Below are 144,179 nucleotides of genomic sequence, written 5' to 3' on the forward strand. Positions count from 1 at the left end.
TTATTAATTGATTTCCTCACTTGGAAATCTGACATTTATAGAAAAAAATGTTGATGGGCAGAGTCAGACACACGGTGTTTGCTAAGGGAATTTGGATACTATAGAAAATAGCTATTTCTTCTGTACTTTTCTCTAGTTACCAGAAAATTTCAAAATACCCTGGGTATCTCTTGTAGTTTCTTGCTGTCTGCATGCTTGCCCTTGTTTTCAGCAGCTGGTTGGTACATTCACAAAGATGCTTTTGCTTTTGAGAGAGGGAGATAGGGAGAAAGGGAGATGGAGAAAGAGGTAGAGAGAGAGAAAACCACTTGTTTGCCTTTGTTAAATGGGAAATTCAAACTGAGAAAATATATTGTATATTTTGCTACTTCTTGTGGAAGTGAGCAAGTATTTACTACAGGTAGCCCTCAAGTTACAACCATAATTGAACCCAACATTTGTTGTTAAGTGGGGGATTTGTTAAGTGAGTTTTACCCATTTTACAATCTTTCTTGCCACAGTTGTTAAGTGAATTATTGCAGTTAACTTAGTGACATGGTTGTTAAGTGAACCAAGCTTGCTCATTGATTTTGCTTGTCAGGTCACAAAAGGGGAATCACATGACCATGAGACACTGCAACCATCACAACTAAGAGTTGTCAAACTTCTGAATTTTGATCACGTGACTGTGGGGATGGTGAACGGTCATAAATGTGAAAAACAGTCATAAGTCCCTTTTTTCAGGACTATTGTAACTCTGAATGGTCACTAAACAAACTGATGTAAGTCAAGGACTATCTGTACTACATCTTCATCCTTGGCAGTATAGCATACACTATATTTCTGCAAATTTCCAGATATATTCGTTCTCCAAAAATGGCAATGAACTCTATTCCAGGGTTTAAACCATGCAGGTGCTGTGTGGGGCCAAATGTAGACTAAACATCTACCTCAGAGATTTCCAAACTTGGCAACTTTAAGACTTGTGGACTTCAATTCCCAGAATTCTCTAGCCAGCTATGCTTGTTGAAATGCACAAGTCTTAAAGTTGCCAAGTTTGAGCACACCTGATTTATCTTGCTTTGACTTTTTCTTCCATCATATTTTTTCTTTATCTCTTTATCCAGGGGTGGGATAGAACTGGTGTTACTACCGGTTCGGTGATTACATTTTGCTCATGCATGCGTGCTTCATGCACATGCATGCCAGACATGTACTGCACACACATGTAATACACCTTAAGCTATGCCATCTGGACAGCTGATGAGCACTGCACACAGGTGCACAGCATTTGGAAAGGCACTTTTTTCCTGCTTTTTCATCCTCAGTTGTGCCACACAAAGCAGCTGAGGTTGAAAAGGCAGGAAATAAAGGACAGGTAAGAGCCCAGGTGGGCCAAACAGCAGCAGACACAGAACCAATTCGGTGTCTGCTGCTCTTCAAAGCTACTGGTGCTATAGAGCTGGGCAGAAATGGTAGCATCCCACCCCATCTTTTCTATTTGCAAGGAAGGACCCAAAGGTTCTTTTTAAAGAGGCAATTGGACTTTCTGGTTTTTCTTTGAAGATGTTTCACTTCTCATTCAAGAAGCTTCTTCAGGTCTGACTGGATAGTGGGGAATGGAAGAATTTATACTCCTTGCAGACAGCTCTCATTTGCATTCTTTTAGAGAGTCTTTAAGGTTACCTGTAGGTTTATTTGTGTTATCAGGGTCACCTGAGTGGTGCAAAGGAACATGGAGCCTTCTTGGAACTGTTGAAAGGACTGTGTGGTAGATTGGAAAGGAAGGACTTTTACAAGGAAGGACTTTAAAAAAAAAAGGCTGAAGATTACATGAAATGAAAACAAGAATTACATGTGCCTCAGGCCTACAACCTGTTAATCTTTAAAGGTTTACAATTCAGTGTCCTGTTAGAAACTGGATATTTTGGGTATCCCTGGTGAAATTGTATACTTCAATGAATTTCTTCACTCATTGTGAGATATAATCTTCTAGTTATATTGATATTTAATTGAATACATTATTTGCTCAACCCATACAGTATTTTCTGTGCCCAACAGGATCATTGCAAATGATTTGTTTCTTCAGAGTAAGTAGTTTGGCCAGCAATACCTATGGTAGGTTTTTGCATAGAATAGAAATGTGTTAATATAAGCCCGATTTGAAACTAGATACTGTAATGTAATGAATTAAAAGCCCATTTAAAATAATAGAATATTCCCCAGCAGAAAACAATATTGGCTGCCTCTGTACATTATGCAAGCCATAAATGTGTGAATCTAGCCATGGAGTGAGGCTTATACAGCAGGCAATAGTTCAAACAACCCTGTCTTAGGGCAACGTGGGAATCCAATTTCTCACATTATACTCAATCAGTTACCAATTACATGGTGGTTTAGTGTGACTTTCTTTTGATCTGCAACAGTAAAACTGACCTTTATAACAAAATGTTGGAATATATGTGATCATTTATATTTTAAGAATACAATGGAATATGTTGCCTTATAGTTCACCTGGGTCACTAATCTGATGTCAAGATTCATTCTTTGACCCTATGCCATTTGTGCTTCATTGGTCTAAACGAAAGAGCTGCTTGCTCTAAATTACCTCACATTCGGCCGGGGGAGGACTATGTGTGTTTATTCGTTCAATGCTATGGGAAAGGCACTCTGTGCATGGCCATTAATTTTTAAAGCATCAGCATCAACTACCAAATTTGCAGAAATATCTGGCTTATGATAGAGGTGGTCAGACTGAAATGTGATTGCAAATAAAAGGAATTTAACAACCCAGCAGAATAAAACCACATACTGTATGCTTTCTCAGAACAGAGCCCCACTTGGGGGGGGAGGCAGAGTGGGAGCCCTCAATGAAACCTGAACACTGGGAAAGATCGATGATGACGGCTTTCCTTTGCCAGATGATTTTTGGCAACGCTTTTAATAGCCCCTGCAACAACCAGCTCGGGAGAGGAGGGGGCTGCTGAATCTGCTGTTTTCGAGTGCCCCCTCTCCCTCCTCTGAAAGCTCCACTGCTTCAATTCAGACTAGAGATCAATAGCTTGGGGATGGCTTTTCCCCAACCGAGGCTCCCGGTTGGCAAAAGGCCTATATAACCAGCAGAGAGCAGCTAACGCTTTCCCACTCTCTGGCTTCCAGCATTAGCTGGCAGGGCAAAGCCGAACAGGGGGCTCCGCAGCAAGCGACTTTGTCCCTACGGACAAGTCTGCCTGGGGCTGGAGTTGACCAGCGAAGGCGTTGCGTTTCTTGGAGCAGGAGATGAGTGGAAGGGTCGCAGCCAGACCGGAGGCGGGGTCTCGGGAAGCCCTGGCTGCTGCAGCTGCCGCGGCTTAGTGCTTTTACTACGCCCCCAGCGCAGAGACCCTTCGGTGACTTGTTCCCTGGGAGGTGTCGGCGCCGCTTTTGCTGCTGCTGCTGCTGCTGCTGCTGCAGGCTGCCCTCTGCTATTCTTGAGGCTTGTGAGACGTTCCCTGAGCCGGTCGCTGCTATGCTCCCTTCCCAGGGCCGAGTTCCCATCCCGCTGCTGGTCGCCTGGTTGCTGTGGGTGCAGAGCTGCTTCTCCCAGCGCCTTTTGAGTGGTGAGTAAAGGGAAGGCGCAGTTTAGGAGAAAAGTTCATCCGTGGATTCAGCTGCTCCAGGACGTCCCGTTTTAATCTCTAGGGCTGTTCTTTATTCCCCTCTGCTTGTTTCCTGCTGCAGCTGACCGAGAGCTGTTAGCTGTTCATTCTTTTGAACAATGACTAAAAGTTTCGAAAGAGAAAATTCTCCGGAACTTCTCCTAATCCCAAATTCATTGTAATTATTTAGTGATAAGGTAGATACATTCTGGGGATATCTAGAAGTAATCTGTGTCTAGTTTTATATACCTCAGGAGATGAGCAATACCCGTTGAACACAGTTTCGATGACATTATGTGAGAGAATTAAACGTTTAGATTTAGACATGAACACTGCTGCGATGCTACATCTCAGTCTTCTAATTTTTACAAGCATGTTTGCCTTCCTCCCACTCCATCTCCTAAGTAGTACTGGTACTTACTTTAATATATTTTTGCTTTATCTGGCTTTTTCTGCTAATAATGGTATGTCCTTTAAATAATCACAACATGTTACCCTCTCAGAAAAAATAATCAAAATTACATAACAGTTATGATGGAATGACTCTTTTTAATAATACAACTAATTAACTTTTGGTATAATGAAAATGTATTTTCCAAATTTTTGGCTTATGTTCCAAATAAATATTTTAATCTGTGGTTAGTCTTTTTTGTTCCCACAGCATCCACCAAACTTTAATTTCAATTAATATCAAGAAATGTATTCCCTTCCTCCACCAAGGCTGTATAATATATTCTGCAATCATTTCCCCATCCTACCGTACTCTGCCCACAGGGCACAAAAGAGTAAATTGTATGAAGCATCCTTGGATACGTCTAAGGTTTCAAATATGATTACAGCCTCTGATTGATAGTGTAGTTGAGAAAGCTCAGGTTTTGAGAACAGCTGTCAGTTAGGGTCAGTGTCTCATTAAACAGTATAAGCCTTTCTTTTTCCATTATGAATACCTAAAGCCAAATATACCAACAGTTGAGCAAATTAAGATGTTTTTCTATACTGAAATATTCTCATATGTCCAAACCACATAATCTTTGAAACAGACTGTATCACTATCATTAGTTGTCTTACAACTATTTGTTACATATTAATAGTTACTTGTATGAAAACAGTTTGCTAAAATAGAAAATGGGCAACCAATTTCAAGTTAGTCATTTTAGAATATATCTTTAGAGAATAATAGCACTGGAGGGTGGGTTGGCTTACCTAAATATCTATTTCTTTGTAAACTAATGTCTAGTGACATCATAGACTGTGTATTTATTTATAAAAAAAGATGTCCATATTTTCTAAGGATAGATGTTAAACTGTTTTTTTTAAAAAAACACTTTTTTCCCCACAAACTCACATTACACATTTGATTTACAATTTCTTTGTTATGGGATAGATCTACTGTCTCCATTAATGCTATAACTGGCCAGCTCTGGAAACAGAATTGTCACAAAATAGAGCAGGCATTTTTCTGATACCAATAAAGGAGAATATTTGTAGCTCAGGGTTGAAATGAAGAGTCCTGATGATGTTACCTAGTTTGGCTAATGAAACATTTGCAAGAAAAGAACCAAGTTCGGAGAGCATCAAGGGCCCTACATTTTTCTGAGACATTACATAATGGATTTTCTCATCCATGTCATGCCATTGTAAATAATTATAATGTAGAAGCTATTGGGAGGGCCGAGAATTCACAATAGAGATACTGATCTTGATATGCTGCATTCAACTTGAAAAAAAGTTTAAAATGGGTATAGTGTATGTAAAGTTGCAGAATACATAAAAATAAGTAATCTGTGTCCCTCCAATGGTCTCTTGTTGTCCTGGAAGATTGGGTTGGGACAAATTCAATATTGGGAAGGCCATGTGTATTTAATTCATGATATATAGAAACAAATTAATGATATACAAAAGACTAAGTTAGATAGGACAAATATGATTCATTATGTGGAAGTACTTTGTGTCATAGAAGCAACATGCTCCAGTCTATCAAGACCTTTTGATGTGGATTTTATGACAAAACATGACAATGTTAAACATGATAATGGCACCCACCAGCAGGAATAGATATCAAAATCTAATATCCAAAGGAGACACATTTTACTTTTCTATGGATATTTGTTAGAAGGGAGGTAGTTCTTATACATGAAGGCAAATTAGACAACCCTTTAACAGCTGGTCCCATATATGAGAACCAGCTGACCTTTTAAAGGGTTGCCAATTCTTAACACATTCTAGATCAGGTGTGTCAAACTCGCGTCATCATGACGTGAGCATCACATGGCAGCATCACATAACGTATTGGGACTTTTTTCCCCTTTGCTAAACCGGGCGTGGGGTGGCTAGCGCGTGATGCATCCGGTTGGTAGGCAGGAAGTTTGAAAGCCCTGCTCTGGATATTGCTGTCTATTTGACCTAATTGTTTCCTCATCTTCCCTTACTGAAGATATATAATGAAAGATGTTTATCTTTAATAAGTACACATGTGATTCCCTTGACTACAGAATATCATAGCATACCTTTTTATAGTAAATGTTACGATTGTAAATGTTTTGTACTAGTTAGATCCCAATGAAAGGCCTGGCTGATCCAGATGATGAATGAAGACTGCCTGGTTCTTCTGGCAAACGGAATGGTCATTATTAACTAGTGTTGCCAAATATTCCCCATTAGCTATGAGGATGCAGCAACAAATATTATCCAATATGGCTGAACCATTTTATACCTACAATGTTTAATCTTCCTGTGTATCACTTTGTTATTCATGAATTATGATAGCTCTGTGTGTCTTATTGCATAAATGGATGCCACAATTGAGAAAGCTCTGGTATGGATTCTGTGTGGATGGAACGCTTTCAGAGATGGGATACTGAGCAGGATTCATTCTGGTAATCTCATAGTGAAAGAGGTATGCAGATACACATATCTTTTCAGAGGAAAGTACTCCTTGAAGGATTTGTTCAACCTTGTTAAATATGAATACAATTCTTCTGACATTATATTTCATATATTGAGATATACAGATTATATTTCCTTTTTCTATACTAAGAATACCTGTAGACTTATACAGTATTTGAACAGATGGTAAGAAGCACTCTGCATGGCTTCCAGTTTTAAGCAGTATGCTTTAATAGGCCTGTGCAAATTAGATCCAATCCATTTAAAATTGTTGATTCAATTTTGAAAGATTAAGTGAATTCAAAAAGCCATTATCATATTGTCCAACTGAGGTGATTGTTAAGATGGTTAATTCATTAGGGAAAAAAGTTGGGGGCCTATGCAAATACCTATTAAGTCATCCAGTTAATTGATCTGATTTGATTTGATGATTGAATTAGAAAGTCAATTTATCTTAAAATCAATTGTCCTGCCCCCATTTTTGGATTTAGTCCTCATGAGGTTACAGGTAAAAGAAAGGTTAAAAGTCTGGATACAAGAAAAACACAAGAAATAAAAAGTCTACCCTTACACATTTTAATGGATTCTCTTAGGTATGATACATCTCAGCTGACAAACCCCCTTTTCCCTTTTAACTACTGATGTGATGGAACAGTTCTGTAAGAACTGGCACTTCTGATCAATCTACTTGTTATTTACTGCTGCCTTTTAATCTTCTGAATGAGAAGAAGTGGCACATCAATCTAGACAGAAGTGTTGATTGGGCCATGACCAGGAAAGAAATCAGTGATCATGGTCAGTGGAAAGGAAATGCACTCACTTATGGAAAAAGGCTGAGGAAAATACATTTGTCCTCAGATATCCCCCAATAGCTTAAGCTAAACTTAACATAACTGAAACAGTAAAGGAATTTCCTGGTGATATTTCTGCCAGAAAAGTATTATTTTGTGGAGGATTAATAGGTAATCATAATTCATGTTCCAAATCTTCATTTGTATATGCAGTTTTTTAAGGCATCATGTGTACCTAATGTAAGGGTTTTTAAATATTCCACAGAACTAAGACACTAGACAATGGTGGCAATAGTTGATTTATTATTGTATTGATCCATTAGTCTGTATTCCTACCTGTAGTTATGCTGGCCCAATAAATGTGAAAGGGAAGGAATAGATCTTATTGGAGTGCAGGAGGTACAATCATGTAGTCTTGAAATTCTGTAAAAGCATTTCAAGAGACCCAAACAATAGTACAATTGGAAACTGATACATTGTCTGGACAAATGCATGGCAATATCCTTTGGGAGAATAAGACGATTTTAAGATTTGGAACAAGATATTGCTGATGTTTGCTGACATCCATCTGTAGTCATTGCCATCTGATTTAAATGAATTGAATACTAAACTGATGTGTGGATTAGTAAACCACCAGATGAATGCCAACAAAATTCACATAAGATGAAAGTTCATTTCGCTTTTACCTTGTGGATCCAAAGTGATCTACCCAGCATTCAGATTTGTTAGATATGCTGGCTTTGGAAAGCATCTTAGAAGCTCTGTTGTGCTGCTCATGGGATAAATCTAGGAACACAAGTTGTCATTTATAAAAATGTTATTGATCTCTCATTAATTTTTGGCTTTATTTATGGTTTGTGATCAGGTACTTTATGTATCTTGTTTATCATGGTTTATCAAAAAATCACTGGCTGCCAATCCTTACATTTTAGGAGTACTAAACAAACATCAAGGCAAACAACATAAACTGAAATGCATTTTTTATTTATGATACTTATTTTAAGTTAAACATTTAAAATTATACGAAACACAAAGACAAAGAGACAGCATGGGGATGAGGTCCTCTTATTCTGCCAGCACCTCCAGTGGTGAGTGCCCCACTGGCAAAGCAAGCCAAGTGGCGAATACAAGTTTTAATACTGTTCTGGAAGACCAAAAGGGTTGGAAGAGTTCCCCCCTCTGGTGGTAAAATATTTCACATGAACAGGGCCACAGTGGAAAACGTTTTTCTTGACCCCTCCTGCCAGAATTCCTTAGATGGGATTTGTAGTAGGTCTCTTCCATTGGCATGAATTGTTGGGCTAGTTTCATTGGAAAGAGGTGACCCCTAAGATATCTTTGGTCTTAGCAACTACATATCACATTTCTCTCTTATCTACTGGTAGATTGTAAATATCATTTTTTCTATTAGCAATCTACTGTAAATGAATTATTCCTATTATTATTGGTAGTTGTCTAATGACTTCAGTAGTGTTATATTAGTAATCAGAGGTAGCAGAAAAAACAAATGTTTTTTTAAATTAGGCTATATTTCCATAAAAGGCATAGCCCCTTAAGCAAATGCTAATAGTAATAGTTTGTAAATTCAGAGAGACAAAGTATGCTACTTAGGGTGGTTTTCCAGCTTACTTTATACAAAAGAGTTCTCTTTAGAAGAATAATCAGGGGATGGAAGTCTAGATTCCTTATGGTTTAAAATAAATTAAATCTATACACATTTAAAATGAAAGAACAGATCTATAACCGTTATTCACTTTTACTAGAGAAGTGATTTATGTATACAATAGTCTACCGTGATTTTAACATATTGTTTTCTCATGTCATCTTGACTTCTTAGTTTTGATGGAGTGATTTACTTCCTCATACTGTAGATTTATAAGCAGGTCAGAAGTTATGTGTAGAGGAAGAAATATACCCACAGCTAAGTCTGTAGCTGCCCTTCTTCATTTCTAATGATTTTTAGAACTTTTTTTTAAAACAAAGGACTGAAATAGAAGAGTTGCTATTACCTTTGTGTAGCAAACTGAATATATTTGGGTTGAAATCTGGCAAAACATATTTTCTTTTCCTGAGCTAATTTTTGTCCTAGGCTTTTCTATAGAAACTAAAAAAAGGTCTGGAAAATCAATGAAATGATGCATTCCTATTTCAACTCTACTCTGCCCTAGAAGATGATAAGAGTACAACAGAGTGTCAAGAAAAGATTTTTCTTTTGAAAGATGGCCCTTGTGTTTGAATATATAGCAATAGCATGTAGACTTACACACCACTCCATATGACTTTATAGCTCTCTCAGCATATTGCTCCTAACAATCTGGGTCTTCATTTTACTAACCAAAGAATGGAAAGCTGAATCAAGCCGAACTGGTCAGGATCAAACTCCTGACTCTGGGCAGAGTCTGATAAAGCCTGATAAAGGAGAATATTTGTAGCTGAGAGTTGATATGAAGGTTCTTGTTTCTCTCTGAGCTTGTTTGGTTTCTTGTAGAGCTTTCATTACCCAAACTAGGTAACATAATCACTAGCAATGATGACGTTACCTAGTTTGGGAAATGAAAAATCTGCAAGAAAACAAGCAAGCTCAGAGAGTGTTAGCCTGCAATACTACATTCTAACCACTGTGTTGTCATGGCTCATATATATGTCTTAACTTTGTATATATAAATTTAACTGAACTTTGCAAGTGTGTTTATGCACATATGTTTCTGTGCATATGTGTAATTTTTCCCCATAGGAAGAAAAATGATTGGCAGATGTTTTCTTGGAAAAGGGAAGTGAGAGGGCACAGTAGCAAAGTAGTTGTCCAATGGAGGAAGACATAGTAGTATGTAGTCACAAGTCTTGCCAAAGTGTCTCAGCCAGGATTTTCATATTTATGAGTACAGAAGAGGTGTAGATTAAGGGTTCAGTTTAGATGTGCACTCAATCTGTCCCGTGTGGTTCCTTTCCCCTCTTTCCCCTTTTTAAGTATAATCAAACAGTAAAGACAAATTGTTTTGTACTATCAAAGGCAATTCTATCATTTATTCAGTTCTACCTAGAAAATGAACTTCAAAAAAGATACCTTGAGTTTTCAAATTTTTCATCATGAGTTCCATAAACTAGTCCTGATCTTTATTACTTAGTCCACCTTTTACTGTTCTGACTCTTTCATAACATGAAGTTTACTGTATTTTACAGGTTTTCCTGTTTCATCTCATCTGTTCAATGGTGCCTTATGACTATTTTCCACATTGCAGTGATGTTCTGAATCGTGATTTGAAATAATACTGTTGTAAGCAGGGTATAGATTCATGAAATTGCTGCTCATTATTGTTTATGCCCTATGCTTATTGTTTAAAACACAATAGGTTAGAATATCTTCAACTGGCAGAAGTGTTGGACTTTAAAAAGTTGTGATGACAGAGTCAGGAACATTTGCTGAGTGGTTCATGACCCATACTGTTGTTTCTATGACATCACATAGTACAAAATGATGATAATACAGTTTTCAAAAAATGCAATTACTTTAAGTAACTGCTGGGCAAGGGAGAAGAGAGTTAATCTTATTAGTTGCCACTTAACAACTAATATATTAATCAAAGCCATTTTTCCTTAAGAAGTCTCGTTTGCTGTCAATTTATTTTTGTTTTTCATTTTGTTTTTATTGGAGAATTTTTCTGCAATGTCAATCTAGATGACTGAAGTAAGAGAGTGGAATTTTCAAATCTATTCTGTAATGGCACAGACATAAAATGAAGACAATTGATATTCAACAACTTTACTAAAGAATGGCATAATCCAGGGGCAGAATTTCAATAAAGCTAATAATGTTCAACTAATAACTACGCTTCTACACTATACAAGCAGAACATAAAAGAGTTTATATCAATCTGTATCACAGGGAATTTGGAATATATATAATTATCTTTGTGCCTGGTCTGGAAACTAAATAATGCAATAATGGCTCTGAATGGCTTTTAGGTTTGGGAGTTTTACTTTTCCATGAACAGCTACTATGAGGCCAGACATTCTGACACTGATATCACAGAAATTTCTAGAGAAGATAGAAAAGAAGAAGATAGAGAAGACAGTGATATATAAGCCCCTGGAAAACAATGTGATAATTATCAGAAAGCAGCATAGTTTTATTACGAACAAATGTTGCCAGACTATCTCATTTTTTGATCAGGTAACTTCCTGAATAGATGTTGTAGCTTTAATATTATTTTGACTTCAGCCAAATATTTGACAGAGTACCCTACGGCATGCTGATTAGCTAGCTAGCTGAATGTGGGCTGGATGGCATGACAATTAAGTGGATATATAGCTGTCTTGAAGATTAGGCTCAAAGAGTGATCTTTAATAATCCTACATCAATCAATCAACCTTTATTACGGTCAAAGAGCAGCATAAATCCTCCATCATATTGGAGAGAGATTCAGAGGGATGCCACAAGGGTAAGACCTAGGTATTTTATTCCCCAATGTTTTAATTAATACTTTAGTTATGAATTGGTGAGAGTGGCTACTATATTTGCAGATGCCATAAAACTTAATACCTTAGAAGAGAGAAATAATATTTTAAATATTCTGGATAACATTTTAAATATTCTGATTAAGAGAAATAGACTGAAACTCACAATTAAATTTAAGAATTCTTGCATCAATAGCTACTTCCGATGTAGGATTCTATGAGGCTGCTCATATATGTTTTTCCAAAGAGAGTACTTCATGTAGTTGCAGATTCCTTGGGTCAGTATTCATTTCGGCATATATACATACATACATACATACATACATACATACATACATATATACACATACATACATACATATATATATATGGTTAACCTTTTTGGTAACAAGTGCCCAAAGTGTGTGCATGTGTGCACATCCCAAAATGCAATGTGTGTGCATTGTGCCTATGCGCCCCATGTGTGCCCCATGCATACACCCCATGATGACTCCCCTGCACTCCCTGAGCATGCATGCATGCATGCTCCCCACACATGTGCTCCCATGCATGCACACGTAACTTCCACATGCTCCCCACCACCCAGGCATGCATGGCAGAAACCTGAAGACCAGCTGGGTGGCAGGAGGTGTGCATGTGCGGGAAGTTGAGCTGGTGAATATGTGCCACCTCTGGCACATATGCCATAGGTTCACCATCACAGTACTATAGTGTAACATTGTGAATTCCCCAGTAGGGCTACATATGCTTAGATGACATCTTCCTTTATAATTATTAAATTATCAAAAGAGAGGCCTTGCAGCTGTGCTAAATGAATGGTACAGGTAAGCCCTCTAAGCTATGCTTACAATAATTAATTAAAGATGTGATCTGTCGTCTAATGGTCTTTGGGAAGATTTTCAATTTTCAATTAAAATTGAAACATGTTTATAATAAGTTAATAAGGATTTTTTTTTTTTTTGCAATTCTAAGCGCTGTCTGACCAAGTACTCAGTTGGATTTTATCCTCCTGTCTCTGTCCAAGATGATAGGGGGGGAAAAAATCAACCACCATCTTTCAGCTGATTTCATTGCATGGTGTATTACATCCACATTAAAAAAAAAAAAAAAGATTCAGTTGAAAATCAGACATTTCTCCAAGACCACATAGTAACTTTTTACTAGAATATAGCTTGTATTGTATCTATATATATGCCATACACTAATATTGTCTGCTACTGTCAAATTTTAATTTGTTATTTTTCTGAGAGATAAGCTTATGTAGCTCAAATTCTTAAGGCAAAATAAGATTGGTGGTTGAATATGTTTATAAAATTATTGTCATATGCAAAATGAGGTTTGCCAAATTTGCAGATTTTTTCATCAGGATCAAGTTACTATATTGCTTTACATTAAACCTAGTAAACGCATACAGTATACGGATGTACATCACTTGATTTCCATATATATGACTAGTGGTCATGTACCAGAAAGAATTATAGGACTACTTGCAACATTACAAGCTATAAATAACAATACCATTTTTAATATTTCTCCACACAACCATCAGGTATATACATTATATTGATTCTTAAGCCACTTTTCAAAGATCTTGGGTGATACATTTATTTAAAGGCATTGTCTTTGCTAAGAAACTATGAAAGTATTGACAGAGAAAATAGTGAAGTCATAAAAATGGAAAATGTTTCCAAAGCAACAGTAGGGTAAAAGAAAGTGGGACACTTTTATACGCTTCTTATATCAACTCTAAGTGATACTGGAAGATCTATAGCCTCACCACCAATCAGTGTAAAAAGTCTATATGGGAAACTTTTTAGGTGCAGTTACATTGTCATCTAGACTCATAGTACAGTATTTTCTAGAATAAACAGGAATAACTTATTCAATATATTACTTGTCCTATGAGGGCACCTAGAGAGAGTCTGCTAAATAACATGTTGAGAGATAAGAGGAGATTGGAGAAGAGGAAGATCTTTTTCATGGTTCTCTTACACTTTGGAATATACTGCTGGCCTCTCCATCCTAATTGCCCTTTAAGAAAGATATCTTAATTTTTAAATAGATATTTAATATTTCTACTTGCTTTACTTGTGTTTTACTTTTTAATGTAATTAGACAGCTCTTCTATTACTGTTGAACACTTGTTCAGAATCACAAGGTATCAGTAACTAATGACTAGTTTTGTGGATTATAAAAGATAACTCAGAATGTTAAACCAGTAAAATGTGCTTTGCCAGCAAAAAGTACTTAAATTGTATATGTTTCTGTTTCTAATGATATACAGAGTACAGTTATGAAATTACAGTCCTGCAGCTGCTTTTGAAGCGTCATAATATAATATGATTCTATTTCTAATTAAGTTACACTGACAGTACAAAAGAAAACACTGCAGTAAAACATTTGTAATGCTTAATTTAATTAATCAACAGATGAACATTCTTACCAAATGGTAAGATAGGATATTGGTAAGATAGATTGATGATAGGTTATGGATGGACCACTCCTTGCTGTGACTCCAGGATACCTAATTTAAATGGTAAAATAATATGCCAAAGACCATATTAGAGGAGCAGATATATTACAAACTAAATAAATTACTGCAAATGAGAACAGGAGACATGAGAAATAATTTAAGAAAAAAAATAGGCATTATCTTGTGAGCCATCACATTTGTCTTTAAGATGGGTAGCCATACAAATATTTTCAATAAATACCATTTTTTTGTCCATGCAATAATCTTTATCCTTATTCTTTCTTGTTCTCTATAAACAATTGAATGGCAGGACTCTTGTGATAACTTCCATGCTTTGTTAGTTACTTCCAATTTTAATGTGAGGAAACTACTATGCCATAGAAAATTACTATGCTATGCTACTACCATCCCATACAAACCTTTTGTGGCACATGAAATGTTATTCTGAATTGGTGCCTGTATCTCCAATTTTCTATAAACTTATATAAATGCACAAAGATTGGAAATCATTCTGAATGCAATGAAATATGAAAGTACAAATTCATAATATCTGTAATTGGTGGCAAACTCAGTTTTGCTATGTTAATCAACACCTGTAGTAGAACTGAGAAGCATTTGTATTTATTCAAGCAAAAATGAATGGAATAAAGTCTTCATTAGTTCTGATTCATCTAGAGTTTCTCAATGAAATTTCTATTTTGAAGAATGTAGCCTGGGGGTCAGCAATATATTATCTCTAAATATTGAAATATTTTGTCATTTCTCCCTGAATGTTGCAGTTGTTATGAGATCAGTTGTTTATTTATTTTTCTACAGAGATTGATCTGCTTATCCTCTGGAAATGCAAAAAGAAATTGTTGGTAGCTAGCATGTATTACATTATAGGTTGAGAAGGTAAATGAACAAGTTTAAAAGACGTGGAATTAATTATTTTTATAGTGAATTAAATACTTTTTAAAAATTAAATTAATAAAATAGCTTCAAGGGTCATTTTCAGGTTCATTATGTTTCTTGTTACTCTTCAGTTTAATGCATTTTAATTAGCTTTTGACTCTACATTTTAGTCTACATTTTCTTTTCAACTTCATCTTAGTTGATGAAGAACAAACTAGATCCTAATTTTTAATGTCAATATCCTACTTTGATTCTGATTTCCAGGATATTTCCAAGACTAGTTACTGAAGTTCTTCCAGGGAGATTATTCCTAGAAGTCTTCTGGACTTTGCTCCCTGCTTAGATTTTCAGTAGAGTTGCACAACATGAATCAGTTCTATCATCAAGTCTGATCTTCAGGTATTTTCTAGGAGGTGGTTGTGAAATGCAAAGTCTTGGTCCTTCATCAGATCTTATTTCTTCACCACTCAGTCACACCTTTGATTTTCCTCCAACTGTTGCCATTTTGCTTCAGCATAATGGCCCCTCTTATAGCATTTGCAATTAAGGACTCCACAACACAGTTGCTCAATAAGAAGTTAGTCTCTGCCCATATCTAGTGAAATTATAACTTCATTGAGAGGCTATGCAAAGAAAAGAAATAAAATGCTTCTTTATAGAACATGTGATATTGTGTGTTGATATTGGTGTTTGATATAAATTGCAATGAGAGAAAAGAAACATACAGCACAAACCAGTTACATGTATATATTAAGCAAGAATAGATCATTTAATTTTTCTGGACCTAGTATTGATTTGGTATTAGATACCATTGGATCTTTAAGAAACCATTGCTCTTTAATTTGCCTAATTTATTTATACCAGACTTTGATATCTATCTTCAGGTAGATAATTTTTAAGAGATAAAAGTTGTTCCCAATTAACCAAGTACTCTAGACATTTAGGTGAGCTAGGCTTGTGTGTGGGAACAATTTGAAAATGGGTTATAAGTCACCACTGCACATTCTGGTAGTTAGAATGCTTTTCCAGTTTTGCATTTCTACTATCTCACATAATAAATATTCACAAGCAAAGAACCCCATTTTTCCAGGAGATATCCCTTCCTCTCCTGTTGAGAGAGAAAGAAAGCTTTTTGAATGTTAAGTAATGACATGTAGTACACTGCTCAAAAAAATAAAGGGAACACTTAAATGACACAATGTAACTCCAAGTCAATCACACTTCTGTGAAATCAAACTGTCCACTTAGGTAGCAACACTGATTGACAATCAATTTCACATGCTGTTGTGCAAATGGAATAGACAACAGGTGGAAAGCATAGGCAGTTAGCAAGACATCCCCAATAAAGGAGTGGTTCTGAAGGTGGTGACCACAGACCACTTCTCAGTTCCTATGCTTTCTGGCTGATGGTTTAGTCACTTTTGAATGCTGGCAGTGTTGTCACTCTAGTGGTAGCATGAGACGGAGTCTACAGCCCACACAAGTGGCTCAGGTAGTGCAGCTCATCCAGGATGGCACTCAATGCGAGCTGTGGCAAGAAGGTTTGCTGTGTCTGTCAGCATAGTGTCCAGAGCATGGAGGCGCTACCAGGAGACAGGGCAGTACATCAGGAGACATAGAGGAGGCCGTAGGAGGGCAACAACCCAGCATCGGGACCGCTACCTCTGCCTTTGTGCAAGGAGGGACAGGAGGAGCACTGCCAGAGCCCTGCAAAAATGACTTCCAGCGGGCCACAAATGTGCATGTGGCTGCTCAAACGGTCAGAAACAGACTCCATGAGGGTGGTATGAGGGCCCGACATCCACAGGTGTGGGTTGTGCTTACAGCCCAACACCGTGCAGGACATTTGGCATTTACCAGAGAACACCAAGATTAGCAAATTCGCCACTGGTGCCCTGTGCTCTTCACAGATGAAAGCAGGTTCACACTGAGCACATGTGACAGACGTGACAGAGTCTGGAGATGCCATGGAGAATGTTCTGCTGCCTGCATCATCCTCCAGCATGACTGGTGTGGCAGTGGGTCAGTAATGGTGTCGGGTGGCATTTCTTTAGGGGCCGCACAGCCCTCCATGTGCTTGCCAGAGGTAGCCTGACTGCCATTAGGTCCCGAGATGAGATCCTCAGACCCCTTGTGAGACTATATGCTGGTGCGGTTGGCCCTAGGTTCCTCCTAATGCAAGACAATGCTAGACCTCATGTGGCTGGAGTGTGTCAGCAGTTCCTGCAAGACAAAGGCATTGATGCTATGGAATGGCCCGCCCGTTCCCCAGACCTGAATCCAATTGAGCACATCTGGGACATCATGTCTCGCTCCATCCACCAACGCCATGTTGCATCACAGACTGTCCAGGAGTTGGGGGATGCTTTAGTCCCGGTGTGGGAGGAGTTCCCTCAGGAGACCATCTGCCACCTCATCAGAAGCATGCCCAGATGTTGTAGGGAGGTCATACAGGCATGTGGAGGCCACACACACTACTGAGCCTTATTTTGACTTGTTTTAAGGGCATTACATCAAAGTTGGATCAGCCTGTAGTGTTTTTTTCCACTTTAATTTTGAGTGTAACTCCAAATCCAGATCTCCATCGGTTGCTAAATTTGATTTCCATTGATAATTTTTGTGTGATTTTGTTGTCAGCACATTCAACTATGTAATGAACAAAGTATTTCATAAGAATATCTCATTCATTCAGATCTAGGATGTCTTTTTTTGTGTTCCTTTTATTTTTTTGAGCAGTGTATATTCAGTAATGGAGCAAGTATATTGAGTGGTTCAAACCCAAGATTTAAATTTGAATATTTTTGATAGAAAAATTATGAAGTAAGCATAAAGTCATGTTTTCAACTATACTATAACCCAACCCATACTCAGATTATAACAATGAATAAGCTGAAACATTTCAGGAAAGCCACCTCCTAAAAAATAAAACACCTTTTCATGTATTTTGTTTCAAGAACTTTCCATGATTAAAGAGAAATATATAATAGCTGTCCAACACAGATCAAAATAGGCAATAATACAGTGTGGAATAAAACTATAACATGCCAGCAACTTATTCCTAATACTTATTCCTAATACTTCAATTTTAATATATTCAGAAAATAGCAAGTAGACCCATGTTTTCTTTGCTTTCTTCATGCCATATATGTTGGGTAAAATAAAAGTGTTTCCAAATGGATAATTCTAAACGTACCAAGCAAGTACATTATGCATGCATTGTGTCTTTCCTTTTAAAATTTTAATTGTAATAATAAAGAAAGTGGGAGAAGCAATATTGTCTGAACATAAAGGAGTTATATTAAAAGATGTGGCTGAAAAGCTATGGATATGAATAAAAAATTTATTCAATATTATTTTGTGGGATTTTTTTTAGGCCAAAAGATATGCTATGGTGATTCAGCACATCCCTGCTACAAGATTGCCTATTTCCAAGACATGTCTCGGCGTGTGGGTTTTCAGGAGGCTCGCCAAGCTTGTGAAATGGGTGGTGGAGTACTTCTCAGTCTTGAAAGTGAAGCAGAACAGAAACTGATAGAAAACATGCTGCAGAATCTCACAAAATCAGGTGCTGGGATTTCTGATGGAGATTTCTGGATTGGTCTGTGGAGAAATGGGGAGGGACAAACCACATCCAGTGCCTGTCCTGATCTTTACAAATGGACAGATGGAAGCAGTTCCCTCTTCAGGTAAATCCTCTTAATATTTTATTCCAAAACTCCTAGCAATAAAACACCAAGATATATATGGAACTAGGAGCAAAAAAATAATCTCCAACTTGGGGATTGTGTTGAGAAGTCATGTATTTTGTCATTTTTGCATTATCTTTTTTTATCAGACATTTGTGAGTTTCATACTGTATTTTTCTATTGCTTCCCCACATCAGCATGGATTTTTATCATTATCCTTGTACCAGTCTTTTCCATTTAGCCTTGTTCACATATAATTCATTATTGTGTTAGTGAGATGGTAGATAGTATCCTACCAAGAAATGTCCTTCAAATATTGGATATATTGGAATATAACTTTTGATCTCACTTGTTCCTGAATCTTGGATAACATATTTCTTTCTTCCCATATTCTGCATTATCATTCAATAATGTTTCCAAACATATTTTTACATATTACTTTTACATTACTTATTCAGTAGTTTTTCCTTCCATTATGAGTTTGGATGCCAACAATTTCCATTCAGGTTTTTTTGTTTTGTAAAACTTTAGTATAACTTCTGCAATAGATCTTTGTGCCAATTTATGCTTATTGGCATGGGAAAATGTAATGAAGGAGTTGCCCAAAGCCCAACTTCTTAGCTAACTTGGGAACATGGAAAAACTAAAAAAGGAAGAAAAAACTAACAGAATAATAAATATCCAAAAGTTATAGTGTGAATTTCTTATATTTCTGTTTTATAGGAATTGGTATACTGATGAGCCTTCTTGTGGAAGTGAAGCTTGTGTTGTGATGTATCACCAGCCAACTGCAAATCCAGGTTTAGGAGGGCCTTATCTTTATCAATGGAATGATGATAGATGTAACATGAAGCACAATTTTATCTGCAAGTATAAATCAGGTAGGGCATAATAAACCAGGTTCTTGATGCAATCTTTACTTTTGAAGCACAGATAATTCAGCAGTGGCACTTTATTTGCAAACTAAAGTCAGAACTAAGGGAGAAATCCCTGAATAATATAGTTTACTGTTAAATAATGTTACTGCCTTTGTGTTTGTGTTCTGAATTTTTCATACTAATGACATTTAGGCTGCTAAATCATTCAGTGCAATAGCAGTCTAATAGATTTAATAGGTCTGATATTGAACAATAGAAGCTCAGTTAAGCTCTCCTAAGTAGTCTCATAACTAGGTCAGAAAAGGTCTTCAAAATAATAACCAAGTAAGATCAATGCCCTTCATAAAATATTTGTGTAAAAGAATGTCTTAGTTTATGATCTGTTCTATTATATATAGTTCATTGTTCACTGTTTTTACTTTTGGATTTTCTGTGAAAAAAAGACACATATATATCACATGGTCCTTGAAATAAGAATGGGATAAAAACAGATTTTTTTTAAAGTTCTGGACCTTGTTTTTTCCTAAATATCATTCCATGAAATACAGTGCTTCGTATTCATGTTTCAATGAGTCTTCCACAATTTAGTGCCTCTTGAGGCTTGAAAGTTGCAGCAACAAGTCCAATTCATTTGAAAATGAACTGAATGAGTATTCAGTTTGCTTTTCTAAATGAAAGTAGACCGGGAAGGTTAGTTATAAAAACTGAAAAAGCTTATTAAAGTTATTTTTGATGTTGCGTACAAAACAGTAAAAATTATATACTTTTTAAATATTTCTTATTGATTTAACAGAAGACATTGTAGAAAAAGAATCAGGAGGCAGAACAGATTCGCATCACGGTAAGGACATTTTGGACCAAATTGCAGTTTTGAGAAATAATACCTGAATTATTTTTGAAATCAAAACAATCAGATTACAAAAGCAGGCTAAGTTGGAACATCTGAACTATCATTGCAATTCAGAAAAATATCCAACTGTGTGTTTTATAGCATATGACCACGTTTAGAATATTGCAGTTTTGGTAACTTTTATTCCAGATGTGATTCCAACGTTGCAATGAAACCTGTAGCCAGAATTTATCACCCACGCTTGCTTTTAAAAATGATTAGCTGTAGAATTTTGTTCCCTTGTTTAAGTACAATGACAAAAGCAGATGCAAAAACATAGAAAACAATTTTACTGTAATTTCCCCCCTCAAACTGTTTTTTCAGAAGTTCAAGCAACTGTGCCAGCTGTGAAGCCTAACGATCCAAGCAAGACAGAAGATGATTTTCCATTGGTCGTTACTGAAACTGGTGGTAATTGATATATTTAGTTTTTAAATCACATTTCAGAATGCTATTTCAAAAGACCAATTAGATGCACTTAGCATTTTAAAGGAAAAAAGATATAAATTTGGAATAGATATCCTAGGATTCAACAGAAAGTAAATTGCAGCAAGATAAGGAATTTCAAGTATAATTTTCTGGAAATGCCAACTGAACATAAATGAATGCAAGAGAAATGGGCAGCAATAAAAACAAAATCCAATAATATGTTGGCAAGTGAACAAATGCTTGCATTTTTCCAATTAACATTTTTCTTAATTCAGTTTTTACAAATGGCAGCTGATGAAATAAATAAATAAAAAATAAAGTGGCTCTATTGGCCATGACAATAAGAACATGCCGTTGTACCAAGTTTGCTCTTATACATTTGTGGAAACTTTGAAATTTCAAAGCTAGCATCTTAGAAATATACCCAGTTGCTGATTAATCACATGATAACTATTATGTTTTTGTGGCACATGCTTGCATGGTGAATGTTTTGCTTCCCTAAATCCTAGTGCATTTTCAGGATCAATAAAGAAGCAAAAAGATGTTGTGGCCAGGAAGGTCTTTGTACAGCTCCAACTGGTATACTAGCTATATCCTTCTGGATAAGGAGCACAAAGGATCATTCATGCATTTATTATCTCAGGCTTGACTGTTGTCATATGCATGTGTCTGTCCTTAAGTACTACTTGGAGCTTAGATTGGTCCAGAATGCAGTGGCAAGGGCTGCTACAGGCATGCCTTGGTATGCTTATGTGATACCACTTCTTTGAAAGCTGTACTGGTTATCAGCAAGATTGAAGATTCAAGTTGCTGATTATGACATATAAGTGTTGTTGGGATGAGGATAGCTCTAACCTAGTTCTTGTAATGTGGGTGGATTCAGGTTTTTGACCACTGCCCTTTAATATCTATGTAAAACTCATGGGGGAGGTCATTCATGATGTGCAACATCAACATTATGCCAATAATATCAAGTTATAAATTTCTACTCTGGGGATGTGCTGCAGTGACACAGTGCATGAATATAATGAAACTTTGGGAAGAAACTGGCTCTAATTTAATCCTGGCAAGACAGAGTGGCTTTAGGTTTTAAGCATTGCAGGTTCGGGTGAAATCATCTTTGTCACTAGCTGGAGTGGCACAGAGTTGGTGTATAGTTTGGGATCTTTCGAGATTCACAGCTCCTGTTGAAGGAGGGCAACTTTGCAGAGATTCATCTTGTGTTCCAGTTGTATCTATTCTGGACTTGGAGGCTTTGCTTGGGGTTGGAATTTTCATGATTCCTTCAAGTAAAGTTTGTCATATATTAGGATCAGGGGTTGGATTCAAAATTTTTAACAACTGGTTCTGTGGGCTTGGCTTAGGTGGTGGGTGTGGCTTGGTGGTCATGTTATTGGCTGAATGTTGCCAATTCAATATCATTCACATCAAGACATGCATCTCCTTGCCTGGCCTCTCATGACTGTGGGGATGCTGCAACAGTCGTAAATGTGAAAAATGGTCATAAGTCACTTTTTTCAGTGCCATTGTAACTTTGAATGGTCACTCCACACAAGCAAAGTACAAGCAAAGGAGGGAAAAAAAACTCCAGAGAAGTTCCAGAGACAGGAAGTCTAGTCCTGCCAAGAATGTAATAAGGATCAACCTGGAGGCAGTTTCTGTAAGCAACACCAGAATGTTTCCTTCCTGCCTTCCTTACAGGATTAGGCCAGGAATGTCTTCTAGCAACCAGTTCTCCAAACTGCTTAGAATGTTAACAACTGGGGGACTTCCGGTTTGAGCTTCTTTGCTGACAGACCGAAACCGCGATCGTGCGTGGTTTCGATCCGTGCTCACCGCTGGAGCACTCCAAGCCAGCTGGTTTTGGGGCTAAGACACCCTGTAGAAGTGGTGAAGAAGGGAGAGACTGCCAGCAGGGTTGAGGAGAGCCACATCTCTCCTCCTCAGCTGGCCATTACTTCTTTTCCCAAAGGTGGTTGCAGCGGTGGTCAGAAATGGCCACCTCACAGAAGAACTCAACCAGAAAAGAATGCGGAGGAGGAAGATAAGAGGAGAAAGTCTTGGTTAACCAGGTTAAACTGCAAAAGCAACAACTAAGGTATCCTGGAATTTATACTACAAAAAAAAAGTAATATTCCCAAAGAAGACTTTGAAGCAGCGAACGAGAGAGAAGGGAAAGGATTTGGTTTTTTCTCTCTCCCTCCCTTTCCCTATATTGACAGCTAAGAGATGTAAGCAAGAAATTGGAAAAAAAATCCACTTTGACATTAATAGGCATTGAAGCTGAAAATAAAATGTCAAAGGGATAATAAAGATTTCTGGATACTTAAAAGCTTTTAAAAGCAGGAAAGGAGAGAAAAAGAATAAAAGGGCAGGATCTGGAAAAAAGGGAGGAGACTGCCTGGAATTAAAAGGAATCTACAGTAAAACTTTAACAAGACTTCTAAAAGATACATTTTAACTGAAACTTGGTAATAAAATAGTAGAACCCCAGGAAGAGAAAGTAGAAAAAAGAAGCAAAAAGAAACAGCTTGGGAGTATTTGGACTATTTGGTGATCTCTGGGTTTTTGGTTATTGCATTTGAATGACTAAAATGAATCAGGTGGTTCTTTAAAAGTTTTTAAAATGGCACCACTTTTGAAGAATTGAAGATGGAACTTAAAAAGTACAAAGAAGATGCACAAGAAGGAAGAAGTTCTTTTGGCTTCATATTTCAATTTTTAGAAATGGAGGTTTGGAACTATGAGAAACAACAAGAATCGCCTGTAGAACAAGAAGATTGGGACAAAGAAGAAGCCATCTTTAATGAACAAGTAATTTTATGTGGGGAAGCAAAAGGAAAGGGGGGGAAGAGAATGAAAAGTTTAAGATTTTAAAAAACAACCAAAGAAAAAAATAGTTTGAAAAACCAGTATAATATTGGAAAGCAACAGAAGAGGGGAATACAGAAGAGAGAAATAGAAGTAGAGCGACAAGGGGGTAAAAAGGGGAGGGAGAAGAAGAGAGGGAAGAAGGAAAGGAAAAGAAGTTACAAAGGAAAGAAACAAGATAAAGAGAAACAGGGCCTATTTAGAGATAATGGGTGAAAACTTAATTGTAAAGGGATTCTGTAAAGGTACATAAGACTGTATTGTATTGTATTGTTATATTAGAAATAGAAATAACTTTAGAAAATTTAAAACAATGTATGATTAAAATGATGGATAAAATAGTTATTGTAACCCAGTGAAATGTTTGTTAATAAATAAATGAAATAAAATGAATGAGAGAATTAAATTAGGAAAGGATGGGAACATTTTAATTATTTAATGTTTTATAAAATACAAACAAAGAGGAATAGGGGAAAAAAATTAATTATGGAAAGCTTATAATTGTTCCCAAAGAAGTATGATATTGAATTGAAAAGTAATGTTAAAGGAAGTTAAGATTTTAATGAACATTAATATTAATGATAGAACTGAGTTAGAATGGAATGAGTGTTTTAATTATATATATTTATAATCTTTTTTTAAAGAATATAGTGTGTATTTTAAGAATGTACCAAGCAGAATTCGAATGGAAGTTATGTATTATATTGAATGTTATAACTTTAAGGTATATACTGAAGCTTAAATAAGAGTTAAATGGATAAAACTAAAAGATATAAAGGTGTCATACTCCAGTTAGTAACTACAGGAGAAAATTTGTTTAATGAGAAAAGATAATATGAAATTGAAACAGGACAGACAAAAAAGTATAAATATAATGATTTGAATTGAATTGAAATGAGATAATCAAAATAAAATTGAGAAAATTAAAAGAGGGGAAAAGCTATGTAGAAAATGTAAAACAGCAATAAGATATGGAACAGAACACAAAAATGAGCATGAAATTGAATTTGTATCTGTACGAAGAAGTGTAACCTGGGACCATGCTACTTTCAAAAAAGATGTTTTATTTGTATTATGCTTTTTTTGTGAAAACTCAAATAAAATTTACAAAAAAGAAAAGAATGTTAACAACCGGTTTTAGCGAATAGGTGTAAACTGGTAGAATCCCACCCCTGATTAGGATGTAGGATTACATCTCTGTGATGGGATTTGTCATGTGGATTGGGGTTTCCCCATATTCATATGGCACACACCCTGATGGCATTCCAGAAAGTCTTAAAACCCTGGCTGTTCATGCAGGCCTCAGGCTAGGGAAATTCTATTCAATATGTTTGGAAGATTTAAATCTTGCATATAAATGTATTCATGAATAAGAAATAAGATATTTGGGAAATAAAGAGTCTTTCCAAGTTTGTTAATGTATAGATCATAGCATTTAAGAAATATTATTTATTAAACTGAATTCAGATTGGTTCATTTGTAACTGTACCATACATAACAATTAAAACTATAAATTGGTTTCTACACTATCTTTAAAATGTGTTCTTTGGCTGAAATGTTCAAATTAAAAAAAATATGAATTTGAATTGCATCAAAACAAATTTCATATAAACCTTGGAACTCTATTCATGAAAAAAAATTGATTCATATGCTCTAAGATAGGTGTGTCCACCAGTGGCCTCTGGGCTGTATGTGGCCTAGACAGCTGTAATGTGGCTCACAAGATTATAAACCTTTAATATTATTATGTGATTTATACACATTATGTCAAGGTTCAGCGTAATGAACCCAACCAATCCATCAACTCTGAGACTTCTGGCTTTCTCAAGAATTCCTTTATTGAGTACATCATATCAACAACACTTTTGAAATACAAAATCAGCTCTGGTTATTTCCCACACTTTAGTATAGTAAAAGAATAGACAGTCCCTTCCCTCCTTGTCAGAGGTCACATTGTCCAATTAAGTGTTCAGGCATTTCCTTGGTAACCCCTTTCAGTCTCTGGCCAGCTCTCCCCCCCCCCCCAAAGTGTATCAAGCTGAGAAACAGAGAAAATGGCTGCGACAGACCTGATGCGTTTTGAAATTGAACATTAAATATATATTTTATATGTGGACCAAGACAATTTCTCTTCACAATGCAGCACAGATGAACTTAAAAGTTGGACACCTGTACTTCACATCATTCAGATTTTTGACTATACTTTATGTATAACCAAAGGAGTTACCATGGCAGTGCAGTGTGTAAAATGCAGCTTTGCAGGCTAACTCTGCTCACTGTCAGGAGTTTGATCCTGACTGGCAGAACGTTGATTCAGACTTCCATCCTTTTGAGGTTAGTAAAATGAGGGCCTAGATTGTTGAGGGCAATATGAAGTGATATATAAGTCTAAGTACTATTGCTACCCCAATGGTGAATGAATTACTAGAGTAAGCAACTTTAAAATACATTTTCAACTTTCTCTTGGTTGTATATTATAGGGGGAAATTATTTGGGCCATTAGTGCTAGGAGGCTTTAAAGAAATTTCAGGATTAAAATATTTAGTTACATATTGTTAATCACTGTCCTTGGTTTGCATGGTGTCAACACCAAGGGAATTAAAATATTTATATATGTATTTTAGTACAAAAAACTAGTCTTTCTATATTTTAAATTGTAATGACATTCTTTTTTCTTATAGGTCTTATTCCTAATTTAATTTATGTTGTTATACCAACCATACCACTATTGTTGTTGATATTAGTGGCTTTTGGGACTTGCTGTTTTCAGATGCTTCATAAAAGGTAATTTAGTGTTTTATCATACACAACAATTTGTATCTGTGATTTATGTACTTTGGAATGTATGTTTACATCAGTCACTCATATTCAAGTGTAGTCTACATAAAATACAAGACTAGTCATCCTGAATGACATCCATAATATTACATAGTGGATGTATTGTAAAAGAAGAATATATTTAAAAATGTAGCCACCTACTCAAAGATAAAATATGCAGCGTAAATAGAAGGAGGGAATTGAGGCCCTGTCATAGATCAAAAAGTATTGTTAACCAATATAGATAAGCTTGTTGCTTATGTACGTTTCATTAGAAAAGTAGAATTTCAGTCTAATGTCAAAGTAAAGCATATAAACTTTGCAATATGAAACAGAATATATTTGATTATATATTCTGCTTTAAGGAAAAGCAGTTATGCTCAATAGTATTTTCTGCTTTGGAAAGATTCAAAGGAACCATTTTCCAAAGAGAAATCAGTTCATTTCCCATCTCCTTTTAGAATATTATGATCACTATTCATTTTGTATTGTGAAGTTGGAGCGCTGTTGCAGAAGAGTTAAACAATGTTCCAATATGAAACTTTCTATCCACTTGTTTACATAATATTTAATCTTACTTTAATCTTTACTTTAATGTAGTATTTCCCAATTTTCTTGGCAATGCAGACCTATCAAATATACTGTAAGCAGGTGTGTCCTTAAAAAAAAAATCAAGACCGCTTACTCAGTCCAAAAAACTCACATGATGTCTTGCTTTCTTGCACAATCTTCTGGAGTATTTATGTAATCAATTTGTTAACTGTCCCCCCCCCAAACATCAATGGTGGTTGGGAAGATTGTATGTAAATAACTATATTGTAATTATGACATTCGGTTTCCAACAAGATAACAGGCTTACTTTCTGCCTCTGAGCAGGGGTGTATGACGTGCAATCAGGAACATGGGTAAGAAACACAGGAAGAGTAATGAAATGTTTCAAGAGAAAGGTATTGAAACAAACTTGCCATTTTAGTAGGAATTCCACATATAAAATACTTATATTTTTGAGCACCAGGAAAAAAAAATGTTTTATTTCCTCCAGAAAATGCAGCAAAGAATTTTTTCTTGCCTCCCAAATATGTTATATGCTAGTAAGGAATTATGGAAGTTTAATCTAGTATTTAGTGAATGTAAGTTAGCAATACTTGAAGAAATATTTAGTTATAAAGAGGAAAATGATATCGGACATTCAGATATTAACCCATCATATTAGGAACCAAGCATTTGCTTTATGGCAAATCATTCATGCTTAGAGGCTTTCCCTTTCTTTCTTCTAGGGAAGCAAGGAGAAACTGCTTCAATGATTCATCACCATTATCATCTGAATCCTTTACAGAACATTTAGATTCTAACTTGGTACATTGCTCAGTTTCTAAGGTCATCTTTTGCTTCTGTTTTGAAGGCAGAATGTCAGTGCCTAACCTACCCAGCATTCTTCTAAAAAATTAAACATGTTGATTACTTTGAGATTTGAAAATCTTGAAATTATGATAAACGCTATAAACATATGAAAAGTTAGCAATGTTTCTACTGAACAATAGTTTGGGGAAGATGTTCTTGCCACATTTGTTCAGAGGAAATCCTTTAAAATCAGCAGCAACATTAATAACTTATTTGACTTCCTTCCATGCTGCTGTAATATTTAAAACAACCATTTTGAATGCCTTTTCAGAAGAAAAATGGGAAGCAAATCAAATGAATTATCATCCCCACCATCATCATCCAAAAGGCAGCCTATCAAAAATGTTGCCACCGAGTTGCAATTGTTAATGTGGAAGAAGTAAAAGTTTTAAATATACAAAGAATAATAAATTGTTACTTTCTATTCTGCCTTCCTTTAAGGAACATAGTCCATGGCACATCACTCGCTGTCAAAAAGCTTGCAATTTTTGTTCAGAGATTGGCATTTAAAGAGTAATTTCATTCAATATGGACTGCTAGTCTTTACAGCAGTGTTTCCCAACCTGGGCAATCATAACCAGATGTGTACACTTCCACTTCCAGAATTTCCCAGCCAGCCTTAGTAGTAGAATTTCATATTCCTGGGAATTCTCCAAGTTGGGAAACACCATCTTATGCCAATAGAATTTGAAGCCACTGGCTAAGAAGGTCTTTAAGTGATCACCTAGCCAGGTGCTTGTTTCACAGGAAGGATTCCCACTTTTATATAATCATTAGCCTTTTCTTCAGATTTTCTTGGTTTTGTTGCTGTTTTCTTCTTGCTAATACTTTGCTTTATGCTTTATTTGTATTAATGCAGAAGTTATTTATAAAAACTTGGTTGGCACTAAGTCATTGGTAAGCCAATTAGTACAGGCCTTAGCGTTAAACATTGCACAGGATTTATAGCTTGCTTAACTTCCTTCCTCAGTCTAAGATCAGTATTCATCTGTATATATATAATGCTTTTGAACCAGGATAAATGAAGCAATATGCCTAATGCAAATATTCAGGTATTTTTTTTACATTTTATTCTTTACCACCCTCTTTTATTGCAGAGTTCCTAGTTGAATATGTGAAATTATGTGAACCAAATGTATAGCCATGGATTTGTGTTTTTAATTTTCCAGTAAAGGAAGAACAAAAACCAGTCCTGATCAGTCAACACTGTGGATTTCTAAGAACCCAAGAAAGGACAGTAACCTGGAAGTATAGAAAACTGGCTGAAATGAAAGCAGGAATGATACTTTCCAGGATTTCTTAGATTGTCTTGTTAAATATTAATTTGGAATGGCTTGAAATTGCAACAGATCAACAGAATGAAGTGGAAGCTCCCCCTTGAGGCTATTGCTTGGATCATTTTTTATGGTTTTCGGTTTTTAATCCCATAGCAAACATAGCTGTCTAAAAGAAAATAAAATATGATTATTTTGCTAAGGAAAGTAACTTGGCTACAGATACTAATGAGATGGACAGAACATTCTGAATTTATTCCATGTGTCAATTATAGAACAGATATTTCTATTTTTACTTTTAACATTTATTTCCATTATTAATTCCACATATATTGTATTATTTCTCACTAAAGGATGGACTGTAATTCCAGCTAATATGAATTTACAGTATATTAAGATAATTTATCTTTGCATAAAAAAATTCTACACTAGAATATGAGTTATTGTAATCTCATATATGTAAAACTGTTTTATCAGTGTTATTCATTTGAGTGATGAGATTTATTTTAAGGCAAAGAAAATGATGCACAGTACTTGATTATTCTTTGCTACCATCTATTTTTGATAATGCTTGTCCAATGTTAGCACAAATTATTCTACTCAGGTCTTATTAATTAGTACAAAAATAGAATTGACACATTCAATTCCCTGAAAACAAGCTGAAAGAGAAAGTAGCTTTTTCCTATGTATGCTTTACTGTTGGAACAAGCAATGGCAGAAATGTATGGTTGACAACTTGTATACTGGTATCTTGTTATGTTCTGGATTTTTTGTTATTATTTTGTTTTTAAATCATGGGAAAGAGAAGTCACCCTGATGCCACTTAGAAATGCTATCACTTAAACTCATGAAACATAAAAGATTGTCACAAAATTTCCTTCCTTCCTTCCTCCCTCCCTTCCACATTCCTAATCTCCGAGTGACAGAAGTCGACCACTTCTATATAGCATCACTTTATGCATACTTGGATATATAAAGAAATTGTGTAGTTTTTTTTAAAATAGATTCAAAATAAGAAAACAATGAAAGTAGAGTTGAAAGGCTAGAATATCCTTCTTGCATTATTTCCTTTGACTCAAATAACAGTTTACAAATATTTCCTACAGATAACTAAGAGTCTTCTTATTCTTTCGGAAATTTTGTTCCTGTTTGCAAAAGTCCAGATTTGAAGACCAAGAAAAATATTTGTGAGACTGCCTCAGAACTCCTCAGATCTGCAAAATAGATCCTCAGTATGGCATTGTTTATATGACAGTGATAAGTGTGAAAAGGTTGCTAAAGAACATATATAAAAGCTTTATGTGTTTGTAAATAATTGCACACAATTCTGTATTCAGAATCTAGAAGTTTTATTAATATGCCTCACTTATGCATATAGAGCTATTGAAATATATTTCTTATCCTAATTATTGTGTTATAAAAAGACTTGCAGGAAATATCATAGCTGTAGGACAGACTTGGATGTAAACAAGTATTCCCTTGCCTCCCTTCTCCCCTCAAAAAAAAAACAAACAACCCAATAACAATATTGCTTCCATATGCCAAGAAAATAACATAGAGATATCTATGAAACCATCAAAAGTTGAGTTTGATGTTATTGTGCCGGTCATTTCCCAAAAAAAATTATGCTGCAATTTTTCTGTCTCTTGGCCAACATAGAAACATGTATTAACAGCAGAAGTACTTATCCTTTAGATGCAATGGAACGGAACTGAAATATATATATATATATATATATATATATATATATATATATATATATATATATATATATATATATATATATATATATATATATTGGATCCATTTTCAAACCTCTGTTACAAAATTTTGATTTGTGTGTGTGCGTGCACGCGCACGCACACACACACACACACACACACACACACACACATATAAATTCTTCTGTTGAAATCCTAAATCCTAAGCTACATGCAGAATGGTTTTGGCCAAATCAAATAATAATTTCATTACTATTGTATTAGTGACTATGATTTTGATAGTGTTTTATTTACAAGCTGATTTTTTTCTCATTACAGTGAGAAGTTTAGCTCTTCTTTTTGAATTTTTAACATTTCTTATCTAAATTTAGATTAATGTTATTTCATTTAAAATACAGGAATGTCTTGAATACATTCCGACAGTATGATTTCAAATGAATCAAATATATGCAGATGTGATTTCCCAGAAAGTATAAAAGCATATTCCATTGGTTTCAATAGAAAGCTGGTCTTTATAGATATGAGTTATTTTTCAAAGATTTCCATCTTATAGTAAATGCAGTAATTGTTTGGTTAGTCTGTCATGCGTTGCAGGAAAATCATTCAAAATTAATTAAATTGAGAATATAAAGTTACCTACCTGATTTGAATGATTACAGGTGAAACTCGAAAAATTAGAATGTTGTGCAAAAATTCATTTATTTCAGTAATGCAACTTAAAAGGTGAAACTAATATATGAGATAGACTCATTACATGCAAAGCAAGATAGTTCAAGCTGTGATGTGTCATAATTGCGATGATTATAGCTTACAGCTCATGAAAACCCCAAATCTACAATCTCAGAAAATTAGAATATTACATGCAATCAATAAAACAAGGATTGTACATAGAACAATATTGGACCTCTGAAAAGTATAAGCATACTCAGTACTTGGTTTGGGCCCCTTTTGGAGCAATTACTCCCTCGGTGCGGTGTGGCATGGAGGCTATCAGCCTGTAGCACTGCTGAGGTGTTATGGAAGACCAGGATGCTTCAAAAGCAGCCTTCAGCCGTTCTGCATTGTTCGGTCTCATGTCTCTCATCTTTCTCTTGGCAATGCCCCATAGATTCTCTATGGGGTTTAGGTCAGGAGAGTTTGCTGGCCAATGAAGCACAGTAATCCCATGGTCATTGAACCAGGTTTTGGTGCTTTTGGCAGTGTGGGCAGGTGCCAAGTCCTGCTGGAAAATGAAGTCAGCATCCCCATAAAGCTCATCTGCGGAAAGAAGCATGAAGTGCTCCAAAATCTCCTGGTAGATGGCTGCATTGACCCTGGACTTAAGAAGCACAGTGGACCAACACCAGCAGATGACATGGCTCCCCAAATCAACAGATTGTGAAAACTTCATACTGGACTTCAAGCATCTTGCATTGTGTGCCTCTCCATTCTTCCTCCAGACTCTGGGTCCTTGGTTTCCAAATGAGATGCAAAAGTTGTTCTCATCAGAAAAGAGGACGTTGGACCACTGAGCAACAGACCAGGTCTGTTTTTCTTTAACCCAGGTAAGACGCTTCTGACATTGTTTGTTGTTCAGGAGCGGCTTGACAAGAGGAATACGACATTTGAAGCCCATGTCCAGGATGTGCCCATGTCTGTGTGTGGTGGCTCTTGATGTACTGACTCCAGCCTCAGTCCACTCCTTGTGAAATTCCCCAACACTTTTGAATGGCCTTTTCCTGACAATCTTCTCCAGGCTGTGGTCATCCCTGCTGCTTGTGCACCTTTTTCTTCCACATTTTTCCCTTCCGCATAACTTTCTATTAATGTGCTTTGATTCAGCACTTTGGGAACATCCAACTTCTTTTGCAATTACCTTTTGAGGCTTTCCCTCCTTATGGAGGGTGTCAATGATGGTTTTCTGCACAACTGTCAGGTCAACAGTCTTTCCCATGATTGTGATTCCTACTGAACCAGACTGAGAGACCATTTAAAGGGTCAGGAACCCTTTGCAGGTGTTATGGCTTAATTAGCTGATTAGAGTGGGACACTATGAGCCTAGAATATTGAATCTTTTCACAATATTCTAATTTTCTGAGATTGCGGATTTGGGGTTTTTATGAGCTGTAAGCCATAATCATCTCAATTATGACACTTCACGGCTTGAACTATCTTGCTTTGCGTGTAATGAGTCTATCTCATATATTAGTTTCACCTTTTAAGTTGCATTACTGAAATAAATGAACTTTTACACGATATTCTAATTTTTTGAGTTTCACTTGTAGATCCATAGTATTCTCTAGTTCATTTGACTAGGCATGAGAGTTTCATGAGTACTGCTAATCAGAACTGTATCTTGATCTTTTTCATAAACTATACATACACTTTGCATTGTCTCCTGTACTAATAAACTGAGTTAATAGGAAATGATTGGGGATGTACATGACTGAGGTTTTCTGATTGGAGCCTTAGTGAAAACATATATACTGAAATATCATCACTGTTTGAAAAAAACAGTCATTTGAAAATCTCTTACACAAGAAATATTTTCATTATTAAAATGTATTGACAGCCTATTTACAGTAGATTGTATAAGAGTTTAATTGATGATCAACTGCTCTTCTTAGTAAGTTTAAAGGCACAGTTTTACTGAGGGTTGTACTTTCAACAAATCAGTATGTTACCTGAGCTACCCTTCTTTCTTATTCAAGCATTAAGAGAGTAGCTAGAAGAAAAATATTGCATCTTCTGGGTAAGTGTCAGTAAAATTTCAGGTACTTCTTCAGATCACTTCTAACACAAACTTGGACAGAATTTGAATTATTAACTTTTGCCTGATTCTACAAACTTTATTGCATAAATACTATAATCACTTTCAATTCTATATTCTTTCTAATTTTTTTTAAATGCTAATAATTAATGGTACGTTTTATCCAGTCAACAAATTTGAAAACATTTACATAAATTCCAGGGCGATTTGGAAGTGCACACTTATAGCCAAAGGATGTTACACCAACTAGAAACCACTTTTTATTCTCTTGGCACATCAGAGGCCCACCAGAATCTCCCTGAAATGACAAAGAAAAATTAAAATAATATTATTGTTGACAACACTATTACTATGAACTTAACTGTTTAATAAGATGACTTGTCAGTTTTGTATAATATTTCTGCAAGCTTCTCTGTAAGTCATAAGTTTAAATGAAACATACTGGGCCTGTGTAAAAGTTATGTCATGATACTTATCCTTATTGAGGAAAGAAATGCCTTTCATAAGCGTCCTTTACCCAATCTGTTAATCATGGGCAGGAAATGCTTCAGTGAGATAAATTCACTGAGAGGAATTTATCTATCACCCTGAGCTTACTTGTCTTGACATTGAGGCAACCTTCAACCATATTTTGTTGCTGTCTAAGTGATGTCTATTACTTGTGCCTATATGGACCTGACCATGCTGTTTCTTTGCTCTTATGTCAACTCAATGTAATTTATGTATTTTTATGTAAGAACCAAGGTGGTGTAGAATGCAGTACTGCAGGCTACTTCTGCTGACTGCCAGCAGTTTGGCAGTTTGAGTATCACCGGCTCAAGGTTGACTCAGCCTTCCATCCTTTTGAAGTCAGTAAAAGGGGGACCCAGATTGTTGGAGGAAATATGCTGACTCTGTAAACTGATTAGAGAGGACTGAAAAGCACTGTGAAGAGGTATATAAGTCTAACAGCTATTGCTATTTATTAATTGCTTGCAGGAAGGATGGCATGGGCCATTCCCTTTAGTCACTGTTACTGCTCTTTGTAGCTTTTGGGGGGAGAAGGACACATCCATAGAAGCCTTAATCCCCTGGTGCTTTTTAATATTTTATAATGCTAATACGAGGGATTATATGGATGATTTATTTTTCTGATAATTTCTGAAGCACTAATTATAGCTGGTCAAGAAGAACTAGTGATGTATTGGATTTCAATAGTTAAACTAGGGTTTTTTGAAGAAGTTTTTTGATGGACTAGTGAAATTTTGAATGAACCTTTATTCCTTCCCTACCTATCTCCCTTGTTAAGTTGACAATAGTACTATTATTTTCCTTTCAGCCAAAATGATTAGAAAAAAGTTATTTTTTCCTGCTACCATACTTGGAGATATCCCAAATGGAAAATACTTAAGCGTAAGGAGGTGAGGGGAAAGGAATCAAGGTAACAGGACTCATGCAAACATTCAGAATGAGCAGGGGAATCCATCAATTGGTAACCATTATCCAGACAGAATACCTAGCTAGCCATCATTTCCAAGCTTGAGTAATGGATTTGAATCTGGCAGAAATGTATTAAACTAGCTTCATTTTCAGCTGGTTTCAGTAAAGGAAAAAACAATCATAGTTGCCATATGGAAAGCCTTTTGCTGAACATAGTGCAAAGTACATAGTGCACTATGCTTTGGTAACAGTACATCACTTGTAATAATTATTTATTTGATGGATGGAGTTCTAAATGTTCAACATACTTTCTTCAAACTAATTCAAACTAACATACAGTGGTAAATGAAAGCAGAATGTAATAGCAGTGATGTAATTATAAAAAACATTCCTCATAACTTTACTTTTTATCTCATTGGTATCTATATAAAAAGTTTACATTATAAAAAAGAATCAAGAACTAATGAATAATTTATTGACTACACTATGACAATGCAAACACTGTTACCATTTACCTTACAAGCATCAATTCCACCTTTATCATATCCAGCACATATCATGTTTTCAGTAATATTGTACTCTGGCATCAGCTCCTTGCATTTCTGATGTGTTATAAGAGGGACTTCTGCTTCTTGCAATATACTTGAGATTGAATCTATTTGAAAACCAGAAATATATGCACTGTTGTAACTGATAAAATGATGCATATCACGTAAGTCAAATAATACACAGTATTTAGTCATTCCTATACTATATGACTTACCTCCAGAGCAGACCTATGCAAGGCCCATTAGATTTTCATTGCCAAATAGCTACATCTAATGTAAGTAATGTGGTTCTCTTACCACTTTTGTCTTCCAGTTCAAGCTTCCATTTTCAAGAGATGGAAAAGATTTCTGTGCAGTTCTCCAAGCTGCACGGAAACCTGTCTGGAAGCATCAGAGCTTCTATTGATGCCCAGTATAGCACAGTTGTAATACTGCAGTACACAATTCAGTACAGATGTAAACAAAATCCATAGTGGATTATAGAAGCAGATTAGTGAGAGCTCTCCGAATGGCACGGATAGGAAGCTCTTACAGTTTTCTAGCTTTCAACTTGCTGTAGCAACTGCTCCTCCCTCACCTATTTTTGCTTGATATTAGTTCTAAAAAATTCTTGATTAAGTGGTGTGACATTCTATCCCTGACTTATAGGGTTGACCTTTGAATTTATAATTACAGAGAATCATAGTCCTATTAATACAATACAGTTAGAAGGAAGAAGTAAATATCGGTTCTCACTTCTGCTTTTTTAATAGAAAAGCTATGGAATTTAAAGTTTCTGATATAAGTACACTCCAGTTGGAAGAATAGAATAGCTGGTAGTTGTGGCAACTTTGAAGTAAAATAGATTGATTATGACATAGATACATTGTTTATCATTTTTATTCACTGCACCCAAAGGTGTAGTAACAATGGAGCACAACATTTTGTGCATCACTGTATTCCTTTAATGAGATAGGCTCTATTCCATTACCATTTATGCCATAATCTAGTCTTGAAAGCACTGCATGATGCTTGTTCTTCCCTTATTTATTAGTACCCTTAAATATTATTCTGCAAAAGACATTTATTGTGCATGGTCAGCTTGATGGCTTGGGACCTAGGTGATGTGTATTTTTCATATTATGCTGTTGTTTGAGTTAATGGATCCCAATTTAGAAAAGTTTCTGTGCTTTGCAACTGCAAAATAAATATATTGCGTTATTAACTGCAAATCCTACTAGGGGGCCAAGGAATATGCTATTGGGAAGATCTATGCATAACTGAAAAACAACTATGTTAAGGCATTGCACTACTTAGCAAACTAATTTTAGCTGTTTAGCTGCTTTCTTTGACAGATTTTTTTTTTTGCTAAATTTAAAGCCACTTGGGGTATCAAGGATTGTCTTTCTATATGTTTCTATATTTCCTGCAAACTACTTGCATAATTTGAGGCCATGTTCCATGTCCCTCGGCTATATGTGGTATAAGTTTCAATTATGAATAATGACTTCTCGGTGGTTTCCATTGTTTAAAATGTATTTCTAGACTAAATCTAATTTATTGTCAATAATATATATTCTTTATGTAATTCACTTAATATCTGTTTATTCAAGATGCCTTTATTAAAATAAAAAATGAATTTTCTATGGTAATATGTTTAATCTTATTTATCTTTATTTTCTGTTTAATCATAAACTGCTTTTGTGCAGGAATCTTTACCTCTTTATGATTGGTTTATCATTTAATTATATGAGACCAACAATTTTAGTAATTTTCTTTTTGTATTTTTAATGTAAAATCAAAGTTTATTTTAAAAACAACCCCACTTATGTACATTTTCCCAACCATTACTTTGGATGGCAAATTAATACGAAGCTTCAATGGATCTGTTTCATAAAATGTACTCTAATATTATGATGGTTGAAACATCTGACAGAGAAATGTTTTTATACTCTAAATCAGGGGTCATCAACCTTTTGGACCTCAGGGACCACCAAACTCATAATTTTAAATCCCGTGGACCACTACTATGAATTTTGACTGATGGTGGCTTGCTGACGTTGCTTGCTGCAGAAAGCAGCAGGGATCCTGGAAAATCCCCCAAAAAGTATGCAGGAAAATTCCCCACTCCCTTTTTTCCACCAATCGATCATTCTTTGAGATTGCAGGATACCATCTCCAGCTCCGTTCTCAGGGGGAGAGAGAGAGAGACTTTTGGCTTCATGCAAGGAAAGCAGCAGAAGCAGTCTTTCTTTCTTTCTCTTCCCCAAACTCCATCAGAAATGAGTCCTTGCCGGCACTGACTCTTGGAGCAGGATGCCTTGCAGGGTCCCAGAGACTCATTTCTGGTGGAGTTTGGGGGAGAGAAAGAAAGACTCTTGCTGCTTTCCTTGTGTACAGCCAAAAGCAGAAGAAAGAAGTGGAAAGAAGCAGCCCGGTAGGTGTGAGTGGGCAAGTTCCCCCCCTCGCCCTTTCTCCCCTCCTCCCACTACCTCATGTTGTTCGCAATGCAAGCGACGCAAGCCTTTTGTTCCCATGGGCCACGTGGGCAGCGCAGTCTTGTGTTCCTGCACAGCCTGGATTCATTGCTTGCGGGGGTGCTTTGGGGATGACATTTCTCTGCGGACCACCAAAATTTTCTCGTGGACCACCAGTGATCCCAGCCCACTGGTTGGCAACCACTGCTCTAAGTTATAGTAATTATATCAGGAAAATATAATAAAATGAAGAAAGAGATTTAACATGACAATGACATACCTTCTTGTGTGGTTTTTCCCCAACCAGCAATAGAGCATTTAGTGCCTGGCAAAAATTGTTTATTTTTTTCTGGGAAGCAAATGGGCTGAATATAATCTGTGTGAAAGAAATAAACAATTATTTCTTTCCAGGCTTTGATGATAACATTGCACAAATAGTTTTGCTGAAAAATAATCCCCAAAGAAATTTAGCAGTACTCCCGCTTTTGTGATGATGATTATTGGAAATTACATGGAAAATTTTTAAATATCTCTTAGATTTAGACCCTAATCTGTTAATAACATAAAGGCAAAGTTGCAGCAGAAAATCATTTTACCTGTGTAATTTACTCTAAATTGGAGATGTATCAAAGCGATGTCACTGTCTTTTGTTCGCTTATTATAGTGAGGATTGATGATAATCTGATCAATCTCTCGGCTCACTGTTTGAGGATATGATAGATTGAGATTTGTGTGCAGCCCAAGAAATGCTTTCCACCGAGATGGTTTTAAATTCCTCCTAAGTCAAAATAACACATGCTTAAATTATGGTTTGAAATAGCTTATGAGATGTAATGTTTGTATATTTTAATATTTGAACCACATTGACACAATATGTTCAAACACAACTTTTACTGATTTCAGCATTACTGACAGTCAGGGATAAGCTTAAATTTCCAAATGTTTTGGATGCCAATGCCACAATCTTTCCACCAGTCATGTATGTCAGGGATCAAACTTTCAAGGGTCCTCAAATTACTTATCCTGTCTTACATCTAATGTTGCCAAATTTATGGCAACTAGAGAGTAGGTTTTTGTAAAATTAAAAATAGAAATTAGTTTTGACCATTCTCACAAAAATGGATGAGGAGCCTATTTATCCTTTCAAATGTGTGACTGTCCAATGCCAGTAGTAGCAATATTCTATTCTATTTTCTCTTCCATTTATCATCTGCCACTAGCATAATATATTTAAGACAATATATACTGATTATAGGGATATAATGTGCATTATATATTAAAATGGATGTATACTGACTCAATATTATTAATATTGAACTTTATCCATTTCACATATTCCTTTTAATAAATGCTAATAGGCAAAACTCAAATTATAGGTGGAATTGCTTAGACAAGCTACCAGCATTATTAAGTCAAATACTCCATTGAGTGAAGCTTCATTCTCAAAGATTTTATTGTCACTTCCATCTATATTATTTATCACCAATATGGAAGTCCGTGATTTGTTTTAATGTCTCAGTGTAGCCTATAGCTTTTAAATTCCTTAAGGATCACTTCTCCAGAACAATTTCTCAAATTAGTCAATGTTGCTTAGGTAATACTTCTTGCTGTGAAATCAATGTATTTACCACATTTAATAAAGGGCTCACATTTTTACACAAAATCTATGTTTGTAATACACTGTAGAATTGAACAAAATATAGATTAAATTAAATTAAATTAAACATAGGTTCATTTCTGGGCATAGCCATCACAAAGTTGAACATTATTTCCAGGTTTACTGCTTCATGTCCATGTATATTACTGTGTTGAATCACATTGCATCCTTAGGGAGATAATGTTGCACAATTTGGTGAATAAGTATAAGATGAATAAGATGAACTGTTTGATTATGAAAAATGTGTCTTGTTATTGAGGAATGATATGCCAGCAGTGATGTAGCTGAGACAGTGCAGAAATCTAATACATATTTAACAAGATAGCTCTGAAGAGAGAAAAGCTAATGGCCTTTATTAGGAGAAGGAGCAGCTCAGATTATGATAGAGAATCATACAAGTATCACAGAATATGCTAGCGCAAGCCTGAGTACCATTGTTGCTAATAACAAATATTGCAAATTCTTATGAGAAAAAAAAGAACATTTATTATTCATATTTACTTAGATAAGTTTCATATGGATGGTTAGGCTGTATTTCCTATAAGACATTCTTTAATCTCAAATCTGGCAACACTTCAGAGGAATACAACTGATTGTATATAAAATGGATCACTTAGGCTAATACAGCCTTTATAATGCAGCTAACTACATTACATTCTTGAATTACTTATAACTATATTGTAACTAATGAGATATAAGGTTGAAAGTAATTGAGGAATCACTACCCTTGGATTCTATTTTTAGTAATGAAATGCTTTGAATATATTAGTTATATTACGAGAAAAAGTTCATATTTTAATATGCTGTAGACAGCTTCTACAGTGGATAATGTGAATAGTGCTGATCCAGGAAAAATTTCCATATAGATAAATATTCAGAGGTGGGCTTTTTTTTCTGGATGCAGAACCAGTTAATAAATTCTGACCACCAAGATTTTCCTGTTTGCCTTTTCTATAAACCAGATATTTACAAGAAACTGCTTCTTCTTCTGATATGAGTGTTCATTACATTCCTCTCAGACATTTCCCATAGTTCATTGTCTCCAATGACAAATATTAGATAAATGAAGATAAATAAATTCCATGAAACTTTTCTAATGTAGATATCTTGTTCTTATTAATTTTAAATATTCTATCAATCTAACACATTCACATGTACCAGAATTCATATATGACAATCACATAGAGTTATTGCTGTGAAGAAAATAGAAATAAGAGGAAGGAGTATTAGGTATGTTCACCACCTTGAGTTTCCTAAAAAGTAATAAAGGCAGGGTAAAAATCTAATTAATACAATAATATATGATTGCTTTTATCAGAATCCAAGTCTGATCATTAGATTCAAGCAAATAAGGCCATTGGCTCAATGTGAGCTAGATTATTTAAGGAAATGTGAGGTAGATTATTTAAGGAAAGGACTGGTGCAAATGTTCCATTTCATGTAGTGGTACCTAGTTTGCAAAAATCAATACTATCAGATATCAGCAAAGAGATATATAATACTGCAATTCTTTCCTGTTTTTTTTTATAGTGCTTCATATTTTTGCCGATATGATAGTAATGGGTTTTATTGAATAAGTATCATTCATAGTACTGGTTCTTTTCTTAAGCACTGTTTTAAGGTAAAATCTTTTTTATGAAAGGTGTTTTTTAATTCATTTTGTATATTATTTTGGGAAAACGTATATTACATTTATTAATAACAGTAGTAGATGTTCAAGTGAACTATACGCTGAATCGATTGATTTAAGAAGTTTAAATATAACTCCTGCACATCCTTGTGGCTGATCTTCTCTTTAATATGAGATATGTATCTTGTCTCTACTTTATCTTTTAAATTCTGACATCCATTTTTTTAAAAGAATACATGAAGATATGGAATGTAAGATCTGTTGAATTCTGGAAATAAATTTTACCCATATACACAATGTGCAGCTGAGATTAGCCATTCATGGTTGATAAGAGAAGCTCCACAGGTTGGATTGTAATTGAAATACAGTGAGACTATCCAAGGCCAAGCACCTTCTTGAGCATCGGAACCACCAACAATTCTTGGTTGAGATTTCTGGGTAATCATTCTTTTCCCACAAGCTACGGGTAAGGAAAATAAAAAGTAAAAAGGATGCATTCTGAGAAATAATATGCTAATTTCACCTACTCTGTAATAGGCACTGTAATAGTGTCCTTTTGCAAGCTTCTGACAAGCAAAGTCAATGGGGAAGCCAAATTCAGTTAACAACAATTTTGTTAACTTAACAACTTTAGTGATTTACTTAACAACTGTGGCAAGAAAGATTGTAAAATGGGGCAAAATTCATTTAACAAATGTTTCATTTAGCAATATAAATTTTGGGCTCAATTGTCATAGATTGTGGACTATTTCTATAAAAAACTTTTTCTTAGGTCGATATAGAAATATATAGAGATCTTAAACATATTTAAGGCCATGTACACACATATCTAGATAGATATAATGCTCAAAGTAACATTTTAATTAAATATTTATTACAATTAATCCTTAATGTTGAAGCCTTCTAAAAACTCAACAGTATCATCTAATTTTTGGAATTTTTTAAGCTGCTATATTTAGTTTATTATGATTATTTTCTGTGAAAACTATTGCTGGGTAAATAATATTTTTGTTATAAATTATTTCTGTTGTTATTGCAATTCCTATTCACTAATGAAAAGGGTATTGTTTAGAAATTCAAGGTATTAGAAAAAGTTAAAATTATCATGGGAAGGTGAAAAATCAGTGCAATTTTTGAGGGAATTTACAGATATCCTGACTTTCATTGTATAAATCCACACTGAAGTAATGTTTGTCCTCCCTTGTTTTACATAGTTTAATAACTTCACATTTAAAACATTCTTATGAAACAATGAAATAAAAAGCTTTGTAAGATAAACAATATCAATATACCTTCTGAAATGATTTAAAACTATTTAAAATCAAAAGTGTCAAAGAAATATTAATCCAATTCTAAATTTCATTCTAAAAATGAAATAAATATAGTTGTGAAGTTTTAGCAACAACAACAAAAGATTGCAGAAAATTGTATAATAAATATATTAAATAGATCTATTTGGATTTTTGTCTAATTGAGAAATGGCATTATAACAGCAACATGAAAAAGTACAATAAAATCTGCTCTTCCTCTCATCTTCCTTCCTGAGACGCTAAATGCTACCTGTATTTTTTATTATGTTAATACATTTATAAATACATAAAGTGATGGGGCAAAATAGTGCAACAATACTATATTCTTAAAAACATAAATACATACATAAATTCTGAAGGATCCTAAAAATGACATGAAAAATATTTTTTTCAGCAGGAAGAAACAATGTAACAAATGTAAACAACGTAAACAAAAAATGTAATATTGGGAAAAAATATGAACAGTTATCCTTTTATGTTGATTTTTTGTAAACTTACATTTACCACTGCATTGCAAATGAATCACCAGATTATTCAAACACTTTACCCTAGAAAGAGAGCATATTTAATACAAATCAGGTAATAAAGTCCAGACACAAAGATATATATATGTGTGTGTGTGTGTGTGTGTGTGTGTGTGTGTGTGTGGTATTCAGCTTTGTTCGGGTATTTTCCTATGTCATTATAGTTGTGCTTTTAAAGTTTTAGCAATGTTTCGGCAGAATCTCATCTGCCATCATCAGGCTTGTTTATTATGTTCGTCTATGACAAACGAACACAATACAGAAGCTGATGATGGCAGATGAGATTCTGCCGAAACGTTGCTACAACTTTAAAAGCACAACTATAATGACATGGGAGAATACCTGAACAACCTGAATACCATACATGTAAGTACCCGCAAAAACTTAAGAATATATACATATACATATACATACATACATACACACACACACACACACACACACACACACACACACACATATATATCAATCAGACAATATTCCATTTATCAATGGAAATTGCAAAGCTCTGTAAATACTCTAAAACATTGTTTGACTTCTCTATGATGATAAATGATTATGTTTTTAAAAAGCCAATCATTTCCAGTATAGTTATCCATAGTAATTAATCCTAGAAAAGGATAAATATTAGCTCTGATCATTATCTTTCACTTTACACGTTTGTTACTATGACCCATTTTTTAAACAGCTTGATGGAAAACAATACTATTTTTACATATATAATATTCTCCATAAAAGTTTTAGAAACTGACCAAAGAAAACCCAATGTTGGGTGTAAAGAGAGGTAAAAATTAAAAGACACAGTGGCCAGACTGAACCAACTGATATTTTACAATCACTTCAAGCTTTGAAATGTGTTAGAATCTTTCATCAGCCAAGAAGATTAAAATCCAAGAGAGAAAGAAAAAAAGGGGGGGGGGTAGTAAGCAGAGCTTTGAGCTAATTTCAGCTGTGTACTAGCTGGAGTTAGAACATGGTTATCTGTAGCAAACAATTATGTCAAAATGCTAACATATGCACAACTGCATAATTATGTTATGACAACTGACATACTTTTAAGCCAATCCAGGGTCCTGGCATCCTATTAAATTTCCCACCCATGTACAAATCAGGCACTACACTTTTTAGCTTCTGGTCACCTACTGTCACCAAGACACCATAGATTAACCCCAGTTAGATATTAAGTTCATTTATTTTTAACATATAAAGCTTTAATTTCAGGATATGTTCTACACAACCTTCTATTACAGATACATTATTACTATGATTAAGCAATGAACTCCTATTGCAGGGTATGAATTGTGATCTCTTATAGACAGTTCTCCACTTTGGAATAATCTTCCACATTTTAGGGTCACCTACCACTATACTATTTAGGCAGCTAGGAGCTATTGTTTTCACTATTCCTGTGTAAATAATAGCTTTTTTTTATATCCACCCATTTTAATGTAACATGTTTTATATTAACTATTGTTGTATTATTGTTTTAAATTTGATTGTAAGCAATGTATGTTTTTAAACAAATAACATTCTTATAAATGCATTGATTGAAATACTTTTTCAAAATGAATGTTTGATATATATAATGTATTGTTTAATACAAATGAGGCTAGCAACGTGTTACTTTTATTACAAGTAAAATATACGTCTATTTCTTTATGGTTTAAATATAAAGTTAGTACATCTCACTATCCAATCTTCAAGTTGAGGCCCTTTTAATTCACTTTTGTTCAATACCAATAAACATTTTTTTTACCATATTGATTATAAAATTAAATTTCTAGTTTCTATTAGATTTCTGTGATGACTAAAAGAACAATAAATAAAGTTGCATATTGAGACATAAAAGCAATCTGTAACACATTTTTCACTCAATGGCTGAGCTTATCAAAATGATTTTTCTCTATGGCAGTTCTGTTGTTTGTAAGAAATGTTCTTGATTGAACTGCCTTCTCCAATCAAGTGCTACTTTCTTTTTCAAATGTGTTCCCCCGCCATTTTTCTTTCAAAAACTATATTAGAGGGAAAGTTGAAAACAAAAAAATACAGTATATATGCAAAGCTCTTTGATGAATTGAAATGTTCTAAAATATGCCCTACTACTATTGCTTTAATAACATACAAATTAAAAATTATACTCCTATATACTGTATATCAAATGCTATATTAATACAACATAGAACATAGAAAAAGTAGGGTTGGAAGGGACCTTGGAAGTCTTCTTTTCTAGCCTCTTGCTGAACAGAAACCTTACACTCGGCAACTTTTCATATGTCAAGATAGATGGCAACACATAATTGACTTGGCTGATCTCAAAAATTAAGCAGGATCTACTCTAATAATGATTGTTGGGAAATATAAGGGTTGGTATTTAGATGGAGAATTTAGTATGGGGTATATGAAAGCCTTTGAAAAAGAAGGAAAATGGCAAACAGATTCCACATTGTTGCCATATCCATAGTTATCTGCACTCAAGATTTACTTAAGAAATTCTATTACAACTGATTATTAATATCAGAATTTTAAATGCAGGACTCTTCAAACTTAACAGCTTTAAGAGTTGTAGATTTCAACTCCCAGAATTTCTCCTCCAGTCATGTTACCTCAAGTGGTTACAAGAACTCATTATTTTGACTCATATCAGTTGTTGTTAGTGAAGGGACTGTTACTTTGTCCTAAATGTTCATTTATTCCGTAAATGTTCGTTAGTTTATATGGAAATATCAATACCTTTTGACAATTTTTACTCATAAATAATAAGAGAATTAATTTTATTTATTTATTTTATTTGGTTTGTCAATTGCTTACAAGATATTAGGTATAAGTAAAAACATAGTTATGAATACATGGGTACATATAAGAAAAATAAAAGAAACAAAAGGACAGGGATGGTAGGCACATTGGTGCGCTTATGCACATCCTCTACAGACCTCTTAGGAGCAAAAAGAAAAAGAAAAAAATTAAAAATCCCCACTTACCATATTTTCAATGATTTACTTATGCTTTCTTCACCATTTTAACTGTCATTTATAAAGCCTTACCTTGGTGTTAATATGAAGTTGCTGTTAGTTGTTTTTTTAACTTCGACAAATGGACCTGCCCCAGTAAACAAGACAGGAGATGACTTGTTCCCACTTCTAAAAGGAAAAACTTTCTTAAAACATATCCTTTTAATTATAACAAAATATAGATATTATTGTACTGTATTATGTGTGGTTTAATAAGATAAAGAAATTATTTAGTAGATATATTTACAGCACATTCAGAAATGATTACTTTATGAAGATATATGCAAAACTGAGCAATCAAAATATGCCAATACTTCTACCTACACAAGGAATCAGAAAGAGAAACCTGGCATTTACCACAGTTTGGAACTTACTTTGGACTTGGGCTACACATTTTGCAAACTGATGGCCAAAATAGAGTTAGTTACTTGTTGATATTGTTCCTCCTATATCAAATTAAGACCTTGCATTTGTGAATGCACCTGTCTGATCTAGACATGGAAATATTGTAGCCAATTACATATGATTAAGAAGTCTGCAGAATAATAAAACTATACATGTGTTCATAAATGAACATAAGCATAATCTGCAAGCTTGGTTCTAATATAACAATGCTGGTATAGTAGTAGGGGAGAAAATCATAGGGGAGAAAAGGTAAATTGTTATAATTTAGATCTACAATTACCACTGTAATTGTTCAGTGTTAATGTACAATGTTATAGTATTACACATAGAGCTTAATATTTTATTCCTGTATATTGAGGAAATGAAAATATAGACCAATATTCTATACTGAATGTCAGAATAAATTTAATAGAAGTCATTAAAAAAATTGATGAGATATCTTGGGAACTTGATAAAGCAACTATGAAAATACTAATGGCTAATAAAGCCAGTATTTGGAAGCTATTAGCTTCCTTTTTTTCATTCTCTTATTTTCTACAGGGATTTTTGTTTTGTTTTGTTTGGGTGTATGTGTTTGTTCTTAAAAATATTATTGCCAGCATTGTTGTCTCTGTTGTTATTTTTAAAAAAGATCTTTTAAATAAGAGAAGGAAGGGAGATTTCCAAGTTTTCAAAGCTATTCCGGATTTGACAGGTAAATTTCCATTATGTGTAGTAAACCTTCACTTATTTTATAAAATTTGTATTTCCAGTGAATGGCAGTTATAGATTTAATATTAAAGGACTAACAAAGAATAACTAAATGCATAATTTAATATATATAATTTACATAATTTAATGCATAATTTAATACAATAATAACAACAACATTCAGCATGTGCTGATAAAAAGCCAAATTGTCTTCCATATCAACATTCTTTTTCCTGACTGAAGTGTAATCAAATTGACATTAAGCAGACATGCCTTAGTCCTTGAAGAAAGTTTCTGCTGCTGGAAATGCCACTGGGAAAGCCAGGTACATTATACATTATGCAGAACATTAGAGCTTTATATGTGCTCTTACTTCCAAACCTCCAAGCCAGTATTATATCTGTCATATAAAGTATTATGGATGAATTAGCTCTGAAAGAACATATAATCAAAAACTTTACTTACCCTAGTTTTAACAGATTGCAGATACTGGTTGATGATTCTTCTGTCCACTCATTAGCACAAACTGTAAACCATTGTGTCTCAATTTTGAATTGGACTAACCCATTGGAGCTGAGAGAACCATTGATCAAGTGCACTGTCATAAAAATAAGTTTTAATATTAGAACACTGATTGAGGATTAGTTTTATTCATAGCAATTTGCGTATGATCAAGTTCAAATTTAACAGATGTGAAAAGGCATGATTTGAACATCTTCCTGTTTTCTCTTTCCATATCCAAATCAAATACTGTAATAAAACTAGATTTTTAAATGATAATTGTTTTTAAAAATGCACTATTTTCTTAGCTCACATTGCTGTGTTTAATGCTGATTGTTCAATAGTTATTCTTGAATTACTTGGGATCCATATAAATAGTGTATTCAGCAATTGAGGACTCATGGGCCTTTGGATGATGAATACCTTATATAGTACACTTAGAAATACTTAGATAATCCATAGGAAAAAGTCTTTATTCCTGTAGATTAGTGCTTCCCAACCACAGCAACTTTAAGATGTATGGCAGGGGTCTTCAAACTTGGCAAGTTTAAGACTTGTGGACAACTTCCAGAATTCCTCCTCCAATCGTTAGCTCAGAGATTCTGGGAGTTGAAGTCCACAAGTCTTAAACTTGCAAAGTTTGAAAACCCTTGATCTATGGACTTCAACTCCCACAATTCCTTAGTTAGCATGACGTTGAGAAGCATTGCTCTACATGTTCCTAACCTATAATTTATTGTATCTCTGTAAGTACAGTGATAGATGGTATATAGGCAGAAACTGCATTAAGTAACTTGCACATTGCCACAAAATCTTCAGTGCTGATAGGACTAATAAGAAAATAAGAAAAGCTCACATGATTAGACATATGACCATACATTTAAATGAGGTTTATATACAGTGATGGGATTAAGTCAGTTCGTACCAGTTCGGGAGGACCGGCTGTTAACTTTCTGAGCAGTTTGGTGAACTGGTTGTTGGAAGAAATCATTAGGGCAGAGAACTGGTTGTTAAATTATTTGAATCCCACCACTGTTTATATCTTTCACTTGGGTCTGAATGTTACAAATACTATTATCCAACCATATGTCTATTGGATCTGCATAAAAAGTTTATTCCACATACTGCAATTCATGTATTTAACCTGTAAAGAAAATTTTCCATAATGTTTCCAGTTTTTAACCATCGTGCTTGGTGTGCTTTAAGGATATGTTATGAAAAGCAACAATAAAGTTTTCTCCCTCTTCACAAACACAGTGGGAGGCAAAATAACAAGTGAAGGTAAGATACCTGACAAAAAATGTCTTAAGATTTTTATACTAAGAATTAAAATATATCCAATGTGAGGCAAAGAACCATGTCTACAAATTTAAGCATCTATCCACACAAACCATTGACAGTTCTTACAGAGGATTAACTGTTACTGCTATTACTTTTTTTTACCAGCTCTCTGTATCATTTTATCATTGGATCTGCATATACAATGTTGTGTAGAGTCTATTATTTTTAGTTTATTTAAAACAGAGCAATGCACAGAACATTTGATTTTGTAAATAACTACTTTCACAGATGGTGCTGTGACAACAGCTGTCAGTGTTGTCAAAGTAACCTGCATCTGTGTTGTGAAACAATTGAAATGTGGCTTGTCACAGCCGTTTTATGCTCCAGTCAAACACTTTTACTGAGCTTACATTTGGTCCTAAATTTCCTTGAAAAGAAGATTAAGGATGCTTTTTTTGGGATGTGTTGAGCAGAATATATATAAGTCTGCACTGGCAGAAGCACCCCTGCTCTTATGTACATAAAAAGGCCCTAAATCAAAATAAATGTATTTTGGTTGCAGAGTATTTGACTGAAGTCCCCACTTACTAATATTTTCTATTTTCACTGTATAGAAAAAGAGTCCTTGGTGCTAATGATGTTACCTAGTCTGGATAATGAAATGTCTGCAACAAAACCATGAATCTCAGAGAGCACCAAGGACCCCACATTTCAACCCTGTGCTACAAATCACCCCGTAATCCCTTTCAGAGTAGAATCTGGGCAACTGAATGGAGTTGAGAGGTTACTGACAGGGTGCCCTTCCTGTCACCAGTTAAGAGTTATATTCAGCAGATATATTCTCAACATGTCCAGAGAGAGAAATATCTGCCTCTACCTAGAATTGATCTCACGGCCTCCTGATTGTGAGGTGAGAACTTCACCTATAGGCCACTGCACCATTCAACCCTGAGCTACAAATATTCTCCTTCATTAGAAAAGGAGAGGCACACAAGCGGGTAAAAGAAAACAATGTACAGATTTCCCTTTTTTAGTGAGATGGTTGGGTAACCTCTTTTCTAAAAGATTAGTCCCCTCTCTAAAAGGGATCTGTGACTCCTCAAAAATCTTTCCTGCCCACTTTAGAATAGCAGCTTTCCAGCATGTGGTTGCTGTAATGTGTAGGTTTTTCTTTTTTCTTTTACATTCCAATTCTTTTATTCAAAACTTTACCATTCATTCACATAAAAGAACATTTCTTTCTTTCCTTCTTTTACATACAGAACCTAAGGTACATTTGGGATTTACTTTACTGTACAGCAGGCTTGTGAGGAGTGCTTATCCCTTTGAAAATAGTTACCTTCCCTGAATTTAGAATTATAAATGATTTTTCGTATTTATAAATATTTACCACAATCTGCTTCATCAGAATTATCTTTACAATGCTGGAATTGATCACAAATCTGAACCTGGGGTATACATTCTCCACTTCCACACTGATAATAATTCAGTCCGCATGAAGCTGTTAATGAAGAAGACACAGATTATTATGGCCTATGAAAATTAGCTAATAAATCAGTAGTTTTTATGGTTTTTTTTATAACACAAGCACATTTCTCATATCTCATACATAAGGTAAAATATTTCACATATCTTATATATTATTTCTGATGCACAATAGCCAAGTAATTTCATGAGGTGAACACTCAGAGTAAATATGAATTGCAATTAATGTAGAAATCTTTTAGAGGGGCTACTCTAAAGGCCAATAATACTTGGGCCAAAACTGACTATCTTTGTTCTTCTTCCTATGTAGTTAATTTGTAGTGAAGAAACGTAGCTAGAAATACGTTTGAATTCTACCCTCCTACCCCCATGCTCTTTAATTTCTGAAAAGCTATTTCCAATAAATTTTGGAATTAGAAAAACACATATATGAAGTAAAGATAGACAGAGTCCTTAGATTGCTCTAAGCCATAATTCATTTAATTATGATCTACTGAAAAATCATAACTGTCTCAACTGCACAATGCAGTTAATAAGTAATCAGGATTATACTGCAGGTGAAAATTTATCACTGACCTGGACTGCTGGTGTATAACTTATAAGTAAGATAAGAATGATCATGGTGTCCCCCCTGCCAGGTAAGTATCCGCTTGCCCCATTACTATACATTCTATCAGCGGAAGTACTGTTAACGCAGGTAAGGAAAAACCGAAACATTCAAGGGCTAACGATCAAACAGGAAACATACAAACTGCAAGTGTTCGCTGAAGACATGGTTTTTATACTGGAGGACCCAAAAGAGTCAAGCAAAAATTTACTACAAGAAATAGAGGCATTTGGCAAGGCAGCAGGACTTAAAATTAGTAAAGAGAAGATTAAGATAATAACAAAAAATTGTACTAAAAGGCAAAATGAGGAATTGACAAGCGAACCAGGGATTCAGACAACAAAAAGAAATAAAACATCTAGGAATTTGGCTCACAGCAAAGTGTTCTACAATAAAGGCTGATAACTATGACAAATTAATAGATCAGATACAGAAAGATCTAGACAGATGGGCAAACCTACAAATCTCTTGGATGGGAATAAAAACAAATAAAAAAATAAGAATGAATCAAAGAGAAGACACTGGAATTGAACAATTATTTTCTCTCTGTTCTTCGTTTCCTATTCTTTGGTGTGGTATGTGGTATATGGGAAACTCACCTGGCATGCCAAGACGATAACCTGTAGTAAAATTTGCTACAAATCCTTTTCTGGTTGCAGATTTGTCCGAAAAGAAGAGCACAGTCATTTGGTGAGTTGTAGAGAATATATCTGGCAATGGGGATTTTCCAGTATATACAGCTTCATAGCAAGGAAAAGTATATCATTATTCCAAAGATAATATAATTTTGTTACACATCAGAATGATAGAAAATAAAATACTTAAAGGACAGAAAAAGCTCTCCTTCTACTTTTTTCATCCATATTTAGATGGATGATCTTTGAAGCTTAATCTGGGAAAAACAAATGAACAAACCAATACTGATTGAAACTTTAAATAGTTTGACAAATGCTAAACCTTAAATGTTCTTTATTCATAGACAATATTGAATGTAGTGTAACTTAAAATATACACTTGATTTAATGTTTGGATTGGAAATTTTATGTGGACTGTATCCAGGCTGTATAATATATCAGAAATATTGATTTTCTATTAGAGTTCTCTCTGAGAACTTACCACAACTTCCAGGAATCTTTGCATATCATATGGCAAATGGCACAATGATGCAACAATGGATGAGAAAGAAAATATTCACACCACAATCTTCTTAATTTCCCCAATACTGCAACTTTGTTAACTTAAATTAGATTATATCAATCAACATAAAAGTTTAATTATATGTAGGAAAATATATCACATTTTATCTGAAATATTATTGTTAGTGGACATTTTTATGAATGAAAATGATATTGTCACATTCAACTCATGGAATTTACAGATTTCTGGAATTGTTAAAAACACTGTATACTGTATATCAGAAGTGTCAAACTTTATTTCATTGTGGGCTGAATTAGGGTTGTGTTTGAACCCAGATGGCTGGGCAGGGCATGCCTAGGGGGCATAGTGAATGTGGCTGGGGTGGGCATGGTCATAGTATGCGTGACACAGGACTCATGTTGAGGGACACCTGTGGTGCCAAGTGCTAAGGCAGGACCCCTCATTTTCATATGCAGGTAATCCTTGAGTTATGAATGTAATAGAGTCTGCCAATTACATTTGTAACCCAATGATTTGTTTGATTGAATCACATTAAATGAACATGATCACTCCCTGCTTTCTCCAATGCATTTGTAAATTGAATGAGCAGGTATCTCAGAGTGGGGAAGAACATACAGGGCCTAGAGCTGGAGCAGGCCATCCAAGGCCTCCCCAATCCACTAAGATACCTCATACTCCCATGGGGTCCCCACAATTGCGTCCTCCATCCTACCCCACTGGGTCCCCATAGACTGGGCCTGCTTTGCTGGTGTCCAGGATTCCACTTACTCCTGCCCACCTCATTTCCCATGGATTACTTACTTTTTGAAGATTTCCAGAGCTCCAGAAGAGGCTGACCAACTGGCAGAGAGGCAAAGTGTTTTATTCAGATGATGGCAAAGCTGTAAGAATGTGAAATCTAAGGAAAAAAATTTCACCAGGTTCTGAGTAAAGACATTGGCTGAGGTCATGTGGCTCCCCAAAAGGCCCGGACTGGGCCACAGCAGCCTCTTGCTTCAGAAATCGAGCCAGCAGCAGCAGCCAATCAACAAGAAGCTTGCTTCCTTTGTCTTATCGGGTTGAACTGCAAGCCCCTTGTTGATTGGCTGCCATACCCCAATGCCTGAAGCTGTTCATTCAAACTAGCCAGCAGCAGCAAGCAGGAGGTTGCTTATCACTAGCCAGACTAGGCCCAAACTAAGCCTGCAGGCCCTCATGGCAGAGAAGCTGGTGTTTTATTTAGATGGGGAAAGCTTTTTCTTACATCACACCTTCTTACAGTTTCACAGGCTTCTGAATAAAAGACTTTGGCTTCTCTGCCACATGGGTCAGCCTCTTCTGGAGCTCTTCAACATGTAAGTATAGTAAAGCCATGGAAAATGGCGTGGGGAGGGCCGAATCTGACCCATGGAGGCTTTATTTTGGCCTGTAACAGGCTGAGGGAGGCCTCTAGAGGTCTGAATAGAGCTCAGAGGGCCGAGTGCAGCCCATGAAGACTCCATTTCAGCCAGACATGGCCTGTAGAAGCCTCTGAATGCCTCCATAGTCTGTTTGGTTGGCAGAGTGCTGCAGGAGGCCATCCAGGCCAAAAATGGGCTGTGAGGGATGCCGCTAGCAAAGGCACCATGGGCCAGTCCTTTGCTATTTCCAGGATGGCCTTAAAGGCCAGATATAAGCGCTTTGAGTTTGATACCCCTGCTGTATATTTTCACTGTGTACTCTTTTTAAAAGTACAGCATAATTAGAGAAGTATTCTAATTTGTATAATTTTTCACACATACTGATATATTTTATGTACTTGCCTAAAAATAAAGACTCAGTTCCTCTACCATCTCTGACTTCTACGACATCATAAATATCCTCTAAATTGAAATACTGGAAATGAAGTTGAATGTTTTTTCCTTTTTCTGCATTCAAATACCATACACCTAAAATTATAAAATTTAAGATAGAAATCAAAAATACTGATTTGTCAATAGTTTCCATAAAGAAGCAGGTTACATAATTAGTTGTCATCATAATCATTATTTTTATTAAGATCCACTTTTTATATGTTAAAATACTTCCAATACATCCCCAAAGTATAATGGCATTACAACAGTTTAATATATCTGTTAACAATTCTCAGTATGACACAGCCTTATGGGTTATAGGTTACTAACTTAGTTGTTAAAAAGGCAATTTCAGGAAGATAACCAGAATTATTTAACCATTGATGGGTGGTTGGGCAGTGAGTTAGTTGAGATTCTTCTTAGCATTTGCACCTTAAAAAACATATTCTGGGATTCCAAGTTCACCTGAGGCACAATGGCCACAACTAGCCAGAGATGTTGTCCCTATCACTATTATTATGTTACTACTATTATTATTTCTCACTAATGTTGTGGTTATTCAAATCAGACTTCTTTAATATATTCTGCAAATTTTAAATTTATTATTATTATTATTATTATATTCTAAAATTTTGAGCAAATTCAGGAGAGGTTGATTAGAAATAGTGTTCTGATTATTTTTAATGTTAGGTGTGCAAGGCGATAGGTTTCTTCTTAATAGTTTTTCCATTACACAGAAGTATAAGAGTATATAACAAGTACATAGAAAGAGACAAATTTGGATTACACTAAAGACTTAATTACTCCAACTTTTGGGGACAATTTAGAGACACCTTTCCTATTTATCTTTTCTATATGTTTTCTTTCAGATTTTCAGCCTCCTCACTCCAAGTTTTTAACTCTGCTACTTGGAAATAAAAAGTTTTGGGATGAAATATGTGGGAATGATAAATGGGCTGAGAAGTTGTGCAGTGGTTGATGATGCTTGATAGGAAAAGAATGCAGAATGATGTGATTTTGGTAAGCAAACGGATAATCAAGGGGCCAAGATTGGAGGCAGGTGATGCATGAAAGATGGCTGCCCACTACTTTGGAATCGTTGTAGCTGTGTTATGAAGAAAAAATGGGGTGAAAAATTTCCCACTCTGAACCAGAAACAGTAAGTGAAGTGAATAGACTTTTTAAAAAGACTGGAAGCCCTACATAGACTTTTTTTCCCGAAAGAAAATATTTTCCTTTATCTTTTTTAATACTGTTATTTTATGTATAATTCTAATTAACAAATTTTAAAAAGAAGAAACATTAAGTGAAACAAGATAGCAAATCCTGGAGTAGAACATAGGAAATCTGATGAATCAAGGTTCTAGCAGCAGTAAAGCTTTATAGGAGGGTGTCCAAAAGAGATTGACCAGTGGTTATTGATAGGTAGTGTTTTCATGGTAGAATGAAGTAAACAGTGGGCTTCATGGTATAGGGTGGGTTTGTTGCTCCTACTGAGATAAGATCAGAGGAGACTATGGCATCTAACAAAGCTGTCTTGTAATTGCCAAAGAAAATGGGTAATTGGGTGAACTCTCTAGAAAAAAGGGGACCTACAATTTTGTAAGATTCTCTCCTTTTGGTCCAATTGTTTGTTTCATGGAACTAGATCACTAGATCATTTTGCCTCAATTTTTTTTTTTTTTTTGCTTTTTAATGCCAGATGGATAAAAAGCACATCCATTTACCATTAGTTGGTGGATATGATGAGCTGCCTATATCATTGACTCCTAGTTACATGAGAATGGGGATCTAGCTTTGTCCAGTTTGCTTTTTTAGGCTCTGGCTGCTATAATAGCTACAACAAATCAGAAAATGAGACATAATGAGAATTTTCTTATATTTTTACAATAGCATGTGCTCCTTTAAAAAGATCATAAAAAGTATAATCTTTATGTTTTAAAAAAATGATTAAAATTTTATTGAATGTGAAGTCAAAAGCTTCTAATGAACCTCAATATGATCTTCAATAATTCTATTCATGGCCATATAAAGTGTTTCATATTTTTAAGCAAACGTCTAAAATTTTGAAGACATGTAACTTACAAGATGCTTTATTGGGGTAGTTGTTTGGGTAGTTCATTGAAGTAAATGTAGTGTTTGGTTCCCACAAATCATATGGACCTCCACAATCAGCTAGAAGAAACAAAATAGATCAGAGATGGCAAATCATTGAATTTTGGATAGCCAAAGATCTGCACAGGTCAGTTGCTTACTGAATTAAAAATTAAGACTCAATGTTGGGTTAAAACCTTATCCCTATACCTACCTATATACTTCTGATGTCCTTATTTCATCTTTTGAATGTTTCTAGTATAGGCGACAGGCCTTATGTATCATTTAACCTATAAGTATTTAAAAATATATACACACATGTTTATGAAAACTTTCATGATTTGCTATTAAATATTTCCAAATTCAACAATATATGAATTCTGTTTGAGGAGGTAATGAATCATATAATTTTATTGTGACAGATCAATTATTCTTTCCTTAAAGGACGCATAATGCACAGGTTTGGAATTTCTTGGGACTTCGGAAGAGAATTATATTTCATGACATCATGCATATTCCTTACCTTATACAATTTTGTATATAGAACGTTCTTTTAACTGAGAGATCGGTTATCACTGTATTCTTTGTATGACTATAAATAACTTTGTTACAGATCTTCAATTGTTTTCCTTCCTTATGGCTAAAGCCTTTCCTACAGCATTACTAGTATAGGTGGATATGTACTAGAATTCTAGCTTCATTTAATGTCTTTCACATTCCCATTATAACTGTAGAGTAGTTTCAAATAAAATATTGCAAACTGTAAAATTAGACTTTCTGATTGCAGCTCCTAGCTTTTGAAGCTTGTATTTATTTGTTCTTTGAAGGTACTATGATATGTTCTGATATGCAGCTGTTTTAGAATAGGTAATCTTCAACATAGTGGAGTTTTTGTAATTAAACATTTTGCTAAGGTATTTTGTAATCAATGCACACAACATGCTTTATGAATTTGAAAAAGTCTCCACTGGTCCAAAAAAATTAAAATTGGGTATTTGTTTTCTTTAAAACTAGGGAAAGAGCTACATCATCTAATTATATGATTCTACTGTTTATGTATAATACTAAAAAGTTATTATTAGCATTTAAGAATTCATAGCAACATGGAAACATCAAATGATGTTTTAAATTTTAAATTTTAATTTAAATATACAGGCAGAAACTGGGTATCTGCAAAAGAAAGCTGGTATCTTAAGAGAGTTATAATGGTTCAAGGGAAAAAATGAACCAGGATCACAACACTAATGACCCAAGCAAATTGACTAGATTTTCTGCTGTCTATATACCAAATAGAATAGCTTATCATTATCTTAAAAATGAACTATGTTTTAAGATAATTTTAAAGTATAATTTTACATTAAACAGCTCACTGAGCATGGCATCTTTTTATTCTTGCTCTAGCAAAATATATTAGCAGCAATTGAGATACAGATGGGCTGAAAGAAGTACTTACAGGATCTGCCATTATGCTTATAATGCTGCCATTAAATTTAATGATAATTTGATGAGTCTGGGTAGAAAAGATTTTCTGTTATAATACTGCTTCTTGCAGCCTGTTACACTCTTTTATTAGGCTATGTTGTCTCAGCTGCAGAACATCATGTAATGAAGAAAGATTGAGAGTTGCTTATTCATTTCTGCAATGAAGTCTAGTGTAGAGCATTATGCTTTAAAAACTCTGATTTGACAAGCCAGAAGTGAGTGGAAGAATTTCAAGTTTTAGTACTTTCAGAGAAGGTGTTGTTTCTGTATGTCTTATTTGCTTATAGGTGAATGTGTATGTTATTAACATTTCAATTTTCTTTAAAAAAAACTGATTAAAAATAAAGAGTGACAAAGATAAAATGAACCTTGTTCTTTAGTATTAGTGTTTTGTTAGTATTTTAGTATTTTGTGTTACAGATAACAAAATATGATGTATCAAAGAATCAGTTATAATATATATTGACTACACTGCAAAAATCTTTATTTTTGTTTGACTTTTAGTTTGTGACCCTATACAAAGAACAGAACATGGATAATCATGCTTTTTGTTTGTTTTATAGTACTATTATTTTTACCTTCAAAAATAGCAATATAACTAGCTACTAATGTATATCTGAGATCCAGTTTGGTCTAGTGCTAGAGGCATCAGGCTAGAAACCAGGAACTCTAATTTCTAGTCCTTTCTAAGGCAGAAACCAACTGGGTTGCCTTGGGCCAGTCACTCTCAGTTCTAAAACACAGACAATGACAAACAACTTCTGAAACTCTTGCCAAGAAACTTCAGAGTCTTATCCAGGGAGGCACTAGTAGTTTGGTAATTGTCACACTGCAACAACAGAGTCTAAGAGTATGACATGCTGCAAGACAAAGCTGCATATTCTAGCAAGTTCTAGAATTTTTTTTGTACAAAGATTTCTGAGGAATTAGTTTATTTTTCTAGAAACTAGACAAGACTGAATGCATCCATCTTAGCCACAATAATCGTATATCTTACGTTATAAAAGACAGTCCTTTTCAGAAAGACAACTTGTTCAGAAAGCTGTTCCTTAGATTTATTTAACTATTTTTTTTTGGTTTTGCTTCTGTAAAGCAAAATTATAAACATTTTAAAAAAAAACCTTATTGACTTTCTTCAAATTTGACCTTTGTCAGATTTATCTTTTATTTTTTCCAAGCCATTTTGTGAAGAAACACATTTCCTAATGAAGCTATTTTGTATATTTGATGTGGTTGTAGTGATTGTTAGTCCCCCACCCTCTCATCCATCTATCTATCTATCTATCTATCTATCTATCTATCTATCTATCTATCTATCTATCCTACTATACTTAGACACCCAGTTTTTATGGCTAAAAGAGGCTTGGAGTCGCCTGGTTTCTAGGCCAGCACTATAACAACCAACTCTGTTGAACTTAAAAGGAATGTTATATACTCAATGAACTGAGTATTTCCATTTCATTTATATGGCATTAACCTGTACAAAAAGTCAATAAAAAATAAAAAAGAAAGTGAAAAAGGACATAGTTTTGATAAATATTAATATTAATGTGTGGAAAAAATGGAAAATATGGCAAATTTTTCAGGTGCTTATATTACAGAATCAACACAAGTGAATAATTTTTTTGGTAAGTTAGCACTGGCAGTTAGTAGATTACCATCAATATCTATTCAGATAGTCTAGGCTGAATTCAGATTGCTTTTATTGGCTGCTGTTATTGATACAGACTTAATATCATGGCTTTATAAAATATGAGAAGTTAGTTATTCAGTTATGATACACTAGATTTCCAATATTTTAATATGAGAAAAGTGTTTAGCTGCAGAAAGAAGATAATAAATTATAGTCAATTTTTGCAGCATATAAATTAGGGTTAGCAAAGAATAATGCAAACAAGTTGATCTTCTTCTGAACTTCATTAGCAGTGTCATGACCATACATGCCTGAACTTTTGTCCTTTTGTGCTTTCTAACCTTACCCCTATTTGCTAATTTACTGTGCATTTATTAGATAAGTTTAATATCATCTCCTAAAATTGATAGCATTAGGTCCATACATCATCAGTTATGTGTCTTTCAACATTAAGTAGTCAAATCTGGAAATAAATGAATTTAATTAAGGCTCCTTAATTCTTTGCTTAAATCATCTGCTGTGTGTCATAATATTTACATTAATGATCTATATGTACAAAATAATGCAATATAGAGATTTTCGTCAATATGTGATGTTGGTTGGGTATCAGATTATTAATAGTGCCAGTGGATTCAAGGCTTATTTAACATTTTATGAAATTGGGAATAAGGACTGTTGTGTTGTGAATTGTTCTCTGGATGACTTGATTACTGTAAGAAGTTTATATGGAAAAATACTATTCATGGCCTGGGATGTAATGATAACTAGAATTTCTATAAAAAACATATAGCTGCTGCCGTATTGCCATATTTTTTCATATCATGTCGTACATGATTCTCGACTCTTGATGAATGTATCTTTTCTTTTATATATACTGAGAATATTTACACGAAGATAAATTCCTTGTGTGTCTAATCACACTTGGCCAATAAAGTATTCTATTCTATTCTATTCTATTCTATTCTATTCTATTCTATTCTGTTCTGTTCTGTTCTGTTCTGTTCTGTTCTGTTCTATTCTATTCTATTCTATTCTATTGATGAAAAAATAGTTCTGACCACCAAACTGTTACTGATAGTAGTATAACATTTTGCATCTCACCCTGAATGGAAAAAGGTAGAATAAAGCAATAAATTAAAAATGTGAAATGAAGCCAAGCATTAAATCTGGCAAAAATATCAGTCCAAATTTAGAGTCAAGTATACTTTTATAATTTTTTAATATAAATGGCAATTAGTAATATATAGTACAGATAGTCAACTGATGGCCACAATTAGGATTGGAACTTTCATCACTAAACAATGCAGTAATTGAGTAAGTAGTGCCTGATTTTACAATGTTTTTTGCCATAGCCATAAATTAAAATCACCATAAAATTAGAATCTCCATGATTGTTATGCAATTCACACAGACATTACGCAAATCTAGGCTAACCATTGATTTTGCTTTGAGGAAGCCCCCTGGAAGGTCATAAATGGAGATTACGCAACTCTGAACCACTGCAACTATGGTAAATATATGCCAAATATGCCACAAGTGTGACCATGGAAATGCTGCTACAGTTAAGTGCAAGCCTTATTGTAACTTCAAATAATGTTAAATGTCAAAGTAAGTCAAGGACTACTTGTAATGCTAATGAGATTCCTGTTTGCTTACTACTTAATAAAACGAATCACTTCCTTGCTGGTTGCAGCAAATATGAAAGATTCAAATAGAACAGGACAACATAGGAATATACGAAGAACAAATACTAAATATTTTATTGTTTTTCCTTTTTACTGGGTCTGTTTTGCAGTAATGTTGACTTCAGTATAGATTGATAATATTATAATTAAGAATTAATAATGACTTACTTGGTAGCAGAAGTGTTGTAGGAGTTGTAGGGACCAAAGTGGGTTCTGGATACATGCTTTCAGCACAGGCTCCATTTAAAAGCCCTATATCATCAATGGCAATATCATGCCAACCTGGTCTTTTAAAGGCTTCAAAAGCAACCTATAAACAAATGTTATAGAGTGAGAAACTTATAATGAATGAGTATTTTTATTATGGCCACTGACATTAAAAATCAAAATGAAGCAAAAACAAAACAAGATAAAATGTTACAATTGGTGGTGGGTTTTATCAGTGGATAAAAAAGCTTGCCTAATTGAAGCAAAATTTAGCCACGTTCAAAGAGATTGAATCATCTGATAACAACTGAACTGGTGTTTCCCAGGTGTTTTACAGGTGAGGAATTATAAGGTGAGCTCTTGACTCCTGAAATTGGGAAACCTACAGCAGTATAAGAGCTGCAGTCTCAACAGCTTCTTGTTCATAGGGTTACAATTGAAACTCATAGGGATCTTTTAATATTGGCTCACCAAAAATGCTGTGGGGATAGCAGTGAAGCTTGATAAGTTAGTGTGGAATTTGGAAAAAGTCAAGTGGTATAAATATTGGCTTATAAAAAGGGGCTTGACTGCAGAGAATAGCATTTCTTACTCTATTTTAAATTTAGTGATAAATCCAGATACACTATTAGGAAGAAAATTGAGAGAAGAACTGTGTTCATTAATCAAATATGTATTACTGCCCATTTCATGATAAGTTCATCCAGTATCTTAGTTAGACACCCTTTTATTTTCCCACGCATTTAAAAACACATTTACAATTTATAGAAGTAATTGTTTTATAATATTACTAATATTAGCACTATTAAGTAGCTTTTATTATTACTGTGCTATTGATGATTATGCTGTTTTGGAATGCTTTTGCTATTGATATCATTTGATGTTTCAAGTCAAAAAAGAAATGAACTGATCTGTACACTATTTGAAACTGTTAGTGGATATATGAGAATGCAGAAACAAAGTATTAATATCTATTTCCTATTGATTAATCCTGCATATTTTTATTTAGTTGCTATTTCAATAATCAATTCAATCATGCTATGAAGTAGATCGATTCAATTTCTTTTTAACGATGGTTATTTTGTATAACTTATTTTTTAGGGAAAAATCCATTTAAAAATGGCACATGGAAATATATTGCTCTTACCCATGTTTGGTATTTTGAATTCATTTCCTAACCACAACCATACTAAAATCTGAAATATTAAATTTATACAAATGGATAACAAGAAAGAATAATTCTATATATTTATAATATCATTAAAAGAAAGGGCATTTACTTCAGCCTTTAATTTTTTTTTAACCCAACATCTTGCATGATTAATAACATAAAGAATAGAAGGTGTATTGAATATGTACATCCTACATTATCTGTAGATATCTGATATGTAAATATTTCCTATTTGTCTCATTATCTGTAGGCTTGTCCAGGAACATAGATAGATCTTGATCTTTGTATATTTGCTGATCAGTTTTTCCCCACTTCTGTAAACATTTCATTTTCTTATGATAATTTATAGAATCTACTGAATATTCTTCATCAAATAGGTTTGGGACTCTTGCCAGGCATATATACTTTAAGTACTCATGCTGGATGAGTTATGTGAGAAAGATTGAGACATTTAAGAAGTAAACTAGACAGCTAATCATTCTATATTTTTGCAGCTGTTACAACAATGTTGAGATTCTGTTTATTTAGAATCTACATATTAAATGACAATAAAACATGTATTAAATTGGAATTAAAAATTATAAAAAGAATGGACTATTAATATTGGATTATTATTTTATATGTGGAAATGATTGACAGCTTCATTAACCTATGGTAACTTTGTAAAATATGAATGCATATAAGTAAAATTGATAGTGTATATTATCAGAGCATTACAAATTTACTTTTATTAATGACTAAGACAATAATGATTTATATCAGGTAATATTCAAGAAAACTTATGTTTGAGTTAAGCTATTTTACATTATATTTCTAAATGAAATCATTGCTATCTTACAATTTATGAAGTATAAATTCAGGTACAGGCAATGTTTCCTTCCCTTTCTCATTTTATTTTAATTAAAACAAATGTGTTTGGCATATTGTGAAAAAGAATATCACCCTTTGTAGATATCTTAATTCTTTTATAAGTAGACGTCAGCATTCATAGAGAATAAAGATGCTAGGTGATCAAAATTTCCTGATCTATATGAAAAAATAAAAGAGCTCAAAAAAGAATAGGCAAAAACTATGTGCCATCTTATCAATTTGCCAAAATGGATGTTTGCAACTGGTTCTTTGTACTCTGACTGCTATTATGTTGAAATATTTTGACATGGTTATAAAATTCTAATTATCTCTATTGGTCCAGAACATTTGCCTTTCTGATGCTAATGCAAACAGCCATAAATTACTAATTTTAGAATTGCTTTGTAAGGAATTCTACTTCTCCTAAACACATCTAATAAAAATCCAGATTCAGATATTGTTTGGAACTCTTTTTTTTCTTGCTGACAGCACTGTTACCAGAAATGTTGGGAAGATGAGATATGAGTTCTGAAAACATATGGACTAACTCAATTGTTCAGTACACAGAAGATGAAGAAAAAAAAATCTTCTGTAGAGCATTCGGATGATTTATCAGTCACATTTGGGCAATAATTTTTAAACCACACATTCCTTTAGAAGCCAAGTTTGACAAGACAAGTATATAATCAAGTGCTAGTAGTATTAGTTGGGGATCTAAATATTCTCTATGAGATCAAAAAGCTGGGATGCAGAGGAAATAATTGAATGCACATCAAATTAATTTATTTCATTACTCTAGCTAATCACTCTACCTAATTCTGAATTAGTGACACAACTGCCAAAGGCAGAAAAAAAACATTCCAATAATAATTTTAGCTGCCCAAAATACAGCATAATATATATGCATACCATCTGATATTATCTTAGTGCTATAATTGTGAATGTTTGTGTGTTTGTGTATGAATACTGAAAGAAGAGGAATGATAACAAAATGAAGATAATTGTGATTACAAACTCTGCTGAACATGAATATATTAACATACTTTAAATTTAGATGTTTCATTTAATGTTATTTGTCCATAATTCCAATTGTTTCCATAATTTCCTTCTTTCTGGAAGATGATCTTTTCACTGCTATCATCATATATAATTTTAATATTTAGATGGTACACATTAATACCATACATATGATACCTAAATGAAAAACAAATTTCATAAATTATATAATATCATATTAAAGTGAAATCTACCCAGTGACTATCACTCTAAATTCAGAACATGCTCTGTCAATAGTAGATGGAATTGGAGAAGAAATAACCTTTATGAGTGAATTCACATAGGCAGACATGGTTTTACTTGTAAATTGCACCCCATCTGGGCAAATGGTAGAACACTTAATGTCCTTATTATATTTGGTCATCCCGCTTTTCCTGACCAAACCAGGATCTTCCACCATTTATTTAACTGATTAGTTGATCAGAGCTCTTCTTATTTCAGCTTCAGATGTCAAAATGCCTTTCAGTCAGAAGTGTCTAATAGGGTTCCATAAACTTTATCTTCAAACAAAAGAACTTTTGTTTACATTGTCCCACAAATGTTTAAGATCCTTTTATAATGTAGAACTATAGCTACTACATGAGTCTATATTCACATAACATAGAAAATATTCACATAATCAATTTGGGAATTGGTTTTCAAATACATCATTTTCTACAAGTAAACAAGTTGCACATCTTGTTTTCTAAAAATTAACAAACTGCAGATAGGATGTGCATTATTCCATCAGTGATGGGATTCAATTTTTTTTGCTATCGGTTCTATGGGCATGGCTTGGTGGGCATGTCAGGGGAAGGTTACTATAAAATCTCCAGTCAGAGGTGGTATTTGCCTATTCTCCGAATTACTCAAAATTTCCACTACTGGATCTCCAGATCTGGTCAGAACTTGCTGAATACCACTTCTGGATTCCATCCATTTATTTAGGCCAGAGTACTTCTCCTTCCACAGAATCTTTCTATGAGCTTTTGGTATCCTCAGTACTCAATTTTAAAACATTTTCTTCTTTCCCAAGCTTTTAAAGGAAGACTATTTCTACAAATCAATAATTTCTTATTATATAAACAAAATATTTACTGTACCAGAAATTTAGGCAGTATGCATCTGAAATAGGGTTTAGGGGTAAGCTAAATATTTGAGCTCTCAATGGCCAGTTTAACCGAATTATTGGTGTTGAAATGTAGTAGCCTGAAAAAAAATCAAAGTAAAATATATATAAGTGTATATGCACTTAATGAGAGATATAATATGGATTTCTGATTCTTGATGAGTTAAGAAATCATCCTGCTAATAACGACATGAACTCAGTGATGGCAATACTGCTGCTGATTTTATTTTTATCTCATCTCTTTTATATTCGGTCAGCTTATTTTTTAAAGCATACTGGTAACAGGAAGGAAATCAATTAAATAAAGAGAAAAAGAGAGAAAGAATATGTACACTTAAGTAATATCTTTACAGGTTTGCCACGATTTCTAGAGAAGTGACTATAGTTAAATGCCAATTTTAATTAGCCTTTTCCAACAGGACTAAAGGTGAGAGACTTTTTTATTTTTCTTATTTTTTATTATGGTCAATTCAGTGTTGCTCTACTTTGAAATGGTTTCAAGCCTAAATACGTATTTATGTGTTTAACCAAATTTCTATCCTGAATCATAGCCTAGTTCAGAATCTTATGCAACAAAATGTGGTCTGGAAAAATATGTTGAAATAGAAATAAATGAGGGAAAAGATCACAATTAGTAATAGAATTGAAATGCTGAATGGTCAAACCATCAGAGGCCATCAGGATGTAGCCTACCAGAGCCTGGATATTTTACAGCTGGAATACGTCAAGCATCATTAAATTCAAACTATGATTAATAAAAAATAGCCATGCTACAAAAGATGGATGAACATACCAATTAAATCAAATGAAATAAATAGCTATTAACTGATTAATTAGTGAATTTCTATACTGAATTCTGTACTGAAATTTCTGTAAAAAAAACATGCATTTTTCTATTTCAGTCCATAGATTCACCTGCCTAGCATGCTGCAGAAAAGAAATTATTTTGATAAATATGCATGTAAAATATTTTGAGGCCCTGTGTTTTTCAATATATTATCATCACGTTATAACTGTATTAAAGTAATAAGGCAAGAAAAACCTACTTGGAGCCATTTTTATAAATTGAAGCCCTGAATTTAGTGGCGTTAATCCTCCAAATGTGTGCACTGCTTTGCACCACTCAAAGGTTAGGGGACAAACAGGGTGAACTTGAAGTATTAATACATGAAGGCAGATATGATATAGTCTTTACTGAAACTTGGTGGGATGAAACTCATTACTGGAATGTACTGATAGAAGAATACAAACTATCCAAAAGAAACAAATCACAAAAAAAGAGGAGGGGGAGATGAATTACATATAAAAGATCATTACATTTTGACAGAAATACACAAAACCAAGGATGAAAACCTCTTAGAATCCATATGGATTAATATAAAAGGAAAGAAAAATGATATGGTTATAGGAGTATACTACATGCCACCCAACCAAGCAGAAGAACTAGATGAACTCTTTGCTAATCAATTAACAAATGTATGTAGAAAACATACCACAATAGTAATGGGAGACTTTAACTACCCTGACATCAACTGAGAGACAAACTCAGCAGCAAGTGGGAGAGTGAATAGATTCAATCATGTAGAAGAGGAAACTAGAAAAAAAAAACTATACTTGATCTAATTCTTACTAATAGAGAAGAAGTGATAGGAAGAGTTGAAGTTGCTGGAACCTTGGGTGAGAGTGATCACATCATACTGGAATTCAGTATAATGCAAACACAAGCTATAGAATATAATACAACCAGTGTCTTAAATGTTAGAATATCTGATTTTAACAATCTCAGAGAGACTCTAAGCAAAATTTCATGGATAAAAATCCTAAAGGGGAAGATAACTCAAGAAGCATGGGAAACACTGAAAAATATGATCATAAAAGCCCACTCTATCACAATATCATTAAGAAAGAAAAACAAGAAATCCAAGAAGAAATCAGCATGGTTACATAAAGATCTCTCTGAAAGACAACAAGGATAAGTACAAAAAATGGAATGAGGGGCACATAAGTAAGGCAAAATATAAGAAGATAGCCCGAATCTGCAAAGCAGAGACTCAATATGAACAAAGACCTGCAACAAAAATCAAAGACAATAAAAAGTTTATTTCAACATATAAATAACAAGAAAAAAGTCAAGGAAACAGTCAGTCCACTAAAGAGTGAAGATAGCAAGGAAGCGACAGACAGTAGAGAGAAAGCAGAGCTGCGTAATTCATTCTTTGCATCAGTCTTCACACCAAAGGAGACTTGCCCAACCAACCAAAAATGACTGTAAAAGACAGGCTAGAAATAAAAATTAAAATAAGTAAAAAAATGGTAAGAGAACACCTGTCTGACCTTGATGAATATAAACCTCCAGGACCTGATGGATTGCACCCCAGAGTTCTGAAAGAGCTGGCAAACGTTATCTCAGAACCATTACCATATTTTTAAAAAATCTTGGAGCATTGGGAAACTACCAGAGGATTGGAAAGAGCTGATGTGGTTCCCATCTTCAAAAAAGGAGAAAAAAAAAACAGACCAAGAAATTACAGACCAATCAGCTTAGCATCAATACCTGGGAAGATACTGAAAAAACCCACAAAGAAACAGATCTGTGAACAATAGAAACAAATAAAATTATAACTGATCGCCAGCATAGGTTTTTTAAAAACAGATCATGCCAAACCAATCTTATTTCATTATTTGAGAAAGCGACTAAATTAGCAAACCAGCAAATGCTGTGGACATAGTACATTTAGACTTCAGCAAGGCATTTGACAAAGTAGACCACATCCTACTTCTTGCTAAGCTAGAAAGATGTGGGATAGATAGTCTCACCACAAGATGGATTAGTAACTAGCTGACAAACTGTATTCAATGAGTAGTCCTTAATGGTACCACATCCACATGGAGGGAAGTAAGCAGTGGTTCTGTCTAAGGCTCAATACTCTTCAATATCTTCATGAATGACTTAGATGGGGGAACAGAAGGAGAACTCATTAAATTTGCAGATGACACTAAACTGGCAGGAACAGCCAACACCTCAGAAGACAAGCTCGGGATCCAAAAAGATCTTGACAGACTTGAACAATGGGCCCTGTCCAACAAAATAAAATTTAATATGGAGAAAAGCAAAGTTTTACAGAAAACTTTGTAAAGTTTTGCAGAAAAATCAAAAGTATAAGTATAGATTAGGTGAAACCTGGCTCCAAAACAGTAACTGTGAGAGGAACCTTGGAGTCTTAGTGGACAATCACTGAAACATGAGTCAGCAGTGTGCAGCCGCCACCAAAAAAGCTAATACAATCCTTGGTTGTATAAACAAAGGCATAGAATCAAAATCATGTCAAATATTAGTACCACTTTATAAAGCCTTGGTAAGACCACACCTGGAATACCGCATCCAGTTTTGGTCACCACATTACAAAAAAGATATTTAGACTTTGGAAAAAATGCAAAGAAGAACAAGTAAAATGGTTAAATGCAAGTAAAATGATTAAAACATATGAAAAACAGTTGGAGGATTTGGGTTTGGCTAGTCTAGAGAAAAGAAGGACTAGGGGTGACATGATCACAATATTCCAGTATTTGAGATGCTGCCACAAAGAAAGGGGTCAATTTATTTTCCAAAGCAGCAGAGGGAAGGCAAGAAACAATGGATGGAAACTAATCAAGGAGAGAAGCAAACTGGAATTGAGGAGAAACTTCCTAACAGTGAGGACAGTTAACCAGTGGAACAGCTTCCTCTCAGAAGTTGTGGGTGCTTTATCCCTGGAGGTTTTAAGAAGAGACTGGACAGTTACTTGTCTGCTGGACTAGAACAGGGGTTGCCAACCTTTTGGACTTCAGGGACCATGAAACTCGTAATTTTAAATCCAGCAGACCACTAATATGAATTTTGACTGACGGTGGCTTGCTGACATTGGTGGGAAAGTTGGTCCCATATTCCAGAGCTGTAGTAATCACAAGACTGGCGCTTTGGTCATCCCGAAGCAGTTGCTTCTCCACCCAAGTGCACAGGCCTGCCATGGACTGGAGGAGCTGCTCTGAGATCACCAAAGAGCCAGTCTTGTGACTATTGCAGCTCTGGAATATGGGACTGACTTTCCCACCAACATCAGCAAGCCACCCCGGGATGGATTTCCCTCTCTCACCATTGGTCTTCCAGTTCCAGCTCGCATGGCTCTTCTCAAGGTAAGGTTTGTGCTTGGCCGAAGGGTGGGGGCCAGTGGATGGGCGAACCATGTGGGCAGCATAGCCTCGTGTTCCCATGCAGCCTGGATTAATTGCTTTGGAGGGAGTGCTTTGGTGGAGGACATTTCTCTGCAGACCACCAAAATTTTCTCACAGATTACCAGTGGTCCCCGGCCCACGGGTTGGCAACCACTGGACTAGAAGACCTCCAAGGTCCCTTCCAGCTCTATTCTGATTCTTTGATATGTTCAGTTTAAGCAAAAGAAAGAATATAAAATATTTCTATTATCTCCAAAATACATTAAATTGGAAACCAACAACAATAATTGCATTTGCATACAGTATTTCTTACCTGATAAATTGCCAAAGGTATGATCAAAATCTGGACCAGATGTAGGAGGAAAAAAAGAGCCGTTAGCTCTCTCCCATTCATTCATTCCCTTTATATGTTGAATCCAGTAACAAAATCCATCTTCAAAAGTGCAGTTGATTTTTTCATTGTCTTCAAACAAAGTTGGAGTAAAAATAATAAAATCAACACATTGAAATTTTATAATGCATATCCTAATTATACTCAGAATCAAGGGATTACAGCATCATAAAAAGAAAAAATATCCTGATTATTATCATTTTGATACTGTTCACAAAATAATTTTATTTATGGTGCTTTCTCTGTGAAAAGTCCCATTTTGAAATTAGTTGAAATGACATTTTGAAAAAAAGCACAATTACTTGGATATACTGTGCAATAGAAGACATATATGTATGATGAATGGTTACGTTTCCATATCCATGGCATTTAATGTAACAACTGGTACAGACAGAGTAACAGCATTTAGTAGCGGGGTATCAAACTTGATTTCATTGAGGGCTGCATCAAAGTTGTGTTTGATCTCAGGTGGGGTGGGTGTGACCAGGATGGGTGTGGCCAGCTTGATGTCAGTCATGTCAGGGGTGTCTGGTGGCCTGAGTGCTTTTCCAGTGAAAACGGGCTCCTGAGTTCTGTTTTTGGCTGCGATGGCCTCCTATAACTCTCTGCCAATGAAAACAGAGCTCCATTTTCGCTGGCAATGGCACTGCGTATTGGTCCTTCGCTGTTTTCAGAATGGCCTCATGGGCACCTAATCTAAGCACCCCGCAGGCCAGACCTGGCCCCAGGGCCTTGAGTTTGACACCCCTTATTTAGTACTATTGTTACAGTGAGATGGACATCATAAGCAATGGCTGTTTCACATGAAACGTTTAGCCATGCACTCTGGCCTTGTAAGCTCTGCACAGTGATATTTGCTTGTTTTATTTATTTACTTTTCTCACAGCCAACACTGCTGGAAAAAGAATTGTTAGGCAAGGAAAAGGCAGAGAGCTTAAGCCATGAATTATAGCAGGCATCACACAAACTGTATGCATCTACAACTGACTTTCCTGTCGGGAAGTCAAGATGATGCATTTTTATTCTTAAAGTAGCAACCCTGTGAGTCTAAGGCACATTAATAACTGGCCTAATTGCCAAATATATTACCTAACTGAAGGGAACATGATCCTGGACTCCAGACTACCATATTGGTTTTCGTGTAATATTACCACCAATGAGCTGAAGCATTTGATTAAGAAGAAAATTACAGAAACCAGATAGCAATAAGAAAGTGATGGTAGAGATCTCAATGAGTAGTTGGATGGGATAAAAAGGGATCTGTAATTTCTAAATTACATAGTTGATCAGCTATTGCACACCAAGGAAGCTGTATGCTATAATTATATTTTTCAAACAGTAGTCATGACTTTAGTTTGCTGTAGTGCTTAAATATAAATTACAGGTATACTTACCGGTTAGCTCACTTGTATTGAATGCAGCGTAGGTTGCATTAAAACCATTAAGGTTCTCATGTAAATCTGTGACAAATTCTACAGTGGCTTTATCAGAAAAAATATAAACTGTTACAGGATTTGAACCTGAGATGTGAGCTAAGAACAAAAAAACATAATGGAAAACAAATCAGAATGGAATAATAGTATATCTATTCAAGTAAAAATGAGTCAATTGATTTTGTTCTATGGAAAGTTGATACAAAACTATAAACATTAATGTTCATATTGTTTAGTAACAATTTAAATCTGAACTTTCAATAGGATTCTAGTCACAACAATCAATTGCAGCTAATTTAATGAACTTAAAGTAAGCAAATCATTATATAAATATAAGTAAACTTTGTCATCTTCACACAAAAGACTGAGGCCTTATTCTGTCTACTGGTTTTCCATAACTATCACTCGATCCAGGGAAAATGTTTCAGAAAGTGTGTGAGATAGATTTTGTCTACGAAGGTGATGGACTATAGTGAAGTATCATCTTCTCAGGACAGAGGGAGCATATTCCAAAAACAGGGCAAAACAGCCTGGTACTGGATTGCAGTCAGAGGAAGAGATTTAGGATAGTCACTCCCTAGAATTTCCCTAGGTGTATCTAGGATAAGAGTGGTATAGATTTAATCTGGCAAAATTTTGTCTAGAGAGTGTGAACAAATAAAGAATTAAAATTTGATTGGCTTGTTCTATGTCATTCTGTGCTGGGCCTGACAGTGTAGTAATATTTATTTTTCTAAAAACTTTTGAAATGTGTAAACAAAAAAGAAAATGTTAAATCCCTCCCCCACCCTTAAAAAACCCCTTATGTTTCAATATTTGCATTTGTCATATATAAAAACTGAATATGTTTTGTATTACAGTCAGCTGAATGATTAAGTACATAAAAAGCTCAGAATAGTATAAATACATTGCAAAGCCTGACTGAATGTCTGATTGATAATTATGTCTCATCAAGTCAGTGTCAACTTTTAGCAACCACACAGATCTTCTTGAGGATGATCTGTCCAAACCTGGTGCTATATGCCTTCCAATAGTGCACTTTTCTAAGTAGTCCAATGATCTAGATGCTGGTTATCCTACTCCATTTTCTTCCATGTTTTCCAGCAGTATAAACTTTTCAGGAGAAATAGATCTTCATATAATGTGGCCGTAATATGATAACTTAAGCCTAGCCATTTACTCTGAATAAGAACTCTGGATTAATCTTTCAATATTTGTTTTAATGACCTCTTCTCAGATCTCCAACACCAAATATTCTTTCTATCCCGCTTCTTCAAAGTCCATAAAATACCTATTCCTATTCAAATCTTTCTGTTCCACAGTGTGTCAGTTGAGTACATATTTCTTCCTACACAAAATAATATCATACATATTTAACTTGTATATAGTTATAATTGTTCTTATCAGTATTTTATATCACATTTGTCACTTATTCTATTATCCTTAACTTTTAAGTCCTTAACTTTCAATAATATATTTCAAGTTCATTTTCTTACTCTATCTAACTCATCTATTTATCAGCAACAATATGTTATACTATACTTATATAATTCAATTCTTTACTCTTCTATCCAACCATTCATAAACTAGATTCCAAATTTTATAATAGTCTTTTTCTTTTTGTTCTCTAATCGCCATTGTTAATCTACTCATTTCTGCACATTCCATTATTTTCTTATTTCCCCTTCTGTCGGAATTTTTTCATTTCTTCAATTTTGTGCAAATACAATCCTAGCTGCTGTTAAAATATTTTCAAATATATCAAATATGTTATTTCTTTGTTATAACCCTCATGCAAAATTCCCAATAAAAATGCCTCTGATTTTAAGTCTATAGGTTGTTTTATCATCTTCTCCAGCTACATGTGTGTTTTAGCCAATACTTTCTAGTCTTTGTGCATGTCCACCACATGTGGTAATTTGATTCTGGTAACTTCTGGCATTTCCAACACTTCGCCGACTTATCTTCAAATATCTTAGCAATTCTCATTGGGGATAAATGCCACTTGTAAAACATCTTATACAAATTCTCTTTATAGGCCACTGACATAGTTAATTTATAATTTCTAGACCATAATATCTGCCATTTATCAAGATCTATTCCATGTCCAAATTTCCCCCCCACCCGCAATCATTGTTTCTTTTACTTGTTCATCCTCTAACTTCACTCCTATAACCATATAGTTTTTTAATCAACTTCTCATCAGTGCCTGTTAGGATTTTATCTAATTCAGTCAATTCCTTATAAAACCCAGTCATCTTAATTACTTTTTCATACCTTGTATGTATTTGCAAGTATGACTACCAATTTGTATTTATCCCTTGTAAATTAAATTCTTGCTTTGTTTTGAGTTCACCCTTTTCATTTAAAATTTCATCATATCTAATTATGTGTTCCTTTTAAAATAGTTCTAGCTTCTAGGCTTCTAAAGTTGATAACCAGACTGGTATTTTCAAATAATGACAGTCTCTTATCTTTTCCCATACTGTTAATAAAGCATCTCTAATATAATGTCTCCTAAAATATCCATGTGTCTTACTTTCTTTATACCATAAAAATGCATGCCAACCAACCCAAATGTAAATCATGTCCTTCTAACATGTAATCTGGCATTTTTCAATACAATCCATTCTTTCACCTACATCAATATTGTTGCCTGATAGTATAATTCCCAATTGGGTAATCCAAAACCCTCTCTCAACCTTGCTTCCTGTAGTAATTTTATCTTGATTCTTGCCTTTTCTCCCCACCAAATAAATTTCATCATCATTTTATTTAAATCTTAAAAAAAAAATCAGTCTTATTGGAATCATTTGAAATAGATACAATATTTTTGGCAGTATGTTCATTTTAATTATTGCTATTCTACCTATTAAGGATAATTGTAGATTTTTCCATTTTTCTAGATCTATCGCAATCTCTTGTAATAATCTGTCATAGTTATTTTCTTTAAGTGTTCCACATGTAGCTGTCATTTGTATCCTTAAGTATTTCACTTTTTTTGTAATTTGAATATTAAATTTGTCCAATAGTCTTTTCTTCTGCTTTTCTCTCATATTTTTCACCAAATTTTTTGGGTTTTTTTTTTGTTTATTTTCAGTCCTGCTACTTTGCCAAACTCCTCTATTTCTCTAATCAACTTTGGGCCTGTTTCCAATGGTTCTTCCAAAAAAAGAAACCAAATCATCTGCGAATGCTTGTAATTTATACTCTTCATTTTTTATTTTCATTCCCTTTATTTCTCCATTTTTTCTAATATATCTATTCAAGACTTCCGATGTCAACACAAATAATAGTGGGGATAACGGACAGCCTTGTCTAGTTCCTTTTAAAATATTGAAGTTTTCTGTCAATTCTCCATTTATCATTATTCTTGCTGTTTGCTTTTTATAGATCACTTTTAATGCATTCATATACCTGTCTCCAAAACCCATCTCCTCCAATTGCATCAAAATAAACTGTCAATTCACATTATCAAACACTTTCTGTGCATCTAAAAACTATTGTTTTTCTAAGTGGGTTTCATAATTTTCCAATGTGTTCAATATTATCCTCATATTGTTTTTTATTTGTCTCTTGAGCAGAAATCCATTTTGATCTGAATGTATAAAATAGTTTAAATATCTTTTTAATCTTTCTGCCATTATTGAAGCAAATATTTTATAATCAGCATTTAGCAGGGATATTGGTCTGTAGTTTTTTTATTTGTTGTGGGTTGGTATCTTCTTTTGGTATAAGTTTAACATATACTTCTGTCCATGAATCAGGCATTTTATTTATTGTCAAAACTTCATTCAATAGTTCCAACATTGCAGTAGAAATTGTTTCCTGAATTATCTTATAAAATTCAGCTTTTCTAGTATTTTGTCTATTTATTGCTTCTATCAACTCTATCATTGTTATTTTTTAATCTAACATGGTCTTTACTTCCTTGGGTATTTTTGCTAGTTCTGCCTCTTATAGATATTGGTGTACTTTATTTTCTTTTATTGTCCCTTGATCATATAGTTTCTCATAAAATTTCTGTACTATTTTTTTCTCTTCATTTTCATAACATAACATGTCATTTTCATCCATTAGTTGTGGTATTCTCTTTGATTCTTTTTTTTTCTTTAATTTGTATTTTAACCATCTCCCTGGTTTATTTGCATTTTCAAAATAGTTCTATTTAGCTCCTCTAATCTTTTGTGTAAGTTCTTCTTTTTCCATTAGTCCAATTTTGTGTTTAATTATATCCATTTGGTTTTTAGTATTTTTATGTTATGGATATTTTTGTAAATCCTTCTCCAATTTTTTATACTCTTGTTCTAAAGATTTTTGTGTTTGTCTCTTTTTAGTGTTCTTTCTTCTTGTATAGGTTATAATTAGCCCTCTGGTATACACTTTCATAGTGTCCCATACATTTTGTCATGAGGTTTCTCCTGGTTTGTTTTCTTTAAGGAAGAAAGCTAACTCTTTTTCAAGATGTTTAATAAATTCTTTTTCTTTCAAAATTGAATTATTCAAAGTCCATCTTGATCTTTTCTTCTGTCCTTTCCATTTAATCCTTATTGGGTTGTGGTCAGCCCAAATGTTTGTATCAATATTTGCTTCTTGAATATTAGGTATTAAATCTGTTGACATCCAAATCATGTCTATTCTTGACCATGATAAATGTCTCTTTGAGTAAAATGTAAATTGTCTATTTTTGCTATTCAATTCTCTCCAAATATCTTTAATACTCAGCTCCTCCATCATCTTAAAAAAAGATTTAGGTAATATTTTCCTGTTCTCATTTGTTTTCTGTGTTTTATAGTCCAGTTTAGTATTTACAATTGCATTGAAATCTCCTAGAATGCATATCTTATCATAATCAAGTTCAATTATTTTATTATGTAGATTTTTATAGAATTGGTCTTGCTGGTTATTGGGAGCATAGATTGCGATTAAAAGTACTTTTGAGTTATTATCTGTTATTTCAACCATCCTGTTCAAATCATAGGGTTCATTTATTTTTAACATTGAATTAAAAAGGCATCTTACCTCTTAATATCTTCGTTGGACCTATGCCTTCATAAATACTTAGAATATCCACAAACTCTCGTGTCTTAAAAGCAGTGAAGTTAATTTTGATAGATAGGTGCTTCTCCATACTAAAAGAAAAACATCATGAAAGTTGCCATATTAATGATTAGGAAATCAAAGCTGTATTGCAGAGTTACGATAATGTGAAGTGAAATTTTTGTTACTACTGGTTGTTTTTAGTTCTGTACCTGCAACAGAAAGTAGGGAAAACTCACTTTCCTGAAAAAAAATCTCACTGCACATTCTCAGCTTTATCTGAAAATGCTTTTGAAAGTCAGAGTGCTCTGCTGAATAGAGCAGATTAGGAAGCATGTCAACTAAGAAAGAAGAACCTTTTCCCTGTCCTTGTCCACCTATTCAGCCAACTCCTTTGATTCTTTCTGGAACATTTTTAGAATGAATGGAGGAATATGCAACACATTATCATCATCATCAATTGCCACCATACCCCCACCAAACAGTTTCGAATGGCTTCCTTTAGATTCAAAGGAGAAGGAAAAATTCCACAGCAATGATTGGTGAAAGTAGGTATTGGTGTACAATGTGATTCAGAGAGTCTTCTGTTTACTTTAAATGTCTGTGCTAGGTTTGCAAGATTTAAATTTGAGAGCAAGTATGCCATCATTAGGAGCCCAAGCAGCTGAATGATGCAGATACATGTGGTTTCAGGGCTAGACGAATAGGTTCCAAATGTGATCATAAATATTTTGATTGTGTATACTTGCCAAGTTTCTTGCTTCTCTGTGATATTTGGATCAAATTTTTGTGTGGCTTATTTTAGGTGGTGAATTGATTACCATTCTCTAAACTTTCCACCAGAATGGTATGTCACATCTAACCACTCTCCAAGGGGACAATCTCTTTTCTCCCAGTTAACAAGTAGTTTTTGTAGGTTGGCTAAGGATTATTATATTCAGTGCAGCAATATATTACTTAGCAGGGATAGAAGCTTTTATCAGAATATAATAATGGTTCCAAAACCAAAAAGTGTGGGTAGCAATAAGAACTCAAGCTGATTTAAATTTATAGGAGTGTCAGGGAATGGTAAAGGGCCCTATATATAACATTTTTTGGTAATTTTCAAAGATTATAGATTTCTAATTTCTATAAGAATTATCTATGGTTATCTGATATAGAAGGCAAAACAACATATTTCCTATTGTCTTTAGGCTAGAAGTCTCTAAGAGAATTTTGATAAAGAAATAAAAATATTCTATAATTTTAGGACTTTATCCCAGGGACCATAGAATAGAACTCAAACTATAATGATTATTAAACATGGCAGTTGCATTATATTACAAACAGTGCTTATTTACACTCTGTGTTACAGTTTATGTTATATAAGAACAAATATTTCAAATACTCAAGAGGCAAATATCAAAATGCGAAACAGCAAACTGTTTTAATTTTAGTAACGATTACAGTTTCCAAAAGACATGTAAAATATATTTTTGATCACAATAATTTCAACATTCTTGTCACAATCAGTTTGGAAACAACAATTGAGCATTGATCTATGTGGTCTATAATTCTTTCTGTTCATTCCTTCATAGTACTTATGCAGATGGCAAAATCTTAAAATTATATTTGACAAAAATAAACACAAGAAAACTTTGAAAAATGCAACTTAGTAAAGCTCATTTGTTAAGTTCCATAACATGTAATTTGACCAAAATAAGTCATTTTTTTTTATCAGTACATTAAAATGAATAATGTTACATGGTTCAGAAAGAAATATAAAATTGAATGAAGAAACAGTAATGTCACCATAAAAGCAATGCTAGTATAAACAGCAAGGATAAAAATCCTTCTCAGCTTCAGCTGAAATTCTGTTTTGTTTTTGTTTTTTTGTTATTAATTCCTACAGAAGCAGATGATGACAATATTATGAGTAATGTTTGAAATATGTGTTTATATTACCATGAAGGACTGTAAAAATACAAAAAATATTCAATTAATATTTCCTTAATATACACACAATCATGTGAACAGTTTCTTCACCAGATGAATTGTAATAGTTTCTTTCTTTCTTACACATTTTAATATTTGATTCCAGGGGAAAAAAAATGCAAATTGGAGTCTCAAGGCAATTAAAAGATATTCTGTTAAAATCTTTAGGGAACCAATTAATATGGATCAGGTAGACAAGTAGATTAAAAAAACTGCACAGCTTCAATCCTATTGTCAAATCCTATGGCAGATTAATTGAGACCCCACATTGATGTTAGCATTTTGTTCTTTGGTTCCATGTTGTGTATATAGTAGTAGCTTTTATCTTTGGTGTTACTACTTGTTTTTCTCTGAAAATAAGACCTGATCTTATTTTCTTTTGGCCCTAAAATAAGTATCAGATCTTATTTTCAGGGGATGTCTTCCCTGCTTACCTTAGGATGATCATAGCCATGCCTCCCATGCCTAAATACCTGTCACACCACTGGCTGACTTCTTCTGCATCAGTGCCACTGCTCATGGCAGGGCACTGCATGGTACTTCACACTGGTGCTGCCACTCATGGCAGGAGGCTACATAGCATATTGTGCTGTTGTGTACATGAGCTGCGGCACAAGCATGATGTGCCATGCAGCACCTGCTGTAAGTGGTGGCACCAGTGCAATGAACCTCACAGTGGCCTGCCATGAGCAGTTGCACTTGCATGATGCACAATGTGGCATCTGGCTGTGAGCAGTTGCAAGTGCCCGCAGAAGTTAGGCAGCGGCACGACAGATGTTAAGGCATGGGGGACCTGGCTGCAGCAGTCCTAAGGTAAGCAGGTGCATGGGGCAGCTCCATCCCTCTACCCACTCCCTAACTTTATTTTTATACATACACCTCACCCCACCTTATACAACCAGGTGGTGGGCAAGACTTAACCAGGGCTTAGTTTTGGGGTAAGGCTTATATTAGGCAGAGCTATGAAAATCAAATTAGGGCTTGTTTCTGGGGTAGGTTGTATTTTCAAGAAAGCTGTATTTTTTTCCTATTTTGTTATTTTTTGCCTATAACCACTTGGAAGTAGCTTACAAATGAAATAATTAAATAAATAAGAAAATGGCTCACATGAGTTAGCTAGAGAATGGTTTGTTATGCTTTCAAATTAGATAGCCATTGCAATATTAGGAAAATATGGTGTCAACTCATGAAGCATCCCTGACCTGCCCTCGAGTTGCCTAGAAAAGGGGGATGGGGAATTGAACTTCACAGCTGCATCAAGGAGCTTGTATTTCAATCAAAACAAAGCACATTCCAGCCAGCACATCAAGGTCATCTCTACAGAAATCCACAGTGGCCAGAGGAAATGGTTTCTACAATCCACAAAATTGCTTTGTTGGGGAATGTGATTGATGACACACCTTGAGGGGAGAGGGAAGCAGGGTCAGAGCCAAAGCACGAATTAAGTGAGGTCAGAGTTGGCTCCATTTGGTCCGTGCCGACATAAAGCTCCTAATAAATAACTGAATTTCTTTTGAAGCTTGCCTGAGGCTCATGATTTAATTAGGGCATCGGTTGGAACCCTGACACATAGATCTATGAGGAGCATCATGATAAATATTGGCTAGATTGCATAAATTAAACAGTTAAAATATTAATATAAGGAAGAAAGATCACTTTGATTGCAGAAAGTGTTCAGTTAAAATCTAGAATGTTATAAAGTTCCTTACTTTATTATCCATCGACAAAAAAGATTTGAGCTATAGGGTTCTGGATAATGAATAAAATGGAAAGATCCAGACAAGCCATCTAGAATGAATTTTCCATCACAAGGTGTAGCTGTAAATGCAGGGTGATAAAGAAATGAGGAAAATAAAACAGTTTGATTTTATTTCAAAGTATTTCATCTTTGATAGAGTAAATATTGGTAATGATAAAAATATGTCCACTCAAAAAATAATGTCATTGATTAGAAAACAAATTTTAATTTATGTGTATTATCTAGAGACAGATTCTGTGTGACTCAAATAAAATTCTAAGTTTAGAAAAACTATTTAAAAATAACAAAAATTATTAATCATCAAAAAAATACCACTTCAAAATAATACTTCAAACTATAAAGATTGAACAAAGAGTTTAATCATTCTGAAACAACATCTTTAAAAAAATAAAATAAAAATTTGCTTAATAAAATTATATTCTACATAACTCTGGATTTTCAGAAAGTTGTATTGTTGTTAATAGTTCAGTACATCAGTAGTACTTATGTTTTGAAAGCTGAATTAAGATATTGAAGAGTTGCTTAATTTTATGAAAGGAGGGCTTCTTGGGTTATTTGTTAGTTATATTTTAGTTGAGATATGCACTGATTTATTGAAACTATTAAAATTATACCTTTACTGTGCCTTTAATTCATTAATTTGTATTCCACCTTTATTATTATTATTACAAATAACTAAAGACAGCAAATATATCCAACACATCTTCTTCCTCCTATTTCCCCCACAACAATAATCCTGTGAGATGGGCTGAGCTGAGAAAGAGCTCAAGAGCTGAAATCATGTTCTCCTGTTTTCTAGCCTGCTGCCTTAACCACTAAACCAAATTGGCTCTTGGCTTTATATACCTATCATGTACAGAACTTTTGTCAATAAAATATCAGTGCAGTGTACATTATTAATATACACAATTTCTACATGATTTCACATGTAGAATTAATTTTGTCATTTGGTGAATGAAAAAAAAGCAATACTGAAAAGCTGCAAAATATAATGCACCATAATTTTGCAAATATCTTCTTTCTGCTCTTTGTGAATTCTCCATATAGAGGTGCTCTGGGCCCTTCAAGTTTACTATTTGTAGTTCTGAATATTACAAATGATAATCAAAACATTAAATTGCTTTTCTGATTGATATCTAGCATCCTGCACTTTATGGACATTATGGTATGAGAAATGGAACTTAACATCTTGACTACATGCAATTCTTATTGGAACCTCAAACAAAGGACATTAATGTTAACTGTATATTTAGTAATTGAAGTGATCTTCTCTAAGTAAATAATGAGTTCTTGGTAGAAATTTTTGAGTTAATTTAACTTGAAAAAAACGAAGCCTGCAACTCATAGTTTGTACATGATAAACAGACAATGAGAATAATCAGCTAAACTAAATTTCTCAGTTAGCTGGATTTTTCAGTGAGTTTCATTAGCAGATGAGTTAATGAATTTCATGACTGGAAGATTGAAAAGGAGGACCTTTGCATCGCTCTAAAATATTTCTACAATTTTCATATATTCATTGCTGTTTCCTTGTTATAATCTACTTGATGACCAGGGAAGGAGGAACACCCCCCCCTCTATTTTTTGTTTGAATGGCTTTAAATGTCACCAATAAGGTGGTTAAATAAATATTTTATAGACAACCAGAAGACAATTTTCAAATATCTATAATTCTTTTGTTATACTAATATATTGGAACCTGAACTTTGAGATAATTATAAGAAAATAATGTTAAAATTTTGAAAACATTATGTTCTGTAGACAAAGCTAAATATTGGATGAACATAAAATAAAATATGAATATGAGAAAATCTCTGGTCTATGACTGTAATAAATTGAATTTAATTGAATATGACAAAAGTGAAAAATGCATTGTATATGCAATGCATTCATACAGCTACATTTTCTTTATAAAAATATTATGTCTTTCTCAGGAAACTTTTCAGATCAGAAACTGCTTATATTCTCAGAGGGTGAGTGCAACCTTTTTGTCTTTTTTGCCAGATGGGAAAATTGAATTTTTCAAGAATAAGGGAAGTAAATAAAGTAAAAGTACTGAAGAAGATATTTCCATTAATAAGAAAGGAAGATCATGCACAATTCAGATTGGAAGTATCCGACTCCTTTTTATCAAAAGGGATTACATAGAAGGGAATATATTGATAGTGGCTTCAAATTATGCACAAGTCTTTTGAAGGTTCAATTCAGATTGCTTTTTATAAGCATTTCCCTTCACATGGAGGAACCATAGAATCAGCTCAAAGTCTCCCAATTTCATTTAGGATTTAGCATATCCAGTGCACAATTGTAAGTATTACCATAAGCATAACTGAAGGCAGTATCAAATATACATATTGTTTAGCATAAAAGTTAAATATGTACATAATAATATAAGACTCCTTTGTAGACCACAATTATTTGTGTGTGTGTGTGTGTGTGTGTGTGAGAGAGAGAGAGAGAGAGAGAGAGAGAGAGGAGGGAGGGAGGGAGGGAGGAGAGGAGAGTGTCAGTCTCCTAGTGACTACCTGGACGAGTCTCTCCAGTTTTCTTGACAACATTTAAGAAGTGGATTGCCATTGGCTGCTTCCTTGGGATAAAAGAGATTGACTAGCCCAACATTGCCAAGTGGCTTTATGGTTAAGGGAGGACTGGAATTCATGTTCTCCTGGTTTATAAAATGGCACCCTAACCACTACACAAAACTATCTGTCATACAGTATTGACAACCACAATAAATTATCTATTAATATTCTTAGAAGAGAATTTTTTAAATAAACGTTTGAAGAATTTATATCTGAAAAGTAAAACAAAACAAATGCCAGCCCTGCTTGACTTAGTTTATTTTTATATTTTAAACATTCATATTAAACATTCCTCTGGAAATCCAGAGGCTAATTACAGAAGTTTACATTCTTACCACATCTGTTTTCATCTGAGCCATCTGGGCAGTGTGGTATTCCATCACAAAATAATTCCTTTCTGATGCAGCTTTCATCATCAGCGCAAAGATCATCTGAAGGCAAACATTTACCTAACATATATTTCAAAAAGAATACATGATTAATTTTTGTATTCCAGAATAGAAAATATTCCACCCATAGGATATAATCAAGAACCTATTCAATTATCTTACATTTGAATGACATATTTTCAGAAATAGGCAATTAAAGGGACTTCTTAAAATGTAATGAAAAATTCCATAATTTATTTGTCTAAGAAAGTTCTGTTTCACATTGACCTATACTGTACTCTGTGATGTGAATATGCAATGGAGATTGATGTAGTATAAAGTAAGACAGCTACTCATCTGAAATAAAACTTTTGAAGTGGCTTTAGATTGGATTCTCTCTCTGTTATTATCTAGCACCTGACAATAAAAGCGGGCTTGCTTTCTAGTGGCTTTTTACTGAGAGTTTTGTATTGAAGATGAATTATAAATGCACTCAGTAAACTGACACAATAATAATGTTAAATAATAGTGGAAATATTACTATGATCACAATAAATGTGAATTTTTAGAAATAGATAAAATTACTGAGCTATGCCTTTCTTTAATGAGATGTTTTCTCCTTATTCTGGAAACTTAATCCTGCTATTAAATTAAGTGAGAAAGTTTAGCCTTGATTATTTCCAATGGCAAAATTTATGAAATTTGCCAGAACAATTTTTTGCTGATGTCAACAACAGAGTTATTTTAATTTATTTTATTGTATTTATTTTATTTATTTTTTATTTGTTCTTCTGAAAACTAAACAACAATGCCATCTACTGGAGAAGGAAAATGAATCCATTGGGTATGTTTACTTGTGGTTACTGATTTTCTTTCCAAGTTAAAGTGATACACATACACAAAGACACACACACACACAGAGACACACACACACACACACACACACACACACGGAAGGGGGGGAGAGAGAGAGAGAGAGATTCATTTAACAAACTCATGTTGAAATGTAAGTTTAAAAATGAGGCTTATTTATCTAAATATTTACCAATTGTTATATGTTCCAATTAATAAAATAGATAGAAATCAATTCACTGTTACAGAAAAAGAGTAATATTCCCGAATCCAGTATTTGAATGTGTTATAAAATAATGAAAATTATTTGTAATTATTTGAATAGATAGATATATTCTAGAAGAAACACACATATATATATACACATATATTTTTGTTATAAAAATAGATAAAAGGACATTAGTGTACTTAAAAAAATGACTATGTATGTTTGAGTTTGAAAATTAAATAAATACAATTTGTTTACCCAGAATTTTAATCTGTTTTATTTTTTTAACATGTCACAATCTATATATTAACTTAAATGAAATCAGAACTTGTATTTATTGTGCTTAGCCCTGGAAAGTGAAAGTTTCAATTACAAAACTAAAACTAATATGAAAATTTTTTCACAAAGCAATTTTATTTTAAAAAGTTGGGGGATTCTATATACCGTACCTAAGTTATATGTTATTACATCTTGATATTGTTAAATTTCTAACCTACCATTGAATTATACACAGTACTGTTTAGAATTTGATCTTCCAAGTTAAGTTGATAAAAGAAATGAAAATGTTTCTGTATCATCAACTAAAACAATAAAATCTGTATTTACTAACCAGGTGTTGTTGAAATAGTTGTACTAGTTATCCCCAATCCTGGAAAGTGAATCAAACAACAAAAGAAAAAGTTAATTTTTTAAAAGCTGTTTTTATTAATTAATAGAATGAAAAGTTCTCCAGTGTAGTGGTACATTCTATATTTATGAACCAGAAGTTGTTGAAGGACTGCTTGTACTAAATATTTCCAAATCTGCAAAATAAATCAAACAAAATAAAGAAAAAAGGGATAATTTTCTCAAGGGGTTTTCATTAATTAATAAAACAATAATATGCATTTTGTATTGACTAACCGGATGTTGTCAAAGGACTGCTTGAAGTAAATATTCCCAAATCTGCAAAATGAACCAAACAGACTTTTTAAAAAATCATAAAAATTCTGCTTTATGTTTCTAACTTAATTTGTATTTATTATTTTCACTTTATACAATAATGCAAAAAATGAATGAATTTTGTTCGTATTAACTAGGTGTTACGAAAGGGTTGTTAGTAAATATTCCAAAATTAGTGAAACAGAAAGTAAAGCAAATGAACAGCCTCTCCCTGTGCAATTATTTCTAAATAAAATCAAAGCTCAATATAAACATTTTTTTTGCTTGTGATTGTAATTTTGTTCTGCTTCCTGACTTTATATTCCTTCAATATATTATATGTTATTACATATTGATATTGTTAAATTTCTAACCTACCATTGAATTATACACAGTACTGTTTAGAATTTGATCTTCTAAGTTAAGTTGATAAAAGAAATGAAAATGTTTCTGTATCATCAACTAAAACAACTTCAGCCATGTGAGATAAACTGTAAGAGAGCAATTTATATATAGGAATCAAAGACAAGAAAGGAGGAAATTTGTGCCAAGTGATGGATTTTTTCCCAAGTAATTTCAGTTTGGAGTTCAAATTTTGAATATAAAGTATGATACTTTAAATATTCCTACACAATGTATGCTATAAAATATTTTTTTTAAGTGCATGGATTATAGCAATTACAAAATAAGGGAGAATATTTGTAGCTCAGGGTTGAAATGAGGAGTCCTTGATACTCTCTGAGCTTGCTTATTTTCTTGCAGACATTTCATTACTCAAACTAGGTAACATCACTGATTACAAAATAGAGAAAAAATTGTATATATGTTATGAACTAAATAAATCACCCCAGTTTTTCATAATCACCAGGTTCATTGGAAAAAGAAGAACAGCAGATCCTGAATCTCAAATAACATTTCGATCAGAGTTTTAAGGCTCAGTACTATCTTTAAAATATGAAAAAATACTTTGTAAACCCCTTTAAGCTGGTTTAATGAATATGAAGTCTCTCCCCCACTCCCAGATTCACATAGCCATGTAGTCATGTGAGACCATATTATTAATATTTCATTCTTGCTGGAAAAATGTTTCACCTTCTAGCCAATCGTGAGTTTGAAACTTGGAATAATTTTCATATGTGTGTGTGTGTGTATACACACCCACACACAGAGAGAGAGACACACCCACACATACAGGTGAAACTCGAAAAATTAGAATATTGTGTAAAAGTTCATTTATTTAGTAAAGCAAGTTAAAAGGTGAAACTAATATATGAGATAGACTCATTCCATGCAAAGCAAGATAGTTCAAACCGTGATATGTCATAACTGAGATGATTATGGCTCATGAAACCCCAAATCTACAATCTCAGAAAATTAGAATATTGTGAAAAGGCTCAAAGTGTCCCACTCTAATCAGCTAATTAAGCCATTACATCTGCAAAGGGTTCCTGAGCCTTTAAATGGTCTCTCAGTCTGGTTCAGTAGGAATCACAATCATGGGAAAGACTGCTGACCTGACAGTTGTGCAGAAAACTATCACTGACACCCTCCATAAGGAGGGAAAACCTCAAAAGGTAATTGCAAAATAAGTTGGATGTTCCCAAAGTGCTGTACCAAAGCACATTAATTGAAAGTTATGTGGAAGGGTTGGGCGAAAAAGGTGCACAAGCAGCAGGGATGACCGCAGCCTGGAGAGGATTAGCAGGAAAAGGCCATTCAAAAGTGTTGGGGACTTTCACAAGGAGTGGACTGAGGCTGGAGTCAGTGCATCAAGAGCCACCACACACAGACAGATCCTGGACATGGGCTTCAACTGTCGTACTCCTCTTGTCAAGCCACTCCTGAACAACAAACAATATCAGAAGTGGTGATACCTGGGCTAAAGAAAAACAGACCTGGTCTGTTGCTCAGTGGTCCAAAGTCCTCTTTTCTGATGAGAGCAACTTTTGCATCTCATTTGGAAACCAAGGACCCAGAGTCTGGAGGAAGAATGGAGAGGCACACACTGCACGATGCTTGAAGTCCAGTGTGAAGTTTCCACAGTCTGTGTTGATTTGGGGAGCCATGTCATCTGCTGGTGTTGGTCCACTGTGCTTAATTAAGTCCAGGGTCAACGCAGCCATCTACCAGGAGATTTTGGAGCACTTAATTAATCCTTCCGCGGACAAGCTTTATAGGATGCTGACTTCATTTTCCAGCAGGACTTGCTACCTGCCCACACTGCCAAAAGCACCAAAACCTGGTTCAATGACCATGGGATTACTGTGCTTGATTGGCCAGTAAACTTACCTGACCTGAACCCCATAGAGAATCTATGGGGCATTGCCAAGAGAAAAAGACCAAACAATGCTGAAGAGCTGAAGGCCGCTATTGAAGCATCCTGGTCTTCCATAACACCTCAGCAGAGCCACAGGCTGATAGCTTCCATGCCACACCGCATTGAAGCAGTAATTGCTGCAAAGCGGGGCCAAACCAAGTACTGAGTACATTTGCATGCTTATACTTTTCAGAGGTCCGATATTGTTCTATGTACAATCCTTGTTTTATTGATTGCATGTAATATTCTAATTTTCTGAGATTGTGGATTTGGAGTTTTCATGAGCTGTAAGCCATAATCATCACAATTATAACAAATCACGGCTTGAACTATCTTGCTTTGCATGTAATGAGTCTATCTCATATATTAGTTTCACCTTTTAACTTGCATTATTGAAATAAATGAACTTTTGCATGATATTCTAATTTTTCGAGTTACATACACACGCACACACACACATACACAAATATAAAATCTACTATCTATCATCTATCTATTTATCTATGCATATTGGGATCATAAATATTTTACAATGGAAAGCAATAGAAAGTGTTGGTATGAACATAAATACAGTGGTGAAGATGCCAGTATCAAAGCAAGAATTGGCAGAAAATAACCAATTAGATAACACTTTCCTGTATTTAAAAAAAAAATGTGGATTACCTGTTATTTCTATACTGTTCACATCAATGTTAAAAGTCTGTAAGAGTTCACTTTTATTCTCTTTGATGCCATAGACCAACACATTCTTTATCTTTACTTCAGACACCCACCGTACAAAGAAAAGTTTGAAGAGTACAATTACACTACCATTTCTGGACAGAGATAAACAACAACAAAAATTAGTATACAAACATACATTGATTTTTATTGAATAACAGATGAATAACCAGAATCATGGCACTAAACTAGCATGATTCTTAATGGCTTGAATTTTCCTCCTTTTTTATAACATCATATACATCTAACTATATAACACTGAAATTGTTTGTAACAAATTTAAAGGCTAAAAGGCAACAAAAAGGGTGTGTGTGTATTTTTTTGTTTAAAACATGCTTGCTTTCCACCCACTTTGATTAACTTAGAGAGCCAGTTTGTATGTAGGGCCCTTCCAATTGGAGAAGTCATGTTTCAATACTGTTCCAGAAAGCCAAAATGGTGGGAGTAGTTTAGTGATGGGATTCATTTTTTTGCACTACTGGTTCTGTAGGCATGGCTAGGGGGCGTGGCCATGTGACTGGGTGGGCGTGGTTTTTTGCAACATCCCCGCACTGTTTTTTGGGCTTTCTGGGCCTCAGAGAAGCCTCCTGGGGGGCATTTTTGCTCTCAGAAGGCTTCCTTTGGGCTCAGTCAGGCAGAAAAAGGAAGATAGGAGGGGCACTCAGCACTCCCCTGCACTCTGTTCTGGGGCATTCTGAGCCTCAGAGAAGTCTCCTGGGGGGGGTGTTTTTGCTCCCAGATGGCTTCCCTTGGGTTCAGGAAGTTAGAAAATGGAGGACAGGAGCGGCACACAGAACTCCCCCATGCTTCATTTTGGGGCCTCCCTGGGGCCCAGGAAGGCAAAAGATGGAGGGGGTGGGGGGCTGTGCCTCCCTCCATTTTTGCCTTCCTGGGCCTCAGGGAAGCCTCCTTGTCAAAGCAGTAAGTAAGTGAGAGGAATCCCAGCACAGCTGATATTAGGAACAGCTGATTGTCGGGAGGGGGAAAAAAAGAAATACTTTAAGAAGTGACTGGGCAGCGTGCATCAGGCAGGTGAGCCGGGGTGAGCGAGCATTGGGTGGATGGGGCAAGTAAGTGAGCAGTGACTGGGTGACTGGGTTGGGGGCATGGCCAGCCAGAAGTTACTACCAGTTCTGCAACTCACACTACCAGTTCAGTTGAACCGGTGCAAAGCGGCTGAATACCACCACTGGAGTAGTCGTTGCCTTCGGTGGTAGAGTATTCCACAGGGATGGGGTCACAGCAGAAAAGTCTCTTCTCCTAGAACCTGCCTGTTTGAATTCCTCAGCAGATGGGACCCATAGCAAGCCTCTTCAGTTGGAATGAGTGGGCCAAGCTACTCTTCAATTGGGAGATCACATAAATAGGACAATGGCTTATATCAATATAATAGCTTCCTATTTTCTTAAACATATTAATTTAAAAAGACATGGAATCAGACATCTGTCTTACATAGATAGAAATCATGTTTACAATCAAGCAATGATATTAATAAATGAACTAATTAATATTAAAACTATTATAAGTTTAACAATCTGCTTAACCAGTCTAAGACCAATGAGGAAATTATGATTATATGTAAAAAAATAAATTTAAAATTTAGATACAGATAAATCCACAGAATCCAGAATGATGATCAGTTATTACTTCCTTTATACATTTATATAGATACACAGTAAGGAATAAAGGAGTACAAATTGCAAATAATTGAAGTGCAGTGGTTGAAAGTAATTAACATGATATACTTTTTAAATTTAACTTTAAAATAATTTAAATTACACTTTACAATTTAAACTTGAACTTTAATTTTAAAAAATAAAATTTAAAATTTATGTCCATTGATAAATTGACATTAACAAAATCAATTTTCCAAAAGATGTGGGGTTTTAACATAAGAGCAATTAATTGCTCAATACCTCACCTTTATTTTCATTGGAAATACATTTTCTGAAGGAGTTGTACCATGGAACTATAAAATAACTCTTTTTAATCATGTTGCTATTCCATAGAAATTCATGAGAGCACCAGGTATATTACATATTATATTCTTGAAGACTGTTATGTTAACATGTTATTTGTAACCCCCACATGGTTGGACTCTCCTAGCTTATAGCTTTATCTTGACTATGTGGCATTGTTTTAAGTGAAATAAGTAGTTTTGTACTTCATTTTATTGTATCTTATTAATTTTTAAAAATATTATCCAGCGCAGCCAAGAAATAAGATCAAAGGATGCTATTTAAAATATGATTTATTGATGTTGCCAAATTACCCTGAGATAAGTCCACTTAGTCTCTGAGAGTCTAAAAATGTAGTAAATTTTATCTGAATTTGTCTTCTATATATTGTTGTTGATGTGACATATCTTTTTCGTCTTCTATCCTTTAACTGGAACATTGGTATTTTCCACAAATGAGGGGTCCTTGCTACCCTCTGAGCTTGGTTTTTTGTTGCAGACTATTAAAATTATCTAGCATCTTACAGTTTATCTAAACTAGATAACTTCATCTATTGCCATCATCATATTAGTTTAATTTTCTTATTGTCAGTTATTCTCTGTATCATTTTCTCTAGCAAGAATAGGACTGAGGTTAGTGGTAACTATATATTTTTCTTCTGTTGATGTAAAGAAACATTTGTTTCAGTTACAGCCTTTAGTCATTGTAAAGACCTATATCAGTATTTTGTCACTGAGGCAGCAATGACTAAGAGATGGTTAATTCTTTTAAGGTCAAAGGGAAGGTGCAGTATATTCAAAGACTTTTCCTTTAATTTCTTAAATGATTCATATACTGTAATGCTTTAGGCAATTATTTCTATGCTATGTTTCTGACTTATCAGAATTTCAAATATGAAATCAGATTGCAACAAAGAACATTGTAATACAATGCATGTTTTCAATAGAAAAATTGCAAGGAAATGTTCTTTGAATTAAAAGGATACATGTACTGCAGACAAAAAAGTAATGAAATCAAAGTTCTACAAGTTGAATGGGTTTGGTTTGCAATCAATTCAACAAGAACTGCTTGTTCTTGTTAAATATTGAACAGCCATTCTAAAGGATCACATTTCACAATTAAATCACACTTTGTTAACCTATGGTTTACTGATTAATAAAGCTAAAATCGAAACCCGAACTAAACCACACAGAATTTTATGTCAAGTGTATGAGAGTAGACTCCTATTTTTATCACTTTTAAGTACTATGTATGAAGAAAGATTTCATGAACCTCATAACTTGAGAAGTGAAAGATAAAAACCTCTACAAATTATATGCATAATATGATTTCTACTGTCATGTTTAAAATCATGTTTTGGTCTATGATGATTACATGGATTTAGAGCACTATCACAATAATCCATCTGTTAATTGAAATGAGGAACATAAAACCAGGCTGAGATTGTCTAATGTTAAAAGCTAAACAGACTTGAGAGTGGTTATGACTTGGACAAGATTTCATCAAAAATTCCAGAATTCTGGACTAGACTATGAATGAGAGTTTTAGAATACTGAAATGGATATTGCTCTGGAGATGTTTGTCTGTATACAGCATATCTTCATTTTTATTCAAGTAAAAGATTTACCCTCTTATTTAACTTTTTATTAATATAATGGGATAGCTAATCCTGTGGAACTTGAGAATGATGATCCTGGTTAGTGAAACGTTAGCAAATACATACTTTCATTTTTATTTAAGCCAAACATTTGCCCTCTTCTTTAATTTATAGCATATATAAAATAATCTGACAATTAAAACTACTGAACTTGAGAATGTGATTCTATATTTTAATAACATTAGCCAAGGTATTCAATGATTGTTAAAATGAATGATGAGGAAACGCATCTTATTTCTTAACAGATCTGATTAGGATATGGACTAAAGAAAATGATTCCTGGAGAAATTCATCCTCCATAATTTTGTGATAGGTAAAGAGAGTGGTTATGAACCGGGATAGCCAGTTCTGTTATGGAGGACATTAGGTTGGATGATTTGGGATCAGTCACTCTTTCTTTTGCCTCTAGAGTAGAAAGTAATAAAATATATTTTTTAGCAAATCGTACCAGACCAGTATGGTTCTAAGGGTAGTTCTCAACTTACGATCATTCATTTAATGACTGTTTGAAGTTACATCACTGCTGAACATTGACTTATGAGCAGTCCTCCCATTTATGGTCATTGCACAAAATTCATGTGATCAAAATTTGGGTGCTCGTAATTGGCATGTATTTATGATAGTTGCAGACCCCCATGGTCTTATGATCACCATTTATTATCTTTCCAGGGACTTCTGACAAGCAAATTCAAAGGCAGAAACTACATTCATTTAATAGTGGCATAATTCATTTAATGAGTTAACAACCATGGAAAAAAAGATCATAAAATCAAGTGCATCTTAATGACCGCATCACTTAGTGATGGAAGTTCCAATCACAATTCTAGGTTAAGGATCACTTATATAATAGCTCATAATTTATAAGTATGCTTCATTCAGGAATGGATTCCTTTGGGCTAATAAATGGAAAGCAAAGGAACTTTTCCCCCACTTTTGATTTCTTTCCTTAATTTTCATTTATTTTTACTACTACTCTTTCATTAAGTAATAAGGAAATAAGGAAAATTTACTCCAATTTTCCTATAGAGCATAGAACAGAATCTATACTGAGCATAAGACAATTATGTATGGATTTTAAAACTGTAGCCTTAGAAGCAGATGAAGAGGAATAAACATAATGCTAGTGTGAGAGATCCTATGATTTCAGTAATATTTCAAACATGTGCACATAATGTCCATCCTAATATTAATTTTTATGCAAAATGAACTTACCTGAACTGTATAACTTTACTTCCCTTATAATCATTTTGAAGTTCACTTCCATGTAACATATCATCTATCTAAATATACAAAGATGAACAATATAAAACATTGTAGAATATATTTTATATTTTTCTAATATAAAAAATATAAAAAAATGATATCTAAAAAAAAAATCCCCTGAACTCCTCTTCCTATAAAGGCAAGAAATATTCAGGGGTTTTTTTCTTACAAATTAACATTTTTTAAATAATATCATGGCTTTGTTGATGTAGATATATATATAGAGAGAGAGAGAAAAGAAAGCTGATCCGACAGACAGACAGATAAACTTTTGTTAATTCAGCAGTTACATTATTCTGCTCAAAAATAATGACCATGAAGGAAAAGAATACACACATACATATGCATACACTAATTGATTTATATCAATTGACTGTCAGAGGCAAATAATCAGGACCATTCTTGCACATAGGCTTGAATAAATCTTCTATGTCGAAACCTTTTTCAACATAGAAGATTTATTCAAGCCTATGAGCAAGAATCAATCTATGGTCAGCACTAAATTGGCAATAGATAAGCATCAACGGAATTCAACGGGACTAGATTTGGATCTCTTGTGGCAATGTAAAGAACTGTAAACTTATGACATGTTTAACTTGGACAAATGCTCATGTTCTGAGTTCCACAACCAATGTCACCTAAGTGGCCCTTATAGTTCCCATCGTGACTGTGTTTAAAAATGTTTGAAAACCTGGTTATCCCTTCAGGCCTTAAATTATGGTGGGTGGCAAATCTCTTGTAAGAATATTCTTTGGTTAGCTCACATGGTTTCCTTCTCTAGACAGCTATGGCTCTTTTCTATGTTTTGTTTGTTCTTAGCATTGTAATATTGTATACTATATACAATTTTTGAATTTGCTTGCTTTCTAAACTTTTCTGTCTATACTGTAGTTCTGTGTAGCTATTTAACCTGCAGTATATTGCCATTCTATTGTAGAAAAACTTTGAACAACAAAAAGGTTTTTAAAAAATAAAAATTTAAAAGCAGTAATATAAAAATAAAATACATACCTGACCATACTTGTCAGCAACATTATATATTTACATTTAAAGTGGGCTTGTATGTCAATCTAATTCAATATCTATGGGAATATTTAGATAGTTAAAACCTTTTAAAAAGATGTCTTGCACATAGGCTTGAAAAAGTCTTCTATGTCTATGAGTGTGACATTGGAGGCAGATAATAGAGAAGTCACTACAACAGGGAAGGGATTACCTTTAATTGATGAACACAGAACATGCCATCTCTTATGGACTTATACATGCACATGCATGGTGGCACAATGAGTAGAATACAGTTTTGCAGGCCAATTCTGCTGGCTGTCAGCAGTTTGATTGTTATTGGCTCAAGGTTGACTCAGCTTCCATCTTTCCGAGGTCAGTAAAATGGGAACCTAGATTGGTGGGGGCAATATGCTGACTCTGTAAACCTCTTAGAGATGGCTGCAAAACATACATAAGTTTAAGTGCTATAGCTTTTATATTCTTCTCACTTGCACATTCATTCACATATATTGATAGGGCATTGACTTATTTAATCAAAAAAGGGAAGGTGGAAATACAGAAATAATTCAGTAAAAATAAGTTTATCTTTACCATTTGCTGAACATCAAAGGCAAGAACTTTGAAGTCTACTGATGATTTATTTTGCAAAGCAGGGGTGAACAATGCTCCTGATTTTATTGTAAATATTCCCTTTGCTTCATGGTCTTTTGGTCCTGATTTTAAAAAAAAGTATAGTGAGAAAGCAAATTGTTTCTCTCATTCTATTATTAGTTTAGACTTTTTTTGAATTTTTTCTATCTATGAATAGATATGAATGAATGGATTTATGCAAGTAGAGATGGAATAAATATTTAATTGCATATATTGTCATTATATACAGTTTTCATTCTATTTCTAGCATTGAAACAGACGTGGTATTCAGCAGGTTCTGACAGTTCTGGAGAAATGGTACCAGAAATTTTGAGTAGTTCAGAGAACCAGCAAATACCACCTAACTGGCCCTGCCCCCATCTATTCTCTGCCTCCTGAGTCCCAGATGATCAGCTGGGTCTTCTTTTGTTGCCCTGCGCAGGAGAATGGAAAGCAGGTTAGTAGGGTGGGGAGGGAATGGGATTTTATAGTATCCTTCCCCTGCCATGCTCACCAAGCCATGCCCCCACCAAGCCATGCCATGCCCACCAAGCTACACTCACAGAACCGGTAGTAAAATTGTTTGAATCCCACCATTGCATTGAAGTAATACAAATGTACTTTTCCAAACTTGGATAGAAATCAAAAGATGTAAGAATTAGATGCAGTGAAAGGGTGAGAAAACCTGAGTCAAAGAAAGTTTATTGAATTAATAAACAATCACTGGAACAACTGTAAAAAATATCATTAAAAAAGCAGAGAACATAGGAGCCTAGCTGTCCAGAATGAAATGGCTACACAGATTAATGATCAACTATAGGAGGTGAGGGAGCTTTGGCAAATGTTGTAGTCAATCAGATAGATTCTTGCTAGATCAAAAACCCTATGTTTAAAAGGGCTTAAGACAACTTAGAACACAAAACAATTCAAATCATGGGACCTAATGGAGAGTGACATCATATTTTTCTGTACTTAGGAAACAATGGATGATCCATTCTGACAACAGCATAAGCGGAAACTCCAAGACTATTCTTAGTTCAGACAGAACACAAACAACTGAACTATTCTGTACTAATGATGCTACAGTTGAAGACCAGGATGTGGTTGTGGGAGAATATGTATTTTTTAAAAAGCCAGGTCTGATGTTTAGAAGTTTATGAAGTTGATACAAATTGAGAACACTTAGATTCATGTTTCTGGAAAATAGTGTTGTGTTATTTTTTACAGATCTAAATATATGGTCAACCAACCCTATTCACATACTAAGAATTATATTAGTGCTTTATTGTAAGATAAAATGACTTCTTTATATTAGCCTCCTTTATAATACCGTGCTGATAGGTATATGATATAAACTGAGTTATTAATTTAAATTTCATCAATCTTGCTGTATTGTTTTATTTACTTTAATTAATTACATAGACCCGGGTCCCCAAACTTGGCAACTTTAAGACTTGTGGATTTCAACTCTCAGAATTCTCAGAGTTGAAGTCTACAAGTCTTAAAGTTGCCAAGTTTGGAAACCTCTGACATAGACCATACTGGACCTAAGAAGAGGCTTGGAGTTGTTTTTAATTCATACTAATAAAACCATAGAAAACTGATATAATACATATAAAAATATGTATGGCTTTAGTCATGTAAATCAATAGTTTCAAGTTGGATTAATATTGCTGAGATACTAGTGAGAGAGCAATAATAGGCAGACAATTTTAGTATGAGGTATGATGTTAGGAAGCTAATACTTTCAGAGTATTATTAGAATGAAAGATTAACACTTCTCTTAGGCATGAAACAGTTTTCTTATAGTTTATGGTATACAGATACAACATTATGAAAAATGATAATTAGAACATATTTTTAAAGTTTGTTTAAAATAAATTAAATATAGCACTAACTTCTCAGATATATAGTTAATCAATATCTTATAAATATATCATGCTGTTACAAACTTCCAGGGTAGAATATCTGCTTTTAATATGTTGCTTTTTTCAAGTAGTCATTACAGTATCAAACAAAATGAGCAATTAAATACTGTATATATCAACAGCAATTTAAGATTGTTCATTTTCAACATAAAACTAATTACAAAGTTGTAGTTTCTTACCTTGTTCAGTTGTCTTGTTGAACAACCATAGAAATGTTAATAAAACAGTACAAATACATAGGGAGATTATAAATAGAACAGTGAGAAAAAGTTCATAATTGTTAAAAGGGATGTTTGTCTTCTTGAATCCCACTTTTTTATTCATTTTGATCTGGGAACTGAAATTGCTGCCAGTTTCCTGTAACTTTGAGAATAATAATTATAATTTGAGGATGGGTATATAATTAAGATGATTCTAGTTAATTATTTATTTTTATATACTGCTGGACTCAATGATTCCAGAGGTTTACATCATAAGACATGAAAAAACAAAAGGCTTTAATCATAATGCATTTAATAATTTCATTTCTAGGTTCTGTCATATAGTAGACTTTATACCCAAAGAAAAAGTACTAATGATAGTAATGTCCAGAAGGTAATATTTTTCAAGATAACATATGTACATATTCAAAAGCCAGGGCTGTAAATGTTAATCTTCAACTTTGCATTATTTTTTGATGTGCTACTAGCGAAATTGCAATGAAATTGCACATTGATACTTTCAGTTGTTTAGCTTATAGTTACTTCCAAGTGCTGGAAATTATGGATCAATTTACCTTTGTACCTGGCAAGAGATAAATCAAAATGTAAAGCAGTAATGGGAAATCTGCTGAACAAGAAATACACCTAAAATATTTTTGGAGCCTGTGAGATGCAAAGTGGCTAGAGGACCTTCACATATGAGGATGAGGAAATTTTAAGGAGAATTTATTATAAACTTGGATTTTTTTAGAAGCTTTCAGTTTTTACAAATTACGATTGAAGTTCTAATGTATGCAAAAGTAGAACTGAGGATCACCTGTTTCCATGGAGTGAAAAGTTGTTTTTTATGTAGCTGGAAAAAAGGCATTTAAACTTAAAAAATGTACATATAAGAGAGAACAGTGAAGATGAATATGCTATTCTAGTTCATTACCTTATTTTTTTTATAGTCCTACCAAATAGTACCTTAAGACAATTGGCTTAGCTGGCAAACTCTGGACGTTCATAGTGACTGACTGTTCCCTCTAAAGAGAGCTATAGTAGATACAGTATATGATATAACTTATTCTGATCACTAAAATCTCCTACTGGTTTCATTTCATAACAGAAATGGTATCTCAACAACAATATTAAAGACATATTTATAAGCCTCTTTCCATATGTAGCATGAGAAATTGATGCCGCATTCAAAAACATAATTGGGGAAACATCTCATTTTATTCCACAAGGTGTGGAATAAATAGTTTGCAACAGGGAGTCTTTTTACACTCCTATAGTTCCACATGTAGAGTCATCAGTTGACTGAAGAGATAAACCCAGAATGCCTCCTGCCTCACATATTTTTCCAACATTTTAGGGACAACAGCAGATATGGTGACAGAGGTTAGAACTAACACACCATTCCATTTTGAAAAAGCTATAATAATATTACCAGTAAACTACTCATCAATCCTAATAGGGCAGCATTATAACATATGAAATAAACTGAGTGTGCAGTTCTATAAAGTATAAATAAATCATGGGGAAGGTTGTTAGTATTTATCTTGCTTATATCAATCTATACGGGGACCAAAAATCCAAAGTTATCTTACTATATTAAATTGTTAATATTTTGCATTCTGTTTTCTGAAGATAGATATAGAAATACTTTGCTACCTACTTACAAATGTCATACTGCAGGGAACATTTGTATAATTCAAAATAATTCAGGGTAACATAATATTTAAAAATAAATTCAAATTGCTTTCAGAATTACTAAGTCAAATGTGTCAATCCTCTTTCATAAATGGAGAATGCTTCTTATGTTTTAAAATACAAGGTAGAACTGACAATTCCTATAATTGAGTGTATACCGTGATATATTGGGACTTAAGAACCATTTATTTATTCATTTTTATTTATTTATTTGATTTGTCAATCGCTTACAAGATAATAGGTATAAGTATATATATAGTTATGAATACATGAAATGGGTACATATAAGAAAAATAAAGAAACAATAGGACAGGGACGGCAGGCACGTTGGTGCGCTTATGCACGCCCCCTACAGACCTCTTAGGAAAGGGGTGAGGTCAATAGTAAACAGTCTAAGGTTAAAGTTTTTGGGGTTTGGGGAAGAAACCAAAGAGTCAGGTAGAGAATTCCAGACATTGACCACTCTGTTGCTGAAGTCATATTTCCTGCAATCAAGTTTGGTGTGGTTAACCTTGAGTTTGTATCTATTGTGTGCTTTTGTGTTGTTATGGTTGAAACTGAAGTATTCATTGACAGGTAAGTCATTGCAATGTATGATTTTATATACCATACTTAGGTCAGATTCAAGTAATTCAAGGTTTTCTAGGTCTAGAATTTCAAGTCTGATGGCATAAGGTATTCTACAACGAGTAGAGGAGTGGAGAACTCTTCTTGTGAAATATTTATCAACTGTGCTAATATCAGATACGTAATGTGGGTTCCAGACTGATGAGCTGTATTCGAGTATTGCTCTAGCAAATGTTTTGCATGCTGTAGTTAGTAGTGTGGTATTACCAGAGAAAAGCTACATAGGATTAAGTTAACAACTCTTAATGCTTTTTTAGCTATGTAGTTACAATGGGCTCTAGCACTTAGATCATTAGAGATGAGTATTCCAAGGTCCTTTACAGAGCTTGGATCATCAACAAGGTCTTGACTATTCAGCTTGTATTTTATTTTCTGATTTTTTTTGCCAGTATGTAAGACAGAGCATACAATAACTAACTAACTAACTAACTAACTAACTAACTAACTAACTAACTAACTAACTAACCAACCAACCAACCAACCAACCAAACAAACAAACAAACCATACAATAAAATTTTAGGAAACATATCCACAAGAAAATTTCTTTTTTATAGTGATAGCTAAGTAGGATTTATGGAGACTCATTAAGTGGATTGGTACAGCCTCAAAATAAAAGTTTTGACTTACTAGGTAGACAGATGATATCAAGCACTGAATCTACTCTCCCAGTGATAAAATAATAACCCCTCTTCAACTAGGGCTTGCATTTTACTGATCTCATATTTATGTCAAGTATATGCTATTTTTTTAAGGATTTCTGATTTTTTTAAAAGCATCCTGGAAGGCAAAGATGCTTTTTCCAAAAAGCAATTGGACTTTCTTGTCTTTTTTTTCTTTTTGAAAGTGTTTTGATTCTCATTCAAGAAACTTCTTCAGTTCTGAGTTCAGTTAGACAGCTATGGCACCACCATGATCTGTATGAAAGAGAATCTTTCTAGACATTACAGAATGCAGTTTTGAACTACAGTGGTACCTCAGTACTCATCCTTAATTGATTTGAGTAGGCACAGCAATTACAAAAAGGATATATATCAAACAAACTATATATCCAGGGGTGGGATTCTACAGGTTCGTACCTATTCGCTAGAACCGGTTGTTAACATTCTAAGCAGTTTGGAGAACCAGTTGTTAGAAGAAATTACTGGCCTAATCCTGTAAGGAAGGCAGGAAGGAAACATTCTGGTGTTGCTTATAGAAACTGCCTCTCCATTAACCCTTATTACGTTCTTGGCAGGACTAGACTTCCTGTCTCTGGAATGTGTCTGGAGTTTTTTCCCCACTCCTTTGCTAGTACTTTGTTTGTGTGGAGGGACCATTCAAAGTTACAATGGCACTGAAAAAAGTGACTTATGACCATTTTTCACACTTAGGACTGTTGCAGCATCCCCACAGTCATGAGAGGCCAGGCGAGGAGATGCGTGCCTTGATATGAGTGATATTGAGTTGGCCACATCCAGCCAATAACATGACCACCAAGCCATGACTACCCAGTCTCATGACCACCAAGCCATGACCACCCAGTCACATGCCCACCAAGCCATGCCCACTACCTAAGCCAGACCCACAGAATTCTACCTCTGTATATAACTTATCACTTGACTCTTTGTTTTGACCAGGAAGAAATTCCTATGTCTCTTTTCCTATGCTAGCAACTTTCCTAGCATGACCAACTTCCTGTCTATCCTCTGAGGCTGTCACCTGCTTCCTTTTGCATCAACCTTCCCAGCATGGCCAACTTCTTCTTCATACTCTGCAGTTGACCCCTGCTTCTTTTACAACATTGACTCCCAAATTCTATGAGTTTTGAAGTAGTCAAGCACCAAGGCACCACTGTACAGGTTTTATTCCAATGATTTCTGATCAGTAGCTTCTGTAGCAAATTGCAATTATGCAGAAATGATCCTTTGTTTGTGATAATGTAATAACACAGATGCTTCAGTTCAACTTGTGTTTGACTACCTGATGGAAGTGTAGAAATGGCGTATTACATCATGGTCATCATTTATGCCCTTTACTTCCTCATAGCTGCCTAGGATTCTAATATTCTATAATGATCAAATTATTAGGCTATTAAGCTTTATATTGGTTATGGAAAATCTCGCTTTAACTTACTTTTCTTTAAATATTGTGTTTTTATTTAACATTATCTAATGTTTTCTCTAAGTATTAGTCAGGCCAGGGTGCTGATTTGCTTCTTTCCAAGGCACCAGTTTGATATCTGATGCAGTAACCCTGGAGATCTCTATTGTAATGAAATAACTGCTATTTCAGCACTATGTGTGGTTTCTGTGAGAGATATATTTTTGCTGTGATGTTTTTGGCTCATTGTGTTTGTATTTCTTTAAGAAGCATTCTAGTACTAAAATCAATGAAAAAAAAAAGAAGGCAGAACTTGGCATTTTTCTAAGTTATTTGTGAGAAAATGACTTGGTTATGTGCATAGGATTGCCCTTCATGAGCAAGATGAAATCAGAGTCAGCTTTTCTGTGGCAGCTATGTTAAATAATTGGTCCATTCTGCAATGCTGACTATTGCAAAAGTAAGTGGATAAAGCACACTGACAGATCTGCAATAAAAATCTAAAAAAGATGTTGCTGATGCTACATTAAGAGAAGCTGGATCGTTTATATGCAAGAAACCTGAAAAAAATGTTGGCACAACACCAACCTAAATCAATATGATGTCCTGTTAAAATGTCAAAAGGTATATTCCTAGATAATGATGGGATTTTACCCTTATTTCTTTGTTACCTAATACTCATCTGAGTTTTGAAGCTCTACTCCTTAACCATGATCATCTCTTTCATCAAAAATATACAAACTATCTGTCAGCCTTCTGCTTGAAAGAATTTCTGACACAAATTCTCCAATATATAATATTCCCTTCCATTATCCTCCTTTTGATTAAGACAATTGGATCAGTTAGTATAGCTAGCTATCGCCTTGTGATGAGGGGATTAAATTTAATAAATATAATACAATAAACAAATAAGTAGCATTGTCAAGATAAATTGCTCTCCATAGTTTTATTTAGGAGTTTTCAAGTGCTATGTTGTGCTTCTGATAATTGACCACTAAGCTTCCTATGGAGAACACATGAATTATGAGGCAGAGTAGTTTTGTTGTAATAACTTATAAAAAATAGGGTGTAAACTCAAATTAGGAACAACATTCATGTTACAAAATAATGTGTGATTTAAAAATCAATTATAATTCAAATAACATTTTGATGTATACTTTACAAGTTGTGTGATGTAAACTGGAGATTAAAGAGCTGGAGATTAAAGCTGGAGATTAAAGAGCTGTGGTAATACAGTGGTTAGAATGCAGTTTGCAGGCTAACTCTGCCCACAGCCTGGAGTTTTATCTTGATGGGCTCAAGGTTGATTCAGCCTTTCACCCTTCTGAGGTTGGTAAAATGAGGACCCAGATTGTTGGGGGCAATATGCTGACATTATAATTCGTCCTGAAAGTGTGGTAAAGCATTATGGGGTGGTAAATAAGTCTAAGTGGTATTGCTATTGAAATGTCAATAGTTCAAAACTCTTAGATTTTTTCCCCAATCCCTTTCCATTTTAAAGACCATAAAAGAAAAGTTTAAGAATAGTTTGTAATATAAAAGAATATATGGATGTTAAGCCTTAGACATTCATATGTCAAGGTGATAAAAAAACAAAAAAGGGCAAGGATGTGATTAGCAACATTGCTCCCACCAATTTGCAGATTAGTCTAGTGAAGAGGTTGACCATGATAGCAGTGCTCCAATATTTGAGGGGCTGCCACAGAGAGGAGGGGATCAAGTTATTTTCCAAAGCACATGAAGGCCAGACAAGGAATCATGGATGGAAACTGATCAAAGAGAGATTCAACTTAGAAAGGAGGAGAAATTTTCTGACAGTGAGAACAATCAACCAATGGAACAGCTTTCCTTCAGAAGTTGTGGGAGCTTCATGACTGGAAGCTTTCAAGAAGAGACTGGACTGCCATCTGTCAGAAATGGTATACGGTCTCCTGCTTGGGCAGGGGGTTGGACAAGATGACCCACAAGATCCCATCCAATTCTGCAAATGTAATCTCATCTCATCTCATCTCATCTCATCTCATCTATATAATTATATTCTTTTGCATGGAGTAGCACTACAAAATAATACATTTTGACTAGTTTTCTGTAACCTTTACCCTGTTGTGATTTCTAAATCCTAAATCACAGCATTGAAGACTACTTTGGCACTGCTCTTTAAGATAAATGAAATAGGGGTGGATATGGATAATTAATGACTCAATTTTCATTGTGTTGAGTTAAATTGTGTTTAGAAAATGAGTATCATATATTGTATAAATACACATCAGATGTGCCAAAGTCCTATCTGCCAAAGGTAAAGTTTTGTGATAACACTGGAATTGAATCAGTTTGTATCTGTACTGATAATATTAGTGGCAGCAAAGGGGAGCATTTCAGGAAGAAAAAAAGGGCAGTGGTGCCATTGTGTATGTTTATGGTCAATGAGAAGATCAATGAGTTAATTATTAGTTGGTGATGGGCAAAGTCTTATACCTGTCATTAAAAAAAGATCACCTGCATATTTTAACATATGTTTTTGTCATTACGAGTTCTGCTTTATTTGCTGTATAATTAAAACATATTTAGTGTATGTTATTAATAATCTATTTATGTAACATGTTATTATGTAAGTCACCTTAAGAATTTATTGGGTTTAAACATTATAATTAACTAAGTAATATTATATATATCACATATGAAATTAAAAAAATCATAAATATATTCACCAAAAGAGAACATTGATATAGCCTTTTCTGCAGAATAATGAGATTTTTACCTTTAATATATTCTATTCTCAATTTCATCCAGCTGGATATTCCTATTTATTACTACTGTGTCTATATAAAATGATGAAGTCTCCTCTCATTGCAGAATTAATGCCACGAATATTCCCTTCCTTTAGAAAACTAGGAGCTAATGAAATTTTGACATAGATACATTGTTATTTTTATCTGCTTATTTTTAGTTTTTTTAAAAAATAATATATCATTTATTTGTAAGAAGTTTGATCTATTTTTAAGTGAAAGTTTTCTGGTAGTATAAAGTAAATTATAAAACAATGACATCCTGTACATAAAAGGTTACAAGAATACCACAGCAGAAACAGTAATTAAAGCAGTCATAAAATTCAGCAGAGCAAGTAAAGCTAAACCCAAGGCAAATTAAATGACATGCTAAAATGCCTTGTCAAATAAAAAGTTATTCACTTCCTACTGAAACCACAACAAAGATGGATCAAATTCTCTGGGGTGATATGCAATAGGTAGTTTGCAGAAGCAACAAAAGTTCTTGCTGCCAGTGGCTGCTCATCAAACATCAGTTGTGGGAAAATATGGAGAAGAACTTTAGATGAAAACTGCACATCTCAGTTGCATTATTTGGTTCAAGGTAATCTTTCAGACATTATAGTCCCTTCAGGCTTTATAGATTATACTAGGTCTTTTTGAATTATGCTTGTAATTGGCAATAAGTAGTTCAGGGACAGATAAATTTCATGTAAAAAAACCTGCTATCCACAGTGAATGTAATTTATATTATATTATAGATAGGTAGATAGATAGATAGATAGATAGATAGATAGATAGATAGATAGATAGATAGATAGATATGGATATGGATATGGATATGGATACACACATACTACCTTTTTATATGCACAATCAACAAGGAGAAAGGGTAAACAACTCTTATGAAAAAAAAAGAAAACAATATTATGTTCTTGATGATATAACAGTGGTGGGACTCATCTCCAGGGGGGATGAGTCTGCCTACTGAGATGAGGGGACCGGTTGCTTTTGTGGTGTGGAGACAATAACTTGGTCCTCAACACCAATAAGACAAAGGAGCTTATAGTGGACTATAGAAGGAACAAACATCCAGCCCTTGCTTATCAATGGAGACTGAGTGGAGCAAGTAACCAGTTTTAAGTTTCTGGGTGTTATCCTAAAAGAGGACCTGACCTGGGGTGCCCACATTGCAGCCCTGGTCAAAAGGGCCCAGCAGAGATTATACTACCTGAGATTTCTCAGAAAACAACAACTGAATGAAAAACTGCTGGTGAACTTCTTCCGCTGCACCATAGAGAGTATCTTAGCTTACTGCACCTCTGTATGGTTTGCCAATTGCACAGTGGCAGATAGGAAAGCACTCCAGAGGGTAAATGTCATTGCCCAGAAGATCATTGGTTGCCCTCTCTCCTCTTTGGAAGAGCTTTATAGCTCCCACTGCCTTAAGAAAGTTCAAAATATTCTCAAAGATCCATCTCATCCTGGGCACCCTTTTTTGAACTATTATCTGGCAGACAGTACAGAATATTAAAAACAAGCACAAATAGGTTGAAAAACAGTTTCTATCCTAGGGCAGTAGCTCTTTTGAATTCTGCTGTATAGCGCAGTATTGGTGCGGTGTCAGGAGTTTTCAATTCAATGTGTGGAGGGTGAAGGATGTGTATTTGTATTTTCATGGTCATGATGTGCACTGAAGATTGTGTTTGATTTCATTGTATGAGGTGTTACATTTTTTTACTGATGAATGGATGACAATATTACTTACAAACTGTGTTATATCCCTAGATAATTGAGAGAACAATTTTACAGAAGTAATTTTTTTGGATTCTCAAATTGCTTTGTCACATTTACAATTTTCTTCTTTGTTATATCTAGAGTCATCAGGGAAACTGTTGAAGGAAAGATACCTTTTAAGAAACTCATGGGAAAAGGTATTCTAGATACACCTCCATGATAGTCCAATTAACTTCTTGTTCCTAATTAGCACTTCACAGTGGATAATTGACAAGAGGAATGAGAAATAAATATGAAGAAAAGACTGGCACGATGGGCCTTTTGATTATGGGAAATTCGAAGTTGTCATACTTCTCAAATCATTGAGTTGCATTTAGAAAACTATGTGAGAGAATTTTCCTAAAGTTACTACATGGTGTATTTGTTTGCTCTTGCTAAAAAAAGTTAATAGTGTACTAGAAAGAGGTTTTTTTTTTTTTTTAATTTAGGTCATATGATAATTTGAAAATGTTACCTAGAAGAAAAGGCACAGTTGTTAATGCTGCTCAAATGCATGCCATTCTTTGGGATTCTGAGCTGAGAATGGTCTTGATTTTTTTTTTCTAGATCAGAAGTTCTATTTATTAATGAAATATTAATAAAGTACCCATTTACGTACACATATCATAAATCTGAATTGAAAAACAGTAAGTGGATTATTTATTATACATGTTATATTTTACATGTTATATTTTACATGTTATATTTTAGGGGAAAAATCATACCTACTTGACATTCTCTGATTTTATAAGACATTGCTCATCTATCTAATATGTATAGTTAATTGGACTGATAGATTCTAAAATGAATTTGATATCAGTGGAATCAGAGTATTTCATTGGTACCATATGCTAGTATGGGAAATTAAATCAACACACTGTAATTCATATTAATTCCTTTTAGATCAAAACAAAATTAGATCAAAACAATTTGATCAAGACAAAAACCAAAATAAAATAATATGTGAAACAATTACAACTGATCTAATTAAAATACAAGGCAGACAGAAGCAGAAGATCTAAAATTTAGAGAGAATGAGTCCCTATCTGTGAAAATCAGTAAAAGCAGCAGAATCTATACTGGGTAACAAAAAAGCAAAGATGATGGTCAAGAAACTGCAGTAAAAGCTGATGTGACATCATAATATATATTCTAGTATATTATCAGTAACCTGGCTAGTAATAAATGCCTGTGATAAAATACAGATAAAGCCTTGGTGTCTTTTATCACCCTCTGCACCAGTGATGAGATTCAGCCAGTTCGCATCACTACGGGAGAACCAGTTGTTAACTTTCTGAGCAGTTTGGTGAACTGGTTGTTGGAATGATTTGAAACCAGTTGTTAAATGATTTGAATCCCACTACTGCTCTGTACTATATATAGCAGGATACTTTAGATGAAATAAAAATGTGCATTTCCTTTCCTTCTTCATTCAGAGCCCATAAATGTATTGAAATATTTATTATTTATCACATTTAAAAACCACCCATCTCTCTCACAAAGAGACTCTAGGAGGGTATACAAATACAAATTAAAAACATAAAAACTGTATATTAATTTTAAATAAGTGGCAAAGATAGTTAAAATTCAATGTTAAATATTAACTGAAAGGCAAGGAAGGGGCTTCAGAACACATAAGCCCCATGGCTGCATGCTATTAGTGAACTCCAAGAAAAATATTGTAAATCAGGAGTGCCAGACTCACGTTGTCATGGTGGCATCATGTGATGTATTGGGACTTTTTTCCCCTTCACTAAACTGAGCATGGGTGTGGCCAGCGTGTGATGTATCTGGCCCGCAGGCTGGGAGTTTGACAGTCCTGTTGTACACAGATATTTTTTCTCCACATAAAAATTGATACTTTTTATTAAAATCCATTATGGCAAATAATTTTGAGCATGCAAGCCATTTGTGATCCTGAAAATGTAGTAATTTTGTCAGATATATTTTAAGCAGAACACTCCTGCTTAATTCTAAAACACAGAAATCTGCTATTGCTGGACTGGGAAAAGATAACCTAGGAAAACAAACCACTATAAAATATTTACTAGCCATTTCTCTTCTCTGTTCTTCTGGATTCTTTCAGAGTCTTAAATCAAACAATCTTTTACTATTTGTAAGTACTTGACTTTGGATAGTTGGAAAGTTTTACTTTGTGCTTTGTCTTTATGAGGTCTAATGTTTGTGCCAGAAAACCTACTTAAATAATATTACAGTATTATCCGAACCTTGAGCAGTTTCATAGAAGTGTTTAAAATACTGTCTCTTTCAAAAGCCACAACTTACATTGTTCTAATTATTATTGCTAATGATGATTGCATACATGCAAGTTTCCAAAATGGCCCAGTAGATAATTTGTGTAGGAAGCCTATCATGAATTCTCAGTAGATTAGTGTACAACCCACTGTGATTTGCAAACCAAGTTTATGGCTGAGGAAACACCATAACATATGTTTTATTCAGTACACTATGAATTGCTGAACATAAATTTTGAAGTCAGGAAATATAGCAAATGGCTCTGTCATATTTATTTAAAAGTAAAGTTTTTAAGTTGGTTTGCTTCAAGGAATACTTTTTATGTTGATTTGTCTGTCTACACCAAACTTCTCTGTAATTTTATAGTTTAGAAAATTCCACTGAAGTTCACAAACATTGTCATTAGTTCAGGTTCTTCAATTGGTCATTGTAGTCAAGCATAACATCAGGTTTTAAAGAGTGAGCACTTGCTTATTTACTGCAATTCAGAAGAAAAGTATTATAACAGTCTATATTTTTATATGTTATATAAATGAATGTAATTGGGTAGCTTCATCTGATATCTTTTAGATATGTGGGATTACAATTTCCCATATACCTAAAAGATTGCCATAACTAACATGACAGGATGTGCTCTCCTATTTGGAAAGCTTAGTTGATAAGTTTTCAACAATAAACTTCTGGAAGCTAAAAAAGAAAAGAACAACTAATGCTGCTCAGCAACAACAATAGAACAATGATTTCCCCTCTAAAAAGAAAATGTTTATGTCTGTTTTTGATCTCCAGCATTGCTTCATTGTGCTTGTCCTAGTTTTATGGTTCATGTTCAAGTATAATGCAGGAAGAAAGTTATATTGTAAATGTTCAATTTAGGGTTATATTCTCTTTTGAATGCATAATTCCCATTAGTGCTACTGAGAATTATATGCACGCACCTAGGGAAGAGCCATATCCCTAAGCTGTATTAATAATGAAAAAAAGAAGTAAAGATAAAAGAACTGCAGTCATGCTGTTTAAAATCTTTGCTCTTGTGGCCTACTCTTTTACTTGAATTCCTGGGTAGCCAAGCCTTGCTGCATACCAATGAATATACTTTATTCCACATCAGTGTCCTTTGTGGAAAATGGGAATAATCATTTCAATTTGTTTACTGCAAAAAGAAATGTCTAAATCTTTTGCAGTATACAAGCTCCTTGATTTTTTTTTTTTTTTGCCCTTTCTTCCTCTGATTCAAGTAAGATAGAAATAAGGTTTGAATCAGCTTTATTTTACTTACTTATAATTTATAATATTGCTTAGTTGAATGACCTGAGGCAATTTGCAGTATAACTGAATGAAAACACTATCAAAATCAATAGTTGAAACCTTAAAATTGTATTTCTTGTTGTGTTCAGTGAATGTTTGTCTCGCCAAATTCCCTGAGGAAGAGGATTGCTTTTACCAACTTCCCAAAGGATAATGTGTGAGGACTCAAGAGACAGATGTTCCAAAAGTAGCAAGAGAAAGCCAGGCTATTGGCCCAACTTTTATAATCTAACAATGGTAATGGCAGCTTCCTTTCCTGGCTGATTATGTAGGATTTTAAGTAATGTTCAGAACCTTCAGGTACAAGCTTTCTTTTTCAACTTATAAACAAGGAACTGCATTTCCTCAGTTTATATGACTCTTCTGGATGAGGGAGAGCCCCAGAAGTTAATCTGCAAAATCCTCCATATAAATCAGCTAGGTAAGTTGTCCATAAGCTGTTTTCGAATTTAAATGGACAAGTTTCACTTCTTAAACACCAGAGTATGTTCTTTACTAACCTAAAAGAGGCCCATTTCTTCACAATGTTATTCCTTTTTGAAGTTCTGTGCTGTTATTGGGACATCATTATTGTTGAACAACAAGGACGAGAGTTGCTGGAGGTGAGTTAAAATAAGGAAGGGTGGAGTATGGTTTTTTTTTAAAAAATGATGGAGAAACATTACAGGTGAAACTCAAAAAATTAGAATATCATGCAAAAGTTTATTTATTTTAGTAATGCAACTTAAAAGGTGAAACTAATATATGAGATAGACCCATTACATGCAAAACAAGATAGTTCAAGCCATGATTTGTCATAATTGAGATGATTATGGCTTACAGCTCATGAAAACCCCAAATCCACAATCTCAGAAAATTGGAATATTACATTCAATCAATAAAACAAGGATTGTACATAGAACAATATCGGACCTCTGAAAAGTATAAGCATGCAGATGTACTCAGTGCTTGGTTTGGGCCCCCTTTGCAGCAATTACTGCCTAAATGCGGCGTGGCATGGAGGCTATCAGCCTGTGGCATTGCTGAGGTGTTATGTAAGATAAGGATGCTTCAATAGCAGCCTTCAGCTCTTCTGCATTGTTCGGTCTCATGTCTCTCATCTTTCTCTTGGTAATGCCCCATAGATTCTCTATGGGATTCAGGTTAGGCGAGTTTGCTGGCCAATCAAGCACAGTAATCCCACAGTCATTGAACCAGGTTTTGGTGCTTTTGGCAGTGTGGGTAGGTGTCAAGTCCTGCTGGAAAATGAAGCCAGCATCCCCATAAAGCTCATCTGTGGAAGGAAGCATGAAGTGCCCCAAAATCTCCTGGTAGATGACTGTGCTGACCCTGGACTTAATGAAGCACAGTGAACCAACACCAGCAGATGACAGGGCTCCCCAAATCAACACAGACTGTGGAAACTTCACACTGCACTTCAAGCATCTTGCAGTGTGTGCCTCTCCATTCTTCCTCCAGACTCTGGGTCCTTGGTTTCCAAATGAGATGCAAAAGTTGTTCTCATCAGGAAAGAGGACTTTGGACCATTGAGCAACAGACCAGTTCTGTTTTCCTTTAGCCCAGGTAAGACACTTCTGATGTTGTTTGTTGTTCAGGAGCAGCTTGACAAGAGGAATACGACATTTGAAGCCCATGTGTGTCTGTGTGTGGTGGCTCTTGATGCACTGACTCCAGCCTCAGTCCACTCCTTGTGAAAGTCCCCAACACTTTTGAATGGCCTTTTCCTGACAATCCTCTCCAGGCTGCGGTCATCCCTGCTGCTTGTGCACCTTTTTCTTCCACACTTTTCCCTTCCACATAATTTTCTATTAATGTGCTTTGATATCCAACGTCTTATGCAATTACCTTTTGAGGCTTTCCCTCCTTATGGAGAGTGTCAATGATGGTTTTCTGCACAACTGTCAGGTCAGCAGTCTTTCCCATGATTGTGATTCCTACTGAACCAGACTGAGAGACCATTTAAAGGCTCAGGAATCCTTTGCAGGTGTTATGGCTTAATTAGCTGATTAGAGTGGGACACTTTGAGCCTAGAATATTGAACCTTTTCACGATATTCTAATTTTCTGAGATTGTGCATTTGGGGTTTTCATGAGCTGTAAATCATAATAATCTCAATTATGCCACATCACAGCTTGAACTATCTTGCTTTGCATGTAATGAGTCTATCTCATACATTAGTTTCACCTTTTAAGTTGTATTACTGAAATAAATAAACTTTTGCACAATATTCTAATTTTTTGAGTTTCACCTGTATGTTTCTCAAAGTTGTGATTTTACTTTGTTAATTCTAAAAATGTACTATATTTATTTGATATTGGGAGTTATAATTGACTATTTGGATTTGTTGTGGGAAGCTGAAATCTTCCCATTTTAATAGATTCTGATTGGGCATGATATGCCAGCTGATTTACAAAAAGCTTTTGTATTTTTTTAAAAATATTCTTTGACCACAAGAGGGCACTAAGAACAGAAGAAAATGAAACAACATCCAAGGCATCCAAGCCAGACAGATTGCAAAAATTTGTTTGGAGTAATATTTAAACAAAACAATTAATTTTATAGATCAACTATGTTACAGAGATGTCATGAAAGGGAGCAAGAAATTACTCAAGTAATTTGAGGAAAGATGAGTAAATCAGAGATGGAACCAAATGCAGAAAACCATTGAGGCTACTGCACAAGTACTTGACAATAAAAATGATTTAATTGTAATTTTGAAATATACAGTAAATCTGATATCCACAGTACCTATTACAAAGATGTTTTAACTACAAATGCCCCTGTGCAACTTAGAAGAGTTGCAAGCTAGTCTACAATCCTCAAGAAAGCAAGTTTGGGATCTCTACTTCAACATTGAAATGAAAATGGACGATGTTGATATACTTGTTTTAAAGAAACAAAATCAGGTGATCCTCTAGGGTCCATGCTCACAGAGAGTCTGCAGATGAAATCAGATCCAAGGTCACTATCACCTGCTCATTCCAAACAATATTAAAGGCCTTGATTGAGTTGTGAAACAAAGCTTCAGGAATGACTGCAAGTACCCTCTTTAACTTGGCTGGGTCCCTCAGACACCTGGAGTGAACCAGTTTAATCAGTCCTTCTTCCCTGCAGTGAAGAGCTTTCATCCATGAGAAGGGACTGATGAAACATCTGTCAATATCAGATCACTTCACCACAAACTGAGACAAAGAACAGAGCCCCCCAGTGAGTTGGACCATTAACAGCTTGAATGAGGCCCATAATCAATTTGGTTGCAATAAACCCTAATATATCCACTAGTGCTTTCACCAAAAGTCTGGAGAACTCCACTGCCAACTCAGCCATAACATCAAGCAGTTCAGACAGGGAAATTGCTGTACAACAGTAAATAGCACCAAACATCTGATCCTAATTTTAAAAATAGGGTATGTCTTCTGGTTATCTATGGAGCAAGCTCCTGGTAGCCACAAGAATCTCAGAAATAATAATAGCTAGTCTATTATAACCCTAAACAACCCAACCAAAGAGCCACCAAGACCACACCCACCAACACTGACAGAGTAAGCCACTAAAATATAAACTGAGAGGAAATCTTGCTTCCTATAAGTACTGATGATGTTGCTTAATTTGGGTAATGAAACATCTACAACAAAACAACCAAGCTTAGAGAGCACTAAGGAGCCCTCATTTCAACCCTGAGCTACAAATATTCTCCTTTGTTGGTAATAGCTAGTTTACCACAATTGTCCCAGAATTGCAGCTGATCCTACACCCGAAACTTGATGGAGACATATCCAAAAGGGAGAAAATCCTTTTGTGTTTAGCCAGTTTCTGAAATATATACCAGATTGGTGTTCTAATCCTTGATCTAAATTAAATGTTTTAAATCATAGATGAGAGAAGCTTTATTACCTTTATTTTCTGGCTGTAATTGGGGATGTGGAATATTTGAGAACTAAACACTAGAACTGAGCACAGGATGCTGGAATGTAATATTGACCACAAGTAGTGAAACTGCCTCCCCCCAAATACCAGTGGTCTCAGCAATATGAAAAACATTTTACATTTTTATTTTATTATCTTTAGTACAATTCTCTTTTTTGGAACTTTGGCTATTATAAAGTAATGCACAATGACTTTTTGAAAATACAGCACATATAACTAAACATCCTGAACAGCATGATCTCTTAATCAGCTTATGTAAGTTTTATTTTATGCTATTCAATGGCTCAACAGGTTAATTAGCAGTCACTTGTTACTGTTCAGTACAATCAGATCAGCTTTTTAAAACAATATTTTTCAATGTGTTAACTCTTTCTTGCTTAAAAGTCTGTGCTGACCAATTGGCCCCCATCTTCACCCAAATCTTCAATAAATCACTAGAGATGTGCTATGTTCCTTCTTGCTTCAAATGCTCTACTATCATCCCAGTGCCAAAGAAGCCCTCCATCAGGGAAGTCAATGACTACAGACCAGTTGCTCTAACATCTCTAGTTATGAAAACCTTTGAAAGGCTAGTGCTGTCCAACCTAAAAACCATCACGGATCCACTATTAGAACCCATGCAGTTTGCATACCAAGCAAATAGATTGACAGATGATGCTGTTTATATGTCTCTGCACTACAACACCTTGAATTCCAAATACCTATGCAAGGGTTCTCTTTGTAGAATTCTGTTCAGCATTCAATACCATCATTCCAGACATTCTTTTAATTAAACTAAACCAGCTAGTGGTACCTGAACACACTTGTAAGTGGATCATAAGCTTCCTAACAGACAAGAACCAGCAGGTGAAGCTAGGCAGAATCACAGGGGCACAGCCTTCCCCCAAGGCTGTGTGCTTTCTCCACTTCTCTTCTCCCTATATACCAATGACTGCATCTCAAATGATCCATCTGTTGAAATACTGAAGTTTGCAGATGATACAATAGTGATTGGTCTCATTTGAGACAACAATGAATCTGCATACAGATGGGAGGTTGTATGACTTGCCTCATGGTGTGAACAGTACAATCTGAAACTGAACACACTCAAAACCATAGAAATGGTGGTAGACTTTAGGAGAAACCCTCCAATACTACCATCTCTTAAAATACAAGACAACACAGTATCAACAGTAGAGACCTTCAAATTTCTAGGTTCTATCATTTCACAAGACCTAAAATGGACACCTAACATCAAAAACATCATCAAAAAAGCACAAAAAATGTTCTTTCTGCACCAACTCAGAAAGCTCAAACTGCCCAAGGAACTGCTGATATGTTCTATAGAGGAATGATTGAGTCTGTCATCTGTACTTGTATAACTGTCTGGTTTGGTTCTGCAACCCAACAAGACAGACACAGACTTAAGAGTGTAATTAGGACTGCAGAAAAAATAATTACTACCAACCTGCTTTTAATTGAGGACCTGTATACCACACAAGTCAAAAAGAGGGCTGTGAAAAATTACAGACCCCTCAAAACCCAAGCATAAACTGTTTCAACTCCTACCCTCAAAACGATGTTGTAGAGCACTGCACACCAGAACAACTAGACACAAGGACAGTATTTTCCTGAATGCCATCACTCTGCTAAACAAATAATTCCCTCAACACTGTCCAACTATTTACAAAATCTGCACTATTATTACTATTAATCTTCTCATCACTCCTTATCACCCATCTCCTCCCACTTGTGAATGTATGATTGTAATTTTGTTGCTTGTATCCTTACGATTTATATTGACTGTTTCATAGTATGATTTGATTGCTTATTGTACTGTATGACTATTATTAAGTAATGTACCATATGATTCTTGACAAATGTATCTTTTCTTTTATGTACACTGAGAGCATTTGCACCAAGACAAATTCCTTGTGTGTTCAATCATACTTGGCCAATAAAGAATTCTATTCTGTATTATTTTATTATCATAGAATTGTTACCTTATTGCAAAGCTTCAAAGGGAAATTTGGTAGAGCATATATTTATTTAAGCTATATTGGTGGGAGGGAGGTGATGCAAGAAAGGAAAAAGAACATTTTCTGGCTAGTAGCCTAAACAAAGCATTATCCCAACCAAACCTAGTTTATCTCCATGTGTCATCATTTAGAATCTTATAATAAAGTTTATGCAATTATCTGCCTGTCAATTATTCTGAATTTTATTTTCTTCCATAGAATCTTTACAATAAATTCTCAATTTGTATTTTACAATGTATTAATTTAAATTCAACTATTATTATAGTTGTAAAGAAATAATAAAAATTTAGTCAAGCTTTGATTTCAAAATTTGCTTTTGTTTTAGGAAACTTTTAATCTCCTGCCATACTGATAGATTTTTAAGACACTAATTCTAGATAGTAATTTCTTTATATTTTGTACAATTTACACACACACACACACACACACACACACACACATGTGTGTGTTTTCGTAGATTTTCACTGCTACAGGTATGCAGGTCTTGGCATGTTTGGGAAACAGAAGCCAACAATCAATTTCCCTTCCTAGATGTATTAATTTACAAAAAACCCAATGGCTCTCTTGGACACACCATCCACCGGAAGAAAACACACACCAACCACTACTTAAACACACAATTCCACCATAACCCTCCGTAACCAAGAGCCTCATCTCCAGAACCAAACACCTAACCGACAAAGACCACCTGAGAACAGAATTACACACCCTCACTAACGTATTAATTTCCAACAGATTCCACAGAAGCACAATTACCAACCTAATCTTAAGGGAGACACCCCCCCCCCAGAAACTGAGGCACAGAACAGGACAATGGTATTGCCCTCCCCTACATCAAAGGCACCACAGATAAAATCAGCAAAATTCTCCACAAACACAATATCAAAAAAAAAAAAAATAGACCAAAAAAATAGCCAACATCCTAAGAAACCCCAAAGACAAGATCCAGCTAGAAAACCAAGGAGTTTATGAAATACCATGCAGCAATTGCCCAGCCACATACATTGGACAAACCAACAGGAGTATAAATGCACACATCGCAGAACACCAGAACACAGTCAGAAAAGAAGAAAATACTTCCTCCCTTTTCCAGCACCTTAAAGCCAAAGGACATGGAATTAATTTTGAGGGAACCAAATTAATCTCCAATACTGAACACTTCAACAAGAGAATAATCAGGGAAACCATTGAAATAGAGAAACACACCCATAACATGAATAAATGGGATAATGCCTCCCACCTACCAGACATCTGGAAACTAGCTCTTATCAACAAATGAGTCCCAGCCACAAAAACCAACACTGGACCCAAAACAACACATGACACCACCACCAGTCTCCCTCACCAGACTCAGACCCAAACCCATCCCATAGATGAAAGACAACCACTGTCGAGAAACCAGACCATGGCTGCATCACCAGCTGCCACACACCCCGACCCCCAAACTAAGCAAACGGACAGATGCCATGAACACATATCCAGGCCTCAACCTCGGAGCCAAACCAAAACCTGGAACGTCATATCACAGCCACCCGGTCAGGATATCACATCATGGAACTAAGGAGGTTACACCACAAAACCTCAGGATGTTGCAACACAGCCAACGACCCAGGAGATTACAGCACAAGACCCAGGATGTCAAAACAATAGAACTCAGAAGGTCATCACACAGCCCATTACCCAGGTCGTTGCAACACAGGAGGCTGATAGACACACAGCCAATACCCCAGCCACACATGTTCTTACGAATAAGCCAGCCAATCTGCAAACATTAACTCCATCAACAAATCAAGAAATGACAACACAGCCAACCTCCCCACCAGTATTTATAGAGACGGCAGCTCAGATCATGCTTTGCTCGCACAAGCACGAAGCTGAAAGCACCAGCCTGAAGATGGCAAGTGGGACCTCGTCGAAACATTGCCAAGATACTCTCAATCTTACATGGGAAAAGACCTGAACATGCCAAGACCTGCATACACACACACACACACACACACACACACACACACAAATATACATACCTACACACACACACACACACACACACACACACACATTACTATATATGTATAAAACTATATATATAAAGCTATATAGCTTTATAGGTATATAAATATATATCAAACTATATATCAAACTATATATATAAAACTCTCTCTCTCCATTTATATATATATATGGAGATATATACATATACATTACACACACATCTATACTACATAACTGTACTACATACAGAGAGAGACACACACACAGACAGACAATGTAGTCAATGCAGAACAAAGAAAAATATAGGAGGATCTGTGACCAGTTTGTTGGAAACATTCTTAAGATATTTTTCCTGTGTGAAATCATTTTAATGTGTATTAATTTGGATGTCTTCTTTAAATTAATAAAGATACATTTATTAAAAAGTATATTGAACAGATAAAATGCATGCATCATAAACTTGAATAGTAACAGCTAAGCTGTTATTTACTGCATGCTTTTTATTCTTAAAGTGTATGGTGTTTTGATATTGGTAAACAAATACATTTTACACTATAGAAGAAGAAAAATTACTGATGGATTCTATATGCTGAACAAGTAAGTTTCCTTTTAAACTACAAAGCAAAACAAATGTAGAAAAAAATGCAAAATTCTTAGAATAAATAGATAATTCACCACTGGGGTGCAGTACTGCTCTGCATCAAAAATTTTCTTTTTCTTTTTTATGGATGCTTTGCTAAGAAGAAATATAAACATCTGCAAGCTTGTATTACATCTATTTCATCTTCTATAGCATGATATGCAGTGCCAATATTTTTATTTCTTATGCAATTCCCTGTTTAGGAAAGATTAGAATAGTACTTGAAGTTAAAAAGAAACACATGCTTTATTTTGGAATGGGTGAGTATCTCAGTTATGGTTTTCTGACTTTCTGTTTCTCAGTTCATTCTACAACACATTTTTTAAAAATAAAATCAGCCTGAATGTTTATTTAAGGATTATTTAATAAAGGAATTTCCCTTAATAGAGATAATAATAAAAATAAAGTCTCCTGCAAGTTAATTCCTGATGCTTTCATAGATTTGAAACTACTTCATAGATGTAGTAGTTTTCTTGTCAGAAATACAGACAGAAAAATACATTTTTGTTTGTCATTACTTGTTACTTATTCCATAGCGTCTTTTGGTCTCCCAGTCTGGTCCATAGCTCAGGTATTCCTTGGAAGTTTCCAAATATTAACTAGATTTGACCCTGCTTGACTTCCAGATCTGGACAAGGTTGGTTAACTGCTCCTGTGAAGAGTATAGAGTTAAGTTATAGATGTTGACCTATAATCTCTTGATTGGCACATTCTGTTCTCTAGTTGTAATACTACAGAAGACCATTATAATGCATTTTTGTTTGAACTTGAAAGAGTCATTAAACTATATGTACCATTAGTAACTCCCCAAAACAAAACAAAAAAAATATCCATAACAATAAGGAAACTTCAATTTAAAAATGTTCACTATGACGTAAAAACAAAACTAGCTATGTAGCAAACTTTAAAAACCAATACAACACTTTATGCTGACAGATAAAGGCAGAATGCACAAATTACCACTGCAAGCAGGAAAACCTCCTATGTAAAAAATCCACCCGCGCCTTCTACAATTTTGTAAACACCAAACTTAAAGACTCATCTCACCCCTAAAAAGACCAAATGGAAAAGACTGCAACGATGAAGCCGCTAAGGCCAATCTCTTCAACACATTCTTCAGTTCAGTCTTTGTAAACAGCAATGGTTCATGCCCCACATTTCCTAGACCTACCACAACTAACTGTAATGACCTACTACATATAGACTTTACAGAAGATAATGTAGAAAAGGCACTATGTAACCTAAAACCATCCCTATCTATTGGCCCTGATGGATTATGTGCATACTTCTTTAAAAAGCTGTTCTCTGCCATAGCAGAACCTCTAAGCATTATATATGAGATATCATTCAGAACCAGCTCCTTACTGACCCTATGGTCCTTACCTACGGTCATCCCTATCTTCAAAAAAGGTGATCCCAGCCTGGTTGAAAACTTCAGACCAATCTCACTGTGTTGTGTCATGTGCAAAGTCATGGAATCAATCATTAACCAATTCATCACCCTCCACTTAGAGTCAAACAACCTACTCTCCAAAAAACAATTTGGTTTCAGGAAAAAAATTGTCCTACAATATTCAACTCCTACACTCCTACACGCAAAAACATATGGACTACTCTACTTGACCAGGGTAAAGCTATAAACGCAATTTACATAGACTTCTGCAAAGCCTTTGATTCAGTGGTACATGATTCAGTGGTACCGTTAAAACTAAACTCTTACAGCATTTCCAGATCCCTTCATAAGTGGATTACTGCATTCTTGTCAAAGAGTCAACAAGTAGTAAAAATAGGGAGTGCTGTATCAAACCCTACTCCAGTTAACAGAGGTGCCCCCCAAGGCAGCGTTCTAGGACCCACACTCTTTATACTCTATGAATGACCTTTGCGATCACCTTATAAGCCAACTGCACCCTCTTTGTGGATAATATAAAACTATTCAACACCACTGACAATGCTACTGTACTTCAAAGTGACCTTAATTATGTGTCTGAATGGTCAAACAATTGGCAACTCCAAATCTCAACCAACAAATGTTCTGTCCTATACATTGGTAAAAAAAAATCAGTACACCAAATACAAATTAGGCAGATATGACTTCGTTGATGATCCTCACTCTGTCAAGGACCTTGGAGTTCTCATATCAAATGGCCTAAGCTCCAGAGCTCACTGTAACAGCATTGCTAAAAAGGCATTAAGAGTTGTAAATCTAATCTTACGAAGCTTCTCTTCTGGAAATATCAAATTGCTAACTAGAGCATACAAAACTTTTGTCAGACCAGTACTCGAATACAGCTCATCAGTCTGGAATCTGCACTGCATATCAGACATTAGTACAATTGAGCGAGTCCAGAAATATTCCATGAGAAGAGTACTACACATCTCTGCTCACAACAGAATACCCTATATCACCAGGCTTGAGATTTTGGACTTGGACAAACTTGAACTACACCACCTATGGTTAGATTTAAGCGTAGCACACAAAATTATCTGCTACAATGTCCTACAAGTCAATGACTACTTCAGCTTCAACCACAACAATACAAATCACACAACAGATGTAAACTCAATGTAAACCGCTTCAAACTCGATTGCAGAAAGTACGACATCAGCCACAGAGTGGTCAATGCCTGGAATGCACTACCTTGCACTGTTATTACATCCTCAAATCCTCACAAACTATTGTCCTCACCCCATTCCTAAGAGATCTATAAGGGGCATGGATAAGTGCACCATCGTACCTATTGTCCCTGTTCTGTTGTCCCCATTTATTCGTATCTATTTCCTGTATTCTTACAGTTTATACCTATTATCTTGTAGTTGTACCTATTATCTTGTAAGTGATTGACAAATCAAATCAAATAAATAAAGTTAACCTTAACAGAAATATAGATCCATTGTCAAGGCAGAGATAATAGTGGTTTTAGCCCATAGTTACTTATTTTGACTTCTATTAGAAAACATTTCAGACAAGTAGAGCATCCTCCTGCCCACTACTGAAGAAGCTTCTTGGATGAGATGCAAAATATTTTTAAAGGAAAAAAACCCCCCAAGAAAGTCAACTTGACTTTTGTAAAAAAACATCTTTGGGCAACCATGACTTGAATGATTAAGAATCTCCATAGACCCCCCGCACACACACTAATTCTCAAGAAGATAAAAGAGAGAAGAGTGGTATATTCAGCTTCCCAAGATTCTTTGATTATAGCCATTCTAATAAAAATAGGTTTAGGCCTATGTGATGTCTGTTTCTTTGTCTGGTTGACCTTCTAGAGTTAACAGTTGTTACCTGTAGAAACATAAAGAATGGATACTTTATTTCAAAATGCCCAGATTAAATTAGATTAGAACTTCACAATTGTGGAGAATTAAGAGCTGGGCAATAGGCGGCAATATAAATTAATTAAATAAATTAATATAATGCTTTCCAAAAATATAGGGATAGTTGAACATAAAAACAAGTTGTCATCCACCAAATATTCGGTATCCTGAAGCATGATTTTTAAATTATTTTCTCAAGAACACAGAAACTAAAACACTTACTGTAATATTTCAAATTGGAAAACATTCACTTACTGACCACTTTCTTTCTTTAAATGTATTGTGGCCAGTGATCAATTGGCCCAACCAAATGAAAATAAATGGTGCACATATGATATCACACTAGAATAAGTAAGGATTATATGAAATATATAATATATAAAATATACCAGCTATTAATGTGGTTGTAAAATAGTCTTTCTTTAATTAAAAAGAACCTTGTCACTTATCATTGCCAACATATTTAGACATGCTTAATAATGGCAAATTCATCTTATTGTAAGGAGAGAAAAATGGGGCAGTTTAAAGCAATGTTTTCCAGTCTGGACATCACTGAGATGTGTGGACTTCAACCCCAGAAGTGGTATTCAGCAGGTTCTGAGAAGTTCTGGAGAACTGGTAGCAGAAATTTTGAGTAGTTCGGAGAACTGGCAAATACCACCTCTGACTGGAGATTTTACAGTATCCTTCCCTGCCACGCCCACCAAGCCACGCCCACAGAACCGGTAGTAAAAAAAATTGAATCCCACCACTGTTCAACCCCCAGAATCATAGCAAGACATGCTGGGGAGAGAATTGGAGGAATCTACACACCTCAGAGTAGCTCTTTAGGAAACATTGGCTTGGAGGATATGATCATTTCGGTAATCATCCTAATGTGCCAGATGACCTCACAGGGCAGTTTTTCACAACTACTGAATAGAATTTGGGTCTGGACTGATATTATTGGTGCAGATAATATTGGTGCAATATTAGTTCTTTGGACAAAAGATATTATTTATATCTTATCTTCTGTACCTAGTAGATATTTCTGGAAAAGTGAAATTAGGATGGCATATATTGTAGGTACCTATAAAAGCATGACAAAAAGTGACCTATGTCATCATTCATTGGAGTTACAATGATAGTGAAGTTCTAGGCTAGGAGCTTCAATAACAACTGAAGGAACACCTCTAGCTTAGTCAGAAGAAAAGGTCTGTAACAGCTAGAGCTAATAAGAAATTAACAGTAATTGTTGGGGCTGGGTTGGGCTAGTGCTATAAAAACCCTCTGCAGTTTGAGCCATGACTGATTGCATATTGCCACTCTATCCAAAGATCTAATTTATGCCCTTGTTAGCAACAAACAAACATACAACACTAAAGCTATATAAGGCTGTTATGTCAGATGGTTTCTTACTATTTTACCAGAGATAATTTTTAATGTGAGCTCTCATAAAATGAAATTATACATTGAGTAGTCAATATAATATCTAGAGTTCAATAGTATGTAGCTTTGAGTGCACAGGGTATGCTGTTAGGATAAAGCTTAATCTTTAGAAACACTAAGTTATGTTTCAAGAAACATCATAGTTCATACTCATCTGAAGTTAATACAAGCAGGACTGTGATTTAAATTATTACATTTTTTTGGCCAGCTTTATTATATAGATAACCATAACCTAATTAAAAGTATTAATTAATAAATAACCTTAGAAGAAACCAGAAATTTTGAAACTGAGGCAATTGTTGCAAAAAGTATATGCAATATGTAGTTCTGCGTACACACAGAAACACACACAGAGAGAGAGAGAGAGAGAGAGACGGATATATCATAGATACGAATGCACAGAAATTCTGAATGCAGGTGAAAAAGGCCATGCTAAATCTATTTTAAATAAATGTAGTTAACAACGGGATAATAAAATAAAAGGAGCAATTCAAACTAAAGGTTTTAATTTTATGATGTGCTGTAATGAGTTATAATTGTATCTTCATTTTTACATTACCTTTATATATTTTGCTAGTCAAATGATATATGAGACTTTTATGATACTCGTCTTTTTAGGGTGGCCCATTTAATTCACAATTTACTCCCCACTCTCTAGAGATTTTTTTTCCTCATAGAATTCTTAGGACCTTTAGGAGAATTTAGTTTGAATTTTCAAATAGTTCTAGAAATTAAGTGCTTATTCTTTCACAAAGATGCTAAACTGATAAATTGTGTTACAGCATCATGACAAAAGTGTCACACTTTCATATTGGCATCATGATATTCCACACAAGTATGTCAGGTATGGAATTTGTGTTATGACATCACATGGATATCAATGGCAAATACTTTGTTAGAATTTATGTAAAGCACAAAAAGTAAGCATACCAGTTGTCACAATTTATAATATGTATTAAATAATATTATAATATATTTAGTTTCTATGTTTCATGAATCCAGTTGAACATGATGTATAAATATCCTACTAAATGGAAATAAACTTTTAACAGCGAATGTTTGTGGTGTCCATAAACATATTTCATAGATGTCAACAAGTTGGATTTGGTTTTGGACAGAGAGAATCCACATAATTCTTTTAAAGTAAAGTAAAAATAAAGATTTTATGTAGGGTTTTTTCCTGCCAGCTTCATAAATAGGTTAAAGATTATGATAGAAAAGATTAAAACAATGAGTTATGTGAAAAAGGAATATGGGAATATCTGGATAAGTGGACCGAATCAAATAAATACTGTTTAAAAAGTAACAGTTAAAAAGATAGCCATTACCCTGTGAAGATTAATTTATTTACCCTACAAGTTCAGAACCATTGGTTACCTCTACTAATTAAATCAATGGCATTTTTAAATGTATGTTAATGTCATTGTGCATTAATAGTAGCTTTTAGTGCTTTACAGGTCATGCCATTTCAGAAAGGTGTTGCACAGAGTTTTGTCAAGAAGCTTATTTATTCATACAAATAGTTGGTTTAAAGTTTGAACACATGTGTGCCACTTCTGCTCCTGATATACAATTCTAAATGTGGGGAATGGTAGTAGGATTTACTGAAAGCAAAGACCAGCAGGAAGAGGGTTTAGCATTCAATTGCAGTCAAAAATAATCTTTAAATGGAAGCCTGAAGAGACACTGACTGTGGCAAAAAAGGCTTTAGGACACATTGACGTGCTGATATTCATCAGACTGCTTCCTGGGATTCGTATGCAGAGTGGTTCAGCAATATGGGGAAGGCATGACTATTTACTGAAAATTTGAAACACAAGAGTAAGATTAATATAAATTTAAATAAAACAAAGAAGAAAAGAGAAAAGGGGGAAAAAGAAAGAGAAAACTAAAGATCCAAAAGAAAAAGAGTAAAAGAAAAATAGAAAAGAAAGAAAAAAGATGCAAAGAAGTGAGTTCCAATCTTCTTTACAGAAGTTATGTGTGGTTATAAATCAATCTCTTTCCGTAAATTCAGATCATGACCCTCTATTTTCTATAATCTATCCTATTTAATTATCAAAACCATACATCATAACTTCATGTTTTTTTTCCTTTTTACACAAGATGTCCATAAGAGAGACGTGAATAAATTTTCTCAACATTGGAAATTTGGTAGAAGTAATGCTAACAAATCACTTTCAACATGAGATTTATGATGAAATACTCTAATGAAGGCTCTTATCTGAATTGAAATTGACATTTACCGTAGCTCAGAGTATTATCCATTAAAAACTGCATTACTACAAGTCACAGTAAAAATTGTTGAAGACAGAGTAACTAATGCAAATATTATTCAGCCCCAAAAGCCTGAGAATTTAGAACAGTTTAAACTGAATAAATAAATTATTTACAATGTCAGTAGGTACTGTCATACAATTTTTGTTCAAAGTACAGAATCACAGATGTACAGGTATAAAAATGGCCACTCTGAGTGAGTATCCTGTTTAACTACTATTAGTATGAAATCAAGGAATTGTAAAAAAGTCAAATCATCCAATTTCATATGAAAGTGAGTGTTCATAAAATAAAGCATGATATAATCCTTATAACACTGCTAGTTAAGTTCAGGAGTATGACATGCAATTAGGTTCCAGGTCTGGATCATCAATTGCATAACTTCATTGGAGTTTCTTCCCAAAGAGCTTATGCCATAGTTTTTTCTCTGTTGCTCATTGATCTTATTGAACCTTGGAGCAAAGTGTTCATTTCTAGTTACAAAAATTGAAGTAAATATATATTTCAGGAAAGAACTTATGAATCATTGTCCAAGGACAAATAACCTCCATTGATATTGGTCAACTCAGCTGACTTCCAGTTCAGCTGGACAACATGGTAGCCAAGACTTTTGGGCTTTTCCAATGTGAAGCCACACTGTGAAGCCACAGAGAAAATATTCTCAGCCTGAGATATCCTGCCTGGTTTATTAAATGGTAAGCAGAATCTTATCTTACACTATTTTAAATTAGGTTTTACAATTGAGGTATATTTTGAAAGTGAAATAATGTCTATTCCACATAAAAAGCAATTTGTTCAACTCTAATGCCCTCTCCTGTTGTCTTCCCCTTTTGAAGAGGAGAATTCACTTTAATAAAATCATTTTTGTAGAGATGATGGGAAAAAAACTATACACATCGGTATAATTATTGATGCTTCTGGAAAGCAAACTGCTGAGATTTTCTCTAGGTTTCTGTGGCTTGAGTTGATTAAAAAGGATGATTTTAATTCTAGATAAGAAACCTACTGTTGTTGATAATTGAAGCTTCTCTACATGTTGGTGTTGCATATTGTAACAAATTGCTAAATGACCCAGAGGTATTAGTGCTTCTTATTCTAGGACCATATCTTCTATGAAAAGAACTAAGGACCAGTTGACAAAGAGACCCTTGATTTTATTACAGAGGTAAATAAGTTCCATAACTTTGTCTATGGCAACGTTTTTGAAATTATATTGAATGTGAGTTTATTTTTTGGAACTTTTATAACATGAAGTTGTACTTTTTTCTCCTTTTCTTCTTTCTGCCTTCTCTACTGACTTTCTGTTTTGTTTTATACAGCCAATATGAAGCTTTAATATCAGCTCTCTAAAACTATAGTGAAGTTTCTTATTTAGCACTATGATGTCGCACTTGCCTATAAATTAGGATAAACAATAGCTATCTCAGATACTCTGTTTTGTGTATCATATCAAACCCTTTATTATCACATGAAATATTAATGCTGGAAACTTTACCAGATCATCTGTTGAATCTGGATGTTGGAATCCCAAACTGGCATGTAAATAAAACTGATCATTGAAGGGGAGGTCAGTTTACAGTTTTCTAGAAAAAGTTAAGGTATTGAAGATCTGCCAACATGGAGAGGTATTGTTATATAGAAATCATACCTGCCCCCATGTTAACAACATTGAATGAAGTGTTTCTCCGAATAATTCACATGATAGCTTTGGCTAAAAGTGATGTTTGGTAACTGGAAATTCATTTACACATTGCAAAGTCCCAAATGGATGGAAGTGCAATCGAGGATACTCAAAAGAAAACAAACAATAACATAAAAACTCCAACAACTTCTATGTCCTCCTGCAAAGTGTTTCTTTTTATTTTTCTTATATGTATCCATTTCATGTATTCATAACTGTGTTTATACTTATACCTGTTATCTTATAATTGCTTGACAAAATAAAATAAATAAAATAAAGATAAAGAAGCCATATTGCCTTTCTAGAATCATTTCAGGTAAAGAAGTTCCTAACTGTGTTGGAATATTGATCAAAATGGCTGGAAGTGATATCTATTGTCATGATAAGAGCAATGTGCCAATTACTCAAGCCATCACAATTGCCCCATATCTTTGGAATTATCTATGAACCAAGAATCAAGGAGGTCCCCTTCAATAATATTAAGATTTTGGGACCAGGGGCTCTCAATGTGACACAGTTCAGTATGTCATTGTCTTTTTGTTCAGATGAAAATACAATCTTATAATGAGTTGACAACAACAAAAATAATTAGAAGCAGTGTTTTAAAAGCATTGTGAAATGACATGGCTACTATACAAAATAAACAGTCATGTCTTGTCTTTCTGAAGAGATTTTTACTAATTGTCTTGCTGAGCAAAGAATCCAAAGCTCCAATCTGTTCCTAAAGATCCACTGAAGCAGCTTGGTTTCACTGACTTTCTGAAATATAAAAGGCTTGGGGCTGATCTAATCTCCACAGTAGTGCTCTTACAGAGAAAGGAGCAAAAACAGAAAAGGCTTGCCTCTATGGTCCCACTCTGATGATAGTTGGAATAAGGAGTCAAAATGAGACCCTGATTATACAAGAAGGACTGAAGCAATGGAAGCTCTCCATGTTTGTAATAGATATCTTCTCCATATCTTCTTACATAGAATCAGACAACTATAGCTATCATATCAAGTATTGTTGGCAGATCTCAGAGTTTATTCATAAAAATAGCTGGTTTGTGCATTTGCAGGTTAGTTCAATTCTTCCTATTAAGATAAAGCAGGATTGTCACCCCAAAACTTTGTTTTTAATAATTGAACAATTGAGAGAATGCAAGGCCAAAAAGCATTCTGAGCAAAACATTTTGACATGAGAAGTTATACAATATGCTTTCAGTATTAGGAAGAACTGGTCTGGGTTTTTTCTTTGTGGCTTTTAGTCATGCACTTCTAAACAGAGCATATTACAAATAGCACTGAATGTGGATGTTTTTTCCTGCTGGCATGCAGTCTGCTAATGGGATTTCAGAAAAGAGCATGAACTCTCATCATATTAATATTTAACCAGGCAATAAACATGACTTGCTCAAAAGCTCAAGGCTGACAGAACTCTCAGTGGCTATGTCCTTTCTTTTCATGTGACAGTGATTTTATGCTATGTACTGTTGGCTCAAGATGATGAGGTTGTATATCCATATATACATTCCTTGTATGTATGTAAGTGTGTGTATAAAATGTATGCCGAGGATATTTATAGCCGATTAAAATGCATAGAACTATTATAATTGCCTTTCCTTGAGTTTTCAATATTGTAAAATGCATTCAGTTGTGTCTGTACAAAGCTACTGAAAACATATACCACTTTTGCTCTTGAGCAAACTTGAGGAAGAGGAGGGGAAATGTAAGATACAAAGCATTTTGAAATAAGGGTATATATTGCTAACATTTCACAGGACTGAACAGATTGTTGAAAACAATGCAAAGCTTCAAATATCTCATTACAGGAAACATGCCAAGATTAAAAAAAAGTTCACATCTTCTGTGTTTGTTGATGTCAGTACTGTAATGACTGGAGAAGTAATATCACAGCTGAAGCAGCCAAGCAGAACTGTTAACTTATCTGACACTTAAATACCATGCTTCTTAAAAGAGGCAGTTTATACCTTATTACTAAATTACTACTATTTACTAAAAAGTAAGCCTCTGATTGTCACAAGTAATATTTGTGACAATCCTCTATATGACTAAGCCTCTATATTACAAACCTTCTCAATATTGCATTTATTGACTAAAGAATTCAATGTAAGCAAATAATGCATACCACTAGTTTAGCTGCTGTTATTTTAGAAAAATGTTCATGTTTGCTTACTTTGCTTTATTCTATTGTTATATAAAATATTTGTCAACTAGAGAAGAAGAAAATAAACATAAAAATATGATGTTTAAAACATTTTAAAATGTTATTTATATCTGTTTTGTTTATGTTTCTATTTCTCTTCTACCTTCTTTTTTCTTCTTGATGTTTAGTGTTATTTTTTGCATTTTTTTCCTTTTTATGTTATTTTAGCTTTATTATTTGTTACTTTTATTTCTTAATTTTTTGAATAAAATTATCAAATTAACTGTTTTGAATTTAATTTTTCTAAACACTAAATGATAAATCTGTGCCATTACAGATGAAACATGACATTATTTTGCAACAAGCTGATAAAGGCCATCATGAATATTTTGCATCACATTTCAGATTATACATGATATGAAATATATACATGTAAATAAATAAATATATTTGAATAAAGAATCGGGATACTAATTGGTGAATTCTGGATACGCAATTATTCATGGCATAATGTCATAATCAAATGGCTATTTCTTCTTGTAATATATTTCACATATATCAAAAACTCCAAAAGATGTATTATAATGCTGGCTTTTGAGTCTTGAATCTTTATTTATTCTATTCTTCAATAGAGACACTTCCAATTTTCATCTACTGAGTTTATGAATATAGTTTTATTGCAACATCCATTATTTTAAGTGTGGAAGACATGACTTAATGATTTCATATGCTTCTTTATATTAATATCAAATCAATATTTTCTATAGTTTTGCAAAATATCCTGTGTTGATAATTTGTGAGATTATGAGCAATGTAGGGTTTATACATAAACTGTTGTCTCGTATCTAGAACATGATTTCGGACAAACTGCATCATCTTTTTCAACCATTCAGTCCTGTCTGACTCTTGGCCACTCCATGGATCAACATTCTCCATGTGATATTTTTGGTGATGTTGGTCTAAGATATTTTTGGTATTTTTGCAGTGCATGGGATGCATAATAGTCATTTTCAGCACCTTACTTCAAAGCATCCACTCTTCTCTTAACTGCCTCTTTCAGAGTCCAAATTTTGCTGCTACAAGTACTAATTGGAAAATTATTTTGTTAACTAATCTTCATTTGTTTGGGATGCCTATATATCTTTACTCTTCCAGAAGTTATTCATGCCAGACATTATAGTTCTTCCAAGATCTCAGGGTTGCAATTGCCATGTTGGTTGATTTTAGAGCCCAGAAAGATAAATTCCTTTACTATTTTGATGGTCTCATTATCAATCTACACTTTGACCTGTGTGTCCTCAATTGCAGAATGTGCAAATATGCAAATTCAAGAGACTGGTTGTATATTTTACTTTCAAGCATGCAATTAAGTAACAGGTCATTAGATCTCTTTCAGGCTGCAAAAGAACCATGATATTGCTTGTGGCAGAAAAAGACTGTAAAATCTGTTCAGCCCAGATCAGAAGAAATATGCTGAAAATGCTTTTTTCTGGTATTTCACTCCATTAAAGCTGAATTGTACCAGTGACTTAATGAAATGAAACCAGACTGCTGAAGAAGAATTAAAGGAAAGAATGGTATGACAGCAATATAAAATTGTAAAAAAAGGTTTGGTAGAAAGATTTTGATCAGAGATCCAAAATTTTAAGACACTATAGGTCTCCTGAGTCAATGTGAACTATACTTTGTTATTTGATTTATTCTGTAGAATGATACACTTCCTAAAATCTTTATCAGTTTCTAATCAATAGCACTTATTTTAGATACATCCAATTTTCAGGAAAGATGATAGATGATAGATAGCTATAGATAGATACTCTCTGATAATTGTCTTCATTTTTTTTTACTAAGAATTTTAGCAGGGATAGATAGATACAGATAGATACTCTCCTGATAATTGCCTTCATTTTTTACTAAGAATTTTAGCAGGGAATTCTAGTAGTGTGCTACCTGTTACTCATCAATAATTGATTCTGGGAAGTGTGATGAGTACAAAAAATGATGAGCACCAAACTTTTCAATAAAGAATAATGTAGTGAGTTACAAGGCAGCCAACACTGTCAATTCTACCTTGTGCATTGAGCATCAAACAAATGAGGAGCACCAGGACATTTTTGTGTGTGTCAGAATGAGTTGAGAACCAGATTTGATGGTACATTGGTTTTTGAACAGTTTAACTGCCTTAATGAAAAAAGAGAGGCAATAATATAACAACATTTCTGAATTGACCAAGATGTGCAAAGAGATTGTGCTCAAACAATAGTGAAACAAACCATGACATAGCTATTGTCAAAATCTCCCAAAGGTGACTGAAGATGTTTCATAGATGATTGATGATTTTTTATTTCGATAGACTAGCAGATTTATTATTTACTTGAATTCTCAGAAAGCTGAGAATAAGAACTATGGACAATTTTGAAAAATATATTAATGATTAAAGTAGAACAAAAGTTCTAGTCATTAAGTACCATTATAAGCTACCATATTTCATACAACCTGCTAAAATTCTAAATATTACTTTGAAAGTTGTTTTCTACTTTGGAAATGGTTTATGAACTTCTTCTAGCTAAAAGGAGAGCCACACAGTTATAGTATAGTATAGTATAGTATAGTATAGTATAGTATAGTATAGTATAGTATAGTATAGTATAGTATAGTATAGAATACCTTTATTATCATTGCATTCCATGAATACAATGAAATTTGAAAGCTAGTCCAGCCCAGTGCCCCAGACACCACATCACAATCACACTACAGAGTATTGAAAAATAATAATAATAATAGCAATAACAATTATTATTATTATTATTATTATTATTATTATTATTATTATTATTTATTGTTGTTGTTGTGTCACAACTTCCACCTGCCTGTAGCAAAGAACTGGTGGGATCATAAGCCTGAAAAAGTGGTCGAAAATGAGCATGCAAAACTAAGTTAAATAGTTTAAAAATGCCACTGTATACATAGGACTAAATCACAAATGCACTGTTTGATTCAAGACAATTATTGCCTTGGAAAAGAAACTGTTTCTCAGTCTATTAGTCCTCATTTTAAGACACCTATAACATCTCCCATGGTAACAAGACTGGGAAGACAAAAAAATTAAAAATGGTAAAATGCAGCATTCTCTCAGATCTCAGAAGCTATGAATCTCCTGAAAGAAACTAAATGAACAAAAATGTATTTTCAGAGTACCATTTCAAGAACTTGATTGATTATCTGTACTTCAACAGAAAGGGACACAAAAGAAGACATTTGTGGCATTTGCAAAAGAATTTATAGCATCTATATATAAAGCATCTCTTTTCTTTAAGAAAAATGAATCTTACTGGCATTGAGTGTCCACATTCATTTTAGAGATTCTATAAACTATCGGTATTTCAACCACAATTTCCACCTTTTAGTTTTTTATAGGTGCTAGAACTCAATAGAAAAGAGCCTAATATCTGGATAGAATTAACATTAAGGGGCTCGAGATTAATCTTGATTGTATTCTTGATTTCAAATTATTTAAACAATCAATATGTCTGCCATATAATGCAAATAAGTAAACTATAGCCAGTTTTGTATAATGGTTACAATGTTAGTTAAGGCTGCCAGAAACCAAACCACTGTAGGTTTTATTCTCACATGAGGCATGAAAAAAAATGCCTGATTTTGGGTCAGTCACTCTTTCTTAGCCCAACTCACCTCAAGGCTTATTGTGGGGAAAATAGGAGGTGGAGGAAGCATCAATGTGTTTGCCATGTTGAACTGAGTATGAAAAAAGCAGGATAAATTTTTTTTTTAAAAAAGTCATGAAAATCACTTCGATATCACTCTTATCTACTTCATTTCCAAATGGTAAGAGTTTTCACTACAGTATAGCAAACTTTCACAAATTTGCTGCTGGTGGAGAATTCTGGAAGTAGAGTTGAAATACATCTAAGGTTGCCAAAGTGTTCAACTTCTTAGTTTTACTCTCTCTTTCTATCTTCCCTCTCTTAAATGAAATTTTATACTAACCATTCTAAAGGACTCTGTGCAATTAAAAGCAATGAAATATATAACACCCAAACACAATATTGTAATAAAACCCTAGTTTTCTTCCTTAAAAATAGTTCTTTGGGAGAAAGCTTGGAGGAAAATTACTTAGAGGAAAGGGAGATATAAATCTGAGAATGTTATGTTGAAGAATTATTTGATGTCATAATAAATGAGCTTCTAAAATGATTTATTTTAAAAGTGATTAGCTGTTCTTTATTCCAAACCGACAGCAATAAAACATTGAAAATCTCTCTCTCTCTCTCTCTCTCTCTCTCCTTCCCTCCTTTATGTGTGTGTGTGAGAGAGAGAGACTGAGGCAGAAGCAGAGAACAAGAGCAAAAGTAAGAGTGCCAGAGTCAGCATAATGTTTTCAGATTACATCACATAATCTAATTTAATTTCCATCTATAAAATAAATGTTCCTGTACAAATTTGTTAGTATCAGAAGTATCTTCAAAATGTCCTGTTGGTGGCACCACTGCTCCTTTATTAAAATATGTATGTATGTATGTATGTATGTATACATGCATATATGCCTGTGTGTGTGTGTATTTAAAATAGCAACACCCACTTAAATTTTATTTGGTGCAATCTTTAAAAATAAATTCAGAATTGGCAAGTACAAAAAATGGTTTTCCTCCCTCCCTCCATTGCCTTCTTCTATCATAGACAATTTCCACTGCAGTCTCTTAATAGAATGAAAGGTACTTGCTTGCATTATACAATGTCATTTAATAGTAACCGTGGTGGCACAGTGGTTAGAATGCAGTATTGCAGGTTAACTCTGCTCACAGCCTTCAGAGGTCTGTAAAATGAGGACCAAGACTGTTGGGGGCAATATGCTCAAACTGTAAACCACTCAGAAGTAGTATATAAGTTTATGTGCTGTTGCTATTATTATTGCTAACATGCAAAAAAGTATCCAATTTTCTTCCCTATTTTCTACCATTTTTAAAATATTTTCTTAATATAAAAGCTACATTCCATTGAATATATTGAATACATAAAAGAATGAAGAGATGAACACCTTTGACTGAGCATTTCTTTGGAATTTCAATATTCTGTCTGGATTTGTTTCATATTTTGTTGATTTGAAAAGCAGAAGAAAATGTTTTACTTTGCATAACTGAGGATAAGCGTTATTCCAGAAATTATTCTCAATAATTCCTAAAGTATTTCTACAGCAATGCATACTCCAAACAAGAAGAAAACCTTCTATGCACCAGTGCCACCCACGCTTTCTACAATTTTGTAAACAACAAACTAAAAGACTCAAGGTCCATCCCACCCCTGAAAGGACCTAATGGTAAAGACTGCAATGACAACACCATTCAAGCCAACCTCTTTAACACATTCTTTGGCTCAGTATTCGTAAACAGCAATGGATTATGCCCAGTATTTCCTAGTCAAACCACAGACAACTAAAATGATCTAAGACATATCAATTTTACAGAAGACAATGTTGAAAAAGCACTATGCAATCTAAAACTGTCTCTATCAATTGGACCGGATGGAATATGTGCCTACTTCTTAAAAAAGCTATCCACTGCCATAGCCGAACCTCTAAGCATAATCTTTGAAAAATCTTTCAGGACCAGCTCCTTGCCAAACCTATGGTCATTAGCCATGGTCATCCCCATTTTCAAAAAGGGAGAGCCCAGCCTAGTTGAAAATTACAGACCAATCTCTTTATGCTGTGACACCTGTAAAGTCATGGAATCAATTATTAACCAATCCATTATCCTCCACTTAGAGACAAACAACCTACTCTCTAATAAACAATTTGGTTTCAGAAAAAAACTATCCTGTAATCTGCAACTCTTACACTGCAAAAACATATGGACTACACAACTCAATCATGGCAAAGCAATAAATGCAATTTACATTGACTTCTGTAAAGCCTTTGATTCAGTGGTACATGACAAAGTACTCCTAAAACTAAAATCTTATGGTATCACCTGCATGACTGGATAGAAGCATTCCTGTCAAACAGACAACAAATGGTCAAAATTGGGAGTGTCCTATCAAATTCTGTACCTGTCAACAGTGGTGTCCCCCAAGGCAGTGTTCTAGGACCAACTCTCTTCCTACTCTACATAGATTACCTCTGTGATCATATTAAGAGCAACTGTGTTCTTTTTGCTGATGATATAAAGCTATTCAACCCCACCGACAATACTGCTACCTTTCAAAAAGACCTCGACTATGTATCAGAATGGTCAAACAAATGGCAACTTCAAATCTCAACAAATAAATGCTCTGTCTAAAATATTAGCAAAAAAATAAATAAATCAGAAAATAAAATGCAAGCTGAATAATCAAGATCTTGTTGATGATCCAAACTCTGTCAAGGACCTTGGAGTACTTATCTTAAATGATCTAAGTGCTAAAGCCCACTGTAACTACACAGCCAAAAAGGCATTAAGAGTTGTTGTTAACCTGCGTAGCTTTTTCTCCGGTAATATCACACTACTAACTAGGGCATAAAAAACATTTGCTAGACCAATACTTGAATACAGCTCATCAGAACTACATTACATATCTGATATTAACACAGGAGAGAAAGTCCAGAAATATTTCACAAGAAGAGTTCTCCACTCCTCTACTTGTAGCAGAATACCTTATGCCACCAGACTTGAAATTCTAGACTTAGAAAACCTAGAACTACGCCGCCTTCAGTACAATCTAAGTATTGTACATAAAATCATACATTGCAATGTCCTACCTGTCAATGAATACTTCAGCTTCGGATAAATATCTATCTGATAGATATTTATCCAAAAAGACAAAATATGTAATAATCCATATTCTAACTGCGGCTAGATTAGCATTTGCTCAATGTTGGAAATCACCTCATACACCTTCAGAGCAAATGGTTATTCAGAAAATTTGTGAGTGTGCTGAAATGGATAAACTAACGATAGCGTTAAAAAACAAAGAGTCCTCAACATTTTACGACAACTGGGACTCATGGTATAATTGGCTTACACAGAGACAAATTATGTAAATGATAAAAAGTAACTTAAACATAATGGAAAAGAGGAGTAGATTGGATATGACGAAGAGAAATGATCCTTACAGACTGTCACAAAAAGATATCATTTGTTTTTAATTGTATTTTCTACCCTATTCTCCCTCCCCTTCCCTTCCCTTCTCTCCCTCTATATCTTTTCTCTTCCCCCCAACCGGCCTTTATCCGGTGGGTTAGGCCGGGTGTTTTCCTTCTTTCCCCCTAGCCGTTTTCTTTCTATTTTGTAAATGTAGTGTCGATGTGAATTGTAAATTCAATAAAATCTATTTTTTAAAAAAAGAATACTTCAGCTTCAACCATAACAATACAAGAGCACAGAATAGATACTAACTCAAGGTAAACCGCACCAAACTTGATTGCAGGTAATACGACTTCAGCAACAGAGTGGTCAATGTCTGGAATACTCTACCTGACTCTGTGGTTTCTTCCCCAAACTCCCCAAACTTTAACCTTAGACTGTCTACTATTGACCTCACCCCTTTCCTAAGAGGTCTGTAGGGGGCGTGCATAAGCGCACCAACATGCCTACTGTCCCTGTCCTATTGTTTCATTTTATTTTTCTTATATGTATCCATTTCATGTATTCATAATTATGTTTATACTTATACCTGCTATCTTAGCTTGACAAAATAAAATAAATAAAAAATAAAACAAAAATCACCTCGTGGTACCTGTTATGTTCCTCTTCTTTAATTCCTACAGAACTTGGTAAACAAATCAGTCCTGACAAATGATGGCTCTTAATTGTAATTGTGATACAGCAGGAAAGGACACAGAAGATTCTCCCTTAACAACTCTCACTATTCCACAAAATGTGCAGAAAGAATTGCTGCATCCCTAAGCAACTGCAGTGTTGATAAAGAAAAACTGGGGGACCAGTATAAGTGGGCAAATAGCTTTAAAGGTAGGTTGTTCTACACAGAATAAAAACCCCTATCTTTCCAGAAAATGACCAAAAACAAACAGAGACAACAGGATTTCACTCTAGCTGAACTGGAAATAAGAAAAAAAATCAATTAAGCTAATTGTAGTTGAATTTGTAAGGAAAGGCTCCCATCAGCAGACCTAAACAAGATGCTAACAACTTTGGAACTGTTGTCTAAAAAATTTCTGGTCAGATAATGAAATCTTTGATTTAATTGCATCTAATAGTAGATGTGAATATATCACTGCTGTTGGACTTTGCAAATGTTTATCACTAAGATATCTCAAAGGGCAGGCAATGAAAGTTTGATTTTCCCTTCATAATCCTTGGGTTTTCTTTTTTTTTTAAAGGAGGCAAAGATTATTAGCATATTAATGCAAATAATTCACACACATACAAACATGCTAGCATAAAAACAATCAGTTTAACAAAACAAAACATTTCCACAAAGATTAGAAAAGAACCAAAGCTGGAACAGGTAAATTTCCATAAATGATAAAAATAATATTTCCTTTGCAATCCATTGAAACAGCATAAGAATACATACTATAAATATTGTTATTTCTAATATTCCGGCAAAGTGTGTGAATTTTGCATAACATTGTCTTTGATTGCTATACAAAAATGGGGAAAGTACATATGGCATTCACCAACTGAATGCCCATTTAGTGAAAAATGGTTAGGTCTCACTAGGTTATTTTGCAGAAAATTATGGTACACAAATAAATTATATTCTTCTAGTGAAGTCAAAGTGCAATGACTAATAAGATAGGAAAATAAATGATCACAGCCATTTGCTGCTACATCTGAATTTTAAAGCAATGTATAAACTCTACAATCAACCATGTATACCTTTGGAAGCTATAGGCAAATAACATTTCTATTCATTTTATAAAACGATCTAGGGAATTAACAAAGTAATAAGAATGAAAATCAGCATAATATAAGGAAGGGATAATATAAACCAGTTTCAGAATTCAGGCCAGGGATAGTTATATCAAGGTATCTGTCAGAGCACTGGACTTATACGTATTAATCAATTATCTTTGCTTCATGTATAAAATATGTTTTAAAGAACTCGGTAGATAGACCAATGATGAAATCCTACATTACACACAGTTGGACATTAAATGAGTCTAATGTGCATTGTTTTCCCACAATTCATAGATGCATTTTCCCAAGAGATATCTATCTATTTATTCTGGTTTTCCTTTCTTTGAGAAAAGTAATAATGTTGAGCAGAAATATGATTCAATTAAAAAAATATTAAATATCCCATAGTTAGGACTTTCATATAAGTTCTGTTCATTTTGAAAATGTATTATGGTTCTTATATTTTATATTTATATTATATTTTAATGTAATTTTCAAGAATTTTATTTTAGAATCAATTTAAATTAATTACACGCATACACACACACACACATATATGAATGAAATATATACCTATATATGGAAAGGTATCATGAAGGTATTCTTCAAATGGGGCAGTTTTAGAGTAAGAAACATGAGTGGTTTTTGGAGGTTTAAAACTCTTACTATAACCACAACAGATTATCCAGATATTTTTCTATATGAACTTATAAAGCTACAGTGTAGCAAGTAAGAACTTATTGACAGCATCCAGTGTTAATTCAAGGGCTGTTATTTAGAAAACTGCAACCTGAAGTACGTTCACTGGATATAACAATACTGCTACCTCTTTCCCCTGACTAAGATAACCCTCCTGTGATAAAGCAATTGAACCATGCATAATGTTATGTATTTAATTTAGTTGCCTGAATGACCTCAGACCACCACCACCAAGAAAATGAATTGGATAAGGAACGTCTCATACTTAATAAGATATTTCCCTAAATGATATACTTTTATTCTCATGATTATTAGAATATCCGGCACCATTCCTAATAAAATGAGCATTATAAGGAAGAAAATTATGAACTACTATATCTATTTAAGTTGCCAGGTCTCCAGGGAAACTAGTGCAGATTCTATAAAATAAAGTTAATGGAAATAATATATTTGGCCAAATCGAATGATATGCATTTAAGCCCCCCCACCCTTACTGTGAAAATCATCTCTCTCAAAGAATAGAACTATGATTGAAATTGAGATGCAAGAAAATTGCTTCAGAGAATAAGTACTTCAAAATAAAAACATAGTAATAACTTTCAAACTGATAGTTTATTTTTCTTATTCTTATAATGCAATTGTCTGCCGTGTATTGTGTAAAGGGCCAACAAAGTGGCCATAATTTTTATATACTTACTCTCAGTTGTTGGTATGGATAATCATAGATAAGAAATATCAGTCGGCAAACTAGAAGGTTTGAAGTACTTTTATTCTTCTACACACACAGCATTCAGCAAGAACGGTCTAATTCCGATACAGGTTACCACTGGAGAGCATCTGCCTTTCAGTGTAATTTATTCCTTTACTCAACCCAGCTTATCACTTCTAACTCTGCCCTATGCTCGTTTCCCAATCACCCTTTCTTATCATACCTAGCTGGAAGCAAAAGTAGATGGAATATGGAAGCAATGTTTTAGTGCCCATACACTTTTTATGAAGAATTAAGAGTTGTGACAGCTTTGGAAAGTTAGAAAAGACAACTGTAAATTTAGTGGGCTCCACAAAAACAGTGAATTAGTAAAAAGAGACAATATTCACACAAAACCGATTCTGGAAAGTAATGCCAGACAGAAGCTATCAAAGTTGGAAGAAAATAATTGTAATTAAGTCCATCATGAAGTCCATCATGGAACACGTGAAATCATTTTCTAATGGAAGATGACAAATTATGTCATCTTCATGTCATCTTTTATGTTTAGAGCAATTGAACTCAATGCCCAAACACTAGAATGAAGATGCTGAAAGTCGCAAAGAAGTGAATTTGAGAAGGAAGAGGGAAGATGATAGGAAGAGATAATGAAATAAAGTGTCAGAGTTAAGCAGAACAACTACAAAAGAATATAGAAAGAGTTTACAAGAGAATAGAAGAATTCATTGTTCAACTAGAGAAAGATGCAAATTCAAAAAGAGAGAGATTCAAGGTCAAAAGTTGAAGTTTATAAAAATTAAGACATTAGAAAAAAATGTCTAGAAATAAAGTAGAACAAGTTTTAAAACTGTTAGGATTAGTTAATGCAGTTGGACTGATACAGAGTTTAAATAGCAAGGATGTGAGGGAGAGGAAAATGTGACATTTTGCAGAAGTGAATTTAATATAAAACAGATTATAAAAACCTTGTCAATTAACAATTGTAATGTGTTTAAGAACATTGTTGAGACCTTATGAAATTGCCTGAAACCTTTTGATGCATGTGAGTTCAGCAATTTCTTGCTCAATTATGCTATTTTCCAAAATGGTCACTGACGTCTGCCATAGAGCAACATTGGAGGTTAAAAGGCTCTGTTATTACTTTGTCTTTGAGTCCTGAAATAAAATTTGTAGGTTAATATTCCATTAAAACAAACAAAACATAGTCAAGTAGACTCTTTGCATTTTCAGTTATTCATTTTTCTTTTTCTTTGTAAAAGCAAATCACACATTGCTGAATTACTGCTGAATTTAGAACATTTTTAATTGGCTAATCTAATTAGAGATGTTCATAATTCTGACAACAATAAAAATACAGTAACTGAATCCATAGAATATTTGCAATGTGACTGACCTATATGCAATTCCTAGCACCCATTTTTTGTAACCTGAAACTAAGTGTAAAACTGTAAACATGGATTGAAAAAAAAAAACTTCAATGGCCCAGGTTCATATCACTTGAGTGGTGGGTTGGAATGGTTTTAATGATGAAAAAGGGAGAAGTTTGTCTCTGGAAGGATCATCTCTTTCATTAGTTCCTCACCCTATTCCCTCACTCCAAAAAGAAGGTAAAAAATTCAGCAACAACCTATTGGTGATCTCACAGCATCTCACACATTGGTCTTTCACAGAGGTCAGAAGGCTGACTTCCTCAATGGTTGCTCTGCATTTTGTTACTGCTTCTACTGTCAGGTCTATCCTTCTGCTTTTTCAACAATTCACATTAATGGAGTATTTGGATTTCTCTCAGTCAGGATTCAAGCCTGGTCATAGGATAAAATGTACTGGTTTGCTTTTGAATGATCTCCGATGGGACTGGGTCATAAGTGTTACATCTGTTCTTTGATACTACCAACCTGGTATCCTTCTAGATCAGTTCTAATTGTGGTATCCTTTTGGATTAGTTCTATGGGATGGTGCAGCAGCGAATCCACATCTAACAGCCTGGGCATATGCCAAAGCCTCTCGTAGGCAAAGGAGTTTTGATATATGCCAAGCCTCACGTAGGCAAAGGAGTTTCAATACCTGCAAGACCTCACGTAGGCTGAAAGCAGGTATCAGGAACAAAAGGATGCTGCCCACCTTGGGCTACTGGCTGGACTGCAGGCGCGGATTGGTTACTTTGTATCCCTTAAGCACTGTGATTGGGTGCTACAATGTATCCACTGAGACCCCCCACTCTTTTAACATGTAAAGTAGACTGAACTTTCTCTTTTGTGACGTTTAACAATGTGTGTTCAATAAAAGAGCTTCCCTGAGCGCGTGTTCGGGGCTGCTCATCCAAGACTGAACCGGCTTGGTCTCTTTCTTGATGCATTGGACTCAATGAGAAGCCCGCCTAATGCGGAGCAAAGCCACAGGATGGGAGTGAACAGCACAGTATTTGGCTCATTCTAGTTCTTCCTATGGAAAGAATACTAGATGAAGTTATTGGGTGAGATAAGCCTTTGCCATATTTGAGAAGCATACTGACTATACCCAATTATATATCTCTGCCCTTAAATTAAACAATGTTTTTTTTGTTTTGGAAAACAATTTTATTGATTTTTTAAAAACAAACAAAACAAACAAAACATAAAAACATCAGCTCTCTTCCATACATATATACAGTGTGTCGATTGGTTCATCAGTTTTGTGCATTCATTTCGTAGTCTCAATTACAGTGACATTACATAATAATTCATATTATCAATCCAAACTTATATATCCTAGTATCACTATTAGAAAATCATTTGATTATAATTTTATTCATTCATACTTTATGAGATAACTATAATTTAGGTAGTTTATTCTATAGCAAATCATATAGTCATATCAAATCTATCCTAAAAAAAACTTTATAAATATGATATAAAATAACAAAAGAAAAAGAAAAAGCAAAAATATTCCTTATTATCTAACATTCTAAATATTCTATTATTGTATTTTATCATCCAACCATTGATAGAAAAGGTCCCAAATTTTATAGAATTGTTTGTCCTCTTGCTCTCTAATTTCAAATGTCAATCTACTCATTTCAGCACATTCCAATATTTTCTTAATAATTTCTTCCTGCAATGGAATTTTCTCATTTTTCCAATTTTTAGCAAATACAATCCTAGCCGCTGTTAATACATTTACAATCAGATATTTCAAGTCTTTACTGTATGTATCTGGTAAGATTCCCAATAAAAAAACCTCCGGTTTCAAATCTATGTGTTTCTTTGTCATTTTTTCCAACCACATGCAGATTTTAGTCCAGTATTTTCTAGCATCCTCACAGGTCCACCACATATGGTAGTATGAGCCAGGTATCTGATGACATTTCCAGCATTTTTCAGATTTATTCCTGAACATTCTTGCTAACCTTGTGGGGGGAAAGTGCCACCTGTAAAACATCTTATACAGATTTTCTTTATAAACTGTTGACATGGTCATTTTATAATTTTGCGACCATAGTTTTTGCCATTTCTCTAAATCAATCCCATATCCAAAATTCTTCCCCCAAACAATCATAGTTTCTTTAACTTGTTCTTCCTCTAGCTTAATTCCCAGTATATAACCATATAATTTTTTAATCATCTTTTCATCAGTACCTGTCAAAATCTTATCTAAATCAGTCTGTTTATCATAAAATCTCTCTGTTTTAGAATCTTCATCATACCTTGAGTGTATTTGCACATATGAAAACCAATTCATCTTTATACCTTATTCCTCTAGATTTTGTATCGATTTAAGTTCACCCTTTTCATCCAATAGTTCCCCATATCTAACTGTTTGTTCCTTCTTATAAATTATAGGATAGGAAAATGCTTCAATAGTCGATAACCAAACTGGAATTTTCAAATAACATTGTCTTTTTATCTTCTCCCAGTTTAACCACAAAGACTCCTGTATATAATGTCTTCTAAAGTAACCCTGTGTTTTAGTTCCCTTATACCATAAAAAAGCGTGCCAACCCAACAGCAAATCATAACCTTCTAGTGTCAACAATCTAGTCTTTCTTAGTGTTATCCATTCCTTGACCCATATCAAATTTGCAGCTTGATAGTACAACTCCCAATTAGGCAGGCCAAAACCTCCTCTAATTCTAGCATCTTGCAAAAGCTTTAGCTTTATTCCCGCTTTCTTACCTTGCCATATATACTTCAGCACAATTTTATTTAAGTCTTCAAAATAGTCTTTTCCGAGCCTAATTGGTATTGTTTGAAACAAATATAAGATTCTGGGTAAAATATTCATCTTGATTGTTGAAGTTCTCCCTATTAATGATAATTGTAACTTTTCCCATTTCTTCAAATCTAAGGCTATCTGTTGTTTAAGTTTAATATAATTATTCTCTTTTAATGTACTACATTTTGATGTCAAGTATATCCCCAAATACTTAACCTTGTTTGTGACTTGGATTTTCAACAGGTCTGCCAGTTCTTCTCTTTGTCTTAGTAGCATGTTCTTTGTCAAGATCTTTGTTTTATCTTTATTTATTTTCAGACCAGCCACCTTGCCATATATCTCTATCTTTTCCAATAGCTTTGGAGCTGTTTCTAAAGGGTCTTCCAAAATAAAGGCTAAGTCATCCGCAAAGGCTTGCAATTTGAATTCTTCCTTTTTAATTTTCATTCCTTTTATGCTTTTGTCATCTCTAATATTTCTATTCAACACTTCCAAGGTCAATACAAATAGCAAGGGAGATAGAGGACACCTTAAATTAAACAATGTTGTTGTTGTCTTGGTGAAGAATGTGGGGGGGGGGGTCAGAGAAACCACAGGCTTCAACTAAACCCTTGAAACTCAATTCTTTACATTTGTTGGCCTTTTGGATGTTCCTTTTATGACCCTTGGTGAAGGAGCAGATAATAGTGGTGGCTAGGAGAGCCTTTACTTTGCTAGTTGCACCTGTTCCTGAATTGAAAGTCTCTGCTCATGGTCACTAATTACCT

At 34.3% G+C, this 144,179-nt stretch overlaps 2 protein-coding genes across 2 annotated transcripts; one reads left to right on the forward strand and one right to left on the reverse strand.

Moving 5' to 3' along the window:
- Positions 1 to 3,274: 3,274 nt before the first annotated feature.
- On the forward strand, positions 3,275 to 29,790 carry CHODL (chondrolectin). Its single transcript, XM_087937896.1, has 7 exons — positions 3,275 to 3,578; positions 18,490 to 18,802; positions 19,526 to 19,683; positions 20,474 to 20,521; positions 20,894 to 20,980; positions 26,551 to 26,653; positions 29,257 to 29,790. Exons 1-7 carry the CDS (start codon positions 3,488 to 3,490, stop codon positions 29,339 to 29,341), a joined length of 885 nt encoding a protein of 294 aa, XP_087794022.1. The 5' UTR covers positions 3,275 to 3,487; the 3' UTR covers positions 29,342 to 29,790.
- A 4,180-nt stretch (positions 29,791 to 33,970) lies between these two features.
- TMPRSS15 (transmembrane serine protease 15) lies at positions 33,971 to 98,031 on the reverse strand. The gene is made up of 28 exons (XM_087937905.1): positions 97,991 to 98,031; positions 97,600 to 97,607; positions 94,858 to 94,979; positions 93,211 to 93,278; positions 88,327 to 88,478; positions 85,329 to 85,370; positions 85,187 to 85,228; positions 83,333 to 83,446; positions 80,366 to 80,474; positions 76,665 to 76,774; positions 71,604 to 71,741; positions 70,132 to 70,281; positions 65,581 to 65,686; positions 64,486 to 64,636; positions 61,384 to 61,525; positions 56,407 to 56,496; positions 54,292 to 54,417; positions 51,952 to 52,092; positions 50,651 to 50,761; positions 47,944 to 48,076; positions 46,417 to 46,512; positions 43,350 to 43,399; positions 41,827 to 42,001; positions 38,851 to 39,032; positions 38,535 to 38,630; positions 36,349 to 36,351; positions 35,766 to 35,905; positions 33,971 to 34,129 (listed from the first exon to the last, which is right to left on the reverse strand). The coding sequence occupies exons 1-28, from the start codon at positions 98,029 to 98,031 to the stop codon at positions 33,971 to 33,973; spliced, it is 2,997 nt and encodes a 998-aa protein (XP_087794031.1).
- Between the last annotated feature and the right edge of the window lie 46,148 nt (positions 98,032 to 144,179).

Source organism: Pseudonaja textilis, chromosome 7 (assembly GCF_049901715.1).
Source record: "Pseudonaja textilis isolate UNSWEBS1 chromosome 7, rPseTex1.2, whole genome shotgun sequence".
Taxonomy (NCBI): Eukaryota; Metazoa; Chordata; class Lepidosauria; order Squamata; family Elapidae; genus Pseudonaja; species Pseudonaja textilis.

What these genes read in the sequence shown, in the direction of transcription:
- CHODL (XM_087937896.1), top strand. Translation starts at nt 3,488, where the DNA reads ATGCTCCCTTCCCAGGGCCGAGTTCCCATCCCGCTGCTGGTCGCCTGG. An exon ending in CTCCCAGCGCCTTTTGAGTG is followed by an intron (nt 3,579 to 18,489) that starts GTGAGTAAAGGG and finishes GATTTTTTTTAG; the next exon opens with GCCAAAAGATATGCTATGGT. An exon ending in TTTCAGATGCTTCATAAAAG is followed by an intron (nt 26,654 to 29,256) that starts GTAATTTAGTGT and finishes TTAATTTTCCAG; the next exon opens with TAAAGGAAGAACAAAAACCA.
- TMPRSS15 (XM_087937905.1), bottom strand. Translation starts at nt 98,031, where the DNA reads ATGAACGTCCAGAGTTTGCCAGCTAAGCCAATTGTCTTAAG. An exon ending in CTACCCCAATAAAGCATCTT is followed by an intron (nt 54,418 to 56,406) that starts GTAAGTTACATG and finishes TTATAATTTTAG; the next exon opens with GTGTATGGTATTTGAATGCA. An exon ending in ATTTAGAGTAAATTACACAG is followed by an intron (nt 38,631 to 38,850) that starts GTAAAATGATTT and finishes TCTTTCACACAG; the next exon opens with ATTATATTCAGCCCATTTGC.